The 144,179-nt window shown below is 47.5% G+C and overlaps 1 pseudogene; it reads right to left on the bottom strand.

Moving 5' to 3' along the window:
• Window positions 1-53,992: 53,992 nt before the first annotated feature.
• LOC142570691 (uncharacterized) lies at window positions 53,993-115,647 on the bottom strand (annotated as a pseudogene).
• Between the last annotated feature and the right edge of the window lie 28,532 nt (window positions 115,648-144,179).

Raw genomic sequence — 144,179 nt, 5'->3', positions numbered from 1 at the left:
CCAGGTGGAAGCTCAATGATTGGCGCTGACGTCTTCACTTCCGTGTCCATGGTCTGCGACCTTCGGCTGAACGAACTGCGGACGCTGCTGCTTCGGCGCGGGCTCAGCCTGCCATCGGGAATGAATTGAAACAGATGGCACTAGTGCAGTTGACTGATTTGTTGCACTTCACAATCTAGAGATTCACCGAGTCTGCGAAATCCACAGAAGATAGTTCGCTGGAAGATGGGAGGTCTGAAGTAATCAACATTGGTCGCAGAAGAAATGTCAACTGGAGCGAACGTTTTGACAAGAGGGAGTTGTCTTCGTCAGAGCCGCAGCTGCAAAGCACGTGCGGCACTGACGAAGACAAGGCCCTTGTTGAATCATTGGCTACAGCGACATTTCTTGTTGGACAACTGTTGCGATAACCGAGCCTATGAGCGAGGAATAAAATATTCCAGGCCAATTCTCGCTGCTATAGGATCTCTTACCCTGCCGCTAATTCTTAACAGATGGGGGCGTTCTGTGATTACGCAAATGGAGTTACCGCAGCGAGATTGTGATGCCGCAACGTCATGCAGAAGGTAATAGTTGCTGAGTCACTGGGTCGGTGCAGTGTCCTTCACAAATAGCCTTGTCCATCTAACAAAGTTACATTTTTTCTCTTCATTAAAGGTAGACTGCTTTAGTCAATCCCTAATAAAGCTTACACCTGCCTCTATCACTACGCAGATGCCTAGAAATCTTTAATCAATACCTTTTAAAACAACAAACCTAGCTATAGGAATAAAACCAGATGTGATACTTAGTGTTGGACAGGCGTTAATTGGGTGAATATAAGTAAGAACTGCTTGCTTGCATTGAAAGCTTGATAAAAACTAGGGACGTGAACTTTTTCCAACAGTAGTTCTATTTAAAGAGTGTAAGCCACAGTAACTTGATAAACAGCGTTTGTTAGCTGCCTGTGTTCTTTGTATTTTGTGCGCGCTGCTGTCTGACCATGAATAAGTAGCAACCGGCCAACTTTCAACTTTTGTCAACTGTAGCCTAATGTTGCTTGAAGTAACAAGTTATTGTCAGGGTGTAATAGGACATACAATCCCCAATTCTATGAGTTTTGGGGAACGACCGGCGCACATATTGGTGCACTGGCTAAAATTTAGATTTCGTGGCTTATCGTATGCCTATACTTGTTCACTAACGTGTTCGGAACCCGCTTTGCTCAAGAATGACAAACTTGTACTAGAAGGCTGGCATAAATATTTATTATTTCATCTGCATGTTCTTGTTTCAGGAGATTCAATAGTACTAATAACAAAGACCAGTGAGCGAAACAGCACACGCACATCAGTAGACCAGAAGAAGAAAGCCCGATTGCTATAGGAACAACAGAAATTTAATTATTGCATCAACCAGAAGCCATGAACCAAGAGGTCAACAGGCAAACTCATGTTTCTGCACATGAGCGATTTCTGAGCTCAGCAGGTGCTACGCACATTCATTATTCAAGCCCATTATCAGAATCCCATTCCTATTAAGCATACAATTTCTTTTTCATTAAAGGCAGTGATGAGGCGCTCGGGCACATGATAGAGTGCAACGTAGCCAACAATGTCGAGTTAATGTTGAACGAAGGCTCAAGGTTAGATTAAACGATCGAAAAAATTTGGCTGTCGGACTAGCCATCATTCTGTGCGCCTTCTATTTCTTTTACAAAAGGTCGTTTTATGCATTATAGCACAAAAGTACATGGAACGCCAATGTATATTTCCGCAAAGCTCGGGAATTATTATCTCAAAACTCGTGTCATTCTGACAATTTCTTCCAAGTGGATCCACCTTGCGAACTCCACAGCTAGAATTTGTAAGTTGCAATATGGGCCGTAAGGTCTCTAGTTACAAAGCTAGTTAGTGAATTTTTGTTAATTAGTCGATTAATCATTTCAATTTTTCTCTGCAAGTAGTGTCCGCCGCATCGAATAGACCACTTGATGAACTAGAATTGTGCTCTCTGCCGCAGGCAACCTTTAAAATTTTTTTTTATGTGCTCGCTGAAACGCCCTGTATAATTAGGAGGGAACGCTGCGGAACAACGAGAATAACTGCAGTCATATACAGCTCAATCTCATTTCGTAGTGCAGCTTTTAATCTGCGATGCTTTATAAGGACTAATCATTTCATGTACTACAACCACAACTTGTGCGCGTATGGAGCGCTACAACCTAGAGTTATACCAAACTTTCCTTATTCCGTTTGTGCAGTCAGCCCTCCACGAGTGGCCAAATTTTTTTTCCGGTCCCCGCCACTCCGCTTGTCTGTCGCGCGAGGTCTAGAAAACTGCGAATGCTCCTCATCTGATATGACCTGTATACAGTGACTATGCATGATAAGGCAGGAAAAGAATAAGAATAATTATTTCCCATTATATACTTTTTCACCATCAGCTCTCCGCAAAATGAATCATCACTACGCATTCCGTCCATTTGAATTATTTATAATCAGCATGTGAAGAATGCACATACTTAGGTGTTATTATTGGCTGTAACCTAAATTTCAACGCCATATAACTCATATCAAAAAGAAGTTATCACTTGGAATATGCATTCTCATAAGGGTCCGCCCATTCTTTCCACAACCTGGTTGTTTTCATATCATTTCGCGTTTGTACGCTCTCACATTAATTACTGCATAACCTCCTGAGGTAACACGTACACTACTGACATAAAACCGACACAAACCACCCAGAACCAGACAATTAGAATAATCACGTCGAGTCCACATACCGCCAATTCTAACAGGTACTGCAAGCAAATAACATTCCGGACGTTGCAGCCCTTGTCAATTACAGCCTTGACACTTTACTTTTCAAACTAGTAAATGACAAAACCTCATTATCACTAATTCCTATATAATCTTTATCAAACACTAACCCAACAGGTTTCGTGCTGCATAATAACTTAATTCTGCCCAAAGTGCACACTAATTATTGCAAACAGACAGTTGACTTTGCAGCCATATCATCATGGAGTACATTACCATTTGTAATAAAACCTCAGAAAGCCCCTCGATTTTGCTATGAACGTAAATTTTCTTTTGTTATGTGATATGTATGTAAAGCAGTGTACTGTATAACCCTATTTTCATTTTAGACGTGCCATTTTTATGTACCCCGACATGTTACTTACGTTTTTCTTTATTTATTTTCATTATTCTTTTTGCCTTCTCTCCTATGTTAGTTTTGTCTAGTTTCCCAATATTGCTTACTGCCGAAGCATTGTTGTCTATTATATCTTCAGTTACATTTATCTGTATTTCATTATTTATCATTTCTGCATTTGTACCATTCAGTCGATGTTTCTTGCCAATGTAACTTTTGTGTTAACAATGAACAAGAGGTCCCAATTCAATTTTTACTAAGGGACCTCCTTCTGTACACCTCTATCTGTAAAGTAGCTTTATGTAATAATAACAAATTGATTGATTGATTGATTGATTGATTGATTGATTGATTGATTGATTGATTGATTGATTGATTGATTGATTGATTGAAAAGTTATAGGGGTAAGGCCACTCCGCCTGTCTGTCACGCGACGCCTCAAAACCGCGAAACCTCAACGGGTCAAAGTTGCCTGTACACATTGAAGATGCGCTAAATGTCGAACAAAACAATTTTTTTTTCTCAATAGACGGACACTACCCCGTTCAGAAAGGAATAGAAGATGGCTGCTCGTCGATTGCTCTGGCACTGGGTACTCGGAGCTGCAAAGGAAAATGAATTTATAGGCGTATAAATTTTTTTTCGTAGCAGTACGGCTCTGTCGAGCTCTTGTAACGCGTACGTTGCACGCCGCCGCAATTTTCCACCACACAATGAAAGGTAAGCAAGACAGCAAGAAGCAGCGGGCCAACCGCAGGCACTAGCACCACTCTCCTTAACAGGTTATCTCAACAGGTTATTCCCCTCAACAAGGGAAAGGGAAGGAGGGGGAAAGTGATGTAGCAGCCTTATTTGCAGAATTTAAGCGGGAAATGCGTGGTGAACTCAGGGACCAAAGAAAGGCTGTTCAGCACTGCAGCGACACGTGTGACGATGTCAAAGACGTGACTCGACATCTAAAGGGACTAAGAGATGAATTAAAAAGCTTGGTGTCTGAGAATCAAAAACTAAAAACTGAAAACAAGCAGTTTACTCTGAAATTACAAGAGTTAGAACACTATCAAAGAAGTAACAACCATGAGATAAAAGGTGTTCCGGACGAGTGCGACTCTTTAGCAGCCGTTCAAAAAAATCTGTGAACTAGTCAGAGAGGCAGTTGACGAGAGGGACATTGATATATGCCATAGAGTCCCAACTGCGAACTCAACAACGAAGGACATTGTTGTTCGTTTTGTGAGGCATGCTAAGAGAGACTCGATATCAGTCAAGGCTAAGAAAATGAGAATTGGCACAAAAGACTTTGGCCTGGCTGGTGTTAACAATGCAATTTTCGTCAATGAACATATGACACGCCACCACAAGCAGTTGCTTGGAGCAACAGTGGCAAAAAAGAAAGAGCTCAAATGGAAGTTTGTGTGGACAGCAGATGGCAAAGTCCTAGCGAGGAAAGACGAAGATAGCCGTGTCCTGAGAATCTCTTCCTCAGATGACCTGGCTAAAATGAACTAAAGATTGCATCAGCTAATTGTAAGCTTACTTTCTCTTTACTATAGATGAGCACGTGTGATGTATACACATCAGAAGTATTTAACACCGCATTTAAAACCAAGCAATCTAAATTCTCCTTGATTCATTTCAACATTAGAAGTATAAAAAACAAGCTTGACAGCCTACAAATTTTCGTGGAGTCTGTCGTGTTGAGATTCGAAGTCACTGTTTTTACGGAGACTTGGCTGCCGATTACCGATGATACACCCGTCATTAACAATTACGCCTGCGTACGCTTGGACCACGTAGGGAAAAGAGGAGCGGGTATGGCGGTATATATCAGTCATAGCCATGCTTACGCCATCATTAAGGAGTACACAATTACAAATGTACATGTTGAATTCTTAGTTATAAAAAAGCTCAATTTCAGCTTGATGCCATATATAGGCAACCAGCTGGTTCTAAACATGACTTCTGAGACTTTCTTGAGCAATTCCTGCAGGTTTTTCAGGCAAACAAGTTTCCTTTTTTTGTTGTTCGTGACGTAAATATAAATGCGGTTAGTAATGACTAGTACGCGATGAATTACAACAGCCTGATTATCTCATACGGACGTGAAAATTTGATTTCGGTTCACACACGCATTGGTCCTAAAACAGGTACAACCATAGACATCTGTGTTACGAATATCAGTGTATCAGAACTAATGGGCGGGAGTGATAGTTTGCGACATAAGCGATCATCTACCCGTGTTTTGTGTTACTGATCACTTCACACGCAGAGATCTTGAAGTAAGCACGTATCGAGTGATAAATGACAAATCGCTCGAACAATTTTTTTTTTCGTTAGTGGAGGCAATAAATTGGACGAGCGTGTATGACTGCAGCGATCCTAATGATGCTTAAGAGAAATTCTACAAGTTAAAAGTAAGTTATGATGACGCGTTTCCTTTACAATGTGGCCGAAAGAATAAGAAAGCAATAAGAAAACCTTGGATTAACCCTGCATTACGCAGAAGAATAAGAGAAAAAAAACAAGATGTATCATGCTACTAGTAGTACGCGCGATGTAAACCTACTTAAGGAATTCAAGAAGCTTCGAAATAAACTAACTTCAGATCTAAAGAAAGCAAAAGAAAATATTATGAAAGTTTGTTTCTTCGCCATCAAACTAATGTAAGAAAGATAGGGAAACAGTAAACAGATTGACAAGCAGAAACAGTGCAATAACCAGCGCACAAGAGATTGAGATAAATGGAAATGCGATAGCAGGGCAGCGTTTGGCTAACACCTTCAATTAGTATTTCGTACAATCAGGGAAGTCAGATAGCGCAGTTATAGGCAGTCAACAACCAACAAGACATATCAGTTCTTTACCAAATTCGTTTGTTCTCTATCACGTCTCCCCGCAAGAGGCGGAAGAGCTACTTAATAGAATAAAAAACGTCACCTCTGGTTATGACGAATTTAGAGCTGAACCAGTGAAGTAGGTTTCCAAGTTACTAAAAGATGTTTTCACCTATATAATTAACTTAATGTTCGATACTGGTATCTTCCCTGACCAACTGAAAATAGCAAGTATTGTTCCGATACACAAATCCGGAGACAAAAGCGCCCTTACGAATTATCGGCCAATATCGGTATTACCTGTTTTATCAAAAGTCTTTGATTGGGCAACTAATGATCGCATAACAAAGTTCTTAGATAAATTTAATATCATATCTAGTTCGCAATTTGGATTTCAAAAACACAAGTCAACTGAACAAGCGCTACTTCGTGCAAAGGAGAAAATCATTGAAGGTATTGAATATAAGGATTATACATTAGGGCTCTTTCTAGATCTGCGAAAAGCGTTTGATTTCGGTGAATCATGATATTCTACTTCTAAAATTGCAATGTTATGGAGTACGTGCCGTGTCATTGAAATTAATAACCAGCTATCTTGAGAAACGCTTCCAATTTACAGCTGTTAATAATTATTCCTCGACATCGTTAAATGTAACAAATGGAGTACCCCAAGGATCAGTATTAGGTCCTACCACGTTTTTGTTATACATTAATGACATAACTAAGATTGACAACCCCCTTGATATAGTAATGTTTGCGGATGATGCTAACGTATTTTTTTACTTCACGGCCGAAATGTGAACTTCAAGAAAAGACTAATAATTTTCTACAAAGCCTATTCAAATGGCTAAATGATAATTGTCTACAATAAATGCCTCTAAAACCAAATACAAATTTTTTTCTCAACCAAATAAACGCGACCGCATGACATGCATATTACGTATGCAACAGAGATTATTCAGCGAACACCTGAACAAAAATTCTTAGGCGTTTGGTTCCAAGAGTCTTTGGCATGGTCATGTCATGTGGACCATTTGGTAGTCGATATAGCTCGATCAATAGAATACATTAGAAAGATTTCTACATTAATACCTCTTCGGTTAAAAAAAAACCCTTTATTACACTCTAGTATATTCTAAGATTGCCTACTGTACGCTAGTACGGGGTACCACCACTCAGCGCAACTATAATAGATTAATGGTACTACGAAAGCGCGTGCTACGTATTTTTGAAGATTATGCAGGAGATATCCGTGACTTACGTACCAGGGAGTTACCTGTGAAACACAACATGCTTATGGCCAATCAAGTTTAGCTTTATAAATTTGTGTAACGTATACACGCTACAAATATACAAAGACAAATATTGCACAAATATGGTAGTTGAACATCAGTACGGGTTTAGGCAGCATAGGAGGAGGCTTCCGAAGATTAGGACAAATTCCGATTCGATTAGGACAAAGCCGATTCGACCGTCTATACGTCTGTCGCCTGTACGCTGAAAACACCTCCGGCGCAACCCCATGCGCATGCGCGCAAAAGGAAGGAGAGGCGTGCGATTGGCTGCGCCGGTAGTGACGTCGCTGCCGTCCATCGCAGCCGAGCTCGCGCGCAGCGGTCTCTGTGCGGCTCCGAAATGGGTGGGCCATGCGTCACGCGTATTCCTGAGGTGCAGGGAACTTTCAAACTGCGACCCCGCGAGCAGAACCGGAAGCGAACTCGTCTGTGTTATGCCGATGCGACAGCCCGGGCACAAGAGCAGGCTCCCGCAGCCGAGCACAAGCAGCACTGCGTAGGAAGGATCCGGCTGCCTACCAAGCCGTCGTTGAGTGAACCGTCGGATTAACCCGGTCATAAACACCGGGGCAGAACGTTTGAGCTGCGTGGTTTAACATCTGTACGGAAAGCGTGGGCGGTGATTTTTTTTGTTTTTCTTTCCGTTTTTTTTTACTATTTATTGCAGCCCGTGGCAGCAGCAGCCTCGCGTGCATGCTCGCGCGAGTAAAGGCAGTTGGCGCGCAACAAAGCCTGGACGGAAGGCGCGGAGTGATGAACAGTGTGACCAAAATTCTTGCGTAGCTTCCACAGCGTCACACCTGATATCTGAAAGGGCGTACGGAGCACGTAACCTCGTATAAGTATCTTGATGCGCACATAACTAATCGCCTTTCCTGGCATACTCACGTTAAATATATCATTAACAATACTAACCATGCACTAAAACATATACGACACAATTTGCTGAAGCACCAAGACAATTGAAACTATTAGTACACGAAACGCTAATAATGTCTGAATTCGAGTGTGCAACTGCTATCTGGGATTTAAGCTTATGTAACCTTGCAGATACGATACAGTCTGTTGAGACTCGTCAAGCTCGCTTATTTCATCAAACTACTTCAGTACTTCCAGTGTTTCATTAATGAAATATAATCTTGGCCTTTCGAACTTTCTCTCAAGAAAAAATTCATGTTTGTCCCTTTCATAAAATGTTTTTCTTGAAACGGTCACTAAAACCTGAATTTGTCTCACAACCGTCATGCGACTCGTATTTGTCCGCCCGCACTGATCACTAGTATAAAGTCGCCATGCTTTTTTGTCATACGAACCTGTTTCATTATTCACCTTTGCCCACGACCGACTAGCTCGGAATGGAACCATCTAGCAAGTGCCATCGGCAGCATTGAAGGCACAAAGTCATTCAAATGCTGCCGTTGTTAACCTCTTACCAGAATAACCTGCACTGATATTTATTAATTTAATAATGTCCGTATCTTACATGTACAGTTATGTTGCTTACGATATCATCAGTCAGAGCCTCTAATACTGACCCCTGCTAGAATAACCTACTCTGTTAATTATTAGTTTTTATTTGATCTTCGTACATAACAATGTTTACGTTGTTGCGATTGTGTGAACACAGTGTACCCATCCCCTCTATAATGCCGGGCCCACATGGTATTGTAATAAATAGATAAACATAACAAAAACTGGGGTCACGGCGTATGTGCCGCACTTCAATGGCAAGAAAAAGTAATTTGAAATTTATCCGGCCTCGCGCGGAATTGGACCAGCGTCACAAGGCTTCCACCGACACATCAATTAGCTAGCTGCCCCACAGATGCACCGCGTATGTGCCGTTTTTCAATGACTACAAAAAAATTTATTATTTCTGCTGCTCGGCTCTGAAATGTAACCCCATCATGTATATTAAAACGTAGTGACGGTGAAGAAGGAAGCAAAACTGTGATTAACGAAACTAGCGTTTTATTGAGCGAACGCTTGCCCTCAAAAGCAGGCTACACTCAAAGAACAACAATAGCGGCGAAGAAAGTCGGCGATCGTCGAAATTCTGATCAGCGGTCAAGCGATGTTGCGTTGTCCAGGGTATCGTACCTCACCGCTGCCGAGTTGTTGCGACGCCTGTTTATCGAAGCTCGACCGACGTTACTATTGGGTAGCGTGGCGGTGTCGGCAGGCTGCAGGCATCCGGTAGACCACGGCGACCAGGCAAGGACGAGACGATTTCTAGACCGAAACTTGCAAGGTTTATTCAAAGATTGGTTAAAGATGATAAGAAGAGAATGAAGTGTAAAGTACATTGCGGAGCCCCTTCAAATAGGCTCTCTAAAATCGTGGGCGGATCTTGCACACGTCAACGTCACGTGACAGGCACTGAGTCAGGTTTGTGGATGGGCGTCTTCCACTTTCAGTGAGCCGGTACAGGCCCGCCTCCGCAGGTACCAACCCACAGGTACGGGATCGGAGACGCTTATGCTCTCTTCTAGGCGACGTTGGTTCGAGAAAGGGCACCTGGTCCATTCTCCCAGTTGACGTGGTAAGCCCTCGTCGTGGCTTTGCCGCTGCTCTCATTTTAAGTGAGCCTGTAGGTCCGGGCGGGGCGGCTTGATCCTTTCTTCTAGGCGACGTTCGTTCGCGGAAGTTCTCGTGTAGAGCTTAACAGTTCATGGAAAGTGCGTCTGGTTGAGGATGTGCGGCTAATCCATTGTCCCAGTTGACGTCTTCACGAGCGTGTCTCTGCTGGCGGCATCCCGGGGTGCTGTCTGGTTCGCGGAAAGGGTTTCCACGCACACACAGAAAAGGTCCTGTAAGCACTGCGTAGCCCTGCCAGACCAGTCATCACTCGAGAAAACCATGGCGAATTAGGAATTCACCCTTCGTTTTGGTCAGGCATGGTGGTCGAGCGTCCTTTTTGCATGGGGTGCTACACGCCAACCTTAACAGCGCATCGGCTTTTATACATCAGTCTTCGAATATTCCACAGTAACCGCTGGTACCCGCGTGTCTTCCACAAAGTTCTACCCTATTCGCGTCGCGCATAGGTGCAATCAGATTACACAAGGTTCCGTGACCAGACAGCGGATGGATGCATCGATAACATTCGATAAACTTCCGATACGTGCAGGCGCGCCCTGCGCTGTGCGATAACATTTGTTAGGCGGTGACAAGCGGTCATCCGGAAAAGATAAACAAGTACACGTGCCAATACCCCCTCTTAAGAAGCATCGACCCGATGCTGTAAACAGACGAAAGTAATAAACAAAAACACCCGTTGCAAAGGAACAACAAAATAAGGAAGTTCGTAAACGTGCGTAAAAGGGTTTAAGACGCACCACGTGAACCCCTTCAGATCGTGCGCGGCGCTGCTGTGAATGCGAAATGCCGTCTGGCACGACCTCAAAGTCCGGTGCGCCAATACTTTGGATGACCTTGTAGGGTCCGAAATAGCGTCGCCATAGTTTCTCACTGCGTCCTCGTCGCCGTATCGGGGTGCAAACCCAAGCACCGTCGCCGGGCTGGTACACGACGTAGCTTCGTCGGAGGTTGTAGTGTCGGCTGTCGGTACGCTGCTGGTTCTATATCCGTAGGCGGACGAGCTGTCGGGCTTCTTCGTCGCTCTGGAGGTAGGTAGCGACGTCGATTCTTTTTGTCAGTGACGTGCTGCAGCACAGCGTCGAGCGTCATCGTCGAGCGTCATCGTCGAGCGTCATCGTAGACTTCCTCCCGTAAACGAGCTTAAACGGCGTAGTCTGTGTTGCTTCTTGAACCGCCGTGCTATAGGAAACCTTACGTACGGCAGGACCGCGTCCCACGTGTTCTGCTCGACGTCGACGTACATTGCTAACATGTCCGCAAAGGTTTTGTTCACGCGCTCCGTGAGATCTTTCCTCTGCGGGTGGCAGGCAGTTGTCCTTCTGTGGCTTGTCTGGCTGTATTGCAGAATGGCTTATGGGGCACCATGTCGCAACAAGATGTTCTCGACGACAAATTTCGCCACTTCGGCTGCGCTGCCTTTTGGTAGAGCTTTAGTTTCAGCTAAGAGAGTGAGATAGTCCGTCGCCACGACGATACACATATTTCCGGATGTTGACGTCGGAAACGGTCCCAATAAATCCATCCCGATCTGCTGAAACGGTCGGCGAGGAGGTTCGATTGGCTGTAGTAATCCTGCTGGCCTTGTCGGTGGTGTCTTGGGTCGCTGACAGTCTCGGCATATCTTGACGTAACGGGCGATGTCGGCGGTCGGATGCGGCCAGCAATATCTTTCCTGTATCCTCAACAGCGTCCGGAAGAATCCGAGGTGCCCAGCGGTTGGATCGTCATGCAGGCGTGCAGTACTTCTGGACGCAGCCCTGACGGAACATCAAGAAGGTGGTTGGCGCGGACTGGCGAGAATTTCTTCTTAATGAGCAGGTTGTTTTGTAGCGTGAACGAAGACAATCCGCGCTTAAATGCGTTAGGGACAACGTCGGTGTTCCCTTCCAAATACTCGACGAGGCATTTTATCTGCGGGTCTGCTCGTTGCTGTAGAAAAGTCTTCCGCGCTTATTATTCCAAGGAAGCTGTCGCCGTCCTCGTCGACTTGCGGCGGGGTATCGATGGGGCCGCGTGATACGCTGTCGCAGTCAGAGTGTTTTCGTCCGGACTTGTAGATTACCGTAACATCATATTCTTGCAGTCTGAGGCTACACCGCACCAGCCGCCCTGAAGGGTCCTTTATGTTAGCTAGCCAACACACCGCATGATAGTCGCTGACGACTTTGAATGTCCTGCCATAGAGTAGGGGCGGAATTTCGCTGTAGCCCAAATGATGGCGAGACATTCCTTTTCAGTGGTAGAATAATTGCCTTTCGCTTTTGACAGTGACCGGCTAGCATAAGCTATCACCCTTTCTAGTCCGTCTTTCCTCGGGACTAGGACAGCATCAAGGCCTAGGCTACTGGCGTCAGTGTGGATGTCGGTATCGGCGTCTTCGTCGAAGTGCGCATGTACCGGCGGTGACTGCATGCGTTGTTTGAGTTCTTGAAATGCGTCGGCCTGTGGCGTTTCCCACTTGAACTCGACATCACGTTGGGTTAGATGTGTTAGCGGCTCCGCGATGCGTGAACAGTCCTTGACAAAGCGCCTCTAGGAGGCACACAGGCCAAGGAATCTACGCACTGCCTTCTTGTCGATAGGCTGCGGGAACTGTGTGATGGCAGCTGTCTTCTGCGGGTCGGGGCGGACTCCAGGTTTGCTGATGACGTGGCCTAGGAACAGAAGCTCATCATAAGCGAAGCGGCACTTTTCTGGCTTCCGATTGAGCCCTGATGATTTGATGGCCTCTAATACTGTCGTAAGCCGCCTAAGCTGATGGTCAAATTTTCCGGTGAAGCCAATGACGTCATCCAAGTAAACAAGACACGCCTGCCACTTTAATCCTTTTAACACCATGTCCATGAAGCGCTGAAACGTTGCAGTCACCCAGCAAAGTCCGAATGGCCTGACCTTGAACTCGTAGAGGCCGTCTGGCGTGATGAAGGCGGTCTTTTCGCAATCTCTCTCGTTGACTTCTATTTGCCAGTAGCCAGAGTTGAGGTCCATCGATGAGAAGTATTTAGCGTTGCAGAGCCGATCTAATGCGCCGTCCATCCGTGAAAGGGGGCGTACGTCCTTCTTCGTGATCTCGTTCAGTCGACGATAATCGACGCAGAAACGTAGGGTTCTGTCCTTTTGCTTCACCAAGACTACAGGAGATGCCCACGGGCTTTTTGACGGCTGGATGATGCCGTCGCGCCGCATTTCGTTGACTTATTGCCTAATAGTGTCACGTTCTCGCGTTAGAACTCGGTAAGGGCTCTGGCGGAGTGGTCGAGCAGTGCTTCAGTTATTAGGCGATGCTTTGCGGCTGGTGTTTGTCGAATCCTCGATGACGTCGAAAAACAGTCTGTGTATCGTCGAAGAAGACGTCTGAGCTGTTGCTGCTTAGTCATGGGGAGACTTGCATTCATGTCGAAGTCTAGTTCAGGAACTGTGGTCGTCAGATAGATGCGGTAGAATCCGAGCGGACAGACGCATTGCTGGTTTCCAGAATTTCCTCGATGTTCGCGATTGTCGTGCCCTTGTTGATGTGCTTGAACTCTTGCCTGAAGTTGGTTAGCATCACTTCCGCTTTCCCTCCGTGGAGTCGAGCGATCCCTCTTGCGACGCAAATTTCACGGTCGAGCAGTAGATGTTGGTCGCCCTCGATGACGCCTTCTGTGTCAGCGGGTGTTTCTGTGCTGACGGAAATAATAATGCTGGAGCGCGGCAGGATGCTCACTTGATCTTTGAGCACACTCAAGGCGTGGTGACTACGAGAGCTCTCCGTCGGTATCGCTTGACCTTGCGACAGCGTTATCGACTTCGATTTCTGGTCGAGGATTGCGCCGTGTTGGTTTAGGATGCCGAGATTAACGTCTCGTGAACACTGTTGGAGGATAACGAAGGTGACAGGGTTTGTCCGGTCATGAAAGGTCATTCTTGCCGTGCAGATTGCGGTCGGCGTTATGAGGTGTCCTCCAGCGGTCCGAATTTGAGGGCTTGCCCATGCAGTCCTAATTAACCTTCTTCAACTGGGTGGCGATGGATCCCTTATGACGGAGAGTATGATGGATCCCTTATGTCCTGTGTCCACTAATGCGGTGACTACGTGGCCGTTGTGAAGCACGTTGAGATCGGTGGCTCTTTGTCTTGCGTTGCAGCTAGGTCTTGGCGTCGGATCACGGCTGCATCGCGTTGACGCGTGGCTGGTACGTGGCGTCGTCAGGTCGTATTTCTTCGGCGTATTCTTTGCTTACAGATTTCTTCGGGAAGGTGGCGTGTCGTTATGTCGTCGATATAGCCTCTTCGGCGTATTCATTGGCGGCGGAGCATCTTCTTCAGTTAGACGAACAGAAACCGCATTTGCATCGGTTGCTGCTTTTAGTTTTCCGGATATGCGATTGCTGACCGGCCCCGGGCTGGGCCAGTGTATGGTCGGTTTAGCGCGGTGAGGTAGCGGCCGGGTGACGGTGAGCAGGATGGTTGCTGTGGGCTCCATTGAGTGGCTGCGAGGTAGTCGGCGAACGTCGCGAGGGTGTTCACCTTGCTGCGGGCACGGAGCGTTGACAGCGAAACCGCGCAGTCCAATTTCGCGGTATGGGCGTCGGCGGTAGACATGTCGGCCTTCCCCGCAGTGGTGGCAGAGCGGGCGGTGGCCGGGGGCGAGCCAAATATCTGTCTTTTTCGGGGAGTTTCACTGGCCGACAGGTGGGCGAGGTGGCGGCGACGGCGGTGGCGGCGTCTGGCGACGGCATCGCGGCGTCATGGGGCCATGGCGCGGGCGCACAGGGGGAATCTGTCGGTGGGAGACGGCGGCGTATGTCAACGCTTCCGGCTTGGGTGATGGCAGCTGCACTTCAATAACCCCAAGTGATCGCTGAACCTCTTCTTTGGCGATGTCGGCGATCGAGGCCACTTGAGGCTGCGACAAAGGTAAGACCTTGCGCAGTTCTTCGCGCACAATGACCCTGATGGCATCTTGAAGGTCGCCTGAATCCATTCCTTGGATGTCTCACTGCGGCGTCAGCACCCGGCAGTTATATTGCCGAGTGCGCATTTCGAGAGTTTTTGCGATCGCCGATGCCTCTGTAGAAAACTCAGCTACGGTCTTCGGCTGGTTGCGAATCAGTCCGGCAAAAGTTCTTGCTTGAAGCTCCGCATAAGGAAGCGGACTTTTTTCCCCTCCGACATTTCCGGGTCGCCGTGCCGGTAAAGACGGGTCATCACCGCCGTGAAGATCGCTATGCTCTCATAGGGAAGCTGTACTCCGGTTTCTAGTGGCGCTTCAGCGCCCTCTTTACGCACGACGCGTGTGAATGTTTGCAGGAAGCCACTTCGGACCAGGTTCCACGTCGTTAAGGTGGCTTCTCGATTCTCGAACCTCGTCCTGACCGCGTCTTCTAGTGCGAAATAGACATGTCGCAGCTTGTCGTCGCTTTTCCAGCTGTTAAACGTAGCGACCCTCTCAGACGTCTCCAGCCAGCTTTCCGTGTCCTCGAATGTGGAACCGCGGAACGGCGGAGGCTCCCTGGGCTGCTGCACAACTATTGGGGACGCTGCGGCTGCCATTGGGGCTGTCTTGTTGGTCGTGTCTGGACGATCCTCTTGGACGATCTTCTTGGTCGTCTCTGGTAGAAGACCGTGTTCCAGGAGCAGTTTTTGTAACCGGCGGCTTGCTCGATGTTCCGGGACGACCTTGGTGTTGTCTTTGCGGTCCGGGATTGAATTACTGCTTGTTGGGGGCGTCCGGTACATGAATGTGAAGCACCTCCACCAGCATTTTATTGAGCGAACGTGTGCCCTCAAAAGCAGCTTAAAGCACCTTAAAGAGCAACGATAGCGGCGAACAGACACCGCGATCGTCGAAAATCTGACCAGCGGGTCAAGCGTGTCGGCTTTTATACACTAGTCGTGGAATGTTCCAGAGTAATTACTGGTATCCACGTGTCCTCCACAAAGTTCTACACTGTTCACGTCGTGCATACATGCAATCAGATTACAGAAGATTCGGTGACCAGACAGCGGATGGAACGATCGATAACATCCCAGAAACTTCCGATACAAGCAAGCGCGTTTTGCGCTGTGCGATAACAGTTGTTAGGCGGTGACAAGCGGTCACCTGGAAAAGATAAACGTGACACGTGTCAATGTACTGACAATCTTGCCCGAATGTCTTTAGACACGCGCCACGCATGGACTTCACGATGGCGTCACTTGACGGAGAAGCATGGGCAGAGGAAAGGGCGAGAGAGGAGAACGGCGGCTGTACGTGCGACACATCTGACGCATTTAGGCGGTTGCAACACGATGCGTCGCTACATTGTTGCAATCCTAATCGCATTTTACGTCGAATTTTATCGCGAGCTTTTCGTTACATCAATCGCGTTACGTTTAGCGATAATGCTATCATATGTGACGCAATATCTTTTGTCGCAGATGCGATCAGTGAGGTATGTATTTCAAGCCTCTGTAGCGTTCCCTGATTGTGTGAACTTGAATATAGTTTAGGCGAAAGGTAAGATAAGTGAGTTGGGGGTATTCGTTCATTATTTCTGGAGCGCGAAGGACAAATACTAAAAAGGGTAATGGCAGTGATGATCTGGGTAGATAATGGCAGTGATGATCTGTCGCATTGATGACAATGCGCGAGAGAGACACCTGTTGTACTTAAAAAGGCATTGTTCCGATCAGTGACAGGCCACTTGCTACTCAAAGCGCAGTCCTTCTAATGTGTCTTTTTAAACCTTTTTTTTGAAAGCTGTAGAAACAACCAGTAGATTTAGAAATATGGGACTCAATCTTAGAGGACCAAATCTATCGGTTGTAAAGAAGACCGCAAAAGGTATGCAGAATCATCCAAGCAGTGCCTGCACTATAAACCATTTTACACTTATAGGAGTGCTTTAGCATGTACATAATTTCCACCCTTCGAAATGGGTGTCACGCTGGAGATACGACCTTTGCAAAAGTGAAATGCGCAACATTATAGCCTTAGCAGTTTGAGATTTTTGGTGGGCGTAATGAGAAAATTAAACTATTCAGGCAGGCGTAAAAGGATTATTTAACAAGGCAGTACAATCTATCTATCTGTTTTGAAGCATCCCTCATAACCTAACTGAACATTCTCTAAACAAGCAAAATCAAGAATACCATGCGACCATGCCAGCGTTTTGGCACTAACTCACGAACTTATAATCTAGAACACGTTGGTAAATCATGATCGAAAAGCGCACACTTCACAGCAAACATATCACACGCAGCACAGTTGGTTTCTGATTTCTTTTACGAGTTGCAGCGCACTTCTAGAGACATAATTAATGCCATCTAATTGGTATGTACAGCCACGAATTCGAGGGCATCACTCAGAAAGGTGAGTGCCTGAGTGTCATGCTTATGTGCACGGTCACCTGCGGACAATTGCCGAACTTTTAGTGCTTGCCATTTTGCGTTAGCGAGCAACAGAATTTTTAACTGCGCGTTACCTCAAAACAGATTTGCAACAATTATTTTATAATGTCATCTTTCCTGCATTGCCAAAATAAAACACCCCTCCACCTTTACAGTCTTATTATGTCTAACGAAATATGCCCTTCGTGCACTGTAAACGAAAATAAACCCACCTGGCAGTTTTTAACAGGTGATGTACCCTAAAACCTCCCCTTCTCGAATGTTTACTCCGATGTATGGGATCAAAACAGCGCCATTCTCTCGTTTCACTCCGTTCGCTAGCTGCGGGGGTATTAAGTTGACATGACACGATTTTACTCCGCTTCAAAATCTTGTTCTACTTTCAAAACTCCGAGAGGGAGTTTTAAAGAACTCCCCTTCGCCGAAACAGGTTGGTCTCGTGGCGCTTCCCATGAGGCTGTGCCCCTCGAGAGCGACCGGGCGCATTTGGCGGAGTCGGCAGTGCTCATGGCTGACGGTTTGTTTACACCTGTGAATTGTTCCGTGACAGCGTTTCGTCAATGTGTTTCCCGTATTTTCTTCCAGAAAGTGTTATAGGCGCGCCTGATGCTCACAGTATCTCAGCATGAAGTACGTTAACTCTGGTCACTTTGCTGACAACGATGAACGCAAGAGCAACGTTTTCAAGTGCGGAAAAAGGCTTAGGTATACCTCGAAGCTGCTCGCTGGCACGTGATGTCGGTTCAAGTTCTGACTGTGTTTTCGTGCTGCGTCACCGCGTCTTGTGTTCTTCAGTACGTGAAATGCGACTTTTATCTCTGTTTGGTTGCATGCTGCTCAACGTCCGGTGTAATGTTTGAAAGGACCGCGTAGCAATGGCAACAGCAGCCATTGCTACGCGATGCGAACCATTGCTACGCGATTCGAGCGACGACGTCCGTGCTAGTCGCACATGAATGGCGTACACAAAGTTCGTTGTGGTGCTGTGTTGCCGGTGAGGAAGACCGGAGTGCAAGCAACTGTTTTTATGTATCTGTGAACGGATATTCTCGCCCGAAGAAAAACGGTGTAGGCATAAGCATGCGTACTGTAAATAAAACTTCTTACTGAGCAATGTGAATCGAATTGTTATCGCACATATAGGTTTTGATCACGTCGTTGCTTCCAATATTGCTTTAACATTATGCTCTATTCAAGACGTTGATTTAGAAGCATGCCTACTGGCTCTGACTTTAAGGATTCCTTCGACACATCAGCGATGTAGCTCTTTTTCACAGCGGAGAGACAATTCACAATGCTGAGCAAGTAGTGCGGTGTAGAAAATGTATGATTGCGCACTTTTCGGTGTTACGTCGGCTGCTGTGGGTCATGCTCACACGTAATAATTTCTTGCTACGCCACCACTATATCGTAAAAAATGTAATTTTGCAATGAGGCACACGCACTTACATTTTTCTTGCTTACTGTAACTAACGCACTACTTTTTGGCTGCGAACGCTGGCAGTGTGCGAAGTTGCTTATGCACTCACAGAATGGCAGGCTAATTTTGAAAAATTACGCCATCAGCTTTTTCTCTCACTTCTGAATTAACAGTTTTGTGTTGATTAAGGTATTCTGTTAATTTCAGAGAAGCAGATCTCGTATGAATGAGCATGTGAGTCGTAATTCTGAAAACAGCCCAGCTGCTCCTAGGCGGTTTCGAGGCACACAGTATCGTGGCTATATATACTCGCAGCGTTGCTTCTTGAGTATCGCTTGTACGTCGGATTGCTTTCAAAGTTCTGCATTGGGCGTTTCTGAAATGTTTATGTATGTCATGATTTATGTGCTTTCATTGACTTGCTCCGTTGAATTTAACGCGGTCTATCGTACATTTCGAAATTTGAGCAGTAGCCTTTGCATATAAAAATCTTCACGCAAACGCTGTACCTTTTTTAATACTCCCATTGCACCTCGAAAAAACTCCGTCCATTGCAAAGCCAAAAACAAAGAAAAGACACAAAGCTCCCATGGTTCCACGCAAAAATTCCGTTCGCACAAAGTTAAAATTCTACTCCAATCATACGGAGCGTGATAAACTCCCAACCGGGGGGTGGCTAGAAGACAAGCCTTATACCCCCACCTGGGAGTTCTTTCCATTTACAGTGTACACTCTTAAACGCCTTAACGTTCAGGAAAACGTTTCGTTAAAGTTACGCACGTATTTAAAAATATACTGCCGAAAATAAGGGTGTGTCAAGGGCATTTCGTGCGCCATTCCACCATAAAGGGTGTAAAAAGCTTTCAGCGTGGGGCTTCAAGTAGGCAAAGACGTTCGGGTGCGCTACTTCTATAGGTTAATCGAGTGTTATCAGGTCGCCACTATAGAGGTGTTGACAATCGGGTTCTAGAGGAAGGGTGCGCTTACCACGGTATCCTCGAACGGGAATACTGCGACGGCGACAAGGACATGGACGCGGATCTGGAAGGGGATCGGGAGGGGGCGCGGGACGAGGACCGGGACAGCTGAACTTGATCCACGGCGCTGCCCCTCGGTCGTGCCACCATGGTCAGCGACCGGAGCGATCCCGACGGAGACGTGCCGGAGGACGCCGTCACCGGCTGCATCCCGGGTCTCGAGTAGGTCGGAGGGGGCGAATACGCCGAGTTTACCATGCGGTAGGTGGCTGCGCGGCCTGGCGTCAGCTGCATCCTCGGAGACATGGACCGGCGGGAAGTCGAGTGCACGGGTGACACAGACGCGCTGAAAGGGCGCGATGGGCTGGCGTATCTGGGTCCGCGTGGCGACGAGTACGGAGAGTACATGATGCGACGGTGCAGAGTTGCTTCGGTGTTTTCTGAAAACTTGCCGGTACTGGCTTCGCTTGAGCGAGAAAATGCCCTCGTTGTCGTCTTTGTCGCCAACGGGAAAATTAGGGCTCGCGCTAGCGCGCCGTATGCAAAAAGAGAATATGTCAACGCGGACCAGACCGGAAATTAACAATTCTTCGATAACATTACTGGCGTCTTTTACCGCCTGAGACAAGTGGTGCAAATAGGCATAAACGAAACGGCTTAGATGTAGCTATCGAAATGTTAGGTGATCTCATTTTGCGAATACGATCTCCTGTGAAGTCGGTAACTGCGACATTGACTCACCGAGTACAGACACGTACTGAGCAGTTATTTAACCATACTTCCAGTACGAAGAAATTATTAGAAAATGAAGTAATTATATCATAAATAAATAAAATGAGGTTGAGCAATGTATGCCAGCTTGTCTAGAAATACCACCTCCCAATATATGAAATACTAAAAAAAATCTATTTCTTCCACAATGCAGAACACTGACGGGATAACTGGCGCAGTATTGTGCGCAATAATGAACTTTAAACGAACATTCACTTGGGCTGCTTGGTACATGTTGTAGCTAAACAGAGTAACCACACGCGATGTAGGACAAATAAAAGGAAAAGACGAAGCACTACCCCTATCCTTCCGTTTGTCCTGGCCCATGCGCTGCTGCTTTATTCAGCTACAGCATGCACTCAAAGGCTTGCAATGTTGCTTGCGGTACTAGATAATCATTCGCTAATGCGCTCGATTAATCTGTTTTCGAGAAAAAGAAGAAAACATTTGTATTCACTGTCCGGTTTGTTTCCGTTTAAGCAACAGCAACAATAGCAGCAGCAGCGACAACAACAATACGACTTTCAGAATAGGGGTTCCAAAAAGCTTTGCGCGTGACGGTGTTGGGATACGCAGGAACGACGAGTTTTAGAACAGTGCTTTGCCCTTGCAGATTGGGTCTTGCGCTCTCAGCTCCACTGCGACTTCGAAGCAAAGCTATTATAAGTAATAAAACAAAAAATAATGAAGAAAGCCATTCAGACTTTTCTAATTTCGTGTTTAATTGGAATTTTGACGTTCTTTAGTTTACAGGAAGCCATTCGCCGCATAGGAGCAACTTTCTTTAGCGCACTAAGAAACGGAAAAGAACGGAGCGGACACAGCGGGACTTGTATATATAGAAAACGGATAGCAGCACAAGCAGGTGAATTTGCACTATAGTTTTGTACTTTAACACAGCAAAGGTCCATGTGTTGCGGGAGTTAAGAGGAAACAGTAGCAGCAGTATAGAGCAGTTGAGTTTAAAAAAACATCAGCATTAGCAGCAGCATCTGCTGCTGTTGGTGCTGCTGCCGCTGATGATGATCATGACCAACTTCCGGAAACTCACCTAGACTGGACCTCAGGACCGGAACGGATGGCGGGAAGTAAAGCAACACACGCTGTGTCCCGAGGACGCCCCTGCCGCGCTTTCGTGCCTACCGGGGTCCAACCGGCAAGAAAGGTGGAAGACATCCTTATAAGCTATTCAGCAATCCTCCAAAATTAACATGTTGAGCGGCGGGTGTATGCCCCGCCATACCCACATTTCTGCAAAGAAGGATTTCTGCAAAGGCGGATAGCTGGGGTTGACTCACTATCGCCGTCAGCGGCATCAGTCAGTCGCTGCTATCTCTTCCCTCCTCCCTTTATCGTGTTGTACGCTTGCTGCGCGCGCTTCTGCCCCCATCGTTTGCCGCTGGGTGTACACGCCGCCCCCCTCCGCTTCCGCTTACTGCTGGTTGCTCTCGACGGCGGCGATGAGCCTCCGCTTCGGCGGCGCGAACTGCAGGGTCTTCTCGGCGGCGGCGATGAGCTTCTGCTTCAGCCTCGCTTACTGCTGGTTGCTCTCGACGGCGGCGATGAGCCTCCGCTTCGGCGGCGCGAACGGCAGGGTCTTCTCGGCGGCGGCGCTTAGCCTTTGCTTCCCCCACGGCTGTGACAACCTCGCGAGGCACTTGTATAGATCTCGTGTTTGAGAATCAAGCATTGGTGTACCAAGTCGAACATATATCAGTCTATTTCTCCGACCACAAAGCTTCCTTCATGACTGTCAAGAACTGTTAGTGGAGTCTTTGTTAAAGGAATACGTGTGAAAAATAAAAAAAAAAATTATGTGATAGCGCATACATGTGTTGCTCGATTTCTTTGCCTCAATCTATCAGACACTAATTTTGCGTTCTCCTAGTTCCTATCTTTCAAGTTTCTAACGCTGCCTTTGTTTATGCTATTTTGCCCAGTGCTGCTTTACGAATGGATAAGCTAGAGATCGTGGCGTCAGCCAGTCGAGCGCGTCAGGCAACCATGACAGCTGGTTGCGCGACCATGATCTCGTGGCTCAGTAACAGTAAGAGTAAGAATGCGATTAGCATTCTTTGCCGCCTTCACGAAATTGGAATCTATCTATCTATCTATCTATCTATCTATCTATCTATCTATCTATCTATCTATCTATCTATCTATCTATCTATCTATCTGTCTGTCTGTCTGTCTGTCTGTCTGTCTGTCTGTCTGTCTGTCTGTCTGTCTGTCTGTCTGTCTGTCTGTCTGTCTGTCTGTCTATCTATCTATCTATCTATCTATCTATCTATCTATCTATCTATCTATCTATCTATCTATCTATCTATCTATCTATCTATCTATCTATCCTCTTACGCCGACCCAGTGAACCACGTTGTCTATTAGCTTGGGCTACAACGTATGTGCTCGTGATGCCATCGAGGTCGTTCCAACGTCGTCATCACAGCTTCGTCACCCGACTCTTGTCATAGCATTGCCGTCACGCCATCGTCTACACGCTGTCGCGGTCATACAGCCGTCGTCATCAAATTGATTTCATGCCGCCATTGCCATACCGGCGTCCTCGTTTCATCGACGTCATTCCATCGCCGTCACTGCGTCGTATGTCGCTACGTGTGCTGTGTCGCCACATCACTTGAATGTTTTTACGTAATAGTTCTGCGGAAACCCACAAGGTGGAGAGAAGTAATTAATAAATGGAAAAGCAGACATGCACGCGTTCGTAGCAATTGCTACAAAGGAAACGCATACGGGTTACTCGAAAGAAAATGCTCGCAGTTCAAGAAAAATTCGTGCTGGTCCGGGACTCGCCGCCCTTTGTAGCAATTCCTACGAACGGATGGATGTGGGATTTTTTCGTTATTAATTATTTCTCTCCATCTTGCGGGTTTTCACAGAACGATTACGTCAAACTCTTGCCTTTGCTTCAAGTCGTTGACAAATTAGACTTCGCCCTGAAATCTGCCAGCCGCCTGGAAAGGCGGTGGTCTCGGGTTCGAGTCGCGGACCGGGACGAATTTTTCTTCAACTGTGAGGTTTTTCTTTCGAGGAACCCGTATGGGTTTCCTTTGTAATAAGTGCTACGAACGGGTGGGTGTCCGATTTTCCCTTTATTAATTACTTGAATGCTAATTGCAAAAGCGTCGACAGTCATGGTGATGTGGTTTCTGCTTGTATTTCCCTTCATTGCTGTAGCATCGGCGGTGTGGCTGAGAGATAAAGTATACCACTTGCGGATATTAAGCGCGGAGTTTGAGCATACGCGGAGCGCCGCGAGTTGTTAACCAGAATGGGTTTATTTTTCTCTCCCTTAGCTTTCGCGGTCGGAAGAGTTTCCAGCCTCGATCGTCCGCGTACTTCTCTCGTGCCAATGCAACCAACTTTTTGCGACGCACGCGCTCTCAGGATAACTTTCTGCCATCCAAATTTTTATTTGTTGCCGGGGTGGCGCTGTACGTGTCAAGCTTTTCCGACCACTTGGCTGAAGGCTGCGGTACAGCAATGCGGGGCGCCATCATCACCGAAGTCCGCAACTCGTATCTTGCCGAGATACGCCGTTTCATCTTGCCGGCTCACAACCGGTTTGTTTGGAACGTCTTCCACAGTGCGTAGAATCTGCATACTTCCAAGCCGGAGGAGGAGTATTCGGTTCTTCACGGAGTAAATGAGCGGAGAACTAAGTGTCAGTGTGCCGACGTTATCTTGCCATTGTCATCAGGCTCTTTGCAATTCGAGTGTTGTCAGGCCACAGCGTCGCGCCGTTGGCGTCACGCTGTCGTGATTTCCCTTGTCGGGGCGCCCGCTTCATCATGATACCGTCGTCATAGTCGAGCTATCATCAGTTCCGTCGTCCTTATTCTGTCGAGCCACCACCGCTATCTTCGTAAACGCTCGTATGCTGGATCTTCCAAAACGGCGAACATAAATCTTGCCCACGTGGCCCTGCCGCAATAATAAACATTGTTAGCGACGCCAGTAGCGTATTTCGTATGTAATGCTGCCTGTCCATTTGATTTGTGTTGTTCACAAGAGCTATGCAATTAGTATTAGACAATTATCTTCGATGGTTTATGTAATTTGACAGCGTTCGCTGTTGATGGGTTCACTTTCCTTGTCATTTTGCTGTCACTCGGGATCATTGCCGGATTTCCAAAATTTCTCGGGAGAAATTTACAAATAAAGGAAAAAGAAAGACCCTCATAGTCCTGCGATTATTCGAGCTTCGGACCAGCGCACTGCCAACCGAAGTTTAATCGACCCCTCTGCTACTGTGCCTTTCTAGAGCGCAGGACTTAGGTGCCCGTTCATGCGTTTAGCGTCGGCGTCCCTCGGCATAACCGAGTGAACGGGCATAGCGAAGGATGAAACAGTGAACGCGGAGCGCAGCGGGGAGGGGGAAGGGGATGAGATGGATGGATAAGCTTTATTGAATCTATTTGAATGTGGTTGGGCTCCTAGACGTCCGGGAGCCCCCTGGCCGACATCTCTAGGCAAGCACGGTCCACCAGCCAGAGCTGGTCATCCGAGCAAGTGGCCCGAAGAGCGGCCTCCCACGAGGAAAAGGAAGGGTTGGGAATAGGCTCTACCGCCATGGGCGTGGGGCAGCTCCACAGACAGTGGAAAAGATCTGCCCGGGGCGCTCGGCAGGTGGTACATTGTGGATTATGGAGACCAGGGTGAAATAAATGTGCCAGATAGGGAGAAATAAATGCTTTGGTCTGGATCTGGCGCCAGATTGAACTCTGATGGGCGGTAAGGGAATGGTGAGGGGGAGGTAAATCTCGTCTGCCATCCCTGTAATACGTGGTAATCTTGTGGTAGGTGCAGATCCCCTCTCCTGGCTTTTCCATGGGGTTGGGTGAGTGGTCGTCCAGGGTCCGGAGAGAAAGACCTCGGACATGCGCATTAACGCGCTCGTACCCGGGGACACACTGATGCCCAGGTACCCACGTGATAGTCACCTGATGGGGAAGCGAAGGAATGTTTTGCAAAATGTGTGTGACCGTCTTAGGTGCTACGCCTTGAAGGAAGTAACGGTATGCACTTTGGGAATCGGTGCAGATTTCTGTAATGGTAGAATCCGCAGCCGCATGCGCCACTGCTAGGGCTAATGCGACCCCCTCAGCGACATCGGTGCGCGCTGTTTTAATCGAGGCAGAGATGTTAATGCGTCCGTCCTCCGTCATGGCAGCGGCCGTGACCGTTTCTTTGAGCGGACCTATCGCGGCGTCGACATAAAGGACGTCTTCGCGATCTTGGTAACGACGAGTGTAGTAATCAGCCCGCGCCTTACGTCGACCCGGATAGTGCTGCGAATTCATGCTTCGTGGCAACGGTTTGAGTTGCATGTTAGCTGCGAGTCTTACAGGAATGGGGAACCACGGCTCTTCCATCGGGATCGTGCGGCTTGGCTCACACCCCAGAGTTCGGAGTAGGTTTCGCCCAGTGGGTGTTCGGGTGAGGCGTAGAAGCTGATTACCCCTCTGTGCCTCTATGATTTCCTGGACGGTATTATAAAGACCAGTCTGTAGGAGGCGAGTAGTGCTAGCGCGCATCGGCAGCCTCAGTGCGGTCTTAACCACCCGCCTGATTAGACGATTAGCCTGATCCATTTGTTTTTGAGTGAGGTGGTGATACGGGAGGTGGTAGGCAAGGCGACTGACCACTAAAGCTTCAATCATTTGCATGATGTCCTTTTCAGACAGGCCGTGATTGCGTGACGCAATCCGGCGAACCAGTCCTGAGATTTGTTTTATTTGTTTAACGAGGAGGTTCAGTGTAAAACCCGCATCTAGGTTAGATTGGATGTGCAGACCAAGGATCCTGATTCTATGTACCTTAGGCACTTGTTGACCGTGTATGAACAGGTGTATGCCTGGGTCGCCTTTGTGGGGTTTAATAGTGAGCGATTCGGACTTTTCTGGCGAGCAGAAGAGCCCCATTATGCGAACATGCCGTTCGATAACGTTGATAGATGTTTGTAGGACATCTTGGGCCTCCCCAATAGAGCCTTGTGACACCCATAGAGTCATATCATCAGCATAACAAGCGTGGTGCAATTTTGTGATACCTGCGAGCTCTCTGGCGAGTGGGGCCATGGCTACGTTAAATAATAGTGGTGATAGGACTGCTCCCTGGGGTGTGCCCCTGTTTGGGAGGGCAAAGGCGGCCGATGTGAGTGGACCTAATCTAATCTCAGCGGTACGATTTTCCAAAAAAGCTTTGACATAATGCCAGATCCTACGGCCGCAACATCTCGTGGCAAGGGTCCTGAGGATATGGTCGTGTCCTACATTGTCAAAGGCCTTTTGTATGTCTAATGCTAGGATGGCTCTGGTGCGGGCTGTCCGTCGTTTGGGATTTAATAAGGTCTCTTTAATATGCAAGAGGACATCCTGTGCCGATAGGTTGGGGCGGAAGCCGAACTGAGTGTTGGGGGAAGAAATGCTTAGCTTCTAAGTGCGGTTGTAGTCGCCGGACAATCACGTGCTCAAAAAGTTTGCCTACACAACTCGTGAGCGAGATAGGTCGTAAATTCTGAAGCAGTAAAGATTTATTCTGTTTCGGAATAAGATTAATCTGGGCGTGTTTCCAATCGCCAGGCAGTGTGCCCTTTCGCCAGTGTTCGTTAAAGGGATCCGTGAGCTCCTGCAAAGATATGTGATCTAAATTTCGGAGGACTTTGTACGTTACCCGGTCGGGCCCTGGTGCAGTGTCCCTGGTAATATAGCCAAGGGCCTGCTTCACCTCCGGCACTGTGACATCTGAATCTAGGTTTTCGTCTGGATCAGGGGGTGTTAAAGGGGCTGCGTTCGGATGTGTAGGTATGGGCTGTGGAATATACAGATTTTTGATGTGTGCCATAATATCCGTGCCCTTTTGCTCCCCTAAGTAAATCAGCTTTTGAGTAGTAGTGTCCGCGTGGGTTTTGGTGGAAGTGGGATCGAGAATTGCCCTCAGGAGGTTCCAAGTAGGTTTTGTGCCCAGCGTTCCTTTCAGTGTGCCGCAAAAGTTGCCCAGTTTGTTTGAGCAAGCTGGGTGGCATATTGTGCAGCCTCCTCCGTGACTGCAGCGATACGAACGCGAAGTTTGCGGTTTAATCTCTGGCGCTTCCATCGTTTGGAGAGGCTTCGACGAGCCTCCCACAGAAGGAAGAGGTGGGGGTCTACTTGGGGGGCATTCTTGGTGTTCTTAATCTTCCTTCCAGCTCTGTCAAGGGCATGTTGTATCTTTTGAGTCCAGGGCTCCAAGGTCTGCGGTGTGGTATCCTCCACCGCGATGTACGAGCGGAGTTTATCCCAGTCGACGAGGGTGTAAATTTTGGGCCAAAAAATTTTGGAATTTTGCGTTAGTATTGTTTGTATCACGTGGTGATCGCTGCCTAATGTGTCCGGCAGGACCTCGTGTGCTTTCACTATCACATGTGTGCTTGTCATCGTGAGGTCTGGCGTGGTGTCTCTTGCCGTACTGGTGCCCACTCTCGTTGGTATAGTTGGATCTGTGATTAAAGTAAGTGTGTGGTGCATCATAGTGTTGGGTATAAGGTTGCCCTTCGGCGTGTTATTTATATAACCCCATGGCGTATGGCCGGCGTTAAAGTCGCCCACTATGATTCGATGTGTACAGCGTGTTTGAGCAAAAATTTCCGGTATCCTTGTGCCCTTATCTTTAGGGGGCCTGTATATGTTGACAGGGGAAGGGGGGTGAAAGACGGTGATAGCGAAGAGAGCACGAAGAGGAAAACGCTGAAGGAGGGTGTAGCGGAACCATGAGGCGCAAGCGGAGGAGGAGGTATGGTGAAATCGTGAGAAAAAAGCGTAGTGCAAGATGGCCTCAGCGGCAACGAACGCTACCAGGTGGCGTCAAAGGCATTCTCACCAACTACCAAAGAACTGCGAGTGTGACTAACATGAAAGCTCTCCTACTCCTCCCACTGCTATCAACCCGTAGAAAACTATCTCGCATATGTCTTTTCCACAAAATCTACTACCACAACACATATTTACGTTCTATCTTTGTTCAACCGCCACCATACATTTCATCTCGCATTGACCACCGCCAAAAGGTAAACATTCCGCACTGCAACACCGTCGGCTTTTCATATTCATTTCTTCCCCAAACCAGCAAAGATTGGAATAACTTACCCGCATTACTTACAAGCATAACTGACACCAATAACTTTAAAAGCACACTTCAAAGTTTCATGTTATAAATTAATGTTGCGTTTGCTTGTTCTGTATAATAACTGCTTTTATGCCATAATGTTAAGTTATGGCTTGTATTATTATATGCTGTGTTCTTTCCTTTCTATTTTTGTTACGCCATGTATTTTTGCCACGCTTACAAGTTTCTATTTCCCATTCTTATTATTTTGTATACGATGTTTTTTTTTTGCCATGTTGTTTGCCTTCCTTCCTTATTTTGTGATTCGCCTCTGTATTTACTTTGCCCCTCCCCTCTGGAATGTACAACCGTACCTTGAGGGTATGATAAATAAATAAATAAATAAATACATAAATAAATAAATAAATGGCTGTGGCTTAGCTAAGGTTTAGCCCAGGATGCGAAGCATACTAGCCTTTATTTTAGTTGTTGAACCACTGTTTAGCCTGGTGAACTGCTGTTGCTTGGCTATATTTGGTTCGGCTAGACGAAAAACAACTCATGCGTTACTCTGCTTCGCCTTCAAGAGTGGAACGCGATAGCGTTCCCGTCGACCCGCCAAGGGGTGTAAGACAATGGGCTACGGCGCAGCGACTACGCGCACCGCATTGGACGCGGTGAGCGTCGAGCAACGCAGCGTTCGGCGCGGCAACGAAATGTGCGCCTGAGCAAGCGACGCACGCCTGAGCCTTAGAAACAGCTCGTTTCTAAGGCAACACCGCATTCACCAGAGGCGCTTTTGTACCGCTTTGAAGCATCGTACTCGTGGCTCAGTGGTAGCGTCTCCGTCTCACACTCCGGAGACCCTGGTTCGATTCCCACCCAACCCATCTTGCAAGAGTTGAGCCAAAGCCACCTAGAAACAAGCGCAGCTGCTTATATACCGCCGCGACGCCGCGAGCGACGGCGCGAGTTGGAGCCCCGTTTCTCCTCTGTCGTGACGTCACGGTGTCACGTGGTATTGAAGGCGACACCGCCGCGCCTGAGGAGCTGGGTTGAGCTCTAGTAATATGCTTCGCATAAAAGGCATGGGGCTAATGCGTCTAGCGATACCATATATGGAAACAAACCGGTGCATGAGCAGCTGTCTATCTGCGGCGGCGGCTGTGAATCGCGCCAACGCGTCACCAACGCAGTGTTTCTCCCGCTTAGCGAGGCAGTCACGCAACACTTCGCTCCCTTCCAATGTACCCCACGAGACAGATTGTCCGCGCCACCGAATATATCACGAAATGAAAACACGTATAGAGCTCTGCTCAGATTTTGAATGAGTGAGTTGCGTGATCGTCGGTGAGTTTTCTTTGCCGCCCATGCCACAAAAGTGGAGAACACCACAGTGGGAGAGCGCGATTGCGGAAGCAGCTGCTATGATTGCCTATGAAGCCTTCGAATTTCTCGACGTTGCTCGACTCAAAGAAGCACTTACGCCAGAACAAACTGGAGCACACGGTCAAATTCTTCAGGATCGCTGCTTGAGAGCTTTGAAGCTGTGAGCGCTATTTTTCCAATTTCAATGTTTTGGCTACGCTATGGATTGGCCGTCGAGCTGGCTTTGGCTTCAAACAGTTTACGGCTGGGTGCAACAATGACATTCTTGAAGTAAACTGCATAATATACGCCGATAAATGTTCCTCATGCCATTTCTTAAACATCTGCTCGCTAGATAACTGTTTTTTATTGTATTACGATTGGCAAGCAAACAACCGTTTCACTGCAGCTATCGCCATCGCAACGCTTAATGTCATTAGGTATGCGCTTGTAGCAGCGACCGAAATATAATAGCCTGAAGACACTTACCTCCGTATTCAGAAATGGAACTTAACTTGAAGCTCATGCTCCACTTGATATAAATGACGCCTGGTGCGAACGCGCTGAAGACGCTCATTGCGTTTCTTTCGGTGCGTTGAAGACAGGCGTCGTTTAAATCAAGTCAAGCATGGGCTTCAAGTTAAGATGCATTTCTGAATACGGGAATTAAGGTCAAACATTTAATGGCATTAACCTCGCCCGTGAGGCACAGGTAATATATAGGCTCCGCGCATCACGTAACCCACCGTGCAGACAGAGACGCTGTTGGCGTCGCCTCTCTCACGTGGCATCGCGCGTACATAACGTGGCATCGCGCGTACACATAACTGATTCCAACACATCCCGCTTTTCAGGCATATATACAACTATACATGGTGGCTGGCAGGTTGGATACCACAAAAACACTTCATACATCACTCGTCTACACCCAGCCTGGTGGGTTTTCGAACTACTATACCTAGTAGTCGTCGCAGTCATTTATAGTGTGGGAATGGTTCGCGCTTGTTTCCTTCTAAAGGCTGTTTCACATGCTGCGACTGCAACGACGAAAATCGGTGCTGTCGCACGCGTCGCAATGCGATTTTTAGAGGGCTCATTTCACATGATTGCGATTTCAACAATGCGACTGGTGCGACGCCCAGGGTTGCTGACTGCCAGGTTTCGTGGCACACGCTGCATAATTCTTTTATTGTAGTGAATAACCACCAACCCGAAAGCCCGCGTGTGCCCCTGAACAAAGCCTCAAATGATCTGTGTGATTACTGGACGTGGAATGAAAATTGTGTTGTGAAATTCAACCTTAGCGCTAGCCTGGTTCATCCATCCCCGTGCTTGCGCTGCGAATATATATTGGGAGCCCTCTCTAAACATTTGTAAAGGCGCAAAAGCCGACGCATCAAATGTTTCGAGCAGTTACCGTCACTTTTGTAGAAACCTGTACGTTGTAACACAGCATTATAAAAGACACGCTTCTCGTCCACTTTGTGTCTCGCGCTGGCAGTATACTCGGAACTTCTAACAAGAAGACCATATCAATACGCGCTATTCATAATGCAGGATCGCAGGCCCACGGCAGGCGCACTTGCCGTAGAATTTTTCGGCTTTCTGCACAGCCTCGCACGCCGCTCACGGTTAGCCTGTTTTGTGGTAATAAATATTATTATTATATTATTAATGTTATAAAACATTATAGTTCCTTCGCTGTAATTTATAGCAATCATCCAGATTTCTTAAGCTAGTCATGCATTTAACATGTATTAGATCAACATTGTTACGACATGCTTATGGGAGTCATTTCAAACTAGGTTGCTCAGCCAGAGAAAGTACAAATGCAAGTCTCAATGTTTATTCCAATTTAATATTCCTAAACAGATTATAGTGGCAGAATTTTATGCCTGCTTGCATTTCCTGCAATTCAATGTTCAGAGCTGGAAAAACTGATTCCTTTTCTTGCTGTCGAAAGGCTGATTCAATGTCGATAGCAAGCTATAATTATTCATTTCGAGAGTGTTAAGCATTTACTATATCTCTAAGCTTATCAATGCGTTTTTGTTTCACGAACACAATTACGTTTTCTGTCTCCCTCTCATTGACAGCCATGGAATGAAACTGTTCACTTTCATAAGTATCCGGATGCAAACATTCTGGAGTTTGTCCTGGGCATTTGTCTGCATCCTATAGTGTGCATGTTTGTATCAAGTTCTGGTGTTGCAATCGCAGTGATCTACGCATATTGTTATATTGCAACAAATTTATTTAACTTTGTTTTCAAATCTGCAATGTGGCCATGCAGTAACGACCACATTAATAAGCAAAAAAAAAAAAAACAACTGCAGATGCAGTGTACGTGTTGGAATCTATGCGAAGTGAAGTTTTTGTCAAGTGGTCAATTAAATGCTGTTAAAGTAACTGCAATATATACAATTTGTCTTATTTTCAACATCCAACATGTCATCTTTTGCAAGGTTTGCTTATGCACCGCATAGGTCACAACCTTAATGTCATGTAATCTTTATGCATTACACTGTTCACAAACCATACCGAAATGCAAACGGCAGTTTATGTACATGCCCGCTGCGAGACGTCAACACAGTGACGTTTGTTGAGCAAGGAATGGTGCGAGGTGTATGCAGATGAATGAATGACGTGCTTGTGTACTTATTTATTTATATACCTCGCAGGCAGCAAGGTTGGAGTATTATGCAAGGGGGAATAAAAAAGTTGTTACAAAAGGAAGAAGGGCACAACATTAAGAAAAAAAACAGCAATAAAAGCAGTACCAATACATTGCACCAACTAGCCCAACGTGTTTTACTGGCACAACTTTATACAATACTTAACAACCAATAACAGAAAAAGTTACCGCCCATGCACCCTGTACAGACGGTAAACCAGGGAAGCTGAAATGTGTGGCCCCGGTGTTTATCACTGGGTTAATTTCAATGGTTTATTCAGTCTTTCTATATTATTGGTTATGTCTGTGTTTCTTAATGAGGTTATGCACATGTTTGAGTTGAGTTTATCACATTGTTTATTTGGAATGCCACACATTGCACTTTGCAAGATCACCATCATGGATAGTGCAATGAGTGGTTCATTGTGTTAATCCAGCGGGCCCATCAAAGTCTTTCTGAATTATGTTACGCACTTGTGTTTTGTAATGCGTTAATCATAATGTTTATGACTCAGTTATGCACTGTAGTTACCAAGTGACACACCGGGGCTGCACATTTCATTTAATTAAATACAGGGACACATTTTCGAACCTATTGGGAAGTCGGAGAGACACTGCTGCACGCACGCTCTGCTGCTAGAGAGAAACGACGTCACTATCGGTCTAGCCAATGGCCCACCACACCTTTGCTGCAAGATAATAATGACATCATGATCTTGTCTTAACGCCATCCCCCTCTGTGTCCCTTCCCTGCAATAATACGCAGATAAATATATGTTTGAAATGCATAAGCATTTCTATGTCTACCCAACAAGAAATTTCTCTGTCCATCATGCAAGGCGAATACAATGGCTCACACCCCCTTAAACAATGGCTCATACCCCTACAGTAGGGTTTTTGGGATCGGACCATGAGTGTTTCGCCTAGGCATATACAGCTTCACTGTAAAAAGAATGAACACCTTTCTGCTAGAGACCAAGACAATCATGAGGTGTATTAACAAATGAAAGTTTATTGAACATGCCGAGTAAATGCTGGTCGACAAGCAATAAATCGAATTTACACAAAAAGCAGAAGCAAGATCTGATGTGTGTCCATACAGATCCCAACAGGAAACGCATCCATCTCTGAAAGTGTAACAGCGGCCATGCTGACACAAGATTCTCCCAGTGTCTTTGCATCTACAGCTTCCATGATTTATCTGGGCAGCCGATCTCCACAGAATGCTAGCTTCTTCCTTTGCAATGCACTCTCCACATCTGAGCGTGCATTGTAGAGGAAGAAGCTAGCATTCTGTGCACATCGGCTGCCTAGAGAAATTACGGAAGCTGTAGATCTAAAAATGCTGGGTTAATCTTGTCAGCACGGCCTCCGTTTGAAATGGATGCATTTCCTGTCAGGAAACGCACATGAATTTTTGCTTCTCCTTTTTGTGTATGTTCAGTCTATTGCTTGTCAGCAAGCATTTACTCGGTGTGTACATTAAACTTTTGGTTGATAGATCATCTCGGTTTTCTTGTTCGTCCTATGTGTTCTCTGGTGCCATTTGCAGCCAGGCTATTCATATTTCTTTCAGACTGCAACAAGTCACTTTAATGGCCCTCATGATACCTTATAAAATCTTTTACTTGGCCAATGTAGCAAGACTGTACAGTGTGAAGCAGTAAGAACAGGGTACGTTAACTTCTAATTAAAAGGTTTATTGTGAAAATGCAGTGATCTATAAAGGTTACCACAAAGTAGTACAGCAATAAAACCTGATAAAGACTAGTGCTTGATGAAACCAAACATAAAAGCAGGAAAGGGAGAAAATACATATAGATATACAAGTCCAGGGAAAAAAAACATTGTGATCACCAAGTGTGCATGTGGCTACCTTCCAGGAAACTCATTTTTTTTCCCAATGGCATGGAACAACAGTGTTTCTTGAAAGGTGCTGGCATGCAGGATTGGCAATTGTAGTGATTTTTCTTGCACTTGGAATTTTTCTCTATTTTCTTTCTGCAGCATTTTTATTTATGTTTGGCTGCATCAAGCACCAATTTTTATCTATCCTTCAAAGATGTATTTCTTTTTCTGGGGAAATCTGTTGAACTTTAGTTAATAATGAATACACACAAACTCATCTAGTTCTCAGTTATCATGTCGGGCTTATAAGCCCGCTTGTGTCCTGGAATATCTGCATGGCTATGTATCCTGTAATCTAATTTCTGGCCATGTGCTTGCAAGTCGCGTGTCAATCTCCTGATTTTCCTGACAATCTTGTGTGATGTGCAGGCCCAGACAGGTTCTGGTGAATCCATGCAGGGTGTTGTGCAGGGTGTAATCTGCACTACAAGTGCTGCTTTGATTGCTTTCAGTTCAGCTTTTCTAGGTGTACGATGACCAGGAATGGTACTCACTTATACGTGGTTTAGTTTTATGTAGTGCCATACTACTGTTACACTGCTATTGCCAGATCAGTGTATATGTGCCTTGTGTTTGCTTGCATCTTCATGATTAGCAACCTCCTCTGTGTGTTTGGCAGTTGCATATAGTCTCCTGGCCTAATGTTCTGCCCCCATATATCACGGTATGGGCCTGTTGTGTTTCAAGTTCAGGTACTCCCGAGGTTGTGTTTCTCAAGGGAGGGGTGGTCATCTTTGCATCTCATATGATAGTTGGCATAGTATGTTGGGACGAGGTTCTGAGCTCTTGAGACAAAGAATTTTGCTGCAGGCTGCAACTCTACTCTGTCTAGGTGCTTCTTCGTTAGCTCTTTCTCATAGAGGTCTTCAAGCATGGTAAAGTTGGAAAGACCTATTATTACTACCTGATGCCTGTATTCGATGAGTTGTCTTTTTTGTGTGCTGCTGGTAATTCATACCGTACCATACCTTGGACACAAGCACAGCATCTGCGATTTTCTATAGTATCCACTTGTCCACCCCCATTATTTCGAGATTATTCTTTTCACCAGGTGTGGAAGTTGCGTCCAGGCATTGCATAATTGTTTCATCCACGTGCTGGCTCTGCCGTCATGGGCTTACACTAGCTGAGAATTTGTGGATGTTGACTTGTGGGCGTATTTGTCCAGCTATGTGGATCACAATGTGCAATCTGGGGTAGTTCTTGATTCTAGTCTTTCTTTTTTTTCCGACGTTGATATGAGCTGACTTATCAGAAAGCGAGAGGCCAGACTGGCCAAGAAAGTCTGCAGTGTTGTCGAGGACTTGTTGCATCATTTTTGATTTCTGTATAAGATAGCTTTCCCATAGACTGTAATACACCATAGGCTGTAGCGTTTCTTGTAGTATGCCCGTGTTGTTGGTGTGTGTGGGCCAAATGTACCTCCAACTCTCACCTGGAATTTTCCGCCTTTCAGAAAGTTACTGTTTAAGTGTTCTACCAGAAATGTTTTTGCTCATCGTTCCTCTTATTAGAGCAGCATGAGGTACTGCTGTTAAAAGCCTCTTCACTCTCTTAATTCTTTCATAAGCGGTATTACACAATGTCCTGCAATAAAGTTTCTGCTGCTTATGGTCCACTCATACTGCCAGAAGGGACAACTCTTGAAAAAGGTTTTCTTTGTGCTATGTTTGCAACATATATGTAGTATGAGCATTCATGCCTTGACATTATACATCTGTAGAACCAGCTTCCTGACAGAGTACTTGCTATACCTGATCATGCTTATTTGTGCAGTGCTGTTGAACAATACATATTGATGCAATGAACATTTACACACTCGAATTATCACGAAACATGGTTGTTTTACAATTCTGCCCTTTGCTTTCTATTGGTGTTAGATTTTGCATAAGCATGCCCCCCTATGCAATAGTATTTTGAAGTGTAAGGGCTCAATAAAAGGTGATGAACTAAGTCGAAGTGCAAGAGCTTTCTTTTTTCATCTATGACTCCCATCGAAATGCGACTTCCATGGCTGGCAAAACAACCCCTCGCCTTGTGTTAGCAGCAGAATGCTATAGCAAAGTGGCAGGTGAAAAAATTGAAGAACAATATTTCTGTCTATAATTTTTTTTCTTGCCTGTATGTAAGTAAAGTTTGGAATAAGTTTGTCATTACAAAAAAGCCCAGTTTGTGTTCTTTTATTGAATAAACCACATATTGTGTATAGTTGAAATGCAGAAATTTGTTCTAAAATCCTCGGGTTATATATGTTCTTGCAAGTAGCATGGTATTTAATTACTTATAAAGATAGTAATCGCAGCCGATATCGTTATATGGTTTTACACACTAATATATGTGATCACAAACGTATTAGAAACTTACTAGAAACATGTAAGGCATGAATGTTTCTGCACACTTGATCAGCCGTGAACGTGCAAGAACTGCTTGTACTGGCTGCCTTCACTGCACAGTTTTGATTTACTTTTCTTCAGCGTGTCATTTTATACTGTTTTATCCTCACAAGAACAGCCCGTTTGCCTACTTTTCGCATTGTTGCACGAGTTCTATATGATTGTGCAGGAGGGTACGTTGTCACTGTGCCACTATAGCAAGCAATTTACTTAATCGACTAGCTGTACAGTTAATTACCTTGCAGAGCAAGCGTTCATACAGATGCAGTAAGGATACAAAGTCCGCAACATAGTCAATGTTTATTGGTTTCTGTGCAAGAAAAAAAAATTATCCAAAGAGGAGGTGCAACTTAACGTGCGTGTAATGTTTTATTCAAGCCACGGATTTAATGCTAACGTAGCAAATTCATTACGATAGCCTACACTTTCGCTCTGTCAAATTTAATAAGAGGCAAGATTAGCTTTCAAGATGCATCGGGAAATTCATGCTTGAAAACCGACAAGCAAATGCAACTGAATGGTACCGCGTTCAGCGCAACGTTGAAACTTCGGGTACTTTGCTGTCTTGTCATTTGCCCTTGCCAAAGTTGAAATAATTCAAGCTGCTCCGTAAGCGCGATTTCTGCATCCTACTCAGCAAAAGAAAATTCTGACGACCTCGTCGTCTGCTGGGGATCGAACACCTCCTAGCACTGACAACTCGCAAAGGCGTACGAAGCAAACGTGAAAATGCACTTCATTTGCTGTGTAGCGTGTCAACAAACGCATAGAAATCGGAGAATGCAATCTGCGGTACAAGTTTTTTTTATTCTCCCTACGCGTACGTACCGAATTCGACGATCCACGTCTCCGCGCATTGCACTTGTCGTGCGAGACGCCATTTTCCAAAACAAACCGGCGAAATAGCTCCGTTGACAGCTCTCCGCGCAATTTAGACGGAAAATCGCAGCGATCGGTGCGACGGTACGACTGTGTGACCAACCGGTTCGTCGCAGCCGAAAATCGGGGGGTCGGCACTGCGACTGCGATTTTCATCGCAAACGACGGAAATCGCACTTCCGGTGCGACGAAAATCGCATCATGTGCAACAGGCTTAACCCTCAATGACCATCGGTTATCTTCCCTCCTCATTACATGTCCTTCCCATGCCCCCCATTTCTTTTTCTTGATTTCAACTAAGATATCATTACCCCGCGTTTGTTCCCTCACCCAATCTGCTCTTTTCTTATCCCTTAACGTTACACCCATCATTCTTCTTTCCATAGCTCGTTGCGGCGTTCTGAATTTAAGTAGAACCCTTTTCGTAAGCCTCCAGGTTTCTGCCCCGTACCATCCACTTATGTGAATTTAATTCGGCGCGTATACTGGTGAGCATTTCTTTTTATTTTTTCCGCCAGTTCCATTCGTATATGTTCAACTGCGACGCCAGTACCAGGCACTTCGACGTGCCTCACACCGCCGTGTAGGCGTTCTTTTCGAGTGCATTAGTTTAGAGTTTGGTTCACTCCGTTGTAAGCGGTTGTCCTGCATTAGCAGGGGATCGTTAGCGTTTTGGAGCGCACACATTCCAGCATTTGGAGACTGCGTCTGCCTATAGCCGCCTCACATCCATCGGCACGCATGTTTAAATTACTAATGTCTCCACTTGTTACGCGTGCACTGCTCGTATCCTGTGGCAGTGCTCATTCTAAAAGCTTCGAAGACCATCTACGCTCATGCGTGTGTTCAATATGTACGCACAGGATGGACTTGCCCGCTAGTTGGTCGAGCATTTTAGAAGAAACAGCGCAACACAAGGATGACAGAAGAACATGGACCACACCACGTAGCGCTGGTGTGGTTGATACTTTTTCATCGTCCTTGTGTTTGCGCTGTTTCTTCTTCCAGGATACATGCACACCACAGGTGCACGAAAGTTTCGGAGCATGGGGGGTTAACTTTGTTTTCCCAGTTTCCTCTCAGTGTCAGTGGAACAGTGCGTTGCCCCGAATTGTGCACGCTTACCCCCGTATTTAGAAATGCATCTGAACTTGAAGCCCATGCTTGATCTAAATGACGCAGGTCGTGAACGCGCCAAAAGAAACACAATGAGCGTCTTGGGGGGCGCGTTCGCACCAGCCGTCATGTATATGAAGTCAAGCATCAGCTTCAAATTAAGATGCATTTCTGAATACGGGGGTTAGTCATCTGCTTCTAACAGAAAATGTCGAAGAAACGCCCACCAAAACTAGGCACATTTGTAAACTTAACTAGGCAATAGGAAGCTCGATAGAAAAAAGGAGTGGTATTAAAGGCTTCCAGTGTTTTTCTTCACTCCAAAATGGTTGCGCTGTCGTGGCATCAATGTATAGAGATAGTGCAACGTTTGTTAAAAAGCATGAATTTTCGAATTCTTTGCCAAAATAAGCTTGTGAAATTATTTAGGTGCTAGAATCCAGGGTTTGTAGCGATCCTTGAAAACGCTTTATTTCTAGAATGCCATTTTCAAGGCATTGAAAACCGTTGAATTTTTAGAAGTACTGGAAAATCCTTAAATTTGTACGCTTGGCTCGACTTAGCAGACATTGGAAAGTGTTTTTTTTTCCTTCTGTGGCTCTCTCGCATGACACAGAGAATTGTCTGTGGAGGTCATAGAAGAAAAGCGGCATCTTTAAAGTTGAAATTACAAAGGAGCTGCGGATACCAGTTTTAGGGACATGGAACTAGTAATAATTGTACTTAAAGCAGAAGCAGGAAGCTCAACAGTTGAGGCATTCGAAGAGAAGCCGTGAGGAGTAAATTGAGAGCTACAGACACAATAAAAAGGAACTAGAAATGACTATTGCTTATTTGATGGTGAAAATCTGAGGCAAAAATGACATCACATACACTGTCAAATCAAACAGTGTTCAAAAACTGCAAATGTTGCAGGTCCAAGCAGTTAATTATGCTATTGCAGAGAAACTTTGAGCGCTTTCTTGAAATGCCTCCTTGGGTGTGCATTCAGACACTGTGTGCGTTTAGTGAAGGGCGGTGAAAGGCAAATTAAGTCTTTCAAATGTTTGAAATCTGTGAAATGCGATTTGTTTTGTTTTCTTTTGTTTGCATTAACGATGTCGTTGTTGAACAAGTTATTGCCTCTCCAAGCTACTAAACACATCGCATGAGGTCCTTGAAGTTACTATGTCGGGGCCTCGAAAGTCCTTTAAAACCCTTGAATTTATTGCTTCAATATTGCTACGAACCCTGTAGAACAACTGTCATAGAATAAAGACCTTTACTGAGCAAGGACTTATACGCAGAGCACAGGAAGACTAGAAATGCAGTAGTAGGCATGGAGAGCCCTGAAAAAAATGTGCTACATTTGCTCGTCTGCCTTATGTTTCTGCACTGACTGTCGCATTTTTAATAGAAGTGCACCTTCTGTTCTACTCCAATAAACGCAACATTACCGACTCCAGTGTGGGGTAGTCCTTCAGCCAGTGCAGAACTCTTTCTGTACATCCCAGTCAGCTGTCATTTTTCCAGCATTGTAGTACAAGATCTGTTAAACTGGTTTAGCAGAATACGAGCAGTATATTCTTAAATTAGCTGTTTATTTGTATGCACGAGTTCAGGTCCTCAGTTTGGTTGCGGACAAATTGCCATACTTCAATAGATACAAGAAACAATTTTATTACAGTTTAATATAATACAAACAGTAATAATCACAACAATATAATGACATACATTTCTTTTGGTACGTATACAGCCCATGTCTTGGCACTGTATAAATTCAACTATACATTGCAAGTACTGTGTCCTGACCACTATTATTCCCATGTGTAAAACCATCACAGCAATTCTTCAACAAATATCACAGTGATTAGTGACATACACTTTGTAACTGCTTTACATGAGCATAATATATACAAATGGTCCCTGTGTACCTACACATGACTAGTGGCACCCGAGTACTATTACTCATAGGTGTAAAACCAACAAAGCACTTCTTTAAAAAAATATCACAGCGCTTAGCGACGTACATGCTGTAACTCCCTTTTAATAGCTTAATACAAACACGTGAGCACACAGAAAGATAGCAGTGGGCCTACATGGAAATACCACCGCCTCAGTACTAATTCACAAGTGTAAAGCCAACCAAGCAGTTCTTTAAAGAATATCACAATGCTTAGTGACATACATTTTGTAACTAGCTTATATAAGCATTATACAAACATGACAACATACACAAAGCTATCGGTGCACCTACATAGAAGTGCGGCCATCTGAACACTATTATTTGCAAGTGTAAGCTCAACGAACAGTTCGTTATAGTGACGTACATTTTGTAACTGCGTTATACAAGCTTAGTGCAAGCACAAGAATGCGAAAAAAAAATAAATTAGAAACTTGCTCTATGCATACACAAACAGATCAACACAAATGGTAAACACTGCTTTGAAGGCACATGTGACTGTGGCAAAGCGCAGTGCTGTGCCGGTTGAAACTGCCATCTACAAAAGTATTGAGCAATGCTTAAACCACACGCAATAAAGTGCTAAAAGACTGCGTCTAACGTACCTATTTTAGTTCAAATTTCTTGAATATGGGGCTCTCTTTCAGATAAGGCATCTGATCCAACAGACCTGATTTTACACCTGCTACATGCATACAATTCATTCAGATATACCTGGTAATATAAAAGGCATTTAAAAACTTGATAGTATGATGAAGATGCATGACTAGAAAAGTTCTGTCCCCCTGGTACTTGTTAAAAAGATGTAAGTACGACACGTGTTCTTTTTTTCTCACTTTTTGCATTAATGAACATCCAGGAACCTCGAACCCACACAAAAAGTTACTTCTGTATTAATAGTGTTATGAATAATTTTTTGTGAAAGCTTTTTTACAGACAAGTTGCAGTCGCGTTTCTGGAGGTTGAGCTGTATCATGCAAAATAACATGGAAAGTGGTGGATTACCGCCTTGCAACGGGACTCAATGAACGCTCCGGGGAAGCCCAGGTTCGCACGCTACTCTACACAATGGGACGGCAAGCTCGTGAGGTCTTCAGTACATTCGCGCTGTCAGAGGAAGAGGCTAAAGACTATGAAGCCGTAAAGAAAAAAAAATCGACGGACACTTTGTGAAAGAACGCAACATTGTGTACGAGAGCGCCTGCTTTCACAGACGCGCTCGAAAGCCAGGAGAGTCTGTAGACCAGTTCGTCACTGCGCTACATATCTTGGCGGACTGTTGTGACTTGGAAGCCTGAAGGAACGGATGATCCGAGACAGACTTGTCGGACTCCGCGACGCAAAGCTCTGAGAAGCTTTACAAATGGATTCGCAGCTCACGCTTGCTACAGCGCTGGCAAAGGCTCGCCTAAAGGACAGCGTCCTGACTGCGTTCTTGGGACACGGGGTCTCATCGCGACAGCTCGTATCTCTATCTCTGTTGGCTTTGTATCTTTGTTTTTTTGTGTATTTTTCAAATGATTATTGTGGTGTTCTCCCAGGTAGGCAGGAACCAGGCGATTGCAGGGACAGTACCGACAGTACGCAAAGGGAATTGCTTTATTCCATTGATAAGGTGACTGGCGAGCGCCAGCACAGCTGGGCCGCCGGCTGTGATAAGCTGGGAAGAAGTGCGCCGGCTACGCTCGTCGCCGCTGTATATAAGCTCTTATCAAAGGGGCGTGTCGCAGTAGCGCACGTGTAGGTTATCGGTAGACGTGCAGCCACTACAATTATTATTTGAAAATAATGGTTATTTAGAAAGTAACAAGTGATTACGACTCAGCAGGTGGCTTAGCCGTAGCCTTTTAAACCTCAGTTGTGTCGTTTGAAAAAAGAAAACAATGTCCTCACATTGTCGTTATTGGGATAACTCCGACTTTAGGGAACATATTTTCAGGCAATGTTCTTATTATCATGAATATCGAGTTCGCCTTCCTGGCCATTTGAACAGCGTTGACAAACCTCATTTCTCAGTAAGTAATGTGCTTGGACCGTGTTCATGCCATGGCATGCAGAAATGGGTCGTGAGTAGCCCCTTTCGAAATTTTATTGGAGGCTAATCTTATAGACTGCCTAGAAGCGACGTTACTGTTTTGCCTTCTCTATATCACGCTTCCTTTTTAACGAGCTAATCTCGCGGTCATGTTGCCCTTATGAACGTGTGAAGCGACTTTGGACTCTGGCAGCCCTGTGTAATATGTGATCGTCGCACAATTACTGTATTGTGTTTCTGTCCTCGTGCCGGTACATGCAATCTTCGTGCGCTTGTGCTCACGTGTGTATCATGTCATTTGATATTTACTGCTTTATTTTCCATATTTATGTTTACTTGATCAACGAATTTCGGATTTCTGAATAACAGACTCTCACGTAGCCTGGGGCGCTATAACGTAAAACTATTCGAAACTTTTCTATTACAATTCTGCTATCAGCCCTCCACGATTGGTCAAAAACTTTTTCGACCACGCCCACTTCACCTGTCTGTCACGCGACGTCACGAAAACCGCCATACCTCCCCATCTGATATGATGTGTACACACTGATTATGCATGATTTGACAGAAAAAAAAGAAAAAAAAACAGTTATTTCTGATTCGACCCGTTTTCGCCATTAACCCTCGACTATTGGTAAAAAGTTTTCGGGCTGCACCCACTTCACCTGACTGTCACGCGACGTCACAAAACCGCAAGAACTCACCGCATCAAAGTGACGTGTACGCGATAAAGATGCATTAGTATGCCGAAAAAACTGAATTTTCTTCGGAATAGCCGCAGGCTGCCCCGTTCCGAAAGGAATAGAAGATGGCTGCCGCCGATCGCTCAGACGCTGGCTACTCGCACCTGCCGGAGAGCATGGGTGTATTTGCGTATAGTAAAGCTTCTTGCGTGGCCGTGTAATGTTTTCGAGCACTTTCGGCACGTTTACCCCCTCATTCTGCCAACTCTTCTTCGCTGAGGGTCCGTCTTAGCGTAATTCTTGAGCTTCCGTTGCGTTCCGCCGCGATTTTCGATCAGCCACCGCAAGCTCAGTAAGGGAAAGCCGGCCAATCGTAGACGCCGGCACCACCCTCTTCATCCGGTTATCGACTTTCAGTGCAGTGGCTCGGCCCCATCGATTCCCTCTCCACTTGAGCGTTCTTCTCGCCTCTTGTCAACCAATTATATACGACAAGCCGCTCAGTATAGGCAATGTTATTCGTTTTTCAAGCAAACAAAAGTGACCTCCTATGAACGAGGAGAGCGTTTGATTGGTCTGTTCAGACAACCCTGCGTGGACCGCCCGGTGCTTTCGTTAGTGGTTACGCAAATTTGACGTCAGGAGATTGGAATAGAAACATATTGTAATAGTTTTACGTTATAGGGCCCCAGTCTTTTCACGTTTGTTCATACAAATAAAAAGTCTTACTTTCGCCCGGAAGGCGAAGCATCGATTGTGATAGCAAATTAGTAAACAGTTATAGGAAGTAAGGATAGTAATTTCATCAGCCACATAAACTTGTAAACATAAGCATGCTATACTAGCGCAGAACATTCTGTGGCTATGAAGGGAAAGCTACGGGCGTGTGGCTGCTGCACTTGTGCTACCGCGCCAAATAGTCCGGCAGCGTTTGACAGTGCTTTCGGTTGCTCGGAAGACGCCGAATCGACGCTGTTTCCACGCGCGACGGACGGTTCCGTGTTTCCCGAGACGCGGAAGGGAAAATGCGGAAAATAAGTAAACCTCTACACTGAATGATTTGTTCAGCATTATTTAACTGTTGCTAATAAGGTGTTTATGTTTTCTCTTGCGCAGCCTAAATTAACGTGGATAAAAACAGAGTACTCATTTCAGAACAGCTCACTTCTGCAAACTTTGGCTCCGTAGCTTTTCCTTCATAGCCACAGAAAGTTTTCCGCAACTATAACTGAATTAACAAGCATGGTGTCACACGCGCACTAGCCGACATGAGCAAACCTCACTCGACGATCGCGGAAGCTCGCTGTCAAAGCGCTGCAGTGAGGAAACGCGGCAGCAGCTGCGAGCGAATTGACGTTCCAGTAGCTGCTGGCACCAGTGCGAACTACGCCTTGAAAACACATTCCAGCGGGCACTCTGTACCCGGCGCAGATCGCTTTCAAGAGACAGCAGCCCGGACGGGCGTGCGCGGCCGCCCGGGCCGCTCGGAGTAGACCTTGATCCACTCCCTGTCCTCCCCCCCCCCCCCCCCCACCCAGAAGCCTTGCGCGTGACGGAAGGCGGCGCGCTTCCTCCGCGCTTTCCGCCGTTACGTGCGCGAGACTGAGCCGCGATCGCCGGCTCACTCTCGCAAGATTTTACTCGCACATGCAGCATACGGGGCACTGCAACGATTTTATCGCCCGCGGACTTTATACGAAACCTCATGGCAACGGCGACGCCGATGGTAGAACTGTGCCTGGTGTGTCCATATAATTTACATAAAAAGACGACTCACCCTCCCTTGGAAGAAGAAGATGACGCCGAGTAGGTCGGACGCGCTCCGATCGGCTCCTGCTTTTTCTCGATCTCTTGGAGGTTTATGAAGTGGTGGCCCGTGAACTTTGCGTGCATTATTTCAGTGAAGTTCTACCGAACACCTGGATAGCAGTTTTTTGGAGGTGGGTGGAGTTTCTGAACATTTATCGCCGATCTTGTGCCGACCACGCCGGACTGAGTGCTAGTCCTAACGCTAAACGCAACGGCGCCGGTCTCGAAGAGACGCTGGGCTGCTGCCACTGGCCTGCGTTAGCCTGTAGGCGCTAGTTCACCGCTTTTTGTGCGATGGAGAGTGAAGAAGACGGGGACGATTTAGCCCCCGAAGGTTTTGGGAAAGATTCTGGCTGGATAACGGTCGCCAAACGGCGCGTTTGCAAGAACGCTTCCGGGCGTCTTGGCGCAAACTCGTCCGCGGCCCACCCTGACGGCCAAGATACGCTGCGGGACCGAAATAGATATAAAGAAGCTAAAAGCAAGATCATCCGGGGCAGCAAGATGCCACCACTACCAAAGGACGAAATGAAGATTGTGGTCAGACCCAGAGGCGGACTGAGTATTACCAAGGCAGGCCCAACAGTGGTCGCAGAAGCCATATGGGCTGCAACGGGTATCAGTACGACGGAAAAAGAATGGGACACTATGTGCCCCAATCAGATGCAAAATGTGATGGTGATCAGCACATCTAGTCACGAACACGCGGTTCGTTACGCCGCTGTGGAGAACATTACAGTCGCCGGGAAGCAGCATGAGGTGATCGGGTATGTTGCTGCGCCGCACGCCACTTGCAAGGGGGTAATTCGGCGCATCGCAATCGAGGACAGACCTGAGGTCATTGACAGGAAGATCGTCAACCGGAGAAATCCACTCGCGCTCGGTGCCAAAAGAATCAAGAATAATAGAACTGTGGTGGTGTTATTCGAGGGATATAAGGTCCCAAATAACGATGCGTATGGGGGCACTCTGATCAGGTGCACGCTTTACCACAAACAGATGGATGTTTGCTACACCTGCGGACGGCTTGGACACCGCTCCGATGTCTGCCCGTCACCAGAGGAAGTGGTATGCAGGGGTTGTGGAGCAACCAATCCCGATGAACAACACAGCTGCGATCCAAAATGGAAGTTATGCGGCGAGGCCCACCTGACCGCAGCTAAGGAATTCAGGAAACGCTTCCAGACGCCGTACGTAGGTCGACGCAGAAGAGGAGAACGCGCTCGCAACGCTGAACGAGAGGAAAGAAGCAAGCCATCACCACCCTTCAAGGATGAGCAACACTTTCCAGCTATCTCCGGTGAAAGACACCCACGCTCTCAAGAATCGGGCTCATCGGCCCCATCCGGCACCCGAGGCCGTTCCCAATCCAGAGGGCGATCCAGATCCCGGGGGTGCTCCAGATCCAGAGGACGGACAGCGTCTAGAGGGACGAGAATACGCATCAATTGCGGAAGCCGCATTAGGCCCGACAGCCGCACCAGGTTCAGTTCCAGACCCAGAGGGCACCAGACAGGACCGGTTCCTGGATCGTCGAGACCAACCACCTGGGCTGACATTATCCGTGGAGGACAGGCAGAGGTGAGGTCGGGGGCATCCTCAGAGCATGTGACAGGAAGCGCGTATAAAATAGCACAACTTGAACGCGAGAATGCGAATATGAGGGAGGTTATTAAAAAGCTTACGTCCGAAATCGCGAAGATCAAACACGCGAGAGGAACGCGTCCTCCGCCTGCGTCCGCTCCGTTGGAAACACCCCAACCTATGGAGGTTCCTATAGCGGAGGGCGAACAAGTTGAGGCGAGACCCTCTAAAAAGCGAGCAGTGGCTTGTGAGCAGGATAGTATTCCGGGACGCGCAAGGTCAGAAATTCGCGAAATGTTTGCAGCGCTAAGCGACAGCGTAAGGCAACTGGCGGAGAAGGTCTCCCAGATACAAAGCGAGATGGCCTTTCAAACTGAAAGTATGAACAAACGTGTGTCCAAAATAGAATCGTTCCTAGAGAACGTAATGTTGCCAATCCCTAGTCCTAGCGTCAATGTCGTACCACATACTACCATTGGGTCCCCTATAACTGGGGACAATTCATCCGCAGAATATGGGGACAAAAGTAGACAGCAACAAGATGGCGGGCTCAAATGAATCTTTTCGCATTTGGCAATGGAACTGCAGGGGCTTTCTTAAGAAGAAAGCGCCTCTGCAGCAGTACATTCGCAGCAATTCCGAAAAACCACATGTAATCCTTATTCAAGAAACCCTATCTGCTGAAGTCAATTTGTCGGGATATCAATCGATTCTTGGTCAAACTGGGAGGAGAGGTGTATGCACCCTTGTAAGACGTAAGCTCACATATATCACTCACGACCTGGGGATGGCCACCTGTAAGGCAGAGCATGTGATGATAGAAATCATACCAGGCCGATTGAGACGCCAGAGCGTTTTCATTCTTAACGTGTATAGTAGCCCCAATGACCTTCGCCAGCGTTTCAAAGCGCTTCTAAGGAAGGCAATCAATCTCGCGGGGACTAATCCTTTGGTGATAGCCGGGGACTTCAATGCCCCGCACTATGCGTGGGGCTACATGTACAACACGGTCAAGGGAAAGGAGTTACGGCAGAATGCTACAGACTTGGACCTTACGCTCGTCACTGATAAGTCTTTTCCGACCAGAATGGGAACATCTTCGTGCAGGGACTCGACTCCGGATTTAACGTTCGTCAAGAATTTGTCAAAGGCGCAATGGACTAACACTGCTCTTGATCTTGGCAGCGATCATTATATCCTCGCTACACACTTTCCAACAACACCTAAGAGGTCGAAGGAGTTCTTCACGGATTGGGACAAGTTCGGCAAGATAAGCAATGAGCGCCAACCTCCAACCACCAGACTGAGCCTTGAACAGTGGATGGACCAGATCAGGGAAGATATCAAGAGTAACACTCACAAAATATGCACGGACCTTCCCGTGGAAAAGATGGATAGTCGCCTAGCCCATCTACTAGAGGCTAAGCAGTCCCTCCTCAATCGATGGAAGGGCCAACGGCTAAATCGCAGACTACGCAAAAAGATTGCTGAACTCAATAGAACCACAGAGGAGTACTGCCACATCCTCTCAAAACAACAATGGGACGAGGTGTGCAACTCAGTTGATGGTCAAATGCGGAATGATCGAAACTGGAATCTTTTGAAGCATCTTCTGGACGACACCAACACAAGGTCCAACCAGCAGCTTGTGATGGCAAAGCTTCTGCATACAGCCACACGAACCAAGTCCACGGAGGAAGTCCTGCAGAGCCTGGTGGAGAAGTACCTCCCTGTTGGTCCCCGGCAAGGGACATCGGTCGCCTACGCAGACTACCTTGGGCCACCCAACTCCGAGCTGGATGCAGACATCAGCACGGAAGAGGTTAGGAGGGCGCTGCATGAGCTTAATAGCAAATCTGCTCCTGGTCCCGACGGCATCACAAATAGGACCCTCCGTAACCTGGACGATCACTCGATAGAATACCTGACAGAAGTCATCAACGAGACATGGAAGGAAGGCAAGGTCCCGGAAGCATGGAAGCGGGCACTTACAGTACTGATCCCCAAACCTGGCAAATCATCAAGCCTGGACAACTTACGACCAATATCGCTCACGTCCTGCGTTGGCAAGGTCGCGGAACATGTCGTACTCAACAGGCTCACGAGGTTCATCGAACACAAGGAACTCTACCCCCACACGATGATTGGCTTCAGGGCAGGTCTGTCCACACAGGACGCCCTGAAGCTCATCAAGAGTCAGATAATCGACAATGACACGCGGGAGACTCGGGACATCCTTGGATTAGATTTGGAGAAGGCTTTCGATAAGATAGCCCATCAATTTATACTGCAATCGATATCCGAGCTTGGTCTGGGCGTAAGATTCCATGATTACGTTAGGTCATTTTTGCACCGAAGAAGAGCGACTCTCCGCGCAGGAGATATGATCGCGGAAGAGGTGGAGCTTGGAACAAGGGGCACTCCACAGGGCTCGGTGATCTCGCCCACTTTGTTTAACCTGACCATGATCGGCCTTTCCAGAACACTCTCACGAGTCGAGGGCATCAGGCATACCATCTATGCGGATGACATTACCATTTGGTGTGTTGGAGGAAGTGATGGACAGGTTGAGAGTGCGTTACAGGAGGCCATCGAGGTCACGGAGGGCTATCTTCGACCCACGGGATTAAACTGTTCGGCTAAGAAGTCAGAGCTTTTACTATACCGCCCCTTAAGAAGAGGTGGTAAGCCCATGGGCTGGAGACCACTGTCTCACAGCACCATTTGTCTTCGCACGGGCAAGGGAGACAAGATTCCTAGGGTCGACGCAATAAGAATACTCGGCATGGTAGTCGAATGTACTGGCTCTAACGCGCAAACGATAATCAAGCTCACGACCAAGACGGACAACGCAGTACGTCTCATCCGAAGGGTGGCTAACCGTCATCATGGCCTTAAAGAAGACAATCTGTTACGGTTGATTAACGCCTTTGTGCTTTGCCACTTTGCCTACGTGGCGGCTATGCACAGATGGCAAAGAGCAGAGAGGAACAAACTCAACACGTTGCTCAGGAAAATAACTAGGTGAGCCCTGGGTATACCGATCTTCACCAACACCAATCGCCTCCTCCAGCTAGGTGTGCATAACACTTTGGAGGAGATTGCAGAGGCTAAGAAAGAGCGCAACTTGCCAGACTCTCCACGAGCGCCGCCGGTAGGAGGATATTACAAGAGCTCGGCTACCCACCATCTGCAGAAGCACCAAGAAAATGCCAGTTACCACGGGACATACGAGATTTGATCTCCGTATCGCCGATACCAAGAAATGTACACCCTGAATATAACAAGGGTAGAAGGAAAGCAAGAGCTTCAGCCATACTCAAACAGATCCAGACAGAGGGGCGTAGAGCCTGCTTTATTGACGCGGCCGCATATCGGAAGGGGTGCTCCTTTTCTGCAGTAGTGGTGGATTCCAAACAGCGACTCACGAACTGTGCATCTGTACGAACCGGAGATCCGGCGATAGCCGAGCAGGTGGCCATTGCCTTGGCGATGCTTGATGACAGCAGCGACGTCATCTACAGTGACTCACGGTCGGCCATTAGGGCATTTCAGTGTGGAGTGATCTCAGAACAGGCTTTTGGGCTGCTTCGTAAGGCAGGGCCGGATAGAATCAAGTATCACTTGCTTACTTGGTTCCCAGCCCACGTTGGGCACATGGCGGGTGCCCCCACGAACCTCAATGAGACGGCCCATGCTGCCGCGCGCGCACTGACTGACCGCGCTGGCGCTGTAACGGCCGAAGAGAGAGTTACGCATGGTAGGGACGCGCCTGCCACTTATAATGAACTTCTTAAACACTTCTATCTCTCGCGGCGACAATACCCTCCTCCTCACCCCAAGCTCACTAGGCTTCAGGCACTGACATTCAGACTGTTGCAGACAGAAACCTATCCCAACCTGTTCACGTTACATGCGATATATCCGGAGATTTACACTGACGACGCGTGCCCTGCTTGCGGGGATAGATCAACACTTTCGCACATGCTCTGGGGATGTATCTCTATAGCAAGCCCTGACCTCAGCTCAGCTAGATGGGAGGCGGCCCTCCGCAACCCACTCCTGGCTGAGCAACGTTGGGCTGTCCAGCAGGCCCACGATGCGGCTGGCAGGCTAGGCCTGTCGGTCCCAACGTGGGAGCGGCCCGCGACGTGCTAATACGCGTTCTGCAGGACTGTAAAATAAAAGTTACTCAATCAATCAATCAATCACCCTCCCTTTTCTTCTAGAAAGTAGCTAGCTCGCATGCCTCGCCGAATAGTAATTATAATAATCACTTTATGGTTTCTTCGTTAAGGGGCCCTGAATCATCCCCGGGGCTTGGTGAAATAACGTAGTCCGCGGGTGGCATGCACTGCTGTGAACATCAGCCAGGTTTTGCTGTCGTACGCGGTGCGTGGATCTCGCAAGCGGACCGCGAAGTCACATTTCTCGCAAACGCTTTCTTTTCAAGCAGCAGGCTGCTCCTCACTCTCGTCTGGACGCTTTACTTCGCACCAAAGTGGCTCCCTATACGTAGCTGCTATTGGTCGCTGCGGTCGGCTACGCAGAGTCGACAACCGCGGCCGCCGCGGGTTGCCACCACGAGTCCACTGGAAAAGCGCACCGCGGCTCGCTAAGGACAACCACGTTTGGCTTACGTTTAGCGCGGTTTAGGCATCAAAATCGGAAGTCGTGACGTCTACCTGAACATCCAAAATGATATTTGAACTGAGCGCTACGGTGAGATTCAGAAGGTGGAGCGTTGGGGGCACGCCCCACTCCGCAGGAGCCTTCGCAAGGCAAGGCATTGATGCAGGAGCGGGAGCACAGCGGAGGCCATGTTAGATTGCCAATAACTTCACTTCTGCTGAACTCATTGAAGTACTTTTCTTGCGGCAAAGTGTTTCGGAAATAGCCTATTTTAACTTTAAATGCATTTCTCCACTTCGACAAAATGTGGTCCCGGGCCTGTTTCAATGTATACAAAAATTAAGTTTAACAATCTGTATACTCTAGCTAGTACAACGCGAAACGGCCCTAATTCTCTAATTTCATAATTATTGCCGAGCTGCCGTGTCACTGCTTCCAAGTGCGGGCAAAAGCGAAATCTTTTTCTTCCTCTATATCTCTATAAACTTCTCAAAACCACTGCGACGATTCATGCGGCAGTCACTGACCACCATTAGTGCCACAGGTTTAGTTAGGAAGCGAACGTTTTACGTACTGCATCAACGTGAATTAGCGTCCTCATTCAGTTTGCCCAACCGATGGGTAGCTCGTGCATGAACAGCGCGCCACTAAGGACCAAGTGTGAAGCCTCAGTAGTGCTCCAGCATCCTTAGTTGCATGTAAGATGCACCAGTTAACTTATTCAGTGCAACAAGGAGTCCATAGTGGCATACTTTTTCGTAATGTTTCCGCACTGTCGTTCATTTAGGAAATGCAGCAACGCAGAAAGATGGGACACAACGGAAGAAAATGTTCTAAAAAATGGATCACTACTATAGAATCACATTTATGTGTATCTGAAGTGAACATTGCACTGTATGTACAATTCTATGAATCGGAATGTTCATTCTAAAAGCTGCTATGTGCAGTGCTTCACGTGGCTTAGAGGTCTAGGTCTATCAGTTCTGCGCTTACACAATATAATTGTTTTTCTTCGTTAAAGCCTCTAGGCAAAATATTTTTAGACTTAACTGACTTTTCGCACACTGGTAATTCTGAGCACACAGAATTATCTACAGTGTTCTGCTCTTAGGGAAGGACGCGCTGAAACACCCGACATACGCTTTCTGTCACAATACGGCTGAACAGAGCTTGTAACGACGACTAATTTATATGTTATTTCAAGCGCTCATACAAATGAGCATGCAGCTTTTGTCGATGCGAGGCGTTGGGAATAGATGCGTTGTAGTGCTGAATTGTTATGAGGAAACGTATTAACGCCGACAACACAGGCCTTTATTCATAATTGAAACCTATCATCGTTTATTGTAGTGCTTCTTTAGTGCGCAGGCAAAGTTTTGACGTTGACGAAAATTACAACTCCCAGCACTGACATGTCAAAATAATAATAATAAATAAAGCACGTCCTAGGGCATTTGCTCCCTTCGCGCCACGATCGTTCATATCATTCCGCTCGTATCCAGCTTCGCAACAAGTTGAAATCGCTGTCATTGTAACCGTGTAACCGATTAGCTTGCAGTTGTTTTGAGTTATTTCCCGCTAATAGCTGAGTTACGAATACCGCTGTGGTGACAGCTGTAGTGCCTCTGACGGGCACGTTGTCGCCATCGGACAAAGGTAATTCTGATGCCAGACTGCTGACTTCGATAGATGCTTGAGGCTCGGAGCTCATGGCTGGCGACGTCCAGCCAGAATCACCTGGCGTCTCTGTCGAGATGGGGGCCTCCGTGCACAATTTCTGTGGCATCGAAGACTCAGTGGTGAGAGACGCCGACACTGCGGCTTGCGCGGAAGGAACCTCGAGCAAAGTCTTAGACTCGAGCGATACAGACTTGTTGCTCGCACCTGTCTCCGTTGTAGCAGTCGCTTCAATAAGGTCCCACGAAGCTGCTGCGCGTCCGACCCACGTGGTGTCGCTTGGGTTCTCTGTCCCGGAGGCAGCCTCGCCCAATATGTGTTTGTCGACTTCTGTTCCATTCGTGGGCGACGCCGTTGCTCTGCTCCTCAAATGAGGCAACGCGGCGCCGGGTACACTGGGTCCGAGGTCTGTGGTTTCAGGGAGAGGCGAGTAAGTCTTGTCCAGATGTCTCGGCACTGTCTTTGGATACGTCATGGTGGTGGCTGTGGCCCTCGTTCGCTGCCTTTTGGTAATCGAGAAAAAAGGTGGTCGCTTCAACGTCACGCCTTTGTTGGTCTTCCTTCGATCTAAGTGCAGTTCAAGGCCGAAGACCTCGAGCATGCGCGCCTGTTCTTGCAGGCGCAGGTAAGGTTCCTTCCTGGCATTGTCCATCTCTCCGCTGCGTGCGCTCTGACTTGGCGCGGCCACGTTGAGCACCGTAGCAGCGAGAGCGCAGAGGAAAGCGAAGCCGAAAACAGCGAGTGCTACAGCCCAGTATCTTGCCATCTTGTTATCGGGTCTACACGAAGCCACAGTTGTTACCCGCCAGGACGTCATTTCGGCAACCGTCGGGAGCGACAGCCGGCTGGCCGAGCTGCCTATGATGATGTTGCTGTGGCGGCTGGTATGGGTGCTGTGTTTTGAGAGACAGACAAAAATAACAAAGAAGAGAAATGTTAACGTTACTGAGAAAAAAAATCACCGTGACTAACCTTATGAACCTTTTATGCACGCCACCACTCCGGCAAAAGGCGCCGGTAGTCGTAGTCGATGGTGGCCTAAACAAGCATGGCTTGGTGACCACATAGCTTCATAATTTAGCATTTGATTTTGCGACGACCCGGTGTTATTCTAGGGATGAAGGGGCTGGGTGTTAATGAGATATTATATGAGAGGATAAGCGTATATTGACGTATGGCCAGCGTGAACAGGCACGTATACACGAAAAAAACCCACAATGTAGCTGCCCTTGCCAAGTACCTCGCGTTCTCTCGAGCAAATATGGTAGAGGAGAGCACGCAGCGACGTGATCGGTGCGATGGAGGTGTTTGCAGCGTAAATTCGTGCTTATTTTATATGTACATCCGCCATGCTTACTTAGTGGCGATGGTGTTGAGCTGCTAATCACGAGGTCGCGGGATTGAATCCCGGCCATGGCGGCCGCATTTCAATGAGGGAGAAACGCGAGAACAGCCGTGTACTTAGATTTAGGCGTAGGTTAAAGAACCCCAGGTAGTACAAATTGCAGAGTCCCCTGCTACCGCGGGCCTCGTAGTCGGATCGTGGTTTTGGCACCTAAAACCTCATAACTTATTCTTTTTAAAATTTTATACGTGCGTCGACAATCATTTACGTTGTTTTCCGTGCCATTATATATCTCTACGCACGAAGATGTCATATATTGGAAATGCAGAAAATGTTTGAACATGTACGGTGACAATGCTGTTCTTCGAGAAATTACGGAATGCTCCGGCCTCTTATGAAAATGAATTTATGACAGAAAGGAGACGTGTTCCCTGCAACCAGATAATATTGTCGGTACAATTGTCTCTGAGGGAGAATGAATTCGCATTTGTTTTTTCAATATACGACCGTTTCACTGTTGCTTTTATGTCACTATTATTGCAGCCATGACAGCGATAAATTCGAAAACAAACAGCGATATCGCTGGACTCTAATTTGTACACGGCTGACGCCGACATTGAATTCACTTATCTAGTCAGTGAGAGTCGCTCAACAGGCACAATTATGTGATAAAGTGAACGTGTCGGCTAACTGGCTAAACATCTCGAATTATGAAACAGCGGGAAAGACGAGGGCGCATTAGATGCCCATAACAACCACAATGCTACGTGTGGTTATGTGCCTCTTATGCGTTCTGGTCTTTCGCGCTATTCCCTAATTCATAACTGTGTAAACTAAGCTCGCTGTGTGCTCTTACGCCCCTTGATTCTGAGAGCACAGAGCTGCGTTTAGCTCTGCATGAGCACTTATACTACTCAGTAACAGGAATAAATACTACCAGAAAGGACTTCGTGGCCTCGTTTATGTCCTAATTCTCGTAGTTGCCCGATCTCATGCCTGGAACGTCACGTCATTCAAGTCGTGCGACGTGAGTCTTCAATGATCGAACCTTAAATACAGGGTTGTAGAGCAAGGAAGGTTAGGCACTTGTCGCGTCCATTGTTTACTCGATGACCCACCAAAACATGACGATGAGAGAGCGTTTGGTTGTGGTAACGGTTCGCAGACGTAGACGGAAATAAATTTGCGGAAGATTAACTAACTTTAGCATTTTGCAAGGCACATTAGGCGGCACCCACTTGTATCTACACCCTGCCCATTCGCTATCTGCCAAGTCTTAACACGACGCTTTTCCACTGCTTGCTCTACCAAGGCAAGGCTCCTAGCGAATTTGTCAATATTGTATTTCGATATTTTACTAGACCCACATCAATATAGCTACCTATGTGTAGACCTGTTCTACTCTCAATCATCTTCAACAATTGAACACTCCGCCATTCAACAATTATTCGCCCAATCATGCGAGTTCATTGAATATTCAACCTACCTACATCAAAGAACGATAGTATCCACGCAAACAATGCGTGGGTGAGCTCCTGAAGGGATCATCCAGCGGCAGGCATACAAAATTCCCAGAGTTAAGGTATGTTTTATTATTGCACATCTAAAACAAACCATACCGGTGATTCATACGTCAAATAATCGCTAAAAGTATTAAAACAAGTTGCATTTTTGTCTTGGAAAATAAAATATGCCGTCACAGTGCATAGTTCCATAAAATTGGGCTGACATACTATGACGTCATACATGCCTCGGTGCCGCCTTTGCATAGTAGATGGGGGCTGGAATACACGAAAGTTGTACAGTAAGTGCAAGACGCCAATTTATCCACTGAATGTTGAAATCTGATAACAAAGATGGATGCGACGTACGGGAAGCTAACGCGAAACACATCTGATGTCACGCGCCACTATTTGTGCGGGAATTTTACGAGTGCTTAAGCCGCCTATTACTTTCTCACCAAATTATGCTCCTGCTTTGGTCAGCCGAGTACGTTAAAAAAACGTTTGGACCCGTTGGGGCTTATGTTGTCCCCAAACAATAACCACTATCTTGCGCGTCTTTCGTTTACGATATTGCACGATTATCCCGGTTAACCAATGGCGTGCACGTTATCAGTGCGACTTATCCTTCTTGACGGGTAATTATCGAGCGCAGAGCTTTCAAGAAGTGCAAGACAGATACCAATTATTGTTTGGGGACAAAATATAGGCCCTAAAGGGTGGAAGCTTTTTTTAGAGTCATCTTTACTGACAGAACCATTCTATATAACTCGGCTTTTTTCTACGCCTGGAATTGCCGGCATACCCTTTAAAAGCTCCCAGCGTAAAACACTCTGGGCTATCGTCACAGACGATCTTACCGTGAGGGAAGTGATCGTGGAGCTTGCGTCTCTGATAAGGACCGTGACATGTGTACCGGGAGACGATTAATACTGCTCCATGGTTGCCCCGGAATCGACACCTCCGGGGATGAAACCGAGAAAGACGTCGCTGAGGACCCCATCTCCGTTACCATCTCGGACCTCGAGTAGGACGGAGGTGGTGAGTACGGGGGCGGTGATTGGTATACCACTGTGCTGCTCGGCCTTTCTTGCATGATCGCGGACACGAATTGACGGATACTGTAGTGGTCTGGTGTCAGAGTGCCGCTTGGAAAGCAAGGAACAAATATGTATAAAGGTCCACCGGCTCTTCACGTAGGCTGGGAGCTCGTGGGTGTCGATGATCACGATGATGATGATGATGGAGCTCTGTCATGGCTCGCTCCCACTAAGGGGGAATAGGCCATGAATCGGGCGGCAGGAGATGGATGGATGGGCGGAAAGACTTTATTGAGGGTCCTGAGATACGCGATTATCATGCAGCGAGCCGCTGCCACATTGGGACGGGCAGGCCGAGCATTCTTAATTGAAAACTTCGGGGTCGATGATGGCGTCGACATCAAGTACTGTGGCACATACCCACTGCGGAGTATCGGCCACACATGGGGTGGCGTTTGAAGGTTCTCTAAACGAGATCTATGAAAAATTTTATTGGTGACACAAAGGTCAAGACACACATTAACAGTAGAAGGTTGGCCGAAAGTCGAGTGACTAAGTACAAATGTTAAACTTTTTGTCGCATCTTGAAGACAACATGATGGTGGATTATGATAATGCCTATCCTTTATACCCCTTAAGTGGGATTGTTTAATAATCGGGAGGCGAAGGCGCAACGCATTGTCGGAATCAATTGTCGATGTAGATGTAGATCCTAGGCGGTAGAATAGACTATGCTGAAAAATGACAGCACAAAAAAAAAAAAAAGAGAAGGATAGCGTGGTTCACGAGCCAAGCGCGGCTCGTGTTGGAAGGTTAACACCTTTCAACTCTTTCTTGAAGGTTACTATTTTGGGATTTGGCTGAACGATCACATAAATGTATTTAAAAACAAAATGATAAAACACAATATATTTAACGAAGTACTTGGTTGGCGATTAAGAATAGGGGACACTTACAGTAGCCCTTGACTATGAGGAATCCACCGACTTACGGCAATAATCTCCCAGCTCTTCATGCTCTTGTCGAATGTGCTGCAATAGAAACAGAGAGGATAAATTATTGCCCCTCTATATTTCGCGAAAACACACCTCACCATCCCGCATTTTTCTTAGCAATGAAACGCTTTCGAATCTGAAAATAGTTATTAGCTAAACCAGACACCCTGAAAATCATTTGGCCAGGTCATCATTTAGCACGTGATTAACACCCTCCGTATTCAATGGCTTGCTTGAAGCTCTAGCGCCACTGTTTTGCTGCATCATGTTTTTAACAAAACCTAATTGCCATAGCCCACACCACTGACATGTCAGTGAAATTATTTGACTACCTATATGTTTTACGTCGTTAACAGCGACAGTTTCTAGTCCTTATTACAGCCGCATTAGGAATGCATCTTACATACGATCCGCAATTCATCAATAACAATACCATTTTTAATGACGCTCTTTGGCCATACCTGTCCTTTGTGCCATAAAGCACCGCACATTATCAAAACAAAATTATAGTCTTGATAAAGTATGAAGTCAGGATAAATACTGCATTTAGTTTGGAGACAAAGAAAAAAATGCAAAAGAAATCGCAGCGAAGAGGAATTGTAAATTATTAAATGCTTAATTCGGTCAGGGGTTAAACTGTCTCCAAAGAATACAATTCTTCGCTGTTTTATTTTTAGATCATTTTATTCGTTCAATCATTCTTATCGTTCTTTTTACAAGAGCAGACTCTTCAATTCAGGAGCGTTCTGTTCATGGCTAGAGAAGAAACATACGTGCTAAAAAACTTTTCAATTCTATGCACTATAATACCTGAACGTGATCGATCTGTAGCTTTACCTTTTAAGGGAAGCTGAAAGATTTTCCAGAAAAAATGAGTGAACATGTGCACATAATGGTTTTCAACCCTCCAAATTCGAATATCGTATCGAAATTGAGCGAAAGAAAGCGCAAATATATTTTATTTCGACGAAAAGTGCAGCAGCGGGCACGCCCAGCTCGCGCGTCTCGTTTCCACCTGTGATTGGTCGGGCGCCTCGTGACGTCAACTCTAGTGACCGACCGCTGCCGCTACACATGAAGCGCGGTGCCAGGTAGTTTGGTGCTGTAATGGAAAATTAAGAGGTAATGGAAAATTTAGAGAGACTGCGTTTTTCTGAGGAGTTCGGCGTTACTCCCTACATGTACGAGCCGATTGCGAAGAGCCGGCCTCTCGAAGAAGCAAACGATGCTGGTGCGAGCAGTGCTTTCGACGCGAACGAAAGCGAAGTCTTGGGATCTCCTCGTGTTGGAAATGCTCTTTGGTGAGTATGTTTTTTGCAAAGCGATGTAGTGATCTCGCCGATCTTTCGCCGATCTAGTGAGCTCGTTTCCGGTCAAACAACTGTGTGTTCCTGCATGCCTCCTCGTGAAACGTAAGCGGGGATGCGATCGTCGGCATTTGTGCGCTGTCCAAAGCTGTCGGCAATCTGCAAAGACGGTTTAAACGCGTGAAAAGCTTCCCGGTTCATGCAGTACGTGTAGTGACCTTCATCTGTGCGCCATCCGCACACTACTCGTAACCGAAGTCGTAAAGGCGGCGAATTCCGTCGGCTACGTGAGACGGTCGGTTTCTCGCTGTGCGCGAGAGAAGGGGGGAGCGTAGCGTCCTGGCGTGCGCCGGCTTACCAGCACATACAAACTCTACATTTGCACTGCGTTATGGTAGCTACATGCAGGCTGTTTTACAATACACGTGCAAATATAAAATTCGCGGCGCTTTGCGACGAAACCTGCGTCAAGGGCGGGAGATAAACATGCACTTTCCGTTCAGCGTGCTAACACGAAGGACCTCGCAGTAAATCAAAATCCAGGTTTGGGCGAGTTCCTGTATTCATAAGGCCTTCCAACACCAGTTATCATCAGTCAGTCCGCACTCGTGCCGTCTTTGTTTTCGTTGCTCCGATCTTTTTGCGCTGCGTTTAGAAAGCCTGCTAGTGGCAAGTAGTCCTCTCTCATTCTGTGGCCATATACAGCAACTGCGCAGGCCGAATTGCAGGGCTGGCCGTATACTACCGCTCTACATACACGCAGACGCACCAACAAAGGAATGCAGGGTTGATCGAAGCAGATTACGATGGCACGCACGCAGAAACAAGCACGGTCAGGTCAGGTCTCCGCTCGCATCGTCAGCGTCAGCAGCAGCGCGCGGCATTCGACAGGGGGCGGAGCTACAGCGCAATTTTAACCGACGATTACGTCGCTCCTAATTGAAAAAAAAACCCAATAATTTACCTGCATGGTTTATAAGGTTCCCGCATCTGTATATGAGCGTCTTATTGAATTCAACAGACTCTTCAGCTTCCCTTTAATGCGAAAGCATTATAAGCCCCATTGCGCGAAAATGCGGTGGCAGCGGCGTGACCAAGCGATGGTACCAAAAAATTGCCGACAGCCCAAAGAGGAAAAAAAACAAAAGAAGTAAACACATCGAAAATACTCTGATTTATGTCAGATTTGTCAGATAGGCTCCTGTAAACATAGTCAATTAATGACTCTGAAAAGAAAATTTGGCACATTTCGGTCTGGGTAGCAGTCCAACCCGGCCTTCGGGGTTCGAGACGAGCACGCTTCCCCGACGCCACAGCGGCGCCACGGTTCTGGCTGACGACTGTAGGTGGGCCTAATGTGCGCATCTTTAAGCACTTGACGGCACAGCCGATGGGGAGGCGGTGGCGCCACGTCATAAGTGTATAAAATGAGCGCGCCGTCTCTGAATCGAAAACATGAGTCGAAAACCTATCGCTAAAGGTTCTATAATGCTTTGGCACTACCACAGGTTCGCAGTCCTAAGTGTTTCCGCCAAATTGTTCTTTCATTTTTTGCCGCGAATAAATATACGGGAGCTAAAAGGAATCAGCCACGTTTCTTTCTGAACCAAGCTAAATGATCGCCGAAGCTGGGGCTAATAAGGGTGTCAGAAACAGCGGAAGCAATCACAAAGCGGTGTGCAAGCATGGGAGCTCGGTGGCTGGCGATGACCGCGTACTGCGCTGCTGTGACGATTCCGCAATTCCGTGCTTGTTTCGAAAGTCTTGCAGGCTGTCTGCCTGACGCTTCTTCCATTGCTGCAACCTTATTCATTCGAGCAGGAGCACAATTACGCCGCTCCCAAAGATACACTAGCAGCAAAATAAAATGCCCCTGCTTACTGCAATGTTGGTGTATGTTTGTCTTGTTGAGCTCCGCCACCACATGGCTGCTCGTGTAGGCCTTTCAAGTTTGCGCCTCCGCTCATGCGCTGAAACGTCCAGTCCGCTTGTGTTTAGCGGAATGCCGAAGACGCTAAAATTGTCTATTTTTTTTTTTCACCCTGATGCCGGAAGTGCGTGGGGTGTCTATGCATAAACCTGAACGAATAAATTATGGGGTTTTACAAGCCAGAACAACGACTTCATTATGAGGCGCGCCGTGGTGGGGGAGTGCAGACTGATTTTGTGTAGCAAGGGATCTTTCACGTGACTCCGAACGCACGGGACACGGGCGTTCTTGCCCGTGCGGCCGCCGCGGCCGGGATTTCATCTGGTGAGTCGTGACGTCGCGCAACGCTATAACCGTATAACCGCTCAGCCACCGCGGCGCGGAGAAGCGCCTGAAGGAGGCGCCACGCAACGTGGCGGCATCTCTCGAGGCGACGGAAAACCCGCACCGCGACGGCCGGGCCGCGGGCGTTCAGCGCCAAGAGATGCCAACGAAGCGTGTGGTGCCCTGTATGTGCATTTTGAAAGTCATATTTTGGAAATGGAAATAAAACTTCACCGTACTATAAGCTACAGCTTCAGTCTCATTGTGAACAACCATTAGAAAGAAATCGGAAGCAATATTTTTTGTAACATTTTTGGCGAGTAACTAGCGTATATAATGGGGCCCTGTAGAAAAGGTAGGGGGCCCCAGACCGTTTAACTGGGTCCTCAAGTACTGTCGTTACGCTCCTCAAGGGTCATCATTATACATAACCATCGTCTTACATTGCGTATTTATAAAGGAAAGGTGTCGCGACTTCAGACGGGACGAGTGGCAACTAGCAAGTCAGGTTTATTACCATGAAACATATGTCAGCACATGCGCGCAGCGTGTCTTGACGTACTGATGAAAGAAATGAAATACATAGGAGAAAGCATCGTAAATGACTTTGGAAAGGAGCAAAAAATCAGCTATCACAGGTTAATCAAAGACCGGGTTTCTTTATCTAGGAGAGCCACCGAAGGCTCACTTACACACGTGTCTAGCCCAAGTCTGCGCATATGTGCTGCTTCCATAATTTTTCGCTCAAATCTAGTCTCTCCCCGTCCAGTAATGATGGCTTGATTGAATTTGGGGTAGCAAGCTTTACATTTCCTAGTGTGTCGGGGGAGATTCGCGCCCTTCAAGGGAGCGGAAATGCGGCCGCAGTCTATCATTAATGCATTGGCCATTTTGGCCAACGTAAACACTGCCGCATAGCAGTGGAAACTGGCACACCACATTGGTGGCACAGGGCACGTACTGGTACTCGTGCTTAGTAGTACAGGCGTCCTTGCGCGTACCATCCGCCACACGCCTACATAGTTTGGATAACTTGCAGGGGGCTGAGAACACAAGTCGAATGTGTTTCATGGCAATAAACCTCAGTTGATAGTTACCGCTCGTGCTGTCCACTCCTTCCTCACGTCCCGCCTGAAGTCGCGGTTCTTTTCCTATTTAAACATGTAGCACCAACTGGCCCAAAGTTCCCCCCTCTCGTACATTGTAAAAATTGAAAGTCGTTTTGTGTAATGGGACAATAAGTTGATGTGAAACTGTGCGTTTCCGTGAGTATGTGGTTATCTGTCAGACTGTGGCACATACTCACTGCAAAGTATCGACCACAAATCGGGTGGCATGACGACTGCTCAATTTCAAGCATCTATACACCAGATATATGAAAAATGTTATTGGTGACACAAAGGTCCAGACACACACTAACAGTTGAAGGTTAGCCGAAAATCGAGTGACTAAGTACAAATGGGAAGCCTTTTGTTGCACCTTGAAGACAATATGATGGTGGATGATGATGATGCCCATCCTTCACACCCCTTAAGTAGGATCGGGATCATACCCCATAGTGGAACTGAGTATAAAGATGTAAACTTGTACGCTTCTTTCAAAACGTGCCATGTATACTTTGTATATGTTTTGCCCTGGTGGAAATGCGCCGTGATTGTGACTGAGTGTCCGTATCGTCTCTTGTTGGAATAAAGTTTTTCTAAACAGCAGACTTCTGACGTCCCTGCGTGTTTCACGACCGTGACGTCTACCTCTCACTCCATGACACCTGCATTGCCGTGAACTCCTTCGAACGCCCAGGTCTTCGATGTTCTTGTCCCTGTGGGGAATGGTCCCCAGACCATCGTCGACGCGACGGCCTCAATAGTTGGCCTCTCTGAGGTCAACCGCGTTCAGCACATGGTAGGATTCAACTTCCAATCCACCATCAAGAGCATGGCTTCCATAGCTCTAATCATTGAAGCTGGCTGCCTTGTCATCGGTGGTGAGCGTTGTCATGTCGTTCCCGTCGGCCGGCAGGTCCCCAACGTAACCTGCCTCTTCTTGCTGTCCTTCGTTCCGAACGAAGTCCTCGTCCAGGCAGGGGAACGCCAGAGGGGGCCAGACGGAGCAGACGTGCCTCACATCGGCTCCACCGAAACCCGATTTACGCCCGTTCCAATGACCGTAGGACAACAGCCAAGATATCGACTGGAACATACTCGACGAGATCTACACCCGGACATCATTTTCAAACCGGTAGGCGAATTTTTTACCTCAATATCGAAGTTTGAAGATCCGAAGCGGGCGCAGCTGCGTCGGGTAACAAACGCGGCAAGAACGCTCACAGAAACGCACGGCGTTCGCTACGCCTAGGCGTGGTCTGTGAGACCGCTGCCGCCTCAACGATAGAGAAAATGTCTGAGAAGGCCTCTCAAGAGCCAACGACGGCTACCGGCACAACACCGGCACCAACGTGCTCCACCTCAGGGCACTCACTGAACGATTATAACGAACAATCTTCATCCACCGAGATGGAACACCAGTTCGACAAGGACCTCACCGAAACCGACCCGACAAAGGCCGACCGCACTGGCAGTAGTTGGCACATTGTTGCATCACACAGAGCTAAGAAACAACGTAAGAAGAACGAAAAAGTCAAGGAAGCCCAATCTTCGAAACAACGCGGCTCACCAAGTCAGGCGAACTTCGCGAGAGGGGAACGCGACGACCAACCATATGGTGTAGCTGACAACCAAGGAAATCGCTTCCACCATCCAAAGCGCAAACCTCTGCCAGCACTACCAAAGGATTATGTAAAAGTCATCATGCGTCCCACGAAGGGATTAACAATCAAAGACATACTAATACCAACCTTGGCGAGTGCCATTCTCCAGGCAAGCCAACCAATCCAAGACCATCTCAATCGAACTCAAGATGGACCCGTGAAGCGAGAGAGAATCACAGGCGTAGATTTCATCCTCCACATTCGCCCCGGATCGAGCATTATAATTCTATCGGTGAGCAGCACGGAAGTGGCCAACGTACTCCGCCGTATCACGCAACTCGATCTGAATGGACGCGTGCGCCAATTCAACGCATACGTAGCTGACCCCGGCAACTGCTATCGAGGTGTGGTTCACGACATTCCAGCGGACACACCCATGGAACATTTAATAGCCAACATGCGAGTACGGACACACGGAGTTCAAATCGAACGAGCTCGGATGCTAGGCAAGTCATCCACGGCGCTCATCACGTTCACCGGTGGCTCCCTTCCCAAATGTATTTATTACATGGGAGGAAAGATGCGACTCCATCCATACAAGCCCACTGTTCAAATATGCACGGAATGTTTCCAAGCGGGACACCGACCGGATGTGTGCCCCCACCCGATCAACATCTGCAAAAAATGCGGCCTGAAGGATACCCCCGCCCTTGGACACGAGTGTGCGATCAAATGCGCGTGTGCGGGGCGGCAGGTCACGAGACTGGCAGCAACCAATGTCCACAGAAACTAAAGAACATTTGTTCCAAGAATACCAATCGTCAGTCCCGCTCAGGAGAGCGAGTGGGCCAGAAGAAACCGCAATGGTTAAGCTCAGAGGATGAGGAAGAGAGCCATCGCCACAAATCCACATCTCCTAACGTCCAGCGAAGTAGGAGCCCATCCAGGGAGCCGTCCAGGGCCGCACAAGCGCCAGTGCTTCCGCAGCACCAGCAGTCACAAAAGCCTCAGGTGAGCTGGGCGACGGTTGTATCTCCCAATGCTCCGCAACACACACCAAACACACAGCGAGATCCCAGTTATGAAAGACTTAAACAGGAAAGCGCGCAGCTACGCGCACAACTTCGAGACGAGGAACGCAAACGACAGCGATCCGACGAGAAAATTAAGGAGCTAGAGGAACACCTCACACGAAAAATACAGCAGCTAGAATCAGATCGTAGACAATCGGCCACAGAACCAACACAATTCACCTCAAATACGAACACTCGCACATGTAGTGAACCAAGATCACCAACACCAACACCGCAAACGCCAAATACCGAAGCGCCACCCGCAATGGCCCAAATCCTACTATTATTGGCAGAGACCTCTAGATCACTAACGCACGAGATCATAACCCTCGTGAATCAGAAACTCCTCAATTTCCAATCACAAATGCTGGTAGAATTCGAGAAGCACAAACAAGTGACGGAGCAGCTAAAGACCGCAGCCGAAGCCACGACTAAGAAACGCGCCATAGCAGTCGGCGCCGGATCGGCCAAGACCAAGACGCCCTACCGCATAATTGATACGGACGGCTCGGACACCGCGATGTCAAATGCATAAATAACGAGTGGGAACCATTGCTACTACACTTAAAGAGAAAACAAAACCAAACAACCCAGAACAATTAGAGATCTGGCAATGGAACTGCCGATCCTTCGCTAGAAAGGCGGCAGCCCTCCAGCAGTTTATTAAAAGCTCTCAGGTAGCTCCGGACATAATATGCCTTCAGGAGGTTGGGCCCAAACCGGCCCGACTACAGGGCTATTATGTTCTGAGCGACCCCCAAAATCCTAAAGTTGCAACGCTGGTGAGCAAGACAATCACGGCACAAATGATATTCCTGCCCCAACGTACCGGGGTAACGAATTCCGTAACGATCAGCGTGCTACCGTGAAAAAGATGCAAAGCACGCAGCATCATAACAAACATTTACAGCCCTCCCAAAAGCAAAGGTCTGGACCTACCCCAAATTTTATCGGACACTAAGACCATAGCAGGCACCAAAGACCGAATTGTGATATTGGGCGATTTCAACGCGCCACATACAATGTGGGGCTACGCGTCCACATCCCCTAAAGGAGCCCTACTTGAACAATCGGTTGAGAACCTCGGCATGCAGACAGCAAACCACATAGGCACGCCCAAACGCACAGGTAACAGCGTGAGCTGGGACACAACACCCGATCGCGCGTACACGCTAAACATCAAAGACGCACAGTGGGCATCGCTAAACGAAAACTTGGGCAGTGATCATGATGTGATTCGTATTTCACTCTCGACCCTCAAATTACGTAGAACGATTTGCACAACGAAATTAACCGACTGGTCAAAGTACAGGGAGCTCCAATGGAACCTCGACGCAGCAAAGACTCCCGACAACATACAAGAATGGACAAAACTCATCCAATCAACATACAAGGACACTACCAAAACCATAGAGCGCACGTCGGATGCCCCCGTGGTATATTCCCACCTAGTAAACTTGTGGGACGAAAGACACAGATTAGTTAAGCGTCGGAAAAAGCAACGCCTTAACAAACAGCTACGTGCCCGCATAACACTTCTGGCGGAGGAAGCGCAACGACACGCAGACGAATTAGCGAAAAACGAGTGGGCTACGTTCTGCGGGTCCCTCTCGGGGACCTTGGGAATGGTGGCACGTGGCGCATCCTTCGTGGAATGCTTGACCCGGATAGCACACGCACGCAAAACAATGAAACGACTCCAAATTATATCGGACAGTTTCCCAGGCACAGACGCGGAACTACTGTAGAAACTGAAAGAACGATACATCGGACCACCACTAAACAAAGACGCCCCAAACGAGACGCGACCATACCTTGGAAAGGCGAATTCCAAATTAGATGAACCTTTCACATATGCAGAAGTCTTTGAGGCAGCTCAAGCAGCCGCCAGAAACTCTGCTCCTGGCCCTGATGCCATCACGAACGCGATGCTTCGGAACCTGGACGCTAGAGTCCTGACTAAAATCACAGAACTGTTCAATGACGAGAGCTGGCTCAAAGGCCAATTGCCCCCAGCATGGAAACACGCTAAAATGATCATGATCCCCAAACCTATAAAGACCCCCTCAATAGACGCTCTGAGGCCCATTTCTCTCACGTCCTGCCTGGGTAAACTGTACGAACGAGTAGTACAAATAAGACTGCAGCGGTACCTTGAAGAAATAAGATGGTTTCGAAACACCATGATAGGGTTCCGTATGGGGCTATCCTGTCAAGACGCATTCTTACTGATCAGAGAAGAAGTGATAGCTAACATCGCCCGCGGAGAGGAAAGACTAGTGCTCGCACTAGACCTCAAGGGAGCATTTCATAACGTTTCACGCAAAACAATATTGGAGGAACTCGAATTGACGGGATGCGGAGAATGAACATACAACTACGTGCGGGCTTTTCTCGCCAACCGCACCGCCACAATAGGAATCGGTCAAATCACTTCCCAAAAGTTCAATATGCCCAGTAGAAGAACACCCCAAGGGGCAATAATCTCTCCTTTGCTGTTCAATATAGCGATGTGTCGCCTGGCGCGACAGCTGGACCAAATCCCCGATTTGGGTTACACACTGTACGCGGACGACATAACGCTGTGGGCAGCAAGGGGCTCTCTGGGACACAAAGAACAATTACTACAACAAGCAGCCGAGGCAGTAGACGAATTCTCGAGGAGCAGTGGCCTCAAATGTGCCCCCGAAAAATCGCAGGTCATTCGGGTACACTCGAGGGGCTACATATCCAACGGACCTATCAACATCGTTGTGGAAGGACACACGGTCCAAGAAGTTAAGGCGATGCGGATCATGGGTTTCTGGCTCCAAAGTAGCGGGAACGCATCCCACACCATCAAAACATTGAAAACCACCGCAAATAACATTGCGCAAATGATCCGTCGCGTAAATTATAGGAAAGTGGGCATGCAAGAACACGACACGCTGAGGCTCGTCCAAGCACTAGTTATAAGCCGAGTCACGTGCGGCCTGCCCTACCACTTCCTTAGTCGCGAGGAGGAAAGGCAGGTCGACATCATAATAAGATCAGCATACAAAGCGGCCCTCGGACTGCCCAAGGGGACGTCCACAGGTCGCCTGCTAGCTTTAGGAGTACACAACACATTCGAAGAACTAAAACAAGCCACACTAATCTCCCAGAGGGAAAGCTTGAGCTACACTCACGCAGGACGGGCCCTACTGACAAGGGCACATATTTCCCCACACCCACAATTTATCAGCGAGCACGTGTTACCACTACCAACCTCAACACGAGCTCGAATAACAGTAGCCCCCATACCCAAAAACATGCACCCTGAATACAATAAAGCAAGGCGAAAAGCACGCGCACAACATATTAGAACAATGTATGAAAATAATCCCACGTACAACACAATATACACGGACGCAGCCGCGTATTCGAACGTACACTCGAACGCCAGTGATGCCCAAAAGAACATCAGGAGGTGCGCAGTGGCAATCGTCGACACGAAAGCACAGCAACAATTTACGGCATCCGTCAAGGCAGGTACTCCGGCAGCTGCCGAAACTTTCGCCGTGGCAATGGCCCTCGCTCACGCGGAACGCACCCAAAAGAGCGTCACCATAATAACAGACTCACAAGAAGCATGTCGCCTTTTTCTCAGGGGCCACGTGACCAAAATATGTCACTCAATAATACCGACGAAATTCGCCCATCATCACCGGATCCTATGGTGTCCAGGTCATGCAGGCCTTGAGGGGAACGAACTGGCCGATTCGCTAGCCCGAGGTATTATTGGGACTACTGGGACGGTCCCAAGTAGCCACTGTATTGACCCTAATCCAACGAATGCCCGGGAGATTCTCGCTCATCAGCGTGCAACCAGGAAAAAATACCCTCCCCAATCACCCACAACTTAGTGGAGAGGAAGCCGCCAGCTGGCGCAAAATTCAGACTGGGGTATTCCCCCACCTTAAATTACAGAATGCCATGTTCCCCACTCGCTACAGGCCCGACTGCCCGTGGTGCGGAGGCATACCAACATTACAACACATTACTTGGGATTGTGAATCACACCCGTTTGATAAAACGCACCGCACAATGGAGCAATGGGAGACACAGCTAACCAGCTCAGACCTGGCGGGAGAACAGTCCTTCATAAGGCAGCTCAAGCGGGCGGCTGAGACCAGCGGGGCCTTGGACTAAATGGTCTCCCACCACTGCACGTAAATCGTTTAAGCCAATAAATGTTTCTCTCTCTCTCTCTCTCTCTCGTCCAGGCACTATCACCATACGGCAAGGATCTGTCTGTCAACTCCAGTCTTATGAGCGGATGACCTGGCGTGCTGACGGGCACCCGCTTCATTCGGATGGAAATGAGCGCCCTGTCCCCAATCACTTGCGAGCCTCTGTGACGTTTGACTACCCTGGCTTGCAACGCGTGTGTCCCCTGTGCGGCTTCAGCGACCACTACCGTGCACAGTCCACTGCAGCGTTCTGTGGCTGTTGTGGTATCCATGGCCACGAAAGCGACGGATGTGACCGTCCTTGTCAGCGTTGCGGGAATGGACACCCTACGGTCGTGTGCCCTGTGAGGCGTTGATACTGAGGCGCTACTGCTGGAGCCTTTCCCCCCTTACTGCCGCCGTCAGCTGCGGTCGCGACTGTGCGTGACGCCGTAACCAAAGAAATTCCCTTGACACTGCACCAGTCAGCGTCGGTAAATGATAAAGAAGCATGCAGATCGAGCAATCACAACACGCCCTGTTCGCCGGCCTCGTCTACCGAAAAAGAAGACCGTGCTCTTGATTACGTGGCCGACCGAAACACGCCATGTTCGCTGGTCTCCCAAGCAGCAAAGGACACGCATGCTCTGGCCGGTAGCGACTCCACTTCGGCTGCTACCATCAGTCCTGGTCGCCCCGAGGTTTTAAGCATGGCTAAAGCGCCTCGCCCTGCGATTTCCTCGCTCTATACACCCACGAAATCTGCGGTGGCTTCATGTGCCTCATTTGCGTCACTCACAACACCAAATACGATTTGTGGCTTTTCTGCAAAAGCCACTGTGCCGTTGCATCTGAATGAACCGCCGGCTGCCGAAGTTATCAGTGGCGATGACATCGATCCCGTAGACCAACCGCTACCGACATCATCATAATCTGAAGATAGCTTGAGCCTCGGAGTTGATAGTGGAGTTCGACTCTCAACAAGCATGGATTGGCTCGACGTAGAAATGGCATCCCCACAAGACGTCAAGCATGTCCACGCGTCAGCCTGTGGCTCCGACCGCGCCCCGGATCACCGCACCGAGTTACAGCGGCCAAAGAAACCTCGGCCTTCTCGAGAGGGTTGAAGAAGTGACGTGTGTCTTGCGTGTCCCCTGAACTTGTTCCCGGGGTGCCGACTTGAACAAGACGACCAGGTCAGTTTTGTGAGGCTTTGAATTCAATATTCCTGACACCCTGAATATTATTTTAATAAACGCACAGACATTCAGATGTATTATAAAGCAAGCCGAAATTATCAGTGAGGCCCCCCGCTAAAAATTGTAACATTCTCTGTTTGAAAGAAACAATTTTTTTCACCATTGGATGTGTTCTTGCTTTCAAACACACTTTCACCCTAGACTGTTTTTTTCACTTTCGCGGCATCACGTTTTAGTGGAGTCGGTATTATAATATTCAAGAGAGTTTGCTGGGAGGCCATCATGTTTTTATCAATTGACAGGGCGGATAGTGGCATTTGATTGTATGCTATCTTGATTTAGGTTACGTATTTTGTGCATCTATGGACCTGCGCAGACCACTAAGTCCAATTATTTTTTCCGTGACCTGGACGTGTGTTTCCTCGATGGTCGTCAGGTTGTGCTTGTTGGCGATTTTATTTGCGTTTTAGAGACGCGAGCAGATGTTCAAGGCCCGAGCTGGGGTCGCCCTGATTCGAACGCATGGGAGTTGCGTCGCCTCGTCCAGCACTTTTCGTTGTTTGATACATATTGACTTTTTCATAGTTATTCATTTGTCTGGACGCGGCGACGTGGTGCGTCGTCAAGCAGGTTAGGCTTTACCTATGTGCCAAGCAATTTAGCTCAGTATGTCTCCCACTCCGATGTGATAACTTTACCTTCATCTCCTGTTTATATTTCAGATCACAGACCAGTCATGCTTGGAAGCTTGCTTCCCTGCTTCTTCATCATCAAAACCTTGGCGCGTCGATATCCGCGTTCTACAGAAGGCGCACTTGCGTTCTTGTTTGTCAATAGTCTTGCGCACCTCTCTTTCTAGATCTGACCGAGAGTCATGGGACGCGCTCAAGGTGCAGTGGCGTCTACCTTGTTCAGTCGTGCAGTCGCGCACTCGTGCAGGTCGTGCACTCAGACAACCCACGCCAGAAGAACTGGTGGATACTGCCATGAAGCTTCGTATTGCTCTTCGGGTAAGTCAAGTGACTCCGCTGGTGCGGTCATGGCAGCATGAGCTATGGAGGCGTCTCTGACGCCTCATCGCAGAGTCGTCTTTGTCATCTACTCCTTGGCGATGCAGAGGTAATCCGTGTGCACACCCTCAAGTTCTGCACTTTGCGAGAAACTTGTTTTTTAGACAGCCGAATGCGTTCGGTTCTGCGGCCCCAAGAGCAATTCCTGTTATGTGGGCTCCCGCGCGTGATTTTTCGCTCTTTCTGTCGCATTTTGAAAACATCGAGTGTACGAATATGCGAATGGATCATGGTGACGTCGGTATGCTTAGCAGGCTGCCTCAGGTTCCACTTTAGGTCGCTGAACGTCTTTGTGCCCGACCGTCGCCTGACAATGTGAAGGCGGCATTATCTTCAAGGAAGCGTGGCTCGGCCCCAGGGCCAGACGGTTTACCCGTTGAGTTTGATCTAATATTCTGGGAAGATATTGGTGCCACCTTCCTGTCGGTTATCAACCGCTGCTTTGAGAACTTTCAATTCCCGTCTAGTTATTGCGACGGTCGTATTGTGCTGATACCTAAGCACGAATCATCATCAGTTCGTCCAGAGGAATGGAGGCCAATTACGCTTCTTAACGTTGTCTACAAAACCTTCACTGCTGTTCTCACTCGACACTTGGGTAGCCTGATGCCTTCCTTAATAGAACATCATCAGGCATACTCAGTCCCTGGAGATGCAGTCTCTCATTCGTTACTTGTGACATAATGACATATACGCTGACCAGCTCAGCACGTGGTCTCTTAGTTTCATTAGATCAAGACAATGCATTAAATCGCCTTGAACATAGTCGCCTTGAACATATTTAATGTACTGACCTCGTTCGGCTTTTCGTCAAATATTGTTGAACTTATTAGGACTGTCGATTCAAATGTCCGAAGTACATTGTTTCTTGTTGGCCGTGAAAGTGGACCATTTCCCGTTACTCGTGGTGTTCGTCAAGGGTGCCCTCTATCCCCAGTACTATTTGTGCTCAGCCTTGAGCCATTTCTGCGCTCAGTACTGAGAGACCCTTACGTGTGTGGTCTCCCTCTGCCTGGTGACGGTGTTGTGAAGGTGGCAGCCTTCGTCGGTGACATGAAATTGTATCTCAGGAATCAAGATAGCTTATCCCGTAGCCTAAAAGTTAATGGAGAATACCTTAGTAACTTGCGATTCGCTGATGATATTGCCTTGCTTAGTAACTCAGGGGACCAATTGCAATGCATGCTCACTGACCTGGAGAGGCAAAGCAGAAGAGTGGGTCTAAAAATTAATATGCAGAAAACTAAAGTAATGCTTAACAGTCTCGGGAGAGAACAGCAATTTACAATAGGCAGCGAGGCACTGGAAGTCGTAAGGGAATACATCTACTTAGGGCAGGTAGTGACGGCGGATCCAGATCATGAGACGGAAATAATCAGAAGAATAAGAATGGGCTGGAGTGCGTTTGGCAGGCAGTTCCAAATCATGAACAGCAGGTTGCCGTTATCCCTCAAGAGAAAAGTATATAATAGCTGTGTCTTACCAGTACTCACCTACGGGGCAGAAACCTGGAGGCTTACGAAAAGGGTTCTACTCAAATTGAGGACGACACAACGAGCTATGGAAAGAAGAATGATAGGTGTAACGTTAAGGGATAAGAAAAGAGCAGATTGGGTGAGAGAACAAACGCGAGTTAATGACATCTTAGTTGAAATCAAGAAAAAGAAATGGGCATGGGCAGGACATGTAATGAGGAGGGAAGATAACCGATGGTCATTAAGGGTTACGGACTGGATCCCAAGGGAAGGGAAGCGTAGCAGGGGGCGGCAGAAAGTTAGGTGGGCGGATGAGATTAAGAAGTTTGCAGGGATGGCATGGCCACAATTAGTACATGACCGGGGTTGTTGGAGAAGTATGGGAGAGGCCTTTGCCCTGCAGTGGGCGTAACCAGGCTGATGATGATGATGATGATGATCCCGTAGCCTTCGAATTTTAACTGAGTACGGGAATATGTCAGGCGGTGCACTAAACTTTCCAAATGTCGTTATTGGTTCATTGGTTGACCACAGACGCGCCCAAGTCCCCGTTTCTCTTGGTATTTTAGGCCTTGATTACACCTAGGATGGCATCTCAGACTCTGTGTGGCTCTCAACTGAAGATCCAATGCGAAATATTCAGAATGTTCAAGTGTATGATTTACCCCTATTAGAATAAAGGTACTTAGCGCAGTCTGTATTTTACGGCCGAGTGTGGTAGGTTTGTCACGTTGTACAGCCGCCATTATAAGTTACTAGGTCCTTGCAGTCCCTTCTTGGTTTCTCCTTCTGGTCGGGCACTACGCAACTGGCTTCACGCGCGGTGCTTGGGCAACCAAGCTCTCGCGGTGGGTTCGCGTCGCCATTCGAGTCTGTCCGTTGTCTGCTGCTTGCTGTGCGATGTCTGATCCGCCTGTTTAGTGTACCGCGCGTGAACTCGCCTGCTATTTCCTTTGCACAAAAATTTGTTACATCCTACCGGGCGTGCACGTAAATCGCGTACCACAAGTGTTCTACGCACCTGCATTTTACTCTACGGCCGCGGCATTTTATCGCCACATACAACAGGTATGTCCTGATGTAGACGTTCTCGAAAAACGTGTTGTATATACTATATCAGCCTTACTGGTTCCTCTAGTTTCCCCAGAGTGCCGCGCACGTTCCAATAATGTGTCGTGGGATGCGATAACGGCGTCACTTCTGCCTACTACCTAGGCGACGTCATGTGGCGTCTAGGGTGGCAATTGCTTCCAACGCGTGACAGGCGAAGATGGGGCGTAGTCCCATCTTCGCTGTGTCCCACTTGCCTCCTTCAAGAATCCAATAAACATGTTCCACTGCAATGCGTCGTTGCCAGGGTATTTTGGAGGACGGTGCATGCTGGTTTCTGTGGCTTTGGAGGTAACCGCTTTATTACGTCTAATTGCTTCTCACATGACCATTTTGCGCTACTTTTAATTGCTGCGGGGCTTTGTGCGTATGGCGTAACCGGTGCGAGGCAATTGCCGCGGGACATCGTCGCTGCGCTTTGCGTCCACTTTTGGGAAGCATCTACTCTGAGCTGCTGTTGTTTCTGTCAGAGGAGTTCTTTCTTGGGTAAGAAGAGTTCCTTCGACACTGGCCATGCCGTTTCCTGTCGGTAGCTGATGGTCGCGTATGGCGTAATTTTCGATCCAGCCTGGTCCTTGTAACCAGGCCATTAAAAGTATTCATTGAATATGCATAGAATGTAGGTGCCCGTGATTTCTGCGCGTGCGTGCTCTCGTATTACATCGTTTTCGTGCATACACACCTCATAAGAGCACTACAAAATTATTTAAAGTGTCTCTGTCAAATCATATTTGTATTTAACCATTGTGTACACCGTATATATTGTACGTCATTTAATACAGGTGACAATTAGTTTAAGTGTAACTGCCTTTCCGCTGGTCTAGGTGGTTATACGTTAGTAAGGGCTCGGACACTACTTCTAAAACGCGCCGTGTATGCAATGTATCGTTTTTTTGTATATGTTATCGGTCCTGCTGGCATTGTGCCGCGATTGTGACTCAGTGTTCGTGTCGTCTGTTGTTGAAATGAACTTTTTCTGAACAAAGCAGATACCACTTACTATTTGATTTGCTCATCTGTTTTGCTCTATCAGGTAGGATGCATTACGTGTGCTGTACGTTATATTGTGCTTTACGTTCATACCACAGTTGTGCGTGTGCCTACGGGTGAATAAACTTTCTTGTCAACTTGCCCGAATAACGGCTCTGCCTTTTCACTCAATGTCACATGAATGTCGCCGACAACGGGAGCTAAAAGTATTTCTTGTTTAAAAAGTTACAGCGACGTTTCACTTCGTGAACGCACGTGACGCGCAAGCGTATGGGTGCTACAGCGCACACGAAGCTGTCAGCCCTCGGCGTGCCTAGACAGCCTGCATCGAAGATCGCTTTCAGGATAGGGCTCGCACGGCCACGCCATACGCAGCTTGGATGGATGGAGGGATGCGGTGAGCGTTCCCTTGAAACGGCATGGTTGGTTGCGCCACCATACTCTTTTTCTTAATTGACCTAATGTCCTACCTATACTTTTCATAAAGCATGCAAATACATAGAATTCCCAGTATCAAAGAATTTCCTGTACTATTACTGGTACCCAGCCAGCAGAAAAGCGATAGAAGTCTGCTTCCATACATATTCGCAAAAACGAAATGAACGTCTGAAAGACGCACTAAAAGATGCGTGCAGTCCATTTAGAAGGCGGTAAACGGTCGTATATCGTTGCTAATGTCCGGCGGATGTGACTATTCCAAGAAGTTCTCGAATCCTGCTTAAATAACGTTACAAAAATACTCTTACCAAAGACCATTACCTGCTTTTAAATAGCCGGGTAGAATGCTTCAACAATGCAGATTTCGATAGCCGTTTTCATTTTTTTTTGCTTCCATCCCCCACACCACCCTCCCCTCCAGTCTTTCTTTCCTTACCTTCTTAGACCCTGCGGCCTTTCGCCAGCCGACGGCCTGCAGTGGGGGTGCCTGGATGTCCGCGTCGCCCGCTGCCCCGTACTACGTACGGGGCGGCGGGCGAGGAGACATCGAGGCACTCTAGCCTGGAGGTTTACGCAATACACGAAACACATAGAGCAACGAAATTTTTTTATTATAAAAAGGACCACCAGACAAGACGGGCAGCACTACGTGTTTGCTGGTACATCTTTTATGTGAAGCTCAGGGACTACTAAAATTATTCACAAATCCACGTGATTTGGTGGATATTGCGTGCTGGCTGAACATACAGAGACAGATATTAAGCATAAACAGCTGTTATTGATAAGACACTTGTAACCCACATTTGCAATTTAGTGAACAGACTGAAAGCAATATCCTCACCAATGAATTAAAATGCACAAATAGTTCACATTAGTATAAACGCTTCAATAAATAAAGTAAAATGCACATATGGGTACTTTCTTTTGCATGGGTGCCACCATATTGCTACTCAGTGGCGCCATCTATGGGCAGTCGGCATGCTGGCTTGGGCGAGCGCTCCGTTTTGCATGGCAGGTATACGCTCGGCCGTAGTTTCTGGCGTGTTTTCGTTCTCGTGCGGTATATTTAGCGTGACGTCGTACCTTCTATACCTGGAAAGCGGTTGTGTGAGACGTACTGAAGTGGTTTAAGTCGGCACGGCCGGACTTTGTGTTTGCGTTTAGGCGGACGGAGCGCGCAGCGCGGTACTCACGCGCGTGTTTGAGCCTACGATCAGCCTCGGAGATCAATTGTGTATTTCTGAATATTATATTCACTAATGTGACCTTATTGCAGTATTGTACTCTATGCTTTGCGCAATTTTCTGTTGCCGCACAAAGAGCAACACTGCGAGAAAGCCAAACTACACAGAACCAGGTCTGCACCATCCACGAAAAGTAGTAAAGCACAAACGCAGACTCCTGTCGGAAAGGTGTCTGTGCCTGCGGCGAGCCCGGAAAACGGGATAAACCAAATTATTCTCTCCCGAACATGCAGAGGTAGGAAGCAATGCAAGGGACAAAAAAAAATGCAGTAGCACTTTATTAACAAATCCGAGTGAAATAAAATGCATTAGCACCTATTCAAGGCACCGTTTCAACAACTTAAACCCTGGTAACCCCATTGCAAAGTGCTGTGACAGCACAAGGGCCCAAGGCAAGGCAAACGAGTCAACTAACACTTTGTCATCTTGGCTTTTTATTTTGTTAATGCGTTAGCATTAGTATGGCCAAAGTAGAACAAAAAAGTGTGTGTGCATATGACGCACACACACAAAAACACACGTATATATATATATATATTGTAGCGAGGCGCTGCAGCAGCGAACGATGATGATAGGACTGACGAAGACGACGATCGCCGATAGTGGTGGGCACGGACTCCATCTTGTATGCCTGTCTTCTGCCCATTGTATTTATGTTGTGGTTATATTGTCAAGCGTCTTTTCTCCCGTAACGTTTTGGTGGAGAGTGCGGGTTTTTCGAGTTTCAAGACGGATCTACGCAGCGGAAGCTCCTTGGCTGTATTTACAATGCCAGCGCACGGCAGGGGCGACAATGCTTCGAGCAGGTCACCAACCCTGCCTCAACCATCCGCCGCCAAACGCCCAGTCGTATTCACACAACCGCGTGACCCAGGTGCCTTTTCCCGCTCTGACAACACCGACGTCGAAGATTGGCTGCAACTCTACGAATGGGTGAGCGCTAGCAACGACTGGGACCCGACTTTGATGCCAGCAAACATCATATTTTACTTGGCGGTCACGGCAAAAGTGTGGTTTCTGAACCACCAACACGAACTTACGACCTGAAAGGTATGTAAGCCAAAGCTCATCGAGCTGTTCGGCAAGCCCATTGGACGCCGTCGCGCTGTGCAGACAGAACTTGCGTGCCAGCACTTGCACCGAGTTCTATCTGACGTACATCCAGGACATGCTGGCGCTTTGTCGCAAAGTCGATAACACGATGCCGGAAACGGAAAAGGTTGCGCATATCCTCAAAGGCATCTCGGATGATGAGTTTACACTTCTGGTTTTTAAGAACTCATCCACAGGGCAAGGCGTCATCAATGAATGTCGATGCCATGAAGAAGCCAAAAAGTTACCGCGTTACTCCGAAGTTCACACGTGTTCCGAACACGGCTGCGATATCTACGTGCGAGCACCTCCGTCTCCCACCCGTTCCTGCTGCATCCGACAATATTGCTACTGAACACTATTTGCGATGACAAAGAGGCGAGCAGGGTGAAGACGACGACGACCACTAGTGGCTAGCGTGGCCTGTTGCCTCTTGGCCAAGTGCGGCGTATTGCCTAGTAAATATACTTGTATATAGCTTTTCGTCGGCGTCTTTTGACGTAACATATCTGGTGGAGGTGGACGTTCCCTATGCCTCGTCAAGGAGCTTCGCAGTGGACGGTACGTCGAGCCTTCCTTCATGGCTCCCGCCGACGACAACTCGACTCCGCCGGCTCCGACACCTGCTGCCACTTCGACGACCTAAAGCCCCTGAAACTTCGTAAAGTAGTGCCACTCTCCTCCTCCGCCTTCACTCCTCCTTGTTTCTCCTCTCTTTGACGCTCCCTCCTCGACCATGGCGCCGCCTACGATGCTCGAGCGCAGCAGACGACCTTTCGCAGAGTGGATGCACGCATAGCAAGGCAGTGCTCTTTAGGCGTTCACGTTGGCTTTCCAGCTCGGCGTAACTTCGTGTACAGCATAGAATTTCTAGTCGGATGCTTGTACAAATTCGGTAACGGCAGCTTTTGTTTCAATTTTTGATAACTATTTCTTAAAAAATTATCGACGATTACTTACTTCCTAATGCGAAATTTGAGCGCAGCAAATAAGCTGTTTCACCTTTTCGATAGATTGAGGCAAAGAAATCGAGCAACACATGTATGCGCTATCACAGAATTTTTTTTTATTTTTCACACGTATTCCTTTAACAAAGACTCCACTAGGTAAGCTTCTGCTTCGGCGGCACGCACCTCTGGATTCTGACGGCGACGGCGCTGGGCCTCTGCTCTGGCAGCTCGTTTAGCAGCAGCAGCAGCAGCAGCAGCAGACGGAGGACTTCCATCGGTCGTCTCGCTCATGGCTCAGAAAGAACTGGCAGATAATTTCGCAGTGGCGAACGGCAGCGGCAATTTCGGCTCGGGCGGTGCACATATACAGATCCGCCGCCACCGATCTGGCTCTCTGATTGCAACCGCACAGGGGTTGCATTGGAGGAGGAGCGAAGAAAGGAATTAAGTTCGAGCCGGCGCTTTGACAACCGGAGACTCGCAGAAAGAGGGGGGAGGGGGGCGGCGTGTACACCCAGCGGCAAACGATGGGGGCAGAAGCGCGCGCAGCAAGCGGACAACGCGATAAAGGGAGGAGGGAAGAGATAGCAGCGACTGACTGATGCCGCTGACGCCGATAGTGAGTCAACCCCAGCTGCGGAGTTGGTTTCAGGGACAACGCCGACGATGCCGACACAAACAATATGATACCCTCGCTTCCGCAGCGCTAAGAACCAGGTCTAGCCGTGGGAAGGTGGTCACGTATTCGTCGACGTGCCGGGACCTACGCGAAATAACCGGCGCGTCGGCAACTGAAGAGCACCCTATCCGTCACACAAGAACAGGGGGGGGGGACCCTTTCCTCCTCTTTCTGCATGGCGGCGACGGTGTTCTGTGCAGTCACGTTATCTTGACTCTCTAGCGGCGTCAGCGGCATCCAGCGGTATCAGTCGGTCGCTGCTAGCGCTGGGGGGATGAAAGGGGGGCAGAGCTGGTTACGAGGCCGACGACAACGCCGACGACGACGCGAAACCCAGGAACGGACGCCAAAGAGCTGCGCTCTAAAAAGTATCTGAAGGAGTGTTAACGCTGTGCGTTGACGACTGCAAATGTATCGCGTGCCCTACAATTAGGTACGCAACATTTGTCAAGGGCGTGTCGCAAGATCTTGTTGCGAATGGTTGTAAATAACACGTTTACCATCGAATGACAACCTCTTGGCTTCCAGCAAGCCCTCAGCCTAAAGAATCGTCGCCGCCCTTACCATGTGAATTCGCGGCGCGTATAAGCTATGACCTGCAAAGGCTGACGGAGATCCCTGCTCTGGAGGTTCGAAAGTGTATTACAAGCTACAGTGCCGCCAACGTGCGTGCTTGCCAATCTAAGCGCGCGCAAAGCCTCAGAGGTGGGCGCTGGTGCTATTGCGTTTCTCGTGTCTCGACGCCGACAGAAATACCGCGGCCGATCATCGAGTCTGGACTGTGCGTACACAAGAAAATAAAATGAGTTTTTAGCATTCGTGCGCGAAGCGGGAGCGAGATAACAATGCTTGACTCAATCTCAAACACGACCACTGTGGCCTTCAGTAATTTTTTTCAGGTTAATGACTTATCACGAATAACACTTCATCGTGCGTTGGTTCGTCCGTTCACTAAGTGACGTGCTTGTCGCGAACCGAGTTGCACTGAGGTGCATGCATTCAGGACGGTTGCACTCCCTTCGAAGTAACATTTGCGAGACATGACTTTATTAGTGAAGTCATGATCGCGCAAAGAATCCCCCCGCCATGACGCGGCCGAAATTGCGGCAAGTGAAATGATGTTTTATCCATAGGTTAAAATGATATGAAACCGCATTCGAATTGCAAGTTAACAGTTTATTTTCACATAGATGCATTACAGATTTGCCTTTGCAGTCACAAGTCCGTGTGCATCATTTATTGTCTCATTGCGTAAATAAACTCACCAGCCTAAGAGTCCTACAGCAAGCGCGTCTCAGTTAGGCATAATGACTGTTGAAACTAATAGTGGCATAGACGAGCAAGCGAACGACTATATGAGCGCGCGAAATAAACGAGCGAGCAAACGACTAAACGAGCGTGCGAACGAACGAGCTAACGACTAAGCACGAACGACGACTAAACCAGCCAGGGAACGGGCGGGCGACCGCACGTTTTCTTTGCGAGGGCTCCACCGCCGCATCTTAAGCTTCGCACACTTTAAAGCTCACGCGAATTAGCACATACGTCTCAATTACCTATGATGCGGTCCTCGACGACGAACGCACCGCGTAAGACGGTTTCGGGAGAGCACGCACGCTTTTCATCGGTGCCTCTGTATCGCAAATCCACCGGGCGAGCGCCAACGAGGAACACGAACAAATCTGGCAAACAAAGCTAGTCTATCTAAAGAAGGCTAGTAAGTAACCACAAAAGGCAGAGAGTTGCTCTCCTGAGGCGCTTTCATGATCGAGACTGAAATTTTATCAAAAGGACTGCGCTGAATCTTAATAATTTCGTAATCACGTTATCGCACGCAACCTCGCGTGCCCGCGAACTCATTCCGGTTGGCGTTCAAAACGATTAAGCGCACCAAATATGACTAACACGACCACGTAGTGCGCATATAAGCAAAGCAGATGTTGCGTAAAAATCATGTTAAAGCGTGCGTACAAATGACAACATGCACAGTGAACTGTGCAATATCTACTACGTTATTGCCCGCAGCACAACACGCAAGCCTGGCACATACAATACTCTGAGAGAGCCACAACTTACATCACATAGTCGCGCGGAGGAAGTTGGTCGGAAGTTCTCCCTCCCGATTCGGCGAAGCCATCTCTTCCTTCTTAACGCGTTGCGCTTAACGGAAGGTATCGCGAACATATTCTTGCCTTTCCTAAAACTATATTGGCATCCAAACGCGCAGCAGGTCATGGTAACAGAAAATGACATGAAGCGACGTCGCACTTGCCACAAGACATCCTTCGAGGCGTTCACAAGATCAAAACAACACAGAATAGGAACGGAAGGAATGCCGCCAACAAGCGCCGCTTCTCGAGCAAAGATGGCACTGAAGCGCGACTGTAAACAAACGAAGCCGGCGCAAGGGGCCACGTGATGCCATTAGGCCAATAGCGACACGGCGTCGGCTTCGGCCAGAGCGCTGGAGGAGGAGGCGGCGTTCTTCAAAGCGCGGCACTGCTTTACGAAGTTTAAGGGGCTTTACGACGACCTACATCACTCTCCCCGCTCCCCGTGATCCTGGCGTATTCTCGGGCAAAGATGGGGAAGACGTCTAGGACTGGATCAGCCTGTACAAACACGTCAGCCGCAATAACTGGTGGGACCCTACTACCATGCTCGCCAACGTAGTCCTTCACCTCGGTGGCACACCTCGAATTTGCCTTTGGACGCACGAAGATGAGCTCACCAGTTGGGATTCGCTTAACCAAAGCTCTGAGACTTGTTCGGCAACCCCTACAGTCACCAACTTACCGCGCAGAAGGCGTTATCCGGCCGTGTGCAGACGTCAACAGAGCCCTACGTCACGTACATTCAGGGCGTCTTGGCTCTGTGCCGCAAAGTTGACACACTCATGACTGAGTCAGATAAGGTTTCCCACATCCTGAAAGGCATTGCCGATGACGCCTTCAACTTGCTTGTTTTTCAACAACGTGGCGACGGTGGATGCAGTTATAAAAGAGTGCCGCCGCCTGGAACTCGCTAAAAGCCGACGTATCAACCAGCAGTTTGCCCGTCTTCGTCCGGCGTGAGATCGAGGCCGCTTATCCGGCTGCCTTCGACTCCAGCCCCTCCAACGCACCTGTAGTCACGGTTTCCTTGATCCAGGCAGTTGTCCGCCAGGAGTTCGCCAACATGGGTCTTCACACCATCTGCTCGGCCCATCGCCCTGATACCCACCCGGCTTCTTCGATTCCGCCCTGTCCCGCATCTTCTTACCCACCACGTTTCCGCAACCCGTCCGAATGGCGCACTGGTGACAAGCTCATTTGTCTTCACTGCCACCGAATCGGGCACATTTCTCGGCACTGTCGCAGTCGCTGGAGTTCCCCGACCCGGGCTACTTATACTGCCTACTCTCGCCCCCCAGGTGGCCCTTCTCGTCCCTATGCCGCACGCTCCGATAACGTCGCCGCTGATTCTCCTGCACGGAACCGCTCCTATTCTCGTTCGTCTTCGCCCCAACGACGACAATCTCGCTCCCCACAGCCCCGTCGCTCCTATTCGCCAACTCCATTCGGACGCCGCTCCCAGCCGGAAAACTAGACGATGGAGCGCCTCGAGGTGACGTTGCATTGCTCCCTACGCCGCCAAATCCTCTACTGACGTTGCCCACTCATCTGAACGTTCTTGACGTGCAAGTTGACAGTGTTTATGTATCTGCTCTCATAGAAACTGGGGCACATTGGTCGGTAATGGGCGCTAACCCTCGTAACCGGTTGAGGAAAATAATCACGCCCGCCACGACGCCGGTTGTCCGCGTCGCCGATGGCGGAGTAGCCCATGTAATTGGTATGTTTGCCGCCCGCGTCTCCTTCGCCGATCGCTCCACTATCGTCCTATTGACAGTCATCGCCCGCTGTCCCCACGACACCATCCTCGGCTTAGACTTCCTCTCCGCACATTCTGCTCTCATCGATTGTTCCGCCAGTACTATCCGCCTTGACCTGCCTGTTCTGGATCCCGCTGAACCACACCCCAGTCACCTCAGTTTCGTCGACTTCGTTCGCTTACCGCCTTCGGCACTGACTTACGTTGACTTCGTGTATTGCCCACCAGTCCCCGACGGTCACTACATCGCGACTCCTATGCAAGAAGTCCTCCTTACACACGGGATCACAGTACCTAATACAGTTTTATCTATTACGGTGAATTACGTCTGCGTGCCAGTGGCCAATTTTGGCTTGACGACACAAGTGCTGCACGCGGGATGTCACTGGCCCAGCTTTGCTCATTCGAGGATCACTCGTTAGCATCTATTGCAGTAGATGACAATTTAGCCGATACTCCTCTACCATCGTAGTCGCAACTTGTACCATCGCCGACTTACAGAAAATGATTGCGCCCGACATGCCGTCTGAGCACGCTCGTGAGCTCTACCGCGTTGTTTTCCTACCACGATATTTTTGGCTTTAACGATCGTCCTTTGGCCCAAACTACAGCTGTTAAACATCGCATTATTAGCGGCGATGCATCTCCTAGTCATCGACGCCCTTATCGAGTATCACCGGCTGCGCATCAAGTTATTCAGCCGAAGTTCGCAAGATGCTTGCCAAGAACATTACTGAACCGTCATGTAGTCCATGGGCGGTCACCTGTTGCACTGGTAAAAAAGAAGGATGGATCATGGCGCTTTTGCGTGGATTATCGGCACCTTAACAGGGTTACCAAAAGGGACGTGTATCTCCTACCTCGGATTGATGACGCCCTTGACTGGTTCCACGGTGCTCGCTATTTCTCCTCTATTGACCTTCGCTCCGGCTACTGGCAGATTCCCGTGGACGATCTCGACCGCGAGAAGGCAGCCTTTGTAACACGCGACGATCTTTATCAATTCAAAGTGATGCCGTTCGCTCTATGTAACGCTCCTGCCAGTTTTGAATCCATTATGGACTCCCTCCTTCACGGTTTCAGATGGTCCACGTGACTGTGCTACTTGGATGATGTTATAGTGTTCTCTCCAACGTTCGCTAGGCAGCTCGAGCGCCTCTCAGCAGTTCTGGACGTTTTTCGTCGAACCGGTCTGCAACTCAACGCATCGAAGTGCCAATTCGGCCGTCGCCAGATTACCGTCCTTGGACATCTCGTTGACGAGACCGGAGTGCAACCAGACCCAGGCAAGGTCCATGCTGTTTCGCACTTCCCTGTTCCAACGTGTGTCAAGTATGTGCGCAGCTTCATCGGCCTTTGTTCGTACTTCCGCCGTATCGTGAAAAATTTCGCGGCCGTAGCACGACCACTAACTGAGCTTTTGAAAAAAGACGCCGCTTTACAGTAGGGCGATAACGAAGCCTCTGCATTCTCGCTTCTAATCGACCTTCTCACAACGCCTCCCGTTATGGCCCATTTCGATCCTTCTGCGCCTACCGAAGTCCGTACTGATGCCAGCGGCCACGGAATTGGCGTAGTAATGGCGCAACGCCAGCGCGGCCACGATCGTGTTATCGCTTACGCCAGCAGGCTGCTCTCGCCCGCGGAGCGCAACTATTCCCTCACTGATCGTGAGTGTCGGGCCAGTGCTTGGGCGGTTGCGAAGTACCACCCATACTTATATGGCCGACCCTTCTCCGTTGTCACGGACCATCAAGCTATTTGCTGGTTATGCTCACTGAAAGATCCTACAGGAAGGCTTGGCCGCTGGGCGTTACGCCACCAAGAATATTCGTACTCTGTCACCTACAAATCTGGCCTACTACGCAAGGACGCTGACTGCCTGTTTCGCTACCCGGTAGACGAGCCTGACGACGCCGACAGTAGTACCGCCAACGGCATTTTGTCTGTGTCTGCCTTCGCTAACATCGCCGATGAGCAGTACCGAGACCTATTGCTGCGAGTACTCATCGAGCATCTGTGCTCTACACCTACCAACGCATCCGTTCGCCGATATGTCCTATAGGGCGGCATTCTGTACCGAAGGAACTTCCTCCCTGACGGCTCTGATCTTCTTGTCATGCTAAAACCTCTACGACAGACTGTGCTCTTTGAGATGCATGACGCACCCACTGCAGGACATCTTGGGGTAACCCACTCGTACGACCGCGTCCGCCGCCGCTTCTATTGGCCTGGTCTCTCTCGCTCCGTCCGACGCTATCTTGCTGCCTGTGATCCCTGCCAGCGTCGGAAAACACCTCAGGTGCTACCTGCCGGTCATCTCCAGCCGATCACCGTCCCTGTGGAACCGTTCTTTCGTTATAGATTAGACCTCCTCAGTCCCTTTCCCACGTCATCCTCTGGGAGCAAATGGGTAGCCGTGGCAACTGAGTACGCCACCCGATACGCTATCATGCGGACTCTCCCTACCAGTTGCGCCACTGACGTCGCGGACTTTCTCTTGCGTGACATTATCTTACTTCATGGCGCCCCGCGACAGCTGCTTACTGACCGTGGTCGTAGCTTCCTCTCGAAAGTTATCGCCGACATTGTGCGTTCCTGCTCCATTCAACACAAGCTGACTGCCTCATACCATCCTCAAACCAATGGCCTGACAGAGCGGTTAAACCGTACTCTTACCGCTATGCTATCCAAGTATGTTTCCAAGGACCACCACGACTGGGACATTGCCCTTCCTTACGTCACATTTGCGTACAATTCTTCCCGGCACGACACCGCCGGATTTTCTCCATTTTATCTATTGTACGGTCGTTAACCGACCTTGCCCCTAGACACGGCACTTCCTCCTGCTGCGATCTCAACAAGCGAGTGTGCGCGCGACGCCATTGTACTCGCCGACCATGCGCGCCAGCTTGACCGTACTCGACTGACGGCCTCGCAAACAACTCAGCAGCGTCAGTACAACGCCCGCCAGCGTGACGTATAGTTTTCGCCTGGTGCGCCCTTGCTCCTGTGGTCTCGTCACGTCGGATTTTCAGAGAAGTTCTTTTCGCGATACACAGGGCCCTACCGCGTGCTGCGCAAGGTGACGCCTGTGACGTACGAAACTCTGGCCTCTGGTGATGTTGTGCACGTCAGTAGGCTCAAGGCCTACTGCACTGCTTCCTAGTCCGGCGTTTAGTCGCTCCGGGACGGCGCTTTTGCCGCCGGGGGTCGTGCTACGGAACAGTATTTGCGATGACAAAGAGGCGAGCAGGGTGAAGACGACGACGAGCATTAGAGGCTAGCGCGGGCACTGTTGCCTCTTGGCCAAGTGCGGCGTATTGCCTTGTAAATATACTTGTATATAGCTTTTCGTCGGTGTCTTCCTACGTAACAATATTAACGCGATAGCGTTAAGGAGCTCGGGTCGCAGAAAAACCGGTGTCGTCGGCGCCGGCGGTGTTTGCCGTGAACGAAAAATGGCGGAAGGAAACTCATAACAACTTGCAAGATGGGCTCGGTGGGAATCGAACCAGGGTCTCCGGAGTGTGAGACGGGGACGCTACCACTCAGCCATGAGTTTTTTTTCTTTATTGCATGAAAATATCGGTAGTGTCAAACCAATGCAGTTACATTACATATGAACATACATGAGAAACAATTCACACACAGTATGCAGTCCGATGACAGTTCAAAATTCTGACAAACAAACACAAGCGTCCAGACGCGAAATCCATTCTGGTACGGGATCATGTATAGCCAACACACTACGGGCTTGAGCCGTCTCTTCTCGGAAGATAGACCTTGTCGAGCGAGGGGGCTCGGAATGTCTGTCGATCATTCGACTTTTCCATAATGAATAAAGTCCTAATAACATAAACAAATCGTATGGTGTATTACTAGCTGTCTTTTCGAAAGGAAGCAACCGGATACCATAATATGTGAGAGGAAAGTCTTTTTTGGGAGTTCTTTGTAAAATGTCCAAAAAATGAAATGCGTCACGACAAAGTATAAAGCAATGTTCTATTTCTCGGGTTCATTGCAAAGTCTACAATTTGTATTCCAGTGCACATACAGTCCTTTTTCCTGAAGCCACGTTTTAACTGGCAGTGTGGAGGTGTGCAGCTTAAAGAAAACGTTTTCGCTGCTGGCGCAATGCACATTCTACGGACACGGCAAAGGGCATCTTGGCCAAATAGAGACAGATACGGCTTTTGGTACAGAGGTTCAGGGAAAAGGTTATCGATAAGTGCTACATTTAGCGACGTTCGATTAACGGTAAACAAATATTCAAGGGTGAATCTGGCTTTTAAGAATGAAATAGTGTCGACAAGTTCCTTTAGGAAGCCCCATAACGGTAGTTTTTGAGCACAGTTTGTCGTGACAAAAAGAAAAGAGTGGTGTGACGCAAGACGTGCTCGATTAACTGCGAGAAGGAATGGATGACGGACATTTTTAAGGTAAAATAAGCGCATGGCCAATTGTCGCACAAACAAATGCACAAGACCCAGGCCTCCCTTTTCAAGCGGCAGAAAAAGGTTGTCCCTTCTCATGGCTTCCCATGATGAATGCCAAATAAAACATGCGAATATTCTATGAAATGCCTGGACATGGACACGTGAGCAGTGCAAGACCTACAGAACATAAAGAAGCTTAGAAGCGAGGAATGTATTGCATGCCTTAGCTCTCGCAAAAATGGAGAGATCACTTCCCTGCCAAGTTGTCACCTTTCGACGGATAGTGGTTACCGTGGACGCCGAATGAGGTCCACTATAACGGAATTTATCCAGAGGTACTGCAAGATATCACAACGGAGACTGATTCCAATGAATATTCGCGAATACAGAGGGAGTGAGCACCCACATGCCTAGCCAAAAGCCTCTACTTTCGTCAAAATTTACAGTAGCTCCTGCAGTCTCACAGAAACGCAGGGTAGCGTTTATTGCCTTGGCAATGCTTGGCTTATCGACGCAAAAGAAGGCAATGTCATCTGCATAAGCTAGCACTTTAATTTCCTCATCGGCATACCTGTATCTTTTAATGCTCGAGCCGCAAAGCACGCTTAAGCAAAGCGGTTCTAAGTATTTGGTGAAAAGTAAAGGCAAGAGCGGACAACCCTGACGGACGGCTGACTGTACCTGCATCATATCTGAGAGGGTACGGTTCACAATTAACTTTGTAGTGCAATGTTTACAACAAAGTGTTATACCATTGTATAATACATCCCCTAACTGAAGATGTCGCAGTAGCTGAAACAAAAATTTGTGTTGAACCTTATCAAAAGCTTTGGCGAGGTCAATCTGGAGAAGCGATACTTGATCCGTACTACGCTCTATGCACTGAACGACTGAACGTGCGATATGAACATTTGTCTGTATAGAGCGGCCTAGAATTGCGCATGTTTGATGATCACCTACTAATTTAGTAATGACTGTCTGTAATCTATTTGTCAGTACTTTTGCAAATATTTTGTAATCCACGTTACATACCGGTATCGGCCTATATCCGTTTACCCTCTTTATTACTTGATCATCAGTGCTCTTTGGTATTAAGGTTGTGCCGCCCTGATAGAAAGATGGAGGAAGCTCACCATATTGATAGGCTTCCTCGAAAAGCTGCTCTAGAAAAGGACACAGGAATTCCTGAAATTATATATATATCTATATATATATATGCCATTCAATTGATGCCCTCAGTAATTTAGGCATCGGCGGCCGTCTCTACATGTGGATTGAAAATTACCTAGATGGTCGTACAGTCTTCATGTCCACGAATGATGGCGAAACGACAAGACACGCTGTGGTCCGTGGAGTGCCTCAAGGAGGAGTTTTCAGCCCGACTCTTTTCAATGTTGCCCTTATTGGCCTTGCGGAAATAATTCCTGATACAGTACGCATCAGTACCTACGCAGACGACATATGCATATGGGCATCCGCAGTCACGCGACCGCAAATTCGTGCCAGATTGCAGCGAGCTGTTTCTTTAACGTCTCAGTACCTGCTGTGCCAAGGACTGGAACTGGCCCCAGACAAGTGCGCTGCGATAGCGTTCACACGGAAGCTTATGTGTTGGTATCCGATTATGATCAATGGAAATGCCATCCCATATGTCACCCACCACAAATACCTCGGCGTTGTCATTGACCGCGGTGCTTCATGGTCGAAACATGTGGCAATGTTAAAGAAAAAATTAACTGGGCTTGCTCAAGTTTTTCGCTTTCTGGCCGGTATGAAGTGGGGTCCATCTGAGCATTCGCTACTCCGGCTGTACCAGGCTCTCTACGTCGGATACATTCGGTACAGTCTGCCAGTTTTATCAAGTATGAGCCCGTCATGTTTGCGTACGCTGGAAAGTGCCCAGGCACAGATGCTGAAAACATGTCTCGGGATTCCACGATGAACCTACACCCACGGAACAATTGAGGAGGCTCGCGTCACCCCTTTACCTGTCTATCTACGATGCGAACCTCTTCGAGTATTCCTGCGACTGCTTTGCCGTCATGGACGCCATCCCTTGTCGACATTACCCGATATACGGCCGGACTTCACTTTTTCAAGAGCCGTTAAATGAAGAATCTGCCATACCAGCATACTTTGCCCCGGCTGACCTTCCACATATGCCCCCATGGGTAATGTCCAAAATACCGGTACGTCTATCTATTCCCGGAATTTCTAAAAAATCGCGAATACCTACCGTCGGTCTCAGACATTTAACACTTGAATATATATCGAAAGAATATGACTCCTCGGTGAGCGTGTATACAGACGGATCGGTCTCGTCGTATGCGTCTGGTGAGGCTTTCGTCGTGCCTGCGCATCAAGTCATTCGACGGTTTCGTCTGCAAAACAAGACGACTACAACATATACGGAACTAGTGGCAATCAGAGAGGCCGTTCAATATATTTCGCGACAGCCTCCTCAAATATGGACAGTCTTCAGTGACGCAAAATCGGCTCTTCAACTACTTAGAGTGGTGTTGAAAGAAAGCGCTTACAGAGTGTTGGCTCTTCAAACTGCCGAGCTCTACACTTTAGCTCAAGAAAACGGCCACCACATCACATTTAAGTGGATTCCCAGTCACTGTGGTATACAGGGCAACGAACTGGCCGACGACGAAGCGAAGAAAGCACTCGAAGAACGAGAGTCATTGCTTTCAATTCCTTTTTCAAGAACCGACGCCAACTGTCTCCTCTCCAGTGTCATCCGAAAATTGACAGCAACGCACTGGGAGAATCCGGATAATCGCCACAGACGACTCCAGAGATTGGACCCTACCATGAATTTTAGGCTACCACCGAAAATTCAACGAAACTGTGCCAATCTTCTGCACAGACTAAGGCTGGGGGTAGCGTTTACGCGCGGATACGTGCACCTCATGCGACGCACCGAGTCTCCACACTGTGAGGTGTGCAATGTGATTGAGACTACAGGTCATGTGCTTTGTGACTGCCCTAAGTACGTGGAAGAGCGTGAAAGGTTGGACAACGACCTGACGCGTCTCGACAGCGCACGGTTGTCGGAGGACGTTATTTTAGGCCCTTGGCCAGATGCTCAATGGAGTTTCAAGGCCATCCAGGGATTACTAAACTTTTTAAAAATGACGGGCCTGGATTGCAGACTTTGAGCATGCCAAATTGCTTGCCATATGTTCTACATCTTCCTTCTATCGTCATCGTCAACCATCATGCACCTCTTTCTTCCCTCTTTCTTTCCCTCTTCCCCTTCCCCAATGCCGAGTAGCTGGTTAGAGGAATATACCTCAGGCCGACCTCTCAGCATTTCGTATCATTAAACTTCTCTCTCTCTCTCTCTTATATAAAATTCAGCACTAAGTTCATCAGGGCTAGGCGTCTTGTTCTTCTGCAGCGTTTCGATGGCAAAATTAATTTCTTCTCGAGTGATTGCCCATCAACGCTGAGGCGATCGTCTTCTTCTAAGTGTGGCATATGCGAAATAAACTGATCAGCGTTTTCTTCATAGCCATTCTGAGGCTTAACTGCAGTGAAAAGATCTTTATAATGCGCTTCAAATAAGTTTATTATTTGGGACGTTTCTGTGTATATAGACCCACCAGACTCAATTTAAAATATTTGCTTGGAAAATGCGTATCGCTTTCCATCACCGAGAGCCCTTTTTGTGGGCTGCTCTTTGTGAAGCGAGTTGTGCGTGAACGCACCATTGCTCCTTTGTACACTTGCGTCTCATATTTCTGTATTTGTGCGCGAACTGTATTTATTTCATCACTATACAACTCTGGTTCCTGGCTTTCGAAAGCGTGCAGCTTGTGCAGTAGACCATGAAGGTAAGGCTTTCCAGCTTTTTTTCTTTGAGACAGCTCACATGAAATCGAAATCGCCTCATTTTCGATGGTTCAAAGCGATACAAAAGCGCCTCTAGTGAATGCGGTGTTGCCTTAGAAACGTGCCGTAGAAAGTTATACTGCGGTGTATATTGGTAATTATGAGCATGTAAATTACAGAAGTCGCAGTCATACGCGTAGCGAAGTACGTTACCGCTACGTTTCTTCTGCGCTTGGAGCACACGCAGAGCCATCTTGCGGAAAACACAGAAGACACCCCACTCGTAATGTACGGCGCTGCCCCGACAGGTGGCGCGCAACAAGCCTGCATCTTAAAGCCCCTCAATCTTCCAAAGTAGCGCCATTCGCTTCCCTCCTCCTCCGCTCGGCGCGGCTTCGACGGTGGCGCCGCCGGTGGTGGGCCTGCCGTAGCAGACGACGGCTAACACGCTACGGGAGGAAATCCACAGAAAAGTTCGCTCGAGCCCTGCGGAGCAGTTTTTTCAATCGAGATCTTTGTTCGTCAGTCGGTAACTGGCCTTTAGAATTTCGTCTTGGAATTGCGGAAGAAATAGAGAAAATTACCATTATTCAAGGCGTATTTAAGGCGTAAAGCGCGCGACGTTGAGAGTTCGTGTTGCTGAAACACGACGCAAGCACGCGGTGTACTCAAACACGCGCGTAATTACCAAAGTTTCAGGTGTTGACAGCGTTAAAGTATGTGTACGTGGTTCCTTAGGTTCATTCATGTACCTGCAGGACACTTTTGTTCGGTCGGCGCATGAGAGATTCCGGCTGTGTGCGGTCAGCAATGCCTGGCAACAGGGCCGTTTTTTTCATTGCGGGTTGCTTTGGTAATCGTGACGATATAGTGTTTTTTTTTTACAAGTACTGCTCCAGGAAGGCACATGTAATGGCTAACGGAGGCCTCTGAAGAGCACGTAACATTACACTAATGCAGGCGTCGCAGGGAGTGTTCGCATAGAAAATTGGCTGTCCGCGACCTTATACCCCCTTGGCATGCACAGGCTTCGGCGAGCCCCATCCAGCCCTCGTTCTAGCTTTGGTGTTCCCGTTGCCGCTTTGGTGCCCTGGAGGCGCCGTCAATAACACGAAATAATGACAAGTTGTAGCAACTAGTAAATAAAATTTATTGAAGAAATACAATCGCGCCGAGGCGCCAACTTCTAAAGCAGCGCTAGCGCGCGAGTATTATGAAACGCCAACGGGGAATTTACCGGCCCACGTACGACTCTACGATCAAAGTGCACGTTAAACATCCCCAGGCGAGCTAGATAAAGTTATCCGGAGCCATCCACTACAACCTTTTAGCTTTAGTCGCTTCGGAACGTTAAAAAAGTTGATCACCACAAACCAAATCAATACATCCGGGCGTACATTCGAAGCTAAGACTGCATCGTAAGTCATAGTGAGCCTTGCAAAAGCGTCGAGAATTTGCGAACTTCTGGTGGAGCTCAAAACACACCCTGAATAAAGTCGATTTTATGTCACAGGCCAGCTGCAGATGCGTGCATTTCACCGCAAGGCGAAACTACATGAAACAAAGAGAGCACATTCGAAAAAAAGAAAGTCAGACAACGCGCTAAAAACCACGCAGAGCATTAACACACACTTTTTCGAAGCGGAAGGCGTGAACTAGGCTCAAAATCAGAGGTTGTGAGTAGCCGTGGCCCTTACTTCATTATGCCGTGCGTTCTTTGCCACTTCCTCGAAGTCAGCCCGCCCAATCCTGCGACTCCACACTTCTTTTTGCGTTGCGTTCGCCGGACGGCAAAGCAAAAAACTTTTTGCCCTCGCTGTGTCTGTTGCGGCAACCGAAGGCGCAGCAGCATGGCATCGCAATTATGTTCTCGGCCCTGCACATTGTATTACCCTAACGCACTCCGTCAGTCCGCCTGCCGTACTTTCGTCGTGCAGGCCCAACAATGGAGGTCGGCGCGCGCTGGAAAGAAAAAATATACAAAAGCGCGGCGCCTGCTGCGCGCTGGAAAGAAAGAAATATACAAAAGCGCGGCGCCTGCTTCCACGTGACACAGATTGGCCAATGGGGGAGCGGAGGAGGCTGGGGAAACAGGAGGCGTGGAGGAGGAGGCACCAGGGTGAGCGGGGTGTCGGAAAGATCTAAGAATGGCGCTACTTTTGAAAAATTGAGGGGCTTTACTGCTTCTTAAAGCACCTCAATTTTTCAAATGTAGTGCCATTCTTAGATCTTTCCGCCACCCCGCTCACCCCGCTCACCCTGGCGCGTCCTCCTCCACGCCTCCTGTCGCCCCAGCCTCCTCCGCTCCCCCATTGGCCAATCTGTGTCACGTGGAAGCAGGCGCCGAGCTTTTGTATATTTTTTCTTTCGAGCGCGCGCCGACCTCCATTGTTGGGCCTGCGCGACGAAAGTACGGCAGGCGGACTGACGGAGTGCGTTAGCATAATAGAATGTGTAGGGCCGAGAACTTAATTGCGATGCCATGCTGCTGCGCCTTCGGTTGCCGCAACATACATAGTGAGGGCAAAAAGCTTTTTGCTCTGCCATTCGGCGGCCACAACGCAAAAAGAAGTGTGGATTCACAGGATCGGGCGGGCTGACTTCGAGGAAGTGGCAATGAACGCACGGCTCTGTGAAGTAAGGGCCACGGCTACTCACAACCTCTTCTTTTGAGCCTAGTTCACGCCTTCCGCTTCGAAAAAGTGTGTGTTCATGCTCTGCGTGGTTTTTAGTGCGTTGCCTGACTTTTTTTTCACGTGTGCTCTCTTGTTTCATGTATTTTCGTCTTGCGGTGAAATTCACGCATCTGCAACTGGCCTGTGACATAAAAGCGACTTTATTCAGGGTGTGTTTTGAGCTCCACCAGAAGTTAGCACATTCTCGACGCTTTTGCAAGGCTTACTATGACTTACGATGCAGTCTTTTAGCTTCGAATGTACGCCCGCGCGTATTGATTTGGTTTGTGGTGATTAACGTTTTTAACGTTCCGAAGCGACTGAAGCTAGGATGGAGGTCGTAGTGGATGGCTCCGGATAACTTTATCTTGCTCGCGTGGAGATGTTTAACGTGCACTTTGATCGTAGAGTCGTACGTGGGCCGGTAAATTCCTCGTTGGCGTTTCATAATACTCGCGCGGGCTTGCTAGCGCTGCTTTAAAAGTTGGCGCCTCGGCGCGATTGTATTTCTTCAATAAATTTTATTTACTAGATGTAACAACTTCTCATCATTTCGTATTATTTACGGCGCCTCCAGGGCACCAAAGCGGCAACGGGAATGCCAAAGCTAGAACCAAGGCTGGATGGGGCTCGCCGAAGCCTGTGCATGCCAAGGGGGTATAAGATTTTGTATGCGAACACTCCGTGCGCCGCATGCTTTATTGTAATGTCACGTGCTCTTCAGAGGCCTCCGTTAGCCATTACATGTGCCCTCCTGGAGCAGTACTCGTAAAAAAAAAACAATATATCGTCACGATTACCAAAGCACCCCGCAATGAAAAAAAAGAACGGCCCTGTTGCCAGGCATTGCTGACCGCACACAGCCGGAATCTCTCACGCGCCGGCCGAACAAAAGTATCCTGCACGTACGCAAATGAACCTACGAAACCACGTAGACATGCTTTCACGCTGTCAACACCAGAAACTTGGGTAATTACGCGCGTGCTTGCGTCGTGTTTCAGCAACATGAACTCTCAACTTCAGGCGCTTTATGCCTTAAATACGCCTTGAATAATGGTCCTTTTCTCTATATCTTCCGCAATTCCAATACGAAATTCTAAAGGCTAGCTACCGACTGACGAAGAAAGATCTCGATTGAAAAAACTGCTCTGCAGGGCTCGAACGAACATTTCTGCGGATTTCCTCCCGTATCGTGCTAGCCGTCGTCTCCTACGGCAGGCCCAGCACCGGCGGCGCCACCGTCGAGGCCGCGCCGAACGGAGGAGGAGGGAAGTGAATGGCGCTACTTTACGGCTTCTCCCCTTCGTCTCCTTTGAGCGCATTGCGGCCGTGCGGGGACCGGTGCGAGGGTGGCCCAATACCCTTGCGTTTAATAAGTTTTCTCGCTCTCTTCCAGCGTCCCTCACTCGAACCCTCGAGTTTAGGCGACGCGGCTCTTCTTTCCGCTCACAGCGCGATTCCTAGGTGCAGCGCCCGATGCGGGACGATGTGAGCGCTGCGCCGTTGCGCGTATGTTGGGAAAGCGTCCCCTGCGATGTGTGCCGTGCTGCTGGCGAGGAGTCGTGCGTCTGCGTGGTGCTCCCAAGCGCGATAGAGGACGATCCCATGGAGGCGTCAGCCCCACGATTGCGTCCGCCTTCACGGCGCGTCCCGTCCGGGCTGTCCGTGCCGATCACGACGTTTGGCTCGCGTAGATCGTTTCTCCCTCCGAGACACCGAGTTCTCTAGTTCGTTCCGCTTGCTCAGGCGCACGTTTCGTCTTTGTGTGACTCAAGAGCATGCCGAGCGAATGAGTGGGCGGTGCTAACGGGGTGCGATAACGCTATCGCGTTCCACTCTGGAAGGCGAAGCTTAAGCGTCCTCCAAGCTTTGTGCGCATCATCCGCCGCGAGATTGAAGCTGCCTTCCCAGTTACCCTTCAGGTGCGTAGCCCCGACGAGTCCATGCAACCATTTCCCGTGACCCAACGGTTGTGCGTCAAGAACCAGCAAACGCAGGGTTACATACGGTTTGCGCAATCAACGAACCTGACTACCGCCCGCCCGGCGCACCTGAGTTATATAGACGCCCAACCGTTCGTCCTCGTTATCAGAATTCTGCAGAATGGGGCACATCCGATGACAGGCCCATCTGCTTCTGTTGTGGACGCATTGGACACATCTCCCTCCATTGTCGCAGTGCTTGGAACTCGCAGCCTTTACCGAGCTATCGAAGCATCCGACGTCCAGGTGGTAGTTCCCGAATGCCGGAACACAATGACGGCGACAGCGCTCGGCCACCATGATCAAACCGCTCCCCTTCGCCATCCCGTCACCTGCCTCGCTCACCGCATGGCGCTTAAATTTCTTTGCTCCAGGTCCCTGAGGTCTTCGAGCGACCAGATGCTTCAGGTAATAAAAAAAAAAACGCAAGCGTGGTCTCGGCAACACGCTGAACTGCCCATGACGCGCAAAAGCGTCGTTTCACTTTAGGTAAGTTAACTTGGCTTGACTAAAAAACACCCTCGACTTGCTACTAAGCAGTGGGAGAGGAAACCAGGAATGCACATAGCTATTACTGTAAAAATAATTTAACACTTCGGAAAACACTAATCGCAGGAACATCAGTTTCATAAACAGTGTTACTTTCTCACAGCTGAGACCGCACTTGTCGTCTGCCTCCCACCAGTGCCTGCGTATAATCGCTATTGCGCTCATCCGTCACTGTTTCTAGCATGCTTTCAGTGAGCGACTACATCCTCACTGCAGATGAAAACATTCTGATAAAGGTGTTCCACGGCGGTTTCCTCCTTGCGACTGCATGATTCAACACTGAGCGGTAAGCTTTTCATTCAATTAAAAAATGGGTGTCATAAAACTTGTTTGTGAGTCCTTTTAAAGGACACAGGAAACTCATAATATATATTAGGATACTTGCAGGAAACAATTATAACTGATACTGGTTTTTTATTGGACTCTGAGCCACATCCTATAATCCTCGTGAGAAAGGAGTGAGGACTGCTATATGTGTAAGTACCAAGCTTGCCTTAGTAACTTGTATAAAATCTAGAAGCAAGCTGAATTTAATTTATTAATCTGTATATAGCTGCGTACCATACATTTGGAGCTCTGTAGTACCGGCAATAAATTTGGCGGTGTCACAAGACAGTGCCATTGCGAGACCGAGTCTGTGATCACTCACAATCATCGAGGGGTGACTGAAGACTTCTCGACGTAACCATAATGCACTTATCTCAGTCGAATGTTAGTTTCTCAAGTCATAGTAGATAATACATGATAAATGTTGCTTGCGAACAACTTGAAACTAGGGCTAGGAAACGAAATCTTTGAACTGGTTTTAATGGTAGGGAGTCGAGTGGTTCTGCGCAAATATGAGTGTGACGTAACATGAAATACATAATAAAATGTGCGCCTGTCATCAACAAAACAGTCTTACAGACGTTCATTCGAAATATAAAGATGGTCAGTTAAACTGTAAATACCAAGTATCATACTCAAGACGCACACGTCGGTGATCTAGGCATCTATCGCTCAGTATTCGCATAATTCGGCTCGTTAAGATAACTCAGTTCTTTTTGGGATAGTCCCAACGAAGCCACACTGACGCCGTTTTTCCCAAGGCAAAAAATTTCTGCCGCTTCAATTACCTCTCGTGTCGTCTGATTATAGTGTTTGGATACAAGCTTGCAGTCATCGAGCTCACAACCACAATCCGGACCATGCAAACCCAGATGCCCTTGCACCACCCTATATAGATTATTGTTTTGGTCTCGAAGCCTATCCTTCACGCATCTGCCCGTTGGGCCCATGTACTTTGTTCCGCAGTTGCAAGCCGTCTTTCAATGACTGTGAGGTTGCATATTTCTCACTAATAGCGCATTCTTTGTTTTAGATATTGAATACCGGAATGCAGAAGGTGACAAAAATATGTCTGAAAAATGGATATGAGCTAGCGAACCGGCAAATATACCTGCTGAAGAAATGCATAAGTGGCCACGGCGTTCTCAAGGACATGATGGAAACATTAGAGAAGGATTCCCCATCCTATTCCACATTGAAAAAGTTGGTGGCTGTATCTAAGAGGGAGAAGACCTGTGTCCGATTTTCCCCCCGAAGTGGGGGACAGTCCAGGATACTGTAATGACAGACAGGCGTGTGACAGAACATTTCATCGCAGATAAAGTGGGGATGTCCTTGGAAGTAGTTGCACACATCCTAACACTTGTACTCGACATGCGCAAGGTGTCGATTCGGTGGATCCAAAAATGGTGACTAATGAAAACAATCGACAGAGACACGTGATTTCGGCTGAAAACTTGACCCTCCTTGAGGCAGATCCTGTCAATTTTCTCAAATGTTTTGTGATCATGAATGATACATGAGTACAGCATTTTCAGCCCGAGTCGAAGGCGCAATAGAAAGAGTGGAAACACCCCTTCTCCCCAACTCCTGAAAATTGAAAGCAGTCCCGCCAGCTGGCAAGAGCGGTGCTGGCAGCCGTCTGTGCGACTGCTAACCGTATTGTTGCACCTATGCAGGCATTTTGACGCGGTTCCATCGAGCGGCGCAGGACCATCTTATCCAACGCAGCCCCAACGATACATTCCGGAGCGTGGCCGCAGAGTGATCTGTGCAAGCAATCAGCCAAGAAATTCGCGCCTGCGCGGAAGGCTATCGACGCCCCTCAAGCAACCCTATAAAAGGAGCCAGCGACAGCCACGGACACATCAGAGCGGTGCTGGCAGCCGTCTGTGCGACTGCTAACCGTATTGTTGCACCTATGCAGGTGGGCGCACACACATTCGTGTGAAAGTTTATTTCCTTGCATTTTACGGTTGCTGCACTGCTCTGGTACCTCTTGTTGCCTGTGACGCGTTTGTGGAAAACTTCTTAAAATGGGGGACGACGAGGCTACGCAACTTGACAATTTTGCCAAGACACTCGCAGACGAGGCTCCCAAAAACATTAAAGAAGTTACTAAGGTTCTGATAGAAATGACTTCCAAATTTATGGAGGCCATGACTGAAATTAAGGTTACCGTAAACAAGTTGAACTCATCTAGCGACGCTGTACAGAGTGAAATAGCAGCAGTAAAGGAATCAATGGGTTTCATGAACACTGCCTTTGAGGGCTTCAGAACAGAAGTTAAAACGATGAGGATTGAACTCGCAGAAGTAAAGAAGAACAATCTGGAAATTCAGCAAGAAAATAAGAAGCTGACGAATGAAGTGAAGGAATTAAAAACAGAATTGGTTGAACTGAAGCAATACAGCAGAAGGAATAACATTGAATTGAAAGGTATCCCTGAATCTGATAACGAGGACCTCGGTAGCATGATGACACAGATAACTTCTTACCTACAAGTTAAGCTTTCTCCTGAAGAAATCGACGCTGTACATCGTGTTCCAACCAAGTCGAAGGGACCTCCCAATGTAATTGTGAAGTTTAAGTCAAGGTCCCCACGTGACAAAATATTGCAAGCTGCGAAAAAGAACAGGCTAAATACTTCCGTGCTTGGCTTCCCAGAGAACGATCCCGTTTTTGTCAACGAACATTTATGTCCAGAAAAAAAGGTTTTGCTCGGCAAAGCTATTGGCATAAAGCGTGCCAGAGGCTGGAAGTTCGCATGGGTCTCTGAAGGCAAAATCTTGATGAGAAAAACGGAAAGCTCGAGGGTAATGCACATAACCTGTGAAGATGACCTGGGAAAAATTGTTTGATTACCAATGCTCTTGTGTTTTAGTACTTGTACACTCTTACAATGTCTTTGGCCATAGATGAAGATGACCTGTTAAACAGCGACAAAAACACATCAATATTTTACTCTAATATCCGCAGTCTGAGGAAGAACCTGAACCCTCTAGTGGCTTCCTTGACAAGATATTCCCAATCTTTTGATATTGTAGCACTTACAGAAACCTGGCTGCAAAAAGATGAGAAAGTTATGCTTCCTGGCTATGTTATGATATCTCATCCGAGAGAATCAAAAAACCGCGGTGGTGGTGTTGCCTTTTTTCTCAAAAATGGTCTACCTTTCTCGTCTTTGGCGCCAGTCACCCTCAGTCATGCAGACATAGAAACACTGTTCATAAAACTGCCCCATTCATTCACTGTTGGAGTTATTTACCGTCCACCAAACTCGTGCCTTTCCTCCTTTCTTGATAAACTCGAAGGAATTCTTGAAACTCTTTCTACACACTCGGAAGGCATAATTATTGTTGGCGATTTTAACATTGATACAAGTGCTGAATGCCACAAAGATTACATGAACCTGTTAACATCGTACAATTTCCGAAATATGATTAATACACCGACGCGTGTAACTACCTCTTCTTCATCTATTATTGATCATGCATTAACAAATATACCGACTGGGATACGCGCTGGGGTTTACAGCGAACCCATCTCCGATCACCTCCCACTTTTTGTTGCTGCTGACATTGACATAAAACCAGAGCGTGAGATTAAGAAGTATGTATCTAAAATAGATTATGCCCTACTGCGAGAAAATCTATTGGCCATTGACCCCAGTGTAATATACCATGATGACGTCGATACAGAGTTTAGTAACCTAATAGACACGCTTTCACAAATGGTTACTACCTGCAGCAGAAATATTAGTGTTCGCTCTTACGAAGCACCACTATGCCCTTGGATGACTGAGCCAATCCTCGCCGTTCTAAAAGAGAAGGATTCATGGTACCGTAAGTGGAAGCAACACAAGGATAATGTTTACTATTCCAAACAATTTAAGAATCTGCGCAATAGATCCGTGTCGATGATGAGGGCACGAAAAAAAGCATATTACATGCGTCTCGTTGAACAGGCTTCTGGCAATTCACAAAAGGTCTGGAAAATAATAAACGAAGTTGCTGGCAAAGCCAGTTTCCGCCGTGTTCTCCCAGAAGAAATAGATCACAATACTACAGAAAGATTTAATTCCTTTTTCACCAATATCGGCCCATCATTAGCTGCTCAACTTCCCGAATCACAACAAAATGCTGCATCCAATACAGTTCTCAATACTTTTGTAATGTTTGAAATCGAACCCCAGGAAATTACATCCATTATTCTCAGCTTACCAGGCAATAAATCTGCCGGACTGGACGGTATTTACCCACGCATACTTAAGGAAAACACTGATATCTTGGTCCCCATCTTATGCAAACTTTTTAATCATTCATTAAAATGTGCAAAGTACCCCTCTGTACTAAAGATTGCCAAAGTTGTCCCAGTATACAAAGATGGAGACCGATCCAACCCGTCAAGCTACAGACCCATTTCTGTCCTAAGTGTTATTAATAATATTTACGAAAAGATTTTATCCAGTAATATTTGCAAATTCTTAGAAAAATATAACCTACTCTGTCAACAGCAACATGGATTTCGAAAACATCATTCAACGGCATCTGCTGTCCTAAGCCTGACTCAATTAATTAACACAGCATTACATGAAAACAAACTGGCCGCTGTTGTATTTGTTGATTTAAAGAAAGCGTTTGATACTGTGGATCACGCTATTATGCTCAACAAATTAAACCACTATGGATTTCGCGGTGAAGACTACAGCTTACTTTCCAGTTACATCGAAAACCGTCAACAAGCTGTAGTTATCAATAACATCATAATATCACTTAAATATTTACAGACCGGGGTTCCTCAAGGATCCGTTTTAGGGCCCATGTTATTTTCGTTATACTTGAATGATTTGCCGAAGGTCCTAAGTTGCTGTGATATTTTAATGTATGCTGATGACACTGCGATCATAGTGACAGCAGACAACCATGAGGATCTAGAAACAAAGACAAACGCTGAATTGAAAAAAATTACACGCTGGTTTTTTACCAACAAGCTAACGATTAATTCAAGCAAAACCAAATATATGGTATTTAGTTCACGAGCAAAAGTCATTGACAGCTTCCAAATTGACATTTTCATTAACGGCCACTCACTAGAGCGAACACACTCATTTAAGTATCTTGGTGTCATTCTAGATGAACATCTTCACTGGAAAAATCAGATTAGCGCAGTCTGTTCAAAGTTGGCTTCTGGCTGTTATGCCTTATTACAGGCCCGTGATTATTTTAACACACATACACTGCGTACCCTTTATTTTACCCTTATTAACAGTCATCTAACATACTGTGTAGAATCATGGGGTTTAACATACAACACTTACCTTGATCCTATCCGGCGATTACAAAAACGGGCTGTCCGAATTATAACACAAAGCAAGTATACTGAACCCAGTAAACCAATTTTCCAGTTATTAAATATCCTTCCTTTCGATCTTTTGCGGTCTTTAAAGATAGCGCTGTGTGTAAACAACATAGTAAAATATAACCAACCTTTCAATGCCTCCCTGTTTCGCTCTCCTTCTCGACTCACGAGAAACCTCACACATAGTAACTTTAATCTGCCACCGAATAATAACATCTACAGTGAAAGATTGGTGCAGTTTTCAGGAGCCAAGGTTTGGAATGCTTTACCCCCAGAAATAAAACAGTCCCACGAAACTAATAAAGCATTAAGAACATACTTTTTGAGCCTTATTTGATCTATGTGACAGTCGTTCGCGGTTTGTGTTTGTTGTACAGTGTTGTTCATTACAGATCTTTATTCATTCTCCTGTAAAATGCATATTGTATTATTTTCTCCTCATTGTATAGTGTACTCTGGTCTTTCGCCGTGACTTTGGGCTTTCTATTTTACACAAGTGTTGTGTCATTGCCATCGTGCATTTTTGTATCTGAACCCCACACTAGCCTCTGGCTATGGGTTCAGTCAGTGTCTGATAATTTGTATGGCAAGAATAGAAATAAAACAACAACAACAACAACAACAACAAGGTGATGGTCTTGTTTTTAGGATGCCAGAGTTGTCAGATGTTGAACTGAGTACCTCAAAAAGTGTAGCACACTGAACGAAGCATATTATGCTGCCCGACTGAAGCGTTTGTGGGAGGCCATCAACGCGAAACGGCTTGAAATGCTGAAGAACCGTGCCCACTAAGACAACGCAATGGGGCACAAGTCTACCATTTCAGTGTCCGCCATCGAGTCCTCTGGCTTGTAACTGCTTCCACATCCTCTCTTCTCGCCAGATTTAGCTCTCTAAGACTCATATTTTCCATCGGCCTAGGGGACACTTAGCTGGAGTCCATTTTCTCTCACACAGTGGTGTCATGGCTTCGGTGGAGGACTTTTTTGACGTTGAGGATGAAACATTCCAGAAAGGATATGGGCCTGCAGCACTGGCGGAAAAAAACTACAGTGACGTTTCACTTCGGCAGCACGTGTTACGCACAAGCGTATGAACGCCGCGAACATGCACAGTGAGCACTACTCTGTCGAAACAGCAACTTAAATGGCGCGAACGTGGTCGCTACATTGACCTCGACGGCGCGAAGCCTGTTGTGCTTCGGGGAAAGCGCAAGTGCTAGGCAATCAAAGATATGCCGCGAACATTCGCAGCGAGCACCGCAGCGTTGAAGCACAAACGGAAAGGGCGTGAACGCGGTCGATACGCCGATCTCGACGATGCAAGGTGGCGTGCCACAGGGAATGCACCATTGCTAAACATGCAAAAAGAGAGCCGCCGCGAACATGCACAGCGAGCACTGTGGCGTGTAAGCAAAACGCTATGCACTAGGTCGAGCTTTCTCGTATAAACGCGGCCGCTTGCGTGGGCCGATATGTTATTATTGCGATCGCAATTGTATGGACACTGCGGGCGCATTTCCGCCATCACCTTGAGGTTCCGTATGAGTGAGAGCGTGTGCGGGTAAGCCGGCGAATGCGGTTCAACCTCGCGTGCGCGAGCGAGGAACGCCGGCAAGATGCGTGCCCTGTGCTGTGGCGCACGAGGCGGGGTGGTCAGGCGAGGGAGGAGGGGCGTTCTTCTCCGGCGGATGCGAGGGTGCCCAAAAGGCCACCACACCAACACCTCCTAGACTAGAAGGCCGGAGTGCTCGGCGAGTGACGTCACGGGCAAGAAGCCATCGGCACGCTCGGGGATACGGGTTCAGTGAAGGGATCGCGGCTTGGCTCACCTAGCAGCCGTATGCTTTTATTGACCACTCCACACGTTTTCTTCAGTCGAAACTGCGGAATGAGCAGCAGGCACCTTACAAAGCATTTATTTAGAGGCACAGATACAAAACAGCTTTGTAAAGCTTGTGCATGTATTGATGCCAGCAGCTTTCTATAGCGCCGCGTTTTGTCGTCTTTGTAATGTACGTTTCTTTGCATTATAATAATAATTATCATCATCAGCCTAGTTACGCCCACTGCAGGGCAAAGGCCTCTCCCATACTTCTCCAACTACCCCGGTCATGTACTAATTGTGGCCATGTTGTCCCTGCAAACGTCTTAATGTCATCCGCCCACCTAACTTTCTGCCCCCTGCTACGCATCCCTTCCCTTGGAATCCAGTCCGTAACCCTTAGTGACCATCGGTTATCTTCCCTCCTCATTACATGTCCGGCCCATGCCCATTTCTCTTTCTTGATTTCAACTAAGATGTCGTTTACCCGCATTTGTTGCCTCACCCAATCTGCTCTTTTCTTATCCCTTAACGTCACACCCATCATTCTTCTTTCCATAGCTCGTTGCGTCGTCCTCAATTTCAGCAGAACCCTTTTCGTAAGCCTCCAGGTTTCTGCCCCATATGTGAGTACTGGTAACACACAGCTGTTATACACTTTCCTTTTGAGGGATAGTGGCAACCTGCTGTTCATGATTTGAGAATGCCTGCCAAACGCACCCCAGCCCTATCTTATTCTTCTGGTTATTTGAGTCTCATGATCCGGATCCGTGGTCACTACCTGCCCTAAGTACATGTATTCCCTTACCACTTCCAGTGCTTCGCTACCTATCGTAAACTGCTGTTCTCTTCCGAGACTGTTAAACAATACTTTAGTTTTCTGCAAATTAATTTTCAGACCCACCCTTCTGCTTTGCCTATCCAGGTCAGTGAGCATGCATTGCAATTGGTCTCCTGAGTTACTAAGCAAGGCAATATCATCAGCGAATCGCAAGTTGCTAAGGTATTCTCCACCAACTTTTATCCCCATTTCTTCCCACTCCAGGCCTCTGAATACCTCCTGTAAACATGCTGTGAATAGCATTGGAGATATCGTATCTCTCTGTCTGACGCCTTTCTTTATAGGGATTTTGTTGCTTTCTTTGTGGAGGACTACGGTGGCTGTGGAGCCGCTATAGATATCTTCCAGTATCTTTACATATGGCTCATCTACACCCAGATTCCGTAATGCCTCCATGACTGCTGAGGTTTCGACTGAATCAAGCGCTTTCTCGTAATCAATGAAAGCTATATATAAGGGTTGGTTATATTCTGCACATTTCTCTATCACTTGATTGATAGTGTGAATATGGTCTATTGTTGAGTAGCCTTTACGGAATCCTGCCTGGTCCTTTGGTTGACAGAAGTCTAAGGTGTTCCTGATTCTATTTGCGATTACCTTAGTAAATACTTTGTAGGCAACGGACAGTAAGCTGATCGGTCTATAATTTTTCAAGTCTTTGGCGTCCCCTTTCTTATGTATTAGGATTATGTTAGCGTTCTTCCAAGATTCCGGTACGCTCGAGGTTATGAGGCATTGCGTATACAGGGTGGCCAGTTTCTTTAGAACAATCTGACCACCATCCTTCAACAAATCTGCTGTTACCTGATCCTCCCCAGCTGCCTTCCCCCTTTGCATAGCTCCTAAGGCTTTCTTTACTTCTTCTGGCGTTACCTGTGGGATTTCGAATTCCTCTAGGCTATTCTCTCTTCCACTGTCGTCGTGGGTGCCACTGGTACTGTATAAATCTCTATAGAACTCCTCAGCCACTTGAACTATCTCATCCATATTAGTAACGATATTGCCGGCTTTGTCTCTTAACGCACACATCTGATTCTTGCCTATTCATAGTTTCTTCTTCACTGTTTTTAGGCTTCCTCCGTTCCTGAGAGCCTGTTCAATTCTATCCATATTATAGTTCCTGATGTCCGCTGTCTTACGCTTGTTGATTAAATTAGAAAGTTCTGCCAGTTCTATTCTAGCTGTAGGGTTCGAAGCTTTCATACAATGGCGTTTCTTGATCAGATCTTTCGTCTCCTGCGATAGCTTACTGGTTTCCTGTCTAACGGCGTTAACACCGACTTCTATTGCGCACTCCTTAATGATGCCCATGAGATAGTCGTTCATTGCTTCAACACTAAGGTCCTCTTCCTGAGTTAAAGCCGAATACCTGTTCTGTAGCTTGATCCGGAATTCCTCTAGTTTCCCTCTTACCGCTAACTCATTGATTGGCTTCTTGTGTACCAGTTTCTTCCGTTCCCTCCTCAAGTCTAGGCTAATTCGAGTTCTTACCATCCTATGGTCACTGCAGCATACCTTGCCGAGCACGTCTACATCTTGTATGATGCCAGGGTTCGCGCAGAGTATGAAGTCGATTTCATTTCCAGTCTCACCATTCGGGCTCCACCACGTCCACTTTCGACTAACCCGCTTTCGGAAAAAGGTGTTCATTATCCGCATATTATTCTGTTCTGCAAACTCTACTAATAATTCTCCTCTGCTATTCCTAGAGCCTATGCCATATTCCCCCACTGACTTGTCTCCAGCCTGCTTCTGGCCTACCCTGGCATTGAAGTCGCCCATCAGTATAGTGTATTTTGTTTTGACTTTACCCATCGCCGACTACACGTCTTCATAGAAGCTTTCGACTTCCTGGTCATCATGACTGCATGTAGGGGCATAGACTTGTACCACCTTCAATTTGTACCTCTTATTAAGTTTCACAACAAGACCGGCCACCCTCTCGTTAATGCTATAGAATTCCTGTATGTTACCAGCTATTTCCTTATTAATCAGGAATCCGACTCCTAGTTCTCGTCTCTCCGCTAAGCCCCGGTAACACAGTACATGACCGCTTTTTAGCACTGTATATGCTTCTTTTGTCCTCCTAACCTCACTGAGCCCTATTATATCCCATTTACTACCCTCTAATTCCTCCAATAACACTGCTAGACTCGCCTCACTAGATAGCGTTCTAACGTTAAACGTTGCCATGTTCAGATTCCAATGGCGGCCTGTCCGGAGCCAGGTATTCTTAGCACCCTCTGCAGCGTCACAGATCTGACCGCCGCCTTGGTCAGTTGCTTCGCGGCTGCTGGGGACTGAAGGCCGGGGTTTGATTGTTGCATTCATATAGGAGGTTGTGGCCAAGTACTGCACCAGGGTGGCCAATCTTGCTCTGGTGAGAGAGTATGTTACCGGTTCTGGTCACCGGGATCAGGCCGCACTCCAGGCCTGTTTGTGCAATTTTCTCAACACACGCTTTTTTTGTATTTTCCGGTGGAGGATTGCGCGGCACCGGGATTTGAATCACGGTCCTCTTGCACTGGAGACGGATACTCTACCGTCCCCGCAGGAGTTAAATTAAAAATTGAATTATTGGGTTTTGCGTGACAAAACCACTTTCTGATTATGCACGCCGTAGTGGAGGACTCCGAAAATTTCGACCACCTGGGGTTCTTTAACGTGCACCTAATTCTAAGTACACGGGTGTTTTCGCATTTCGCCCCCATCGAAATGCGGCCGCCGTGGCCGGGGTCCGATCCCGCGACCTCGTGCTCAGCAGTCTAACACTATAACCACTGAGCAACCACGGCGGGTCCCGCAGGAGTTGTACGCCTCATTTAACCTACAGTGGTGCCCTATTTGATCAGTCAAGGTGGACCAATCTTAGCTCGGTTATACCGCATGGATGGCACTCGGCTAGAGAACCTGGTATTTATGACCTGCACATGTGTGGCCACACATAATTGAGGATATATAATTTTTTAGGAGGGTTTCCGTACAGTGATAAAATGAAGGAAAATACATTAAAAAGAAAGAAAAAAAGGCGGAAAATAAAGGAACATAACATGTGATTTGAACTCGTGATCCTTCAATGTTGCCCGGAAAGGTAGCTCAGTCGGTTGGTTCGTCAAGCCAACGGTTACTTTCAAGCGCCATAGCTCCTGCTCCGAGCCTCAGACTTGTGTGGAAAGGGACTGATGATGTCCGCGAAGTGGTTGGAAGGCTTACATTCTTGGAAAAGTGGCCGCCGGAGGAGAAGAGCGAACTTGAGCTGCTTTAGAGACTACGAAAACTGCCTTAAAATATCTAGACTTGAGGGGAAGCTTCGTTAACAAACTATAACACGGCAATCAGCACTCGAATACGACGAGAGAAATTATTGAGACGTGGGAAATTCCCTTGAAATAAATCTGGTTTGCGAGACAAATGCTTGTATGTATTGAATCTCTTAAAAGATGACGGGGGAAATATGCGCTCACCGAGAGGGCATCGTCAGCACGAGACCACCACCAGGCACCTTACTGAGATGTAGAGAGCTTCGCGGCCGGAACGAAGTCTCCCCTCTCCCCGGCCAAGAGTGGAAAACGCGCTTTCCGATCGCTCAAGGTTGCGCGGACATTGTATAGCTCTAGCGTCTAGGAAAAAGCTTAAACAGGTGCGAGGGCGAAACGCATAGCGTGGGAAACTAGCCGCCGGAATAGCTATCTCAAGTACTGCTGCTGGCGAGGGCGAAATACCTTCGTGTAATTATAATAACCCTAATAGGACTTCTTTCAAAGAAAAAAAAGAAAAAAAAGGGAAACGGCTCAGAAGGCTATACTACGAGAGCTATGACTGATACTTTTCTATATATATGTATTCATCTCATCTATGGGATCGCATGCGCGCGCTGTTGCTTTGGCTCTGCGTGTAGTAGTTAAGAGAGTCAGTTTAAGGGCGGAGAAGAAGGAAGGAGAGGAAAGCAATATAGCAGCGCCGTGGTTTTAGAGCGCAACCGTGGTAGGGAAACGGAAGGCGATATAAGCATGCGTGTCCATGATACGCACACGACAAACTGCCTTACAATATTTAGACTTGAGGGGAAGCTTCGTCAACAAACTATAACATGGCAATCAGCACTCGAATATAATTATAACCCTAATAATAATTGTAAATATTCCTCTCATCTATAGGATCTAAAGCGCGCGTTGTTGCTTTGTCTGTGCGTGTAGTAGTTAAGAGAGCCAGTTTAAGGGCGGAGAAGGGGGAAGGAAAGGAAAGACTCTGAAGCAAACTTGCAGCGCCGTGGTTTTAAAGCGCAACCGTGGTAGAGAAACGGAAAGGCGATATAAGCATGCGTGGCCATGATACGCACACTACAAACTGCCTTACAATATTTAGACTTGAGGGGAAGCTTCGTTAACAAACTATAACACGGCAATCAGCACTCGAATAGGACGAGAGAAATTATTGAGACGTGGAAAATTCCCTTGAAATAAATCTGGTTTACGAGACAAATGCTTGTATGTATTGAATCTCTTGGCCGGGGAGAGGGGAGACTTCGTTCCGGCCGCGAAGCTCTCTACATCTCAGTAAGGTGCCTGGTGGTGGTCTCGTGCTGACGATGCCCTCTCGGTGAGCGCATATTTCCCCCCTCATCTTTTAAGAGATTCAATACATACAAGCATTTCTCTCGCAAACCAGATTTATTTCAAGGGAATTTTCCACGTCTCAATAATTTCTCTCGTCGTATTCGAGTGGTGATTGCCGTGTTATAGTTTGTTAACGAAGCTTCCCCTCAAGTCTAAATATTATAATGCTGTTTGTCGTGTGCGTATCATGGCCACGCATGCTTATATCGCCTTTCCGTTTCTCTACCACGGTTGCGCTTTAAAACCACAGCGCTGCAAGTTTGCTTCAGAGACTTTCCTTTCCTTCCCCCTTCTCCGCTTTTAAACTGGCTCTCTTAACTACTACACGCACAGACAAAGCAACAGCGCGCGCTTTAGATCCTATGGATGAGATGAATATTTACAATTATTATTAGGGTTAGAATTATATTCGAGTGCTGATTGCCGTGTTATAGTTTGTTAGCGAAGCTTCCCCTCAAGTCTAAATATTGTAAGGCAGTTTGTCGTGTGCGTATCATGGACACGCATGCTTATATCGCCTTCCGTTTCCTTACCACGGTGGCGCTTTAAAACCACGGCGCTGCAAGTTTGCTTTCCTCTCCTTCCTTCTTCTCCGCCCTTAAACTCACTCTCTTAACTGCTACACGCAGAGCCAAAGCAACAGCGCGCGCATGCGATCCCATAGATGAGATGAATACATATATATAGAAAAGTATCAGTCATAGCTCTCGTAGTATAGCCTTCTGAGCCGTTTCCCTTTTTTTTTCTTTTCTTTTTTTTTTCTTTGAAAGAAGTCCTATTAGGGTTATTATAATTACACGAAGGTATTTCGCCCTCGCCAGCAGCAGTACTTGAGATTGCTATTCCGGCGGCTAGCTTCCCACGCTATGCGTGCCGCCCTCGCACCTGTTTAAGCTTTTTCCTAGACGCTAGAGCTATACAATGTCCGCGCAACCTTGAGCGATCGGAAAGCGCGTTTTCCACTCTTGGCCGGGGAGAGGGGAGACTTCGTTCCGGCCGCGAAGCTCTCTACATCTCAGTAAGGTGCCTGGTGGTGGTCTCGTGCTGACGATGCCCTCTCGGTGAGCGCATATTTCCCCCCTCATCTTTTAAGAGATTCAATACATACAAGCATTTGTCTCGCAAACCAGATTTATTTCAAGTGAATTTTCCACGTCTCAATAATTTCTCTCGTCCTATTCGAGTGCTGATTGCCGTGTTATAGTTTGTTAACGAAGCTTCCCCTCAAGTCTAAATATTGTAAGGCAGTTTGTCGTATGCGTATCATGGACACGCATGCTTATATCGCCTTCCGTTTCTCTACCCCGGTTGCGCTTTAAAATCACAGCGCTGCAAGTTTGCTTCAGAGACTTTCCTTTCCTTCCCTCTTCTCCGCCCTTAAACTGGCTCTCTTAACTACTACACGCACAGACAAAGCAACAACGCGCGCTTTAGATCCTATAGATGAGACGAATATTTACAATTATTATTAGGGTTATAATTGTATTCGAGTGCTGATTGCCGTGTTATAGTTTGTTAACGAAGCGTCCCCTCAAGTCTAAATATTGTAAGGCAGTTTGTCGTGTGCGTATCATGGACACGCATGCTTATATCGCCTTCCATTTCCCTACCACGGTTGCGCTTTAAAACCACGGCGCTGCAATATTGCTTTCCTCTCCTTCCTTCTTCTCCGTCCTCAAATTGACTCTCTTAACTACTACACGCAGAGCCAAAGCAACAGCGTGCGCATGCGATCGCATAGATGAGATGAATACATATATATAGAAAAGTATCAGTCATAGCTCTCGTAGTATAGCCTTCTGAGCCGTTTACCTTTTTTTTCTTTTCTTTTTTTTTCTTTGAAAGAAGTCCTATTAGGGTTATTGTAATTACACGAAGGTATTTCGCCCTCGCCAGCAGCAGTACTTGAGATAGCTATTCCGGCGGCTAGCTTCCCACGCTATGCGTGCCGCCCTCGCACCTGTTTAAGCTTTTTCCTAGACGCTAGAGCTATACAATGTCCGCGCAACCTTGAGCGATCGGAAAGCGCGTTTTCCACTCTTGGCCGGGGAGAGGGGAGACTTCGTTCCGGCCGCGAAGCTCTCTACATCTCAGTAAGGTGCCTAGTGGTGGTCTCGTGCTGACGATGCCCTCTCGGTGAGCGCATATTTCCCCCCTCATCTTTTAAGAGATTATAATAATAATAGTGATTTATTATATTCCACACTTCATACCTATTACTTCAAATAAATCGAATCCATAAAAGCTCTTTCTTCCATATTTTTGTACTTATGGTTTTTATGGCGCGGCAATGGTGAATGTAACGCACTCTTATCAGCTTCACAATTGCGTATGGACAACTTTATTGGGGACACATGTATTTCTTCTAATCTGGATTATGCTTAAACGAATAATTTCGCTTTCGGCGCACTAATTACAGCAGTGCACTAATTTACAACTTAAAGAAGTATAGAAACGGAATATAAAACATTCGTGCAGCTAAGTACAAGAAAACAGCTGCCTTATTGCGCAGAGTTTCAGCTTTTCTCTTTCTTGCCTTAGCATTGGCATCCAATATTTTGTCGTTCATCTCGCAGCAGTAGTTCCTCAATAAAATATTGGTGCTACACCACAAAAGGTGCCTTAACACAAATTCACATTTGTGCCCATCCTCGCAAGCGTCGAACTCTGAGGAATCATCACTGACGAGCAGTTCAAGCGTGAGATCAGTCACCAAACGACGTCGGTTTGACAGATTAATAAATTCCTCTTTCGCTGATAGTTGCTTAACAACCACGTAGTTGTGTGCGACAGCGTTGACGGCAGATATAGCTGGATAGACAAGTCCTGCCCTGTCAAGTTGTTTCACGAGGTCGTACCGTCCATCCGAGTCTGAGACCGATGTCAACCTTTTCTCTGTCAATGCGTCCCTGCATTTCGAACAGTTGAGCTTTTTCAATGAAGCGTATACGGCATAGCCTGCCACGTAGACCAGTACAGGGACAATGTCTTTAATTTCAGACAGTCCATCCTTCGTTACTACCACATTTAGGCTAGGGCGTGTGTGGTCTGTGTGTGTTTGAAATTCATCCCATCGCTCATCCTTACTGATGGCTGGTAGAGTGCTTTGCAGCCTTAGCTTGTTCTCACATTCGTACACTTGTCTTATCGACACATGATACTGAGATCCAGCTAGCATCCTGTACTTCCCGAAGCGCTCCTCCAGACTGTCGGTCTGGATCTTTCCTAAAAGGACGTACAAGAACTTGAGCTCTTCGTAACAGTACTTCGTGAACTCCACTAAAGCATATGTTGTGTGGTCGATAGCGGCATGGGTCTCTCTTGTTAACGTGTCGCTGTCCAAAATTTTGCGTTTCCACTCTTCCAACCAGGCCAAAAGATTGCGCAGGAAATCAATCTTGATATCATTTTCGTTAGGAAGCACTGGTTCCTGGAACTTGTCCAGTAGCCTTTTTCCTTTCGAAAGGGTTTTCACGTTCACAATCTTCCACCATTTTACCACTATCTCAATGAAAGTGGCAGTACCCTCAAAAAACAGAAGGTTGTGCTTCATCCCAAGGGCTCGAAGGGCCTGAGGAAGGTAGTCATTGAACATCTGCAATGCCAACTTCACGTTCTGTCTTTCAATGTTCGATGGACAGAGAGCCTTTCTTGACAGGCTGTAGCCATAGCTTAACAGCCTCTTGGACTCCAAGTTGTACATATTTCTGATTGTAGCAAATGATGCAGAGAGCATTTGGTGTTTTCCAGTGAAGTCTGATTTCAACTCGGGAAAGTAGAAGTACTTTTGGTCGTTTTTCTGGTTCAGCCAGTTATTGCGTATACACTTGAGTATGTGTACCGGGTCTATTACAAAAAAAGAGTGGTCTTTTCGGGTTCGATGGGTGAGCGTAAACAATTTGTTTAGAAGGAGGTGAAGAGAAGTGAGACATAGCCTTCGCGTTGATAGCATTGTTGTCACTTACGACACAAACTACCCTGTACCCAATCTCTTCCAGTCCGCATATTACTTTCGTCAGCAAGTTGTGCAGATCTTCTGCGTCGGCTCTTTGCACAGGGACGATGTGAGCGACTTCCTTAGATTGGCACAAGATGCTCTGCACCATAAAGACAAGTGCGCTGGTTGCTGCGGCTGAGCTGTTCAGAGCACCATCGGTAATATTGCCTCCCTTGTAGTCGAAATAAGGCTTGATGTGAATTTCATCCACCATCAGAGTCACAAAACGTTGGCGATCATTCAAGTCGGTGATTCTTCCCGCCATGTACCGGAGGAATGATTCGCTGTGATGTTCAATTTGAGGATTCATGCCGTACGATGAGCATATTGAACGAATGGTCACTGGGTGCGGGAGAGCCATGCGTCCGGATCCGCGTATATATTTGTATGCATGAGGTGATACTGTGAATAGTAGACAGCAAAATATCATGAAGTCGGCTGAGTAACGCCTCCGAACTTTCTTCATGGAGAGTAGCTTTAACTGCTCGCTAAGAAACTGTATGACATTGGAACTGCCATCTGTGGGCGAGAAAGACAACTTTTCAAGCAGCAGAAGAATCTGCTTGCATATATCTTCATTGCAGGATTCAGGACTTTGAGGGAAGTGGGCACTGCTATTCTCAATGCTCTCGAGCAGATCCATCACCGCTTTCTTGCTGTTTGCTACAGTCGGAACGGAGGAATCGATGCCCACTTTCGTTATCGGCGTCCTTGCGAAGTAAACTGTCATGCCGAGGTCGGCTTTTACTGCAATTGAATATTTGATGCACGGAGCGTCATCTTCAGCGATGTGCAGTAAAATTAGTCGTTCCGTCCGTTCAATAGCGTGCCAGAACGTAGACTTTTTGCTTGTTATGAATTGCATCAGGTCTTCCAGGTTTAGAATCTTATCTGCTTCCTTCTCCTTGCGGAATGCTTCAGCAGACACTTCACACGCTTTCTTCAAAGAAGCAGCCTCAAGACGCATGCGCTTGGAATCCGGATCCTCCCTCGAGGTGATTGGCTTCGAAAGATAAGATGGATATTGAGGAAACTTTGATGGGACTGCGCCTGGGCGAAGACGCAGGCGTGAGAGAGGTGCAGTGACGGTGTGCCCTGTAAGGTCGTCGAGGTGAGAGACCTCCCGCACGATGTTGGCCTCAATGAAGTGAAGTTCACAAACCTAGAAAGAAGTTCAAAGTTGTTCTAAATGTTATTCTAACATTCCTGATTTAAAGGCACTTTGTAATTTAGCAATTAACCTTCCCGTATTTTTCAAAAGTGACTATTTAAAGAAGCTCTGAACATCTTACCCTGGAGTACGGTGATACAATGAAGTCTGCACGTGGTATATCGCCCTAATCCAGGCACTCTGGGCTTCTTCATCTTGTGGAAACTTGAAGGCGAGATTTTTTTGCCCCGATTTGTAATTGCTCCGGCAATTGGGCACGCAGCACTTATTAGGCATATCTAGGCATGGCACTCCACATTCCGGGGCAATGAAGACTTGCGGTACACACAATCACAAGCACAGCACAAGTGTTGAGACTGCATGCACTGGTCACGTCTAGAAAAAAAAATGTGCGTTCGGAAGCATGCAGCAGCATGGCTGAGCATGCCGGGACTTGTTTAACCTTGAAGCTATTCAGGGAGCGGCAGGGTTCCTGGAACTAATCGAATTGTTGTCGCCACCGTCGTCGCCTCGTCCTTCTCCGAATAACCGGGGTTAACTATTGTATATCTTCCGCGCTTCATTTTCAACACGTGTGCGCCCCTAGTAGCTTCGCAGCGCGCTGCACGGAACTTCTATGTTGGCCTCTTCTGCGTGACGTTGCTCAAGGGGAGAGGGTCAGCCAGAAGGCCTTAAGTTGTCTAGAGGGTGTTGACCACACACGGAGGAAGGAAACTGAGGAGACGCCCTACCCCCTCCGCGCGCTAGGAGAAAAGTGTGGCGGAAATGACGTAGTAGGTTCTCATTTTTTTGCTTTTTTATTTTTTTTGCTGTATGGCCACGCCTTTTGGGCCACAATGGCGGCGTTGTTATGGTTTTGAGCGCTCACACGTGTTGCTCTGGTAGCTTTCGTGCCGTGGCAAAGGCGCTGTGTGGGCGGGTTTGCGTTAGCCACCATGTCTTGTTGCGCTGTGTTACCTGCACCGTGCTCTGCCGGATGTTGCTGGGGCCATATGGGACAGGAGGAACTAAAGCTCGTGAAATGAACGCGCACATGTAAGGCTGTACGCAATGTACCGCGCCACGGCACTAACAACGGACGAAGGAATATCCGCGGGAAATTTCGCCTCTACTTCAGCGGACTCATGCTAACGTGCCATCGCAGGCCGAAAGCGATGCGTTTCAGAATCTGTACAGTGAATGCCTTGCAGGTCAGTGATTCCTGCTTTTGACAGCGCATGTTGCATTTGCGGCACGAACGGTGTCACCGGGAAACCTGATAATGAAGAATCACGCGCATATGTATTACATGATAACTTATACTGTGCGAATAAAATATTTTACTGTTATACTATAACTATAGAATTCTTATCGCTATGTGAATGCGTGTATCATAAATTCTAGTTTTTCCTCCGATAAAACACCAACCACATAAGGAAATTTACTTACACGTGAAAAGATATGGCCGGTCCACTTTTCGGCGTGCGCGACTTGCATCCTGGCACACAACAACTAGGCATTGGATGAGCAGATACCTATGCAAGCGTCCGCACAACTCGTGCGCGGAACGAAAACTGAAAAAAAAACGGTGCCTTTCGAGCATCGTTCGCTGGGAACGAAACGCAGAAAAAGCAGTCATGGCCAGTCGACTCTTCATCCGGGACGGCTGCTTTGACTTATTAAGGGACGAATCTTCCCTACCGCAAGCTTATCTCATCTGTGCATGCGAGAAGCGCAGGGAAGTGAAGGTTAGCGGGCGGATGCGATGCAAGAATATGCAAGGCTCCACAGTACGTACACCTGCGAACACGTCGAACGGCTAGCTATTCCATGCTCCCACGTAGGCCGGGTCCACGCGCGTATTGTTCGGCACCGTGCGCCGGCCAGTCGACTCTTCATCTGGGAAGATGGGTAAGAAGCGGCTGCTTTGACTTATTAAGGAAATAATCCTCCCTACAGCAGGCGTACCTTATCTCTACGCGCGCGAAGCGCAGGGAAGGTCAGCGGATGCATCGCAAGGGTGAGGAAGGCTCCACAGAGCGTACCTGCGAACACAGCAAACGGCTGTTCCATTGTCGCAGGTAGGCCGGTTCCACGCGCGTACTGTTCTGCATTGTGCGCCGGCTATCGCAAAACTTTGGTTCCGTGACGCTTCACTTACCGTGCGAAGAAGGCACCTCAAGCCGCAGTCAATGAACCTAAACGCGGAGTCAGATTCTGCCTCCTTGCCGGCGCGCTGTCGAACTGATGCGCGGCCACCCGAAGTTTGTTCAATAAAGCACGACGATTCCTCAAGCGAGAATGTGTTTGTGCTCATAAACTCCAAATGGATCGCAAATGGGTTGGTGTGTCGTACGTGTCTCCAGTGCGTTCTTGCAGTGCAGTAAGAATGCGTACATCTTTTTTCGCATCGCCAGACGTCTAGCTCGCAAGACCGTATGAGAGCCCCAGGAAGTCCAAGCAGAGAAAAGCAAGCAGAAGGCAGCGATAAAGGGACCTTTTTTTAATGAACACGCAAGAGCTGGGTAGCGGCCGGTACCTGCGGTTAATGACAACAGTCCAGTTGGTTGGCCTTCTATTTAAGGCATGTTTATTTTCATAAAAGCCGGTAAAAGCAGCCGATTCGACCTCACGGCCCAATTTCCGAAGTTCATTATGAACTTCTTTTAACATGGGTTCGGCTACGGCAACGCAATGAGACATCGCGATTGTTTAGTATTGCTGCGGAGCGAGCGAGCGCGCTCCGCGCGCGAAACCACGCGCAGCGCGGCGTGGTTTCTCGAAAGATGTAAACAAGAGAGGAGGGTGGCCCAAAAGGCGGAGCATCGCCGTGAGCAACGCCAACTTCCGGCTTCACTTTTGCTTCACAAAGAGTGACGTCAGGGCCTCTCCTTGCCACCACATCACCTCCTCTCCTTGTCAGTACGTCGCGAGAGTCGGATGGTAGCGGCGGATGGGAGAGCGCCGAGTTTTTACAACGCGGCGCGCGTTGTGAAAACAAATTTTCTCCGTGACTGCGTTTTTTCGCCGCTAGGGGGTCGAGCCGACAAGACGGGATACACGTGGGCTCCGAAAACTTTCCATGATTGTGGCGGAAAAAGGCAGTTCTCGAGTCTAGAACTATCACACCTAACACCGGAAGGTCGACGGACTACGAAGACATCGGGATTATCCCAGGGGGGCGAATTTTTGAGCCAGAAAGGCAGTTTTAATACACTGCCACGCCGGCGGCCTGGCTAACCCTAACTAGCTGGGTCTACGACGCCACTGTTCCCACCACTTCGGCGGGAACGACGCCTGACTCGGGTGCGGTCGGGCCCCCGCTAGACGTCGTAGAAGTGGAAGGGGAGACAGTTTCACCGGAAGAATATGACGACCAGGGCTGGAGTGCGGCTCACGAACGCCGCAACAACGCCAAGAGACGCCCAGACCTCGATGAACGATCCAAGAACATCGGATACTCGCCGGTTTCAACGGCGTGGAGTACCACGAACGCACGAATTCTACAACGACCAATGGCCCCGAGGCAACCGCAGCTACCGGAGGATGACTACAAGGTCGTGATCCGCCCGAGAGGTGGGCTCGACATGGCGCAACAACGCATTGCGTACATAAAGGATGGCGTTCTGCTGGCAGCCGCATTGACACCAGCAAATGCCGGAGAAGATACGCTACGAATCAATCCAAGACAAAACACCATGATCATTAGCACGCCGAAACTGGAGAATGCGAAACGCTACAGCCAGGTACGGGATATCCAACTTGCATCAAACACCTGCAGTACGGCCGCTTACATTACTGCGCCGGAGAACACCTCCAAGGGAGTCATACACGGTATACCAGAATACGACACGCCTGAAGACGTTGAAAAAAGCCTGATGAACTGCAGAAACCCGACTATACTACACGGAAGACGCATGGGACGCACCGATTCGGTTGTGATAGTGTTTGAAGATACATACGTACCACACTACTTGTACTACCGCGGAGCTGAATACCGATGCTTACTATATCGTAAGCAGTACGAAACATGTACCACCTGTGGCCGCCGCGGCCACCGAGCGGATGTCTGCCCGACACCGAACAGCAAGAAATGTCGTGGGTGCGGAACTCTCAATCCACCCGAAGATCATCAGTGCGAGCCAAGATGCTTCATGTGTGGGAAGGGACACCTCACAGGAGACAAAAAGTGCCGTGAACGATTCAAGACCCCATATCTTCTCAGAAAGAGACAGTGGAAACAACAACAACAACGGAATGAACATCAACCGCAGAAAGCTATGGCGGACAATCGCCCAAGTCGGTCCAGGGAGCGGTCGGGCAGCACCGAATCGCACAAGGGATCGACATGGACCAACAGCCACGGCAGCAGACGCCGCGACAGGAGCCGCTCTAGCTCATTCCCAAGGCGGAGGCGGTGGCGGCCGGTCGAACTCCAAGTCCCGGTCCAGGTCCCGGCCCAGGTCTGAATCGAGATCGAGAGGATCCCCACTACACGGAACCCCGGAGGGCTCTGGCGGGGACGACGGCAACAAAACGCAGGTGAGCTGGGCAGACACGGTCTCCGGCGCTGCTTCTCCGTCTAATATAACATCTAAAATAGAAGGGTCCACCCTGGAGCAGGAAATGATCCAAATTAGAAAATTACTAGCGCAAATTACTCGTGAAAATGATAAACAGAGGGAGGAAATTCAACAACTAAAGCAAGAAACCGCTAGGCTTCTGCAGAATAGGACACACGAGCCGAGTCACACGCCTACCGCCAGTACGGCACAGACGCCTAGCCGCGAGTCAACGCCCGCTCTCGCGCAAATGACAGGGACGCCACCCCCACAAAACAAAAGCTGAAGACGCGCCACACGCGCAAAGCAGCGTCTCAACGCAGTTAGAAAAGCAAGTAGAGGGAATGTTTGTGGAGTTAACTAAGACGCTACAACAACAATTCGCCGGGTTACAGGTACAGTTCGTGAAAATTATACAAAGAATAGAAGAGATTGAAACCCGATTAACAGTTGTTGAAAACGCGCAAAAGGACTTGAGGCCTGCGGGAGTGGGACCGGTAAAAGCGACCACCAAACCATATCATCGACCCGTAGTGACAGAAACCAGTAAAGTCACCGGGGAGAATCAAACAATTAAACATGGCTCAGCGTAATAATTACATAATATGGCAATGGAACTGTCGCGGGTATCGCCGGAAACGGGGACACGTACAGCAGTTCATAAGTAGCAAGGAGGCCCCAGACGTCATCGCCCTGCAAGAAACCGGGGGACGCTAAATTATCCGGTTACAAAGCATACGGTGCTTCAGACGAGAAGGCGTCCGTTACAACTCTCGTACATAGAAACCTTACAGTCATAGAACACAACACTGGCGTGACCGGTGTAGACCACCTCCCGATTGAAATCATTCCCACGCGCAAGGGAGAAGGAAGTCTTTTTATCTTAAATGTATACAGTAGCCCTCGACACAAGATGAGATTCGGCCGGCTTTTTCGTAAATCCTTAAATTTAGCAGAAAGACATGCAATGGTAATTGTAGGGGACTTTAATGCAGCCCACGCGCGCTTGGGGATACCGTTTGGAGAACGTCAAGGGACGTAATATATGGTTAGACGTTCAGCAGGAGGGTCTCACTCTCGTAACGGATCCACAGGCGTCCACTAGAATGGGTAACATTGTGAGCAATGACACCACACCAGACCTAACTTTTAAAAAGAACACACCTGATGCCAAATGTATAAACACACAAGAAAATCTGGGTAGTGATCACTTCATTGTAGCAACAACTGTACACGTATGCCCATCAAGAAAGAAAGGCAGGAAAATAACGATTGTCGAATGGGACTCCTTCCGCAAAATCCGGGAGGAGGAAGCTGATGAAGTCACACATGACATCGAGATTTGGACTAAAAACTTCATCGAAGTGTGATACGAGCCACTGAGACTATTCCGGAAAAAGCGGGGGTAGAGGAGGCGGACAGCAAACTCCTACATATGTGGGAGGCAAAAAGCAGCATGCAGAAATGCTAGAAAAAGCAAAAACTTAATAGAAACCTTAGAAGGCAAATCGCCGTGCTCAATAAGGAAATAGAGGATTATGCGAATAGATTACGCCGTCAAAATTGGGAGGCCACGTGCAACGCCATGGAGAGACAGATAGGGCTGCCTAAAACCTGGAATCTTCTGCGTTATCTATTAGACCCGGAAAACAGCAAGTCCACACAACGACACTGCCTGCACAAAATAATTCACAGATACAAAGGCACGGAAGAAGAACTTTTACAGGAACTACAAAGGCTATACGTAGGAAAGACAACCAAAGAACAACAACATCCGTATACTGGTAAGGAAAACCCGTATCTTGACAGCCCCATAACCGAGGCTGAAGTTCGAGCGGAACTCATCAGTCTCAACACGAAATCCACGCCAGGCCCGGATGGAATCACCAAGATCCTGAGAAATCTCGATGATGAATCTATCCCGGCCCTCACCAAGTATATTAACAACTGCTGGGAACAGGGTAATATTCCACGTCAATGGAAAACCGCCCAGGTTATAATGATTCCAAAGCCGGGAAAGAAGCTTCAACTTGAGAATCTCAGGCCTATATCGTTAACGTCGTGTTCTGGCAAGCTCATGGAGCACGTCATCCTCACACGTCTAACTAATTACATGGAAGATAATGGCCTTTTCCCGCACACCGTGATTGGGTTTAGACCAAAACTGTCTACACAAGACATTATGTTGCAAATCAAACACCAAATAATAGACGCGGGACCTCAAACACTAGATACAAAAGCTATCCTTGGTTTGACCTTACGAAGGCCTTTGATAATATCACCCACAGGGCTATTTTAGAAAACTTACAAGGCCTAGGAGTGGGGCAACCATCCCACGCGTATGTCGAAGACTTTCTCTCTGACCGTATTGCGCAAATAACAATCGGTGAAGTGAAATCTAAAGAGATAAAACTTGGAAGCCGGGGCACACCACAAGGATCAGTCTTATCTCCCCTTCTTTTCAATGGAGCTATGATTGGCCTGCCAGCAGAACTAGAAAATATAGAAGGATTACAGCATAGCCTGTACGCCGATGATATCACCCTTTGGGTAACAGGTGGAAGTGATGGGCAGATTGAGGAAATCCTCCAAACAGCCATACATACGGTTGAGAAATATGTCGTGGATAAAGGATTGAGATGCTCGCCGCAAAAATCTGAATTACTTCTATACCGACCGACACGCAGGGGCCGTAAGAGTTCTACGGATAAACCAAACATCACGCTTTTTGTAAATGGCAACCAAATACCTATTGTCGACAGCATTAGAGTCCTCGGACTCCACGTATCAGCGAACGGTCACAACGGGGAAACAATCAGAATACTAGAAAACAGCGCACAACAAACAATGAGACTGATTAAGGGAATAGCTAATCGCCATTATAGGATGAAAAAGAACAATCTGGTACGACTAGTCCAGGCTTTTGTCATCAGCCGCATAGTATATGTAACCCCTTACCTAAATCTCCAAGTAGCAGAAAAGACAAAATCGAAGGCATCATTAGACGATAATTCAAACAAGCCATAGGTTTGCCGATAAACACATCGAATGACAGGCTCCTAGTCTTAGGTGTCCACAGCACGCTCGAAGAACTCGTAGAAGCCCATACGATAGCGCAATATGAACGACTCTCACAAACACCTACTGGCAGACACATACTTAACAAGCTTAGAGTAACAAACGCATCACAGTATGGCACTAAATTGGACATTCCCCAAGACATAAGGAAGCAGCTTATTATCCCACCGCTACCCAAAAACATGCATCCCGAACACCACAAAGAAAGGCGGGAGGAAAAGGCAAGGGCTATACAGAGGAGATTCCAACGCTTTCAGGACGTGGTGTACGTCGACGCGGCAGAGTACACGACTAATCAGAATATGTGTTTCGTTGCAGTGAACTCGGAAGGTGAGCGTAAGGTCAGCGGATCTATTAAAACTAACAGAGCCGAGGCGGCTGAGGAATCGGCCATTGCTCTCGCAATGGCTTCCACACTGGCCACGATAATAGTCAGTGATTCTAAAACCGCCATTTTAAATTACGCAAATGGGCGCATTTCGCCGGAATCACAACGTAGCCTGGCAAACTTCCGCGGTGAGCTGATTGTCCATATCATCTGGGCGCCTGCGCACTCCTCCCTCCCCGGCAATGAGGCGGCCGACACCGTGGCTCGAGGACTCACAAGACGAGCCACCGGGGCGCCGCGGCTGGGGCTGACAGGGGACCGGATGGTTGGCTACAGGGAGATAACTAATCATTACAGATTGGGGAGGGTGCGCTTTCCTCCCGCACACCCATCACTTAATAAGCAGCAGGCGGTGACATGGCGCCTCCTTCAAACAAATACATATCCTAATCCGGTGACTTATAATCGTTATTACCCATACCAATATTCGGCCAATTTTAAATTTTATCAAGAAAGGGCGGACCTGCATCACATTATTTGGGCCTGCCCTCGGGCGCCCCGACAGGGCCAAAAAATTCAGGATCGGAAGCAGTCGGAGACCGTGTTGCTCAGCTCGGCCCCCGAAGACCAACTTTTGGCTGTCCAGCAGGCCGAGGATGCCGCTAGAGCTCAAGGGCTTCTGGCCGCCATCCAGGTGGGGTTCGCCCCCACAACAATCTGCCGGCTATATAAATAAAAGTTATTTCTCTCCGTGACTGCAACGCTAGAGCGGAACCGCGTGGAGCTTTTTCTAGGTGGCTTTGGTGGGGAGTGCTGCGCCGTAAACGCGAATGCTTTTCTTCGATTGTGCTTGGTTCGTCGTACGCAGATGCGCAACGATTCCTGGCTGTTGCGCAACAAACTGCAAATACAATGAGGACGGAGAACCAAGTGTCCGAGTGCACAAGTTCTCATCTCACCGAGCGATTCCAGCAGCATGGACGACAGCTGTTCCTTGGAAGGACTTCTCGGCAACGAAGTACACAGTGGTAAGCATTTCTTCTCTTTGTTTTTATTCTGGCTTTCCAGACGAATAGGTTTCGTCAGCATAGTGCGCTATGTATCCGTGCACGCGCGCACAATAGATGGGTCTCTGCGCCTATCGACGCGCTTGTAAATTCTATATTTTGGTAGAGCGTCATATCTGTAACGTTTTTTTTTATTTCAGCTCTGTGAAAAGCATTTCCTGCCATCGGATTACTTGAAGGTGACATCTTACACGGACTTGAAGACAGGAAAAGTGGTCGTAGTTGCCATGAGAAAGATTCGTCTCAGCAAAACTGCTGTTCAGAGCTTGTTTCCCAATTGCCTTGCATGTTTACAGCGTCGCAAGCGTGCGTTCGAGAAGCGTCGGATGCGAAAAGAGCGCGCTTGGAAGCCGCATTGCAAAGCATTATTGCAAAAAGCAATAATGCTTTCACAGCAAAACCAAGCAGAACAGGATGCCAGATATGTGGTTGGTAATGGTAGTTTTGCGGAGTTGCTGAAGGCCTTGCTAAGCTTTCAGAATTTTGACTTCTGGACAGTAATGAACAAGGACTCTAAGGTTTTCTTTTTTGTACTTGTCACTTCAATCTGCTCATGCAGTCTGTGCTTCGGTGATCGTGTCCACAGATCTGCACGTCGAAGTATTTTTTGGTGAAACGGGTGTGAGGAAGTGTGGTGATATGTTAGTTCCTGAAAAGTGCGACTTGAGATATTTGAAAAGTGTGTTACAGATGATCGAACAGACACATAAGGATATCAGCGCTGAGCGTTCTGAATAGGTCTGTCATCTACTGACATTGGTTTCGACGTTGCTAGAGGAAGTAAGTGGAAAACATTCCGCATGCGAGTGGCAAGAATGGCATTTGGAAGTGCTTAAATTCTTGAAGAGTCAAGTTGACCTTGTTTTGAATAATGCTGGCCGATGTCCCGCCGATTTATTGGTATTTATTGGCTAGCCTTTTGTTCACAATTTCACTTCAGGCATACAGATTTCTGAGAAGGTCGATAAAGCTTAAGATGCCGGATCCTGATACGATCAGAAGACTGTGTTCATCTTATGAAGTAAGCGCTGCATCGGAGCAGCAGGAATGTAGCTTCTTTTCCTATGCAAAGCGTATTGTAAGCACTTATAAAGAGCATGAAAAGATTGTAAGGTTAATGATTGATGAGGTTCACCTTCAATTATTTTTTTTATTACAAGGCTGGCTTTGTTACTGGTTCTGCGGTAAAGGCATTGACTGCAGCAAAAACTGCCCACGTATTTAGGATACAGGCCCTGTTTTCTTCAAACAAGGATGTTGTACACATTGTTCCTGTGGCACCGATCGATGCTAAGGCGCTGCACGACTTCCTTCGGAAGATTGTTCATGATCTAGAGCTATCTGGTTTTAGAATGATAGCACTGATCTCGGACAATAACTCCATAAAAAGAAATACCATGTCCTACTTCGCTAAGACGGCAAGTGTCAGCATTCTTTACCAGCATCCTGCTGACCCATCACGACCCCTGTTTATCGTGGTGGACCCAGTTCACATACTAAAGTGTATAAGAAATAACTGGCTGAATCAAAGAAACATTGGCAAATACATGTGCTTTCCTGAACCGAAGAGTGATACGCCTGAAGCAACGATACTTACAGCATCTTTCAAGGTGTTGTGCCAGTTGTACGAAGCTGAAAAGCATGAGCTCATGAAGCTGAAAAGCTTGAGCTCTTGAAGCTATCGCCAACGTTCACTTTGAAGGCACTGAACCCCTCGAACCTGGAATGGCAGAACGTTAAACTGGCCTTAAAGATTTTTAACTCATCTGCTATTGCTTCTCTCAGTGCCGCAACGTTCCAGCATGCAAAGGAAACATCTCAATATGTCGACACCATTTTGACTTGATGGAACATTGTTAACGTCAAGACGCCAAGAAAAGGACATTGGTTGCGAGATCAGTTGCAAGGTCCAATAGTTTCATCGTCATGCCCTCAACTAGAATTTTAGGATAGAATATTTCAATGACTTGATCACTGCGGAAGCCTCAAACATGATAATGGCCGCCTGACACGTGAAATGCACACAGCTTTCAGCCACACTACCCACGTCTTACACAATCTTGCCATATACCGACTCGATGAGCTTCATTTTGAGTATGTTCTTTTGGGCAAATTTCAAACTTACAGCCTGGAGGATCGCTTCGGAAAGTACAAGTAATTGTCTGGTGCCAATTACCACTTGTCTATAAGGCAGATATATGAATCTGAAAACAAACTGCGTTTACAGAAGACTCTGAACCTGGCAGATTTGGACGTGCTACTACCACCGAGCGCGAGCACGTTGGAGACAAGTGTAAATTCACTAAACGGCAGGTTTCACGCCACTGTGACCGACTCTGACATTGAGAAAAAAAACGTCAAGGCTACCGGCACTAACCCATGTTGCCGGCTGTTGTGCCCATGCAGTTCTAAAAAAGTTGACGTGTGGATCTTGCAGTGGAAACCTTTTGATGCGAGACGTCGATCTAGATGATCCTGTGAATGCATTAATCACGAATATGACGAGGGGTGGGCTGAAGTTTGCACGAGCAGTTGTAATTAATGCTGTACTCTTTACTTAAATTATATTGGACAATCTCAGGACACCAGAATATGATGCACGATTTTTCAGCCTTCCTAGGCAGAATGATACTCTTGTCGGCCTTGTGTTCACTACCCTTCTAGGAAGTAGATGTGTGTCATTTCGGTCATCCTGCACAGGAGGTAATGGAACATGTTGTAAGTGCTGCAGCGAATACACTGCTGAACAACTTGTGGCGCATAGAAAATGACAAATTACGCAACGCCAAAAATGATTTAAAATTGCAGACCTGGAAGGCCTGAGATATGTTTCTCATTCCTTATTTTTTATTCATGAAGCTCTGTTTTGTTGAAGATCTGCGTATGCTTGTGTTGACAGAACCCTTGTAGAGACAAACCTGTGACGTGGCTAGGATTTATTTGCCTACATTATCAAAATTTGAACCCTGCATGTTGGCCATTCCAAATGTTAGCAACTGAGCATGTGTTGGTGGGCTAGTTGGTTAAGCATGATTACAAAGACGGCGCCGAATAAAACAACACACGAAGAAGGGACACGAGACAGCACGTAGGCGCACTAACAACTGTTGTTAGTGCGCCTAGTGCTGTTTCGTGTCCCTTCTTCGTGTGTTGTTTTATTCGGCGCCGTCTTTGTAAATATTAGGGTTTGTGTGTATCGTGATACCTTTTTATGATTGGAACTGTCCATGCTCCGCAATCCATTATTGGATGTTTTCCTTCAGGATTAAGAGTAGGCCTTTCCTTTTTGACTTACTTTTCACCCTTATCTCAGCAGTTTATGAAGACGAAAGAGGCTTGCAAGCAAGTTGGGTGAAAATAAAGGAAACACAAGAAATGGTACAAGAAAGGCGGAAGCTTATTCTATATGAGAATCATGTGTGCGTGATCCTATAATGATAAAATTTTCACCAATAAGGTGAACTTCGATATTCGTGCGTCTAGCGAGAACTGTTTACACAATGGAAGAGTGAGAATGATAATTGTGTATGGAAGACTGAAAATGTTTGTTTCAGAATGCAGTTCTTACGATTTTTGAATAAAGTATATTATGTGTTTTCAATATGCAGTTTTGCTCTTTCTTTCTTTCCGTCTAAGGTTAAAGTGACTAAGCAGCATGCAGTTTGCTTCTCTTAGCCCCCACCAAACATCACAAGGACAATAAGACAGCTCATGTTATGGTACACGCAAAAAACAATGTCGCCAGTCAATTAATCTGAGGAAGGTATGAAATAATATTGCTTTCGATGGTGCTGTTGACTGCAGTGAGCCAGCGGCTCCCCCTTATTTTTTGCGTCAGCAATACGTGTCTTGCTTTGGAGCTGAAGCATATATATTGCTACGTTGCTGTCACTTTAAGGACAGCACTCATTTTCCGAAGCCACAGTAACCGCGACGCGCAGACACCCTGCAAGCGCAACGAACCTAGGCGCGGAGACGCCGATGGCGTCGACTGACTGGCACATCCGACTAGCGTGACGTCACACCGGCGTGCGGATGCCTTGAGGTGGTGGCTTTGGGGTGCCTCGCCCGCCACTCTCTACAGAGTGGATGATGTTGACAAAATATATTGGTCAAGGGATGGCTTGAAGGCCTATAATGGGGAATAGGAAGAGGAGGGCGGAGGCGTACTCAGAGCCGTCCTAGAAGCTGCGCGTCCTTGGCGAAAACCAAGAGCGAGTCCAGAATGACCCTGTCGGAATCCATCGAGCCAGTTGCCGGTCTAATCCACTCCTCGTAGGACGACACTCGCACCGCCCTCAGGTGGTGGTCCCGCTGCTGAGCGTGTCTCTGGCACTCCCAAAACAGATGGGCTGCGGATGGCCGCATGGCCATGTCGTAGTCAGGGCACCTGCGTGGCGCCTGGAGTGGATACAATCGCGGCGTCTATGATGGCGCGGGCCACTCGAATCGCGGACGCCGTAGTAGGCACGTTTGGCAGACACCGTAGGGACGCGTTGCCAGCGCTCGTGTATGTGAAAGCGATCTGCGACGTGGCCAAAGTGTGCTTGCGCGGGCCTCATCTTCAAAACGATCTGCGATGTTTGCAGAGTGCGAGTAGTGCCGGTAGCTTCGTATGCTCTTTGCTTTCAACGTTTCGTTCGTGTTGAAGCGACAGATGCACGGAGGTGAATTGGTTCGCGGCTACTGCCGCGATTCCTAACTCCAGCGTTTTCACAGACAGTTTCCGCTGTCATCGAGCAAGATGTGTTCATGCTTACCTGCGCGCGCGTGACACTGGTACTGGTTAATTTAGTCCAAACTCTGTACTGCACTTTGTACGGAGCGGCGGGCGAGGGGGACATCGAGGCACCCTAGCAGCCGCCGGAGAAGAACGCCTCTGCGCCCTCACCTGACCACCTTGCCTTGCGCGCGACAGGAAAGGGCACGCACCCGGGTAGCGTTCCTCTTTTTCAAATATCGCTTGCAGCACATGCATAGACAAGGGACCAAAAGAACGTCGAAGACAAGCGCTTTCGTTCATCTTAGGCGGCGGCCGTGGTTCCTTTGAATTTTGAAAGCATACTCATGTCGGTTTGATGCTTTGTTGGGGGCGCTTTTGCCTTAGTGTCTCAGTATATATGCGTGTTGCTCGAAATAAAAATCAGTTGGAAGTAACAGCGCTTGTCTTCGTCGTTCTTTTGGTCCCTTGTCTACGTATGCGCTATAATTGATGTTTGAAACAATGGAAAACCAACTAGCCCGTACACAAACCTTGTCGCATTCCTCGCTAGCGCACGCGAGATTGAATCGCATATGCCGGTTTGCTCGTTGGCCATGCACTGGTGGAAATCTCCAGTCGCAAAATTTGCAATGCGCGCAGCTCTTTGGCCACAGTATCGATGCAGCTCATGCGCGGCGGCCTAAAAACAACCTCAAGCTCCTCGCACAGGCCGCGCACTTTCCTTTTGGAGAGACTCATTCGCCTCCTGAACCCTTTGTCTCCCATCTCAAACACGTCTTGTCGATGTCGAGGTACCCTATAATGTAAACCTATTCTAATGTGTTTATTTCCAATCTCCTGACGTCAAATTTGCGTAAGCGACGACGCAAGAATCGGACGGTGACCCACAGTGTTGTCTGAACAGACCAATCAAACGCTCTCCTCGTTTATAGGTGGTCACTTTTGTTCGATTTAAAAACAAATAACATTGCCTACAGTGAGCGGCTTATGTTATCTCATTGGCTGTCAGGAGGCGAGGATCACGCTCAAGTGGAGAGGGATTCGATGGGGCCGAGCCAGTGCATCGAATATTGATAACCGGGTGGTGCCAGCGTCTGCGGCTGGTCCATTTTCCCTTACTTGGATTGAGGTTGCTGGTCGAAAATCGCGGCGGCATGCAACACAAAATTAAGAATGCCGTTAAAACGGATCCTCAGCAAAGAGTTGGCAGAGCGAGTTCCTAAACGTGCCTAAAGTACATGAAAACGGTACGGCCACGCAAAAAAGTTTATTATATACGCAAATAAACCCGTGCTATCCGGCAGGTGCGAGTAGCCAGTGCCTGAGTGATCAGCGGTAGCCATCTTTTATTCCTTTCGAAACGTAGCAGGCTGCGGCTATTCAGAAAAAAAAAATGCAGCTCTGTTCGGCATATTAATGCATCTTTAACGAGTACACGTCACTTTAACGCGGTGAGGTTTTGCTGTTTTGGGACGTCGCGTGACAGGCACGTGAAGTGGATGCAGCCCGGAAACTTTTGACCAATAGCATGTGGTTAATGGCTAAAATGTGTCGAACCAGAAACAACAATTTTTTTTTTCATCGTTCCAGTGATGCATAATCAGTGTGTACGCGTAATATCATATGGGCAGCTATCGCGGTTTTCGTGACGCCGTATGACAGACGGGCGAAGTGGGGCTGGTTCAAAAAAGTTTTTGACAAACCGCGGAGGGCTGATTGCGGGATTGGAACAGAAAAGTTTGGAATAGTTTTACGCTATAGCTCCCTAGGTCGTCATTATCTCTCACGGACGCTCGCTAACAGCACTCACCCAGGCGCCACAGGGACCACTATCGACGCCGTTTTGCTCGGAACGCCGATCTCGTGTTTGCACACGGCACGCACAGGCTCTGCACACGGCACACGGCGCTTTGGATCACACCGAAGCGCCTCGCGCCACTTCGCTTAGTAGTAGACGACAAATTCGGGTTCCACATGATTGAAATGTGCGTGACGTCACCATAATATGCGTGCGCGCTCCGAGGCGACGGCGTCACCTAGGCGGCGACCAATCGCTGCTCGCAAAGCGAATTCTTCGGAAACTGGAGCATTACAGAATATGGGTCCTGCCTGGTCAATTATGCTTGGACGCAAAAGTGTGTGGCGATGAAAGGAGAATACGTTGTAAAATAGCCACGAACGACTGAGCACCTCACCACCTTTCATTGATAGGCCGAAAAGTTTCCAGCTGCCCTACCTAGAGTAAGCCTGCTACAGAAAATCTTGGCTAGAACACGGAGAAGGGGAGAGATGGAAATTAAGGACGCTGAGCAGAACGTGAATAAGCTAAATGTGGGAGCCAACGTTTCGACTATAGTGGGCTTGTCTTTTCCGAGGGGAGGTATGCTTTCCTCAGCACAGTATATATAGGTATAGTAGCATACAACTTGAAACACAGCAGTTTGTAACCAAGGCACGCCGACCACGTGAGGTTGTTACTCCCCTAGCCAATCACAGAAGCAGACAAAATCCTCGTCATGCGACCATTTCAAGATGGCCTCGCACTTGATACCTCCGGAGCGTCTGCTGTTCTTGAAGTGTTTTTTCATCGGCGGAAGCGATGACGTGTGCAACAGATATGGACATAGTGTATGGAGTCTGAGCACTTCACTCTTCAAAAGTCCGCAGTATAGTTCACTTAACTGCTGACCCCGTTTTACTCATGAAACCACTGCCAACTGAAGTGAAACTTGGCAATAAATAGTTGCAGCGAAGGAAGCGTTTTATTTCAGTTCAATAAAGAATTAGGTTCTTACCGTACCACTATAACAGACGAGCGAAAACGCCCAAAATTACGAGCTTATCATTTTATTTTTGTGGTTACCGCCTTATTTAGGTGACAGGGAAAGTTTGAAGTACGAACTATTTGGAGCTTCGCGGTGAAATAGTGGCAGGCGGTTCTGAGGGCGTGGGCGGGGCTCCACTGCAGACTTGAGTTGTATCCAATTCTAGCGTTCCTTTTAAGGGGAGGGGGGCAAGACGGGTGAGTGAGACTGCGACCGAAGGTGTGTTAGCGGCAAGGGTGTAAAATTGAGAATAAAAGGGTGCTATGCACACGGCTGATGAAACGGCCGTGTGTCAGCCGGCGTGTCAACGGCCGTGTGCACAGAACCCCTCTAATTTCCGCTTAGCTGGAAGTCAGTGGGTGTGTCAACTACAGAATTGACGAAATCGTCCCATTCTGAGCAAAATATCACTCAAACTTTTACGCGCTGAATTCGGAGGCAATATTTTTGAACAATATTTGTAGGCATACGTGGAGCACCTTTGCATTGCAAGAGTAGTAAACACCTTCAACTATACGTAGCTTCCGATATCCAGGCCTGATATTTTCATGAGTCGCCCCGTTTCGAAAGAAAAAAAAATCCAACTGGAGTTCAAGTACGAAAGCCTGAAGCAGCCCAAACAACCGTCAGGAAGCATGGCTCGCGCGTACTTAATTCCTAGAATGGACGAGGCGAGCGAACCCGCGCGTCATCCGAGCGAGTCGGAGCGAACGGCGTCTGGGCCGGGACGTAATTCGCGAGAAGGCGCCACTCTAAATTCTGGCCGGTAAGAGTACAATAAATTGCACAAGGTTGCACACATGTTGTGCAGTACCCTGTGTAGGCCCTGTACGTGCCCCATCGATTTGTTGGCTTTGAATATCTGCGGCTCCTAGTACCGCATACGCGAACGGTGTTTGAAGAGTCGCGTGTGAAATAGGAGTGGTGTATTATAAAACACAATTAAAAGGAGAGGAAAATAAAAGCGATATTGTTCAGTTTTATATATTAAACCTAATCGTCAAGCATCACACATCATTTGCTATATTTCGTCTGGTTCAGAGGCACGCAGGAACGAGGCACTGGTCCGTCCTTCTACAGAGCATGTCGCGCCCTCTTCAGGAAGCGAAGATGAAAGTCTAGTCACTGTCCAAGACATCAGTCATCTTGAGATACTGTCGAATATGTTGCCAGCAGTCTTCGTGAAGACGATCCAGCTGAAGCCCCTCACTCTCCGAACGTTCTTTGCATTTCACCGTATTTCTGACGACACCGGTGTATCGCATGTAACCGTTCAGGCGCTTGATTTCGCTCACTTTAGCGCAAATTCTTGCTGTCGCCTGTTCTTCAGTCAGAGAGAGCAGTTCTTGAACTTTTCTGACTAACCCACGACTGCCGGCTACAAGCTCCAGTGCTTCTGCAGTGCGTTTGTTGCGAACGCCTTCAACGAAGTAAGCCGCGAGCGTGATCAATGCAAGATTTCGACGCACGACCCCCTGAACATGTAGGCACTCTTTCCCGCTTGAGACGGGGCTGTGAATCAGCGCGAAAATAGCATAGTTATCACTAAACCGTGGCGACAATTCTCGAAGGAAGGTCTCCATTGCCGCTTCACAGCGGACATCAGCCCAAAGTGTAACTTCGCACAGCGACTTGCTTTTCGCAATGGCCACAGCTAGAAAAGATGCGTCGGCGTCAGTAAGCCGCACGTTTTCCAAGTGAAGCTTTTCAATGTTATTTCTTTGAGAAAGCGTCCTGAGATAATCGCTATGTCCTCCAGCTTCGGTGTCATCGCCTTGGGAACTGCTCGGAAATTTCAGCACGATTTTCCGTAGCGTATGCACTGTTTCCAGATATCTCAAAATAATAGAGCGGGTACTTGCTTCGAGAGGAGCCTCCCGTTTCACTCTGAGCATGAACGAAGAGATGCGGGTGCAGGAAGAAAGTTGACGCATCGCCTCCTTAATGGCGTCCGATGTGTCAAAGCAGTCCGTATTCACGATCACTTGCGTCAAGAACTCTTTACAATCGGCAATTTCATCTGTTGAGGCACGTGCGATGTAGGCGCTGTCTAGGTGGACGAGTGCAGCCGTACCGGACGAACGAACAGCCCTGAAAATGGCGGCCATGTTTTCGTCTCGCACGCCTGTGACCGTCATGCCCTTGATTGAAGTTCTCACGAGCGCCTTGAATAATGACTCGCATTCACGAACGCTGAAACCGGAGACGTCCGCTGTCAAGTACTCTAATGAGGGGTGCCCCACCAAGGCATTTAACCACCTGAAAAAGTGCGGGTCTGTATGATGTTGCTGCAGGAGTCGCCGTAGTTGTCTTATGTGCGTTTCCCCGTCGTTGAGCTGGTCCTCAGAAGCGCAGATTACGTCCAAGCATCGCAGATTCTTGTTTTCGTTGAGCAACTTCGCCATGAGGAGGAAGTTCCACCTTGTTTCGAAAAAGCCCGAGATGAGTAAGGTTTGCACGTTCTTCTTTAAGCTAATGGAATCTATCACCGCTGCCAGAGAGGGCGCCTTTTCAGCGCAGCTTCTCTGAAAGGTCAGTGAATGCACCTTGCAATCTGCGCTTTTCAAGTAGTTTGCCAGAAGAACGGTAGTCGTCTCAGGATCGCCATTTACCAGGCAGGCGGACAAGCTCAGCGTCGTTATCGTGGAGTTCTTCATGAGCCCATCGAACAAGATTTTAGCGTCTGAGCTTTTCACGTGTAACTCGGTCAGTTCGAGGGTGGTAAGCGTCGACGTTCGCGCAAAGAAAGCGGACAGCGAGTTCGCCGCAGCGGCGTCGAGGGTGTCGTGGGTCCACGCCAGATCCTCGAGGCAATTCATGGATCGGACCGCAGCGGCGAATCCTTGGACGAGCCTCGCATTGGGGTGCGCCGAAGTTAGGGTCACTTGCCTGAGGGAGGGTTTCGGCTGAATTAGGGCGTTCGAAAGAAGTTTCGCTTGATGCTCGGAAAACTCGAATCCGGCGATATCAGCACTAATAGCGCACCGATGATGCTTGAGGATATGGCTCACAATGCTCAGTGCCCGCCGTTGATCGGCCTGCGTGGCCCTGCGTCGGCCGCGTACCGCAGTGTCCTCGCGCGCTGCTCTCGGCGGCAAATAGCGCACTGTGCTTGATGGGATTGCTGAGTAGAAACGGGCCAGAGATAGTTGTCCTGGAAATGCTTCTCTCAGGTCCAGTCCAACAGGCCACAGCGACGGGTTCAGTCTGTTGACTTCCATCAATATGGGGCACACGCGATCCAGGCTCGTCTTACACGGTGGAAGGTCGAGGCATTCTGCGTCTGTGAGCACGAAATGCAAAAAGGCGATTTTAGTTGGTAAAAAAAACTTACAGATAACTAAGAAAGCAAAGGGATAAATAAATTCGCACCCACAGTTTAATCTTAACACGACAGCATGGAGCACCTGACCCTGCTAAGCTGCACGTTAACATAAGCCTGTTTTACATGCTGCGACTGGAACGAGAAAGAAACTCGGTGCAGTCGCGCACGTCTCAATGCAATCTTTAGAGGGCTCATTTCACACGAATGCGACTTCAGCAATGCGGCTGGAGGGACGCCCAGGGTTGCTTTCTGCCGGATTATGTGGTATATGCCGCATAAATTTTCGAATGTAATAAAAAGACAGTGCGTTGCGATATTCTTGACCTACATGCATTTAACAGGAGTAAACATTACGCGTATTTTGTAATTTAAAAGCGCTTCGAAGTTAACATTTGTTTTGCAGGGCGTAACAGCGGTTCCTAAAGTTCAGTGCGAAAAGACATGACTGACGTAAACAGGGGCCCTACAACGCAATACTATTCCAATGTGTTTTTATTCCAATCTCCTGACGTCAAATTTACGCAGCCGCCAACGCAAGCATCGGGCGGTGACCTGCAGCGTTGCCTGAACAGCCCAATCAAACGCTCTCCTCGCTTATAGGTGGTCACTTGTGTTTGCTTTCAAAACGAATAATATTGTCTATATTGAGCGGCGTTTCTTATATAATTGGCTGACAAGAGGCGAGGAGCACGCTCAAGTGGAGAGGGTTCGATGGGGCCGAGCCAGCACACTGAAAAGAGATAACCAGATGAAGAGGGAGGTGCCTCTATGTGCGATTGGTCCGCTTTCCTTTACTTAGCTTGCTGTGGTTTGTCTAAAATCGCGGCGGCGTCTAACGGACAGTTGAAAAGCCACCAAAATGAATCCTCAGCAAAGAAGAGTTGGCAGAGCAAAATACAAAACGTGCCGAAAGTACTGGAAAACGTTACATGGCCACGCAAGAAGTTTTATTATACGCAAATGAACCGATGCTATCCGGCAGGTACGAGTAGCCAGTGCCTGAGCGATCGGCCGCAGCCATCTTTTATTTCTTTTGGAACGGGCCAACCTGCTCCTATTCAGAAAAAGATTCGGTTTTGTTGGGCATTAATGCATTTTTAACGCGTACACTTCACTTCGACGTGATGAGTTTCAGCAGTTTTGTGACGTCGCGTGACAAGCAGGTGGTGGTGTAGCCTGAAAACTTTTTCGAATAGCGAAGGGCTAACGGTGAAAAGGCGTCGAATCAGAAATGATAATTTTTCTTTTGTTCGGTCTAATCATGCATAATCAGTGTGTACACGTCGTATCAGATGGGGAGCTATCGCGGTTAGTGCAGGCATCAAGCTCAAACCACTACTCAGCGGCAGTTAGTGAGGCCTACAAGTGCGCAATGTGTCTGCAGAAATTCTAGGCTTGTTCGGCTATAAGGCCTCGCTGCGTTAGACGCGTGCTCTCCAGGAATGGCGTGCAGAGGCTGGCGCAGCAAGCGAGAGGGACACCCAACCCTTTAGACCGCGGTGCTATGTGTCCGTCTTTACAGGGAGCTCAGAGGCCGGAGCCAGAGGAAGCTACGAGTACGGCGGGCATGAGCGGCGCAGGACAGTCACGGCGCCATGAGCAGGGGGTTCATTTCCGAAGCCTGGTGCTCAATTATCCTCCGCCAAACAAACGTGCCCTCTACGAATAGGAAGGGAGCAGAATCGCAAATTTAGACCTGAAAACTCCCACTAGCTGCAACGTAAATTAGGCATGTAAGCTTTCTAATGCGTGAATAAATATGACGGGCATTTGGTTAGGTAATTCATGTACCCTTAGTGCCCATGGACCATCCACAGTACTCGCAAAATATTGCCCGTACTCCGCTGCGGCTTAGTTCCTGATTAACCCTACTCGATTTATTATGCGGAATGCAAAAAAAAATATTGTATGAAAACGTAATGCTAGTCCATCGATCAAAATTTGGTGCTGCATAAGCCGCAGCATCTGGAGGAAAATATCATGTAAACCCTAAATATATAAAAGAAATCAAAGTTGAATATCATGCGCTCTTTAAATAAGCGATTCACCATCATCATCATCAGCCTAGTTACGCCCACTGCAGGGCAAAGGCCTCTCCCATACTTCTCCAACTACCCCGGTCATGTACTAATTGTGGCCATGTTGTCCCTGCAAACATCTTAATTTCATCCGCCCACCTAACTTTCTGCCGCCCCCTGCTACGCTTCCCTTCCCTTGGAATCCAGTCCGTAACCCTTAATGACCATCGGTTATCTTCCCTCCTCATTACATGTCCTGCCCATGCCCATTTCTTTTTCTTGATTTCAACTAAGATGTCGTTTACCCGCGTTTGTTGCCTCACCCAATCTGCTCTTTTCTTATCCCTTAACGTTACACCCATCATTCTTCTTTCCATAGCTCGTTGCGTCGTTCTCAATTTCAGCAGAACCCTTTTCGTAAGCCTCCAGGTTTCTGCCCCATATGTGAGTACTGGTAACACACAGCTGTTATACACTTTCCTTTTGAGGGATAGTGGCATCCTGCTGTTCATGATTTGCGAATGCCTGCCAAACGCACCCCAGCCCATTCTTATTCTTCTGGTTATTTCAGTCTCATGATCCGGATCCGTGGTCACTACCTGCCCTAAGTAGATGTATTCCCTTACCACTTCCAGTGCTTCGCTACCTATAGTAAACTGCTGTTCTCTTCCGAGACTGTTAAACAATACTTTAGTTTTCTGCAAATTAATTTTCAGACCCACCCTTCTGCTTTGCCTCTCCAGGTCAGTGAGCATGCATTGCAATTGGTCTCCTGAGTTACTAAGCAAGGCAATATCATCAGCGAATCGCAAGTTGCTAAGGTATTCTCCATCAACTTTTATCCCCAATTCTTCCCACTCCAGGCCTCTGAATACCTCCTGTAAACATGCTGTGAATAGCATTGGAGATATCGTATCTCCCTGTCTGACGCCTTTCTTTATAGGGATTTTGTTGCTTTCTTTGTGGAGGACTACGGTGGCTGTGGAGCCGCTATAGATATCTTCCAGTATTTTTACATATGGCTCATCTACACCCTGATTCCGTAATGCCTCCATGACTGCTGAGGTTTCGACTGAATCAAACGCTTTCTCGTAATCAATGAAAGCTATATATAAGGGTTGGTTATATTCTGCACATTTCTCTATCACGTGATTGACAGTGTGAATATGGTCTATTGTTGAGTAGCCTTTACGGAATCCTGCCTGGTCCTTTGGTTGACAGAAGTCTAAGGTGTTCCTGATTCTATTTGCGATTACCTTAGTAAATAGTTTGTAGGCAACGGACAGTAAGCTGATCGGTCTATAATTTTTCAAGTCTTTGGCGTCCCCTTTCTTATGGATTAGGATTATGTTAGCGTTCTTCCAAGATTCCGGTACGCTCGAGGTTATGAGGCATTGCGTATTCAGGGTGGCCAGTTTCTCTAGAACAATCTGACCACCATCCTTCAACAAATCTGCTGTTACCTGATCCTCCCGAGCTGCCTTCCCCCTTTGCATAGCTCCTAAGGCTTTCTTTACTTCTTCTGGCGTTATCTGTGGGATTTCGAATTCCTCTAGGCTATTCTCTCTTCCACTATCGTCGTGGGTACCACTGGTACTGTATAAATCTCTATAGAACTCCTCAACCACTTGAACTATCTCATCCATATTGGTAACGATATTGCCGGCTTTGTCTCTTAACGCACACGTCTGATTCTTGCCTATTCCTAGTTTCTTCTTCACTGTTTTTAGGCTTCCTCCGTTCCTGAGAGCCTGTTCAATTCTATCCGTATTATAGTTTCTGATCTCCGCTGTCTTACGCTTGTTGATTAACTTAGAAAATTCTGCCAGTTCTATTCTAGCTGTAGGGTTAGAGGCTTTCATACATTGGCGTTTCTTGATCAGATCTTTCGTCTCCTGCGATAGCTTACTGGTTTCCTGTATAACAGCGTTACCACCGACTTCTATTGCGCACTCCTTAACGATGCCCATGAGATTGTCGTGCATTGCTGCAACACTAAGGTCCTCTTCCTGAGTTAAAGCCGAGTACCTGTTCTGTAGCTTGATCCGGAATTCCTCTAGTTTCCCTCTTACCGCTAACTCATTGATTGGCTTCTTGTGTACCAGTTTCTTCCGTTCCCTCCTCAAGTCTAGGCTAATTCGAGTTCTTACCATCCTATGGTCACTGCAGCGTACCTTGCCGAGCACGTCTACATCTTGTATGATGCCAGGGTTCGCGCAGAGTATGAAGTCGATTTCATTTCCAGTCTCACCATTCGGGCCCCACCACGTCCACTTTCGACCAACCCGCTTTCGGAAAAAGGTGTTCATTATCCGCATATTATTCTGTTCTGCAAACTCTACTAATAATTCTCCTCTGCTATTCCTAGAGCCTATGCCATATTCCCCCACTGACTTGTCTCCAGCCTGCTTCTTGCCTACCCTGGCATTGAAGTCGCCCATCAGTATAGTGTATTTTGTTTTGACTTTACCCATCGCCGATTCCACGTCTTCATAAAAGCTTTCGACTTCCTGGTCATCATGACTGCATGTAGGGGCATAGACTTGTACCACCTTCAATTTGTACCTCGTATTAAGCTTCACGACAAGACCTGCCACCCTCTCGTTAATGCTATAGAATTCCTGTATGTTACCAGCTATTTCCTTATTAATCAGGAATCCGACTCCTAGTTCTCGTCTCTCTTCTAAGCCCCGGTAACACAATACATGCCCGCTTTTTAGCACTGTATATGCTTCTTTTGTCCTCCTAACCTCACTGAGCCCTATTATATCCCATTTACTACCCTCTAATTCCTCCAATAACGCTGCTAGACTCGCCTCGCTAGATAGCGTTCTAACGTTAAACGTTGCCAGGTTCAGATTCCAATGGCGGCCGTGTGCCTTGAAACCGACACTGTGTCTACAGGTTGTATGTTGTGATTTATTCTTCCATTACGCAGAACACATTTTTCACTCACTGGTACTACTTAGTCGGTCGGCATTAAACCATGGTACTCTGTTCCCCGTAATAAGGCCATCAGGGACCGATTCAAATAATGCTCCCCATAAAAATTGACGTATTACAACCAGCAATACCTGCGCCCACGGCCACTAATGCTCGATGGGGAGTAAACTAAACATCATAAACAGGACGGAAACATTCACGTCCGCAGCTACTAGTGGGGATGACCCAATTTGTCGCTTCTTCCGCATCGTATCACGTTGACAGTGGGTTATTTGCTACGCTATCCAGAAGCCTTATTCACGAGTTCAGAAAGACTTCATTCTCCTGTACACCTAATGAGGCTACCTAGCTGAGATTATTCTTAGCCCGCTTTTATAACCTAGAGTAAACATGGACTGTGAGGCTGCAAACGAAAAGAATGCGTTCCGCATTGAGGCTTTCATTACCCTTGTCATTACAGCTGAAGAAGCCACCCATCTTGACGGTGATGTCACGATCTCAATAGCGAGGCTGTTGCGTGGCTTCTAGAATGACTGAGCTTCGGTTGGCTTCTTTTGCCTAGGAGAAAGAAAAAGACCTGAATGTCAGACACTTGCTGTTATGGAACGAAGAGAATACGTGCAACATGCCGTGGCACAACAAACACTAATCTCGCATGCGCGATTATGCTACGGAATGATTCTTCGGACTCCTAAAGCGTGAAATATGCGATTGAACAAAAAACTTGGTTATACGACGCACACCTTTTTTTAAAGTATACAAACATGTTAGGATCCGTAGCCAAAAAGGCTAGTACCGGGTCTAACAACAATATTGAAAATAAGAACATGTAGCAGCCTATCTATAAGTTTCTCTCAATACCTGGGTATTTCCATAACTAGAGAACGATAGATATTGTTTGACAGTGTTTCTGAAGACCAAGACTTTTTTAAAAACGCAGCGAAAAGGTTGCTTAGAGATTGCAAAATATTGTAAGAGCTTTTGATGGGGTAGGGTATGGAGTTCCAGATAGCGGAGATAGAAAATTCTAAAAGCCGCCTCCCATGTACTGGGCCTTCGAATTTAAATAGTCATTTCAATAAAATTATGCAAAGTTACGCAAAATATGCTTGTACAGGCAGTTAGTGTGCTTTGGCGGACCCAATTTCCTTGCAGAGTGAGAAAGCACATAATTATCAATAAAAACATTTCTATTTTTTTTCCCTATCAGTATGATGGTGTATGTTTATATTTTAAATGTCAGGACAATAATATTTGAAGACTACTTTACTTTCTTTGATTATCCTTGAGCGTTTCCGTTACCAGAAATCCATTATCAAATTTCACACTCAGTCGGCTAATTTCGCTTTAAGGAGCGTCGATCTATACACAACGTGAAGCCGCGAGAAAACGTCAACGTGACGTAAAGGGAAAAAACGAGTTGCTGAATACCTCAATTCCAAACATAAACATGTGCCATAATAAAGACTGTAAATAAACAAGGGAAAGGTTTTGTTAATAATTTGTTTGGTGACTCTAATTTGTCGAGAAAATTGTGCACGCCAAAGCGCACTAACCGCCAGTACAAACATATTTTCTGTAGCTAGCATATACTTTCTTCTATTAAAATTTTTATTAGTCTAACATTGAAGGCCCATTGTATAGTAGTAAAGAGGTAAGTTAAACAACTGACAGAAGCGGCAGCATTGGAGACACACGGCTTACGCTTGTGTGTCGTATTTTGGTCCTTACAGATGCCTACACTCGAGCTGACAGCAATTCTGCGCTGATCAAAGCCGCGCGACTGCGCACACCTTCCCATCGGACATCTCGTGATCTACGATCGACAGCAGCCGTGACGCTCACTACGAGTAGCTCCGGATAAGAGGGGATGCTGGCACCTTGAAGCTTCATTGTCAGCGGTGGCAGCATTGGAGACACACGGCTTACGCTTGCGTGTCGCATTTCGGTCCTTGCAGGTTAGAAATCGCATCAGTATCTACTTTTTATGACTAATGTAAATATTGCTGTTGCCGCTGCCATATCCTGACTTGTTCTTATTTCTGTCACCCTATTCTCTTATTCCAAGCATGACACCTGATCCTGAAATGTTAAAAAATGTTGAAAGAAATGAAGCAGGAAGTTCATGACATGCGCGCTTCTCTGGAACGAGAATGTAGAAAGGAAAACAGAGACGTAAAAGCTAGCATGGAAATGATTAACCAATGTTTCGAAGAAATGAAAGTTAGCATGATAGCCATCCAAAAGGAAAACGCAGATATTAAGGTTCAGAATGCTTGTCTTCTGTCTGAGTGCGCACTCCTTAAGGAGCAGGTGCAAGCAACTAACTAAGAATGGTACAGCTAGAACAATACTCAAGAAACAAAAACCTAGAAATCAAAGGTATTCCAGCTTCGCAAGATGAAAATCTCCCGAAAATTTTGCAAAACATTGCCGATGCTGTCGGTGAATCAATTATACAGGACGATGTTGAAATATGCCACAGGATTCCAACAAAAGGCTCATCGCAGCCAAACATTCGTGTACAGTTTTACAGCAGATCGAAACGCGATGCACTTTTAGAAAAGGCTACAAAGAAAAGATTTTCAACGGCTGATATTGGTTTCGCACAGTCTGCCGCAATATATATAAACGAGCATTTATGTTTCGAATTAAAGAAGCTGTTGGGCATGACAATCGCGAAAAAGAAAGAAAAAAATTGGCGTTTTGAATGGACAAGGGACGGCAAAGTTTTCGCAAGAAAGCTGAGTCTCCCCGAGCAATGCGTATAGCTTGCATCCCGGATCTTGATAAGATCGACTAGTAAAAGGATGTTTTCTTTCGACGACGTCATACCTACAAACACCTCTTATCCTACTTTTCTCTCGCCTTGCGAAGTAGGTAACTTATATGCAAAAAAAACAAGAATCCATTATCGTTCATTCACATTAACGCGCAATCAGCCAGAAATAAGGAAGACCAAATTGTTGCTCTTACTGCCTCGTTTGGCTTCACCCCAGATGTGCTCATGATAAGTGAAACCTGGTATAAAAATGAAATATATGTTCTTAGGTTGCCCGGTTATAAATCATTCTTTGTAAATCGACCTTCTCGAAGGGGAGGAGATGTTATGTTGATGGTAAAAAACACGCTGCAGTGCCAACTGAGTCGTTTTACTTTGTTACTATTGATTATGAAGTGCTTTCAATTAAATGCAATGATAATGTATATTGTGTTGTATACAGACCTCCAGGTACAAACATATCAAGCATTCTGTCCTTTACAGATGAGTACCTAAGCTGGATTAACGATAAAGGCTTCAAGCTCATCATGGCAGGTGATATAAACATTGACTTGCTGAAGACTTCTAAACCGCGTGATGAATGTTATAGGACACTTGAATCTAATGGTTTTGCAAATGTAGTAAACTCTCCCACTCATATTTCAGTTGACTCAAGTACGCTAATAGACGTCTTGATAACCAACATTGAAGATACAAATCTCTCATCCGGTGTTGTAGGCACTCACATCAGCGATCACCTCCCAATTTTTTGTTTTTTAAACATAACACATCTATTGGAACCACGAACGACATTCCTTTGACTGTACGGGACATTAATGCACATAGTTTAAACAATTTTCGCAATGAAATATTGCTCGTTGACTGGTCACCTCTAGTGCTTACTACAGACCCCGAGACAGCTCACGGGTATTTTTATGAAAAGTTTAAATCTGCTTACGAGAAATGTTTCAGGTACAAGGTATTCAAACCTGCGCGTAAATGTAGAAAGCCATGGGTTACGAAACAGTGTTCAAAAGAAATACGCACAGAAACATCTTATTTCATAACTTTATTTCAACGCGGTCTGAAGAAACCTTGCGTCAATTTAGGGTTCAAAGGAAAAAATTAAACAGTCTTCTGCATCGCGACAAAAGGATGTACTTAAAAAATTTATTTAATGCTGACGTTATGAAAAAGAA

This window comes from Dermacentor variabilis, chromosome 2, assembly GCF_050947875.1.
Source record: "Dermacentor variabilis isolate Ectoservices chromosome 2, ASM5094787v1, whole genome shotgun sequence".
Classification (NCBI taxonomy): Eukaryota; Metazoa; Arthropoda; class Arachnida; order Ixodida; family Ixodidae; genus Dermacentor; species Dermacentor variabilis.
This window is presented reverse-complemented; position numbering and strand designations above follow the sequence as displayed.